Below are 144,179 nucleotides of genomic sequence, written 5' to 3'. Positions count from 1 at the left end.
TTGAGAAAGAAAGGCAAAAAACAAAGCTGACAGACAGCTGGAATGATTGTAAAAACAACCATTGTGAGCCTGGAGTTGAGATAATGGAGTTGATAAATGTTATGTTATTCATGTCAGAACTTATCAAGATTGAACAGTATATGGAGAAGCTGATGGGAATAGTAAATACAGTCTCTCTTTCTTCTTTCCTTCCATATGTCAATAAATCTGATGAAATCTAAAAAAGTGCTGATGCAAGAAGGAAGAGATTGAATGAATACCTGGCGGTCAGTAGCTTCAATTTAAAAATGTCCTACAGTGTATCATAAAGACATTCCATTATGTGAGAACGGAAGGAAGAAAATAATATAAGAAAGAAGAGAAATAAACCAAAAAGAGAAATTGCCAACATAGAAAAGTGAAAACTGCTAACTTAACTCTGAAGAAAAAGCACTGCCTAGAGCCTCTTTTCTGCTAACAAAAAAACAAACGGGTAGTGGATTGATTATGTGAATGAGGCTTGCTTTAATAGGCCATGTTCACACAGCGTTTTGTCAGTAGAAAAATACTGCCAGGAGGAATGTTGTGCCAGTATGAAAAACATACCCACACACATTATATTCACTGGTTGCCTGTGAGTTTCAGCATTGATTTAACGATTTAACTGATGACCTTTAAAGACTTACAAGGCCAGGCCTTGTAATGGGACGATCAGGCTTTCGCGGTCCAGGCACCGGTTGACTTTGGATCAAAGTTTATTATAAAGCACGTTGAATAGAGGAAGGGAACGCTGCCGTGGTCCTTTGTTTGTTGAACTGAATACAGGTGCTCGTTGGCGAGGTTAAATCATAACATTAAAGAAGAGGATCCAAGGCACTCTGTTCCAGTGAGGTGAAAAAAAGCCTTTATTATTTAAGAGTTAAGGCATGGCAAAGACCATTACAAAAAGGACCAACGCGTTTCGGCATTCTTTTAATCTGCCGAGCAGTGAGGATGATGACACTGTGAGTGACTAGGCCACCCCCAGCACGAATGATTTTTTTTAGACCAACACAAAAACGCCACGACCTTCAGAATAAAAGGAAAACGAGGAGGAGCAGGAGGAAGCGGGCGCTTCAATCGACACCACCCGGACAGCCGGGACCGGTACCAGCTACGCAGTACCCAGACCCAACCGACATTGTGAATCAGACAGTCATAAACATATCAGGTACAACCCTTTCCGATGCCTGCATGTCTGTGTTATCTAAAGGATTATCCATTGCTCCCACACACACAATACAAATGAATTTAAAACTAAAATGGACCTGTTTAAGTTCTTTAGAAATCTACACCTTAAAGCATGGTACAACAATCATAACCCTCTCGACACTGTATCTAGAACTCTGAGCAACACTCAGCCTGTCACAGCCTATAGCCCCAAACCGAAATCTGCCGTTTTTCCTATCGGCAACAATGCCTGTCTAAATGCCTTTACAAAAAAAGGTTACTTAAGGTTAACTTATATTGAAACATTATTTCAGGACGACACCAGACGCTCACGCAAACTCAATCTCACAAAGGAGGAGAACCAGGCCATTCAGTGGCTCCAAAACGGCAACAACCTGGTGGTGAAGATGGCGGATAAAGGTGGCGCCACAGTTATTTGGGGGTAAGGACCAATATATTAAAGAGGCTCAACGCCAACTTGACAATGCCACATATTACAGTCCTGTCATGTCAAATCCATTGGAAAGTAATAAGTATGAATCCTTTTGCCACAAAAATCCCCGTTTAGCATCCTGTCTCCACCCTACCAGCTTTTCTCCAAGACAGTACACATTGAACACATGAACTTCAAAACATTGGGGATGCTTTCTTAGTTACTATGGATGTCGAATCCCTCTATACAAATATTGACCACACTGAAGGTCTTGAGGCACTATTTCCAGCTAAGACCTGAGGACAGCATGCCCCCTAGTGACTTTGTTGTGTCATTGACCGAATGGACACTCAAAAATAATGTATTCCTCTCTTCCAGGATCGACTTTAAAGACAGATGAAAGGGACAGCTATAGGCGCAGCCTATGCTCCGAGCTATGTGGGACTCTTCTTGGGACTCTGGGAGGAAAAAGACATCTACAGTCAACTCAACCCCTTCTTGGACAAGATAAAATGGTACGGCAGATACATTGACGATCTATGCATGATTTTCACTGTTTCTGAACAGGAGCTCATTGATTTTCATAATTACATTAATTCCACTCATGCTAATCTGAGACTGACCTTGGAATACAGTAAAAAGGAAATTAATTTTTGGGATTTAAAGATATCGAGGGATGATAATGGTAATCTGCATACATCCATTTACAGAAAAAGTTTAAAGTAGTAACCGTAATACGATCCTACGAGCAGATAGTTTCCATCCCTCCAGTCTTATCTCCGACATCCTCTATGGACAGTTTCAAAGACTAAGGAAGGCTCTGTGACTCTGATGATGATTTTGACCAACAAGCCACAGATATGTACCACAGGTTTACTCACCGAGGCTACAAAAAGCAAACACTGAAACAGGCTTACACAAAAGAAAAATCTCAGGAGGACTAATCCTGAGACTAATCTGTTTCAGAAAAACACCCGTTTACCCAACCCTGGACAGATATATTTTACTACTCAGTACAGTACCAATGCACATACAATTAAGGACATTATAAAGAAGAAGTGGAGCATTATACAGAGTGACCCGGACCTAACGACTGCATTTCCTCACCCCACTTCTTTCTCTTTTAGGCGTGCCCCCACCCTTAAAGACAAGCTGGTCAGGAGCTACTGTACTTGCCAACCAGTCTGCTTGGCTACAGCATCCAGAGGGCAATTTCAAGTGTGGTAACGGCAACCACTGCTCCAACGTAATTAAGACAAAGAGCTTTGAGGATGTCTTCAGTCAGAAATCATCAGATTAGAGGCTTTGCCAACTGCAACACTACTTTTGTTGTCTATACATTAGAATGTGACTGTGGTTGCTTCTTTATAGGACGAACCAAGCACAGACTAAAAGATAGACTAGCAGAACACAAGTATGCAATACGGACTGAAAACCCTGATTATCCCATGGCGGTACATTACAAAGAGGCTCATCATTGCTATAGAAATCATCCCTAAAACTATGAGAGGCAGTGATGGATTAAAGCAGTTGCTGCAGAGAGAAACGTTTTGGATTGTCACCCTGAAAGCTACGAACTTCCCTGGTCTTAATGACCAAAATCGATTTTACCCTTTTCTCTAAAGGTTTCCTCCTCCTCACACACTTTTCACAACCTTTTTTCTGGAATTTGTTTTAGGGATTCTGTCTTTTTATTTATTTATTGTATTATCTTACAAAACCTCCCAGTCGTTTCTATACCCATTTATCTGAAACAACATGGACTTAACTGTTATGATGTATAATGTGCGGACATTGATGTTCTAACATTTATTGTGCTGACATGTATTAGACTGACAGTAACACTGATTGCTGTCAAGTGTTTTCAATCATGATGGTCGCTATATAATGACGTCCTGCTGAATGTCATAACTATGGGACCCTGACGAAGGCTGAATGCCGAAACGCGTTGGTCCTTTTTGTAATGCTCTTTGCCATGCCTTAACTGCCATGGCTTTATTTCACCTCACTGGAACAGAGTGCCTTGGATCCTCTTCTTTAATTTTATTATAAAGCATTTTTCTTTTTTTTTTTACTTAATTTTTATGACAACAAAACAAAAACAAAAATACGAAAACAATACGAAAAAAAAAGAACAAAAGGAGGAAGACAAAAACAAAAGACAAGGCTGCATTTTTCATATTACAAGATACATTCATTGAAATCCTCAATTATCGCTTGGCTGGGAGAAGAGATCCCACTTTTCCCACTTTATAGAACGTATCCTGTTGTAGTCTAAGTATGAATGTTAGTTTTTCCATAACATACAGTTCCTCAGTAATGTCCATCGATTGTTCTTTCGTTGGTGGGTCCTGTTGGTACCAGCGTCGTGTGATCGATAAAGCACATTTTAAATGTGCTTTATAAAGTTGAGTTGAGAAGACATCGTTAAGAAGAATTAAGGTGGAGAAGAGCTTAGACAAAGGACTGAATTTACAGCAATAGAAACTGGATTTGACAGTAGATGGATGAGGAGAGGAGGAAAGTGGGAGAGGCCAGCTGCAATAGACAGTGGATTTGACAGTAGATAGATGAGGAGAGGAGGAGAGTGGGAGAGGCCAGCTGATTGAAAAGTTTTGCACCACTTGAGGTGATGTGTTTGCTCAGCTCTAGTGAAGACAGTCGTACCGGTTTGGAAAGGGCAGACTGTCAAACACGGGTGAATGAATCCGGGGCGAGAATAGAATAGAGGAGACCAGATTCACAGAGGACGCTACTGTAGGGTCAAGGACATTGCCAGCTCTGGGTAGGAGGAGAACTAAATAAGTTGAGGTCAAATGGCAACTAAAAAGAAAAATAAGTAGAAGAGGGAAAAAACGGATAACTTGCGATTCAGTATGCCCCATCCCCACCCATAAAACTTCTCCACTGAACTTTTTTCATGTCCCCAAATAATCAGATTAAGAAAAATGATTCCAATCAGAACTCTATTCTTATTCAACACTGTATTGGCTACCCAGCTCTCAGCAATCAAAACTTTTAGCCTCTACAGATGACAAGTTTCTTCTCGAGTGAAGATTTACAAAACGCAGGCCTTTTCTCTGGTAGTCTGTCAGAATGGTTGCAACAAAAGACAAATCCCTACAGCGGCAATTACAGGAAATTTAGAGTGGGGACAGAAAAATAAAATTGAGAGGTTCGGCATAGCCATTTGAACTTGTCTTGTGGTATAAAGTGATATGTCACACAGAAGAATAATGGTAGAATTGATTTTCAGATGCTATTTTGTCAACCACTTGCGCTATAATCTTTCTAAGATAGAAAAAGAGGTTTGGGGCCCTATCTTGCACGCCTCATTAGTGCTTTCACACGGGCAGACGCAAAGACGCAGTCTACCATTCATTGTGAATGGAAGCGACATGATAATGCAAAGACGCAATGATGCATGTATAGCTGCTCCAAAAGTCCTGACGTCACTGTCAGTAGAGGCCGGGCATCATATTATTTGCATTGTAATCTCCATAGGGGGATTTTAGATCGCTTCATATAAAAGAACTGTGTTAAAAGTATAAGTAAGTGAAAGTGAAAAATAAACCGATCACCCCGGCCTTTTCATTCATATGGATATGAAGCATCGACATTGACTGCCGAGTGTGACCGTGGATCAGGCCTCTTCATGGAGCCCACCAGAAGTGTGACCTGAACCCGGCCTCACAGAGCTCGACCTGGACCAGATGTGGACCAGACCCCTCCACGGAGCCCACCTGCCTATTTCTCTGTCTTTTTTCTCTCTCTCTCTCTGTCTATCTCTCCCCCCCCCCCCCCCCCGAATACGTTGCACGGTTCGCAGTTCAAAGTGTGTTTGGTCTGAGCAAAAATCTCGACTCAGAGTGTCGCACGCCCAGAGAGAGACCGGGTCAGAGGGAGAAGCCACTGTGAAGACTGTAGCGAAATTCTCCGAACAAATCGTCCTGTAGCCACACAAAATATATTGTGCATAAAATATACATCACTCTTCTTTTAATTAATTTTCTTTGAGTTTTATAATGTTTGACATAGGAGGTACGATTTGTTTAAAATACGTACTTACGTAGTGAAATTAAATAAAAAGAATCACAGTACTTACTGACATACATAACAATAGATAGCAAACAATGGGGAAAAAAACATGTATTATTTAATATTTTCAAAAGTCCATAAACGAAACGAAAACGTACTTCGTGATGACGTAACGAGGGCCGCATGAATACAAAATAATCTTGATTTCATTCACCAGTTTGATTCCCATTGCTGCACGTTCTTAAAAATGCAGCTGATTTTGGTTACAGAACTACTCCGTTTTAAATCTCATTCAAGATGACCCATGTTGTATGTATGTATGTATACAAACCTTTCTTTTCCAGAATGTTTCATGAAGCTTGAAACCGTCTAGCATGCTGTGGACATCTGGCCATGAACCACGATTTGCTTCTCCAGCTTCTCTCCTGAACCTGTGCTGCGTTGTCACCCTGGTTGTGTGCCTTTGACGACCACTCCTGTCACTGTCTGCTTCGTGCTTCCACTGCGTACCAGCTGGTGAGTCTACAAAAACAAACATACACTTTCACTTGCATATATGTATTCTGGAAAACTAATAACAACATGACATAACACCTTGCTGTCTTCCTCGTTGCAGATTCCAGCATGAATGTTTCGGAAGGTCTCGCCGACATCTATCAGAAGAGTGTGGATGTGAAGGAGACCACAAGTGGCCTGCCACTGTACTCTGTGTGCTTAAGTAGGTTACACATGTAGGCCTACTTAGTTGTTTCCACCACTGCATGCACGCGCGCGCGCACACACACACACACACACACACACACACACACACACACACACACACACACATGATACAGTATGTCTTCTTAAAATCCCTCAAATACACCAATTCACCACAGAGCTTAGAATGCAATGGTTCAATTCAACCAGGAGAAGTGCCTTACTGTGCCTATAATGCACTGTGCAAGTACAGTAATGGCTCTCTATAGCTTGCTCATGTGTAGAACAGCTGAATCTATATTCTCAATTAAATCATTATGCAGTGGTTAATTGACAATAATGAACATTAGGACGTTCAATCACTTGACAAATCAGTAAAGCATGTCGACATAAAATCATCCTGACAGACTGCTGAACTAGCTTCCCATAATTTGAGGTTGTAATTTGGAGCTCTTCCACCACCTAGTGGTTGATAAGAGCACTCGTGAGCATACTGTACGACCGCTGACAAGGTGTTTCCCAGGTTTAATTCAGCCCTGACTATGAGTGCCTTGCTTGCTTGTTATAATTTAATAAGTCAAGCTTTTGAGAGTTACATTTCACTTAACAGTTGTTTATATATTCATAGCAAGATCTGAAGTTCAAGTGCTTAATTACAATTTAGGAATTTAGCAGATGTTCTTATCCAGAGCACGTTTTAGAGGGGAAAGTAGCCTATATTGACCTACATGTTTAATGGGCTCAAGAAACCACCACTCCTGAATGAAGTGTCTGCTGCTGGGAGTCTGGTTTAAGGCACAGGTCCTAGCTGTACTCCTGGTGAGAGCAGGAATGGATTTGGTGAGACGTAGGAGGGGCCCGGACAGGAGTCCCACCCACAGAGTTTAGTCCCCTGGGGTGAAAAATGGGTTACAAAATCGTGGGATAAAAAATAGAAAATAAATTGACTAACTTTTTTATTTGTATGTGTTGGTCGACAAGTGAATCAGTTGCAAATACTGTGTCATTTTCATATAGCGACACATGATTGTATAAAAGTGAGTGATTTGATCATGATGGAGGTGGAGGTCAGATCAATGCTTGCTCCATGTTTTGTAGCACTGGTAAATAATATGCAATTGACAGCAGATGTCCCTTCTATGACATGCAGCCATGGTGTCTGGTGTGTTCATGCCCCCTAGTGTCAAACAGGCTATGTTTCTAGTGTGGCGTTGTAGTATGGGGTCAGAAGAGTATCAAAAGTGTCACAGTGAATATTACAGATTTGTAACTCACAAGTTCAGATTTGCAACTCACGTCATATTGTAGCTGATCTGGCAACTCGTACTTGTTTCTGAGGGTTACCCATAGTGAGCATTCAGCAGAGCTGCGTAACTCACACATGCACATGGTATTAAATAATACACATACTGTCAGTCTGTCATCGTATTGTGTTCGTTAATGCGGGGGTCTGCTGATGAACTGTTCCCCCGCAGGATCCAGGTTGGAGTTGTGATCCACCATTGTCTTCAACTGACTCCCCATCACCTGGATTCAGATTCCCCTCAGCAGAATGCAGAAAGCTCTAGGACAGGGCTTCATAGAGAAGACCTCATCAGCCACAAGTTACAACCACATAAGGCACAACTCTGTTGCAGAAGGTAGTCTACGATGAGTGAGGGACATCAAGGTCACCTGCCTGGAGAGCTTTGCCCAGATTGGCCCCTTTTCCACCGGGGTTGAACCGGTTCCGTTCTTTTTTTCCCCGCCTGATTTTGAACCAAATGAATTGGTTCAGATCCTTAAAAGTTGGTTCGCAACTGTAACCAAAAAATACTTATTCTTGGCCTGAAAAGTGGCCATGTCATTATTCAGGTTGGAAGATGAAGATGTGATATAAACCATCATAAAATATAAAGAGCGGAACTGTTTCTAGAACCAAAGTTATTTTGGTGGAAAAGGGGCTGATTATTAGAGTTGGTCTGTTGCTGTTTCTGCAAAAAAAACAGCCAGAAATCTGAAGTTGGCATCCATGATCCATCACAGCAAGCAAAACTACAGAGAAGGTGCACAGCACTTGTAATTGTGATCTAGAGTTGTCTGTGTACACATATAAAGCGTTAAGCACTAAGCACCATCCTTTATCCCTTCTTCCATTGCCCTGTGACTTTTCATACATGCACACAACCCCATATTGTGTGTGTGACTGTGTGTGCTCACGTCACAGACATAGGGGAAAGGTATGTGCATATTTCAAATACATGAAGATTTGACTGTACTGTATATTGTACTGCTTTGGTTTCAGCAGAATGTGTATTCCAACTAGCCATGAACCAAGCATTATTACACTTATTTTCAACAGGGTCCACCATTTTCAATTCATCAGAACATTTAGAGACGTACAAATATACACTTCTATTAAAAGAACAAAACAGGAAATCATATAATAATAATAATAATAAATCAATAAAAGGGAAAACATGTACAGTATGGGGAGAAAGGGGTCGGGGGGAGCTCAGACTTAATCTACAGGCGCCCGTTTCAAATTGCAGCTGTCCGTAGGTGCCCTTTGAGAGGAGTTTTGAAGGAGTCATGGGATTCACATGTCTTAATGGCTGTTGGTAGGGCGTTCCACATTTTAGTGGCATAGGAGCGGAATTTATTTGTGTAGCGAATCTTGTAAAGATGCTGTACTCTGTCGTCAACCCTATTCTAGCCATTCTAGCCTATCAAAATGGACAAATGGACAGAGGTGGGTTCGGGGAGTGAGGCCAAGTAGTATCGATTCCTGACCAGTTTGTTTTGGGAAGTCTGGAGCCTTGTTTTAAGGGCCTTTGGGGTGCTGTGGTACCAAGAGGTGCATGCATACTTTGTATAGTCGAAGAAACTCCTGTTTTTGTTGATCAACATTATCTGGAAACAGTTACACATTTTTTTATGGGCAGATAGTTGGCAACAACCAGAGATTACTAGCAAGTTAGAAACACAAGGAAAGCTATTTAATACTTTATTAACAGTTTGCAGAAAAGAGAACAGGAAAGTACAGTTCAATTCAAGGTCTGCTAGACACTAGAGGATGTTAAACCCAAGAAAGCCTATGGCTTGGTTGTTTCCATTGGGGGTAACTATACACTTCCAAACCCTCGTCAAAATTGAATTAGACACTTTACACACATTTTATAGAGTTAAATTAAGATGCAAGATTGTGCCGTGTAGGTGTTTATAGATTTAAAGGACTTAATTCATTGCTCCCTAGTGCAGACCTGCAGTGTGCATAGCTAGAAGCCTACATGTACTGTAGGCCTAGCTACTACCAAGGCATGTTTCACCGGTTCACCCTGTCAATCTGTGTGGTGATATACATTGTTTTTGAGTGGTGCCTGGGTCCCTGGGTCTGTCCCTGGCTGGCTGGCTGGGTCGATCTGTCCGAGCACAAAAATAGCTTTTGGTTGGTGTCACTGTTGCGCAGCCTAACACACACACACACACACACACACACACACACACACACACACACACACACACACACACACACACACTGTAGGCCCATACTGTATATGATGATTTGGGGTGTTACAGTAACAGTACAGTAGACTAGTAGAGGGACCCCCACACGGTAACTGTCATTTCTCAACCATTCCGGACGCAGAGCGGCTCGCCGGAACCGGACTGACCCCCTCGGCGCGTTCCTGGGGGTCTGGATGTTCGCGAGGCGGCTTGCCGGAACCGGGCCGGCACCCTGTTCCTGTGGGTCTGGAACTTCCGGGGACCCCCACACAAGTTGCACCACTCACTTACACACACAGGTGTGATAAAACATAGACAAACAAATATTGCAAGTAATATATTACTAAGAGTTACTAGTTAGACAATATTTGTGTGCAGAAAATTCCATGTTAATATGTTATATAAAATAACCATGTTCATAACCTAATTTGATTGACACTTTTTATTCCAAAAAGTGTTTTTGTAGTTTTGCTGATATGTAAAAGTTTGTGAACCACACTTAATTATAATAGGCTTATTACATAAATGGTACATAACATAGCCTAATATTTTACATTTGTATTCCCTTCCCTGGCTGCTGGCTCAAACAAGCAAAAACGTGAGCGACTGTGCTTCAAACCAGAGCCATAGGCAGATTATAGTAGACCTCTGCTTCGAACTAAGCCGTGGGGGGAACAACTAACAACATTCCGCCACTAGAGTTCGAGGCTGTGCTGTGCTACGTGTGCTTCTGGCTCGGCTTGTGTTTACCTCCCAACCAGACTAGAGAGCTCTGAGAGCCTGAGCCAGCTGGACAGACACCAACAACCACATTTATCCACACTGTCCAAAAACTAACCCCGGAAATACAAATGTAAGGCGCCTCGCACTCAGTCCTGCGCGGATATTTACATGTTCTACAGCATCGCGTGTGTTTATTTTTTAGCAACACTGTAGAAGAGAGGTAAGTTCTGGGGTTTTATTTAATGAGCGAACACATAAACGCATTGTCTCAATGACAACATTACGGCTGCTGGCTTTTCCTCTCTCCCATGATGGAGGATTGCGAACATGGCGCCCTCCAAAACAAACGATTAGCTAGCGAGTTAGCTGGCGAACGTGTCGCCAATAAATGTGCCACGGTGCTTTCTAAAGCACCGTAACGCATAATGCTGGTCATTTAATGTACACGACACGATGACAACTAAACGCGCATTATAATATGAACTGCTGTCGGTTGGTTGTCACCACTCGGTCGTCTAACATTAGCTACTGAAGCTAAAGGCTAAATAATTACACTGTTATTACGACTACGAGCCCCTCGCTTGACAAAACTGATGTCTAAAAAAAAAAACACGTCACGTTTTTATAGTTGAAAATAAGTCATTTTTTTGTCGCACGACTCACATTGAACGTACGTGGGACTATTAAGCCATTAGCTACCTCGATCAGCTCGCATGTGTTTTTGTTATTTTGTGTAATTATTTACATTTAGCAATTGGATTAGGTTGTGATGATATAAAGCACACTTAATGTGTTGTAGTTCACTGGGGTCCTTTATTAAGAATACCATACTTCTGTTACGTCGCCAGTTAGCCAGCCTGGCTAGGATAAGCTAACTGCTTTGCCCCGTGGCCTTGTTTGGTCTCCTCTTTGTTGGGAAATCTCCTGAGTGGTGTTCAAGTTCAATTTACATGTATCTTAATTTTCAGCACATATAGAGATTTACAGCTCACATAGACATGCCGTTTTGTCTAATCCAGTCAGTGTGATTTGGTTATCAACTGGCCAATGCTGGCTGACACAAAGTCGTTATGGCTGTGACATCCACAGAAACTATCCCAAAAACACGTGTCACTTTGTGGGGGCATTTAAACAAGTGCGAACTATACTTTTATTTTGTGATGGAAGAAGTTGGTGTCAGACATTTAAGTGTGCACAATATTATTGATTTTTTAAGCCCTTGAACCGCAGCATCATATTCTAGACCAGAGGAACGTTAACCACAAATGGCTGATCAACAAGCTCTCAATGCCACATGCTACGTGCTTGTTTGATTGATTTATTAACAGTTTGTAGAATTACAGTACATTTCAAGTACAACTCAATACAAAAAAACTGTTAACAGTGAGTGGATGACACCATAAACTTTAAGCATTACACTTGTTTACAATAGGGGCGGGCCAACCATTTTCAATTCATCAAAACATTTAGAGACGTATATTCGTATATACACAACTATATAGTCAAAAATAAATCATCATAGGAGGTAAAAAGGGAAAAGAAACGTATACAGTGAGGGGAAACTGGGTCGGTGGGGCTTTCAGATTTTACGGGGGCCAGTTCCGTCTGTAGGTGCCCTTTGAGAGCCGTTTTGAAGGAGTCAAGGGATTTGCATGTCTTAATGACTGTTGGTAGGGCGTTCCACATTTTGGTGGCATAGGAGCGAAATTAATTTAATCCCTTGTTTGTGCCAAATCTGGGTTGCACATGGTTTGTTGAACTCCCTCTGGTGTTGTTGTGGGTGTGGACTTCGTTGACATTAAGGAAGTATTTAGACAGGTACATGGGTATCTTGGTGGTGTAGCGAATCTTGTGGACCAGACCCATTGCAAGGTGCTGTACTCTGTCGTCAACCCTAAGCCATTCCAGCCTGTCAAAGTGGGCAGGGGTGAGGTGGAGCCTTGTTTTAAGGGCCTTAGAGGTGCTGTGGTACCAGGAGGTGCAAGCGTAGTCGAATAAACCTTGTACGATGGCTCCTGTTAGGGTCTTCAAGGTATTTTTGTTGACCAGTGAGGAGATCCTGTATAAGAATCTTGTTCTTTGGTTGACCTTTTTGATTATGTTGGTGGCCATTTTATCACCGGAAAGATTTGCCTTGTAAGATCGGCTATTTTTGGCAAAGAGATTAGGTGTAGTAAAGAGAGGCAAACACCATCCGAGTACAGAGCCAACGTAGGTGGTTAATTAGCCCCAGCACCACACACCAAATAGTTTGTTACTTTGTTTTGAGGATGTTTGTGAGGTTCCGGATCCATTTGTCACAGCATCATGTACACGTGCGGTTCCCAGGGAGGTCTGCAGCTGTGTTTTGTCTTTGCCCTGAGCATGACAACCTTAGCAGATGCAGGAGAGGGACTTGCCATCCACTCCACTGTCTGTGACCGTGGCACACTGGCACAGGTGGTCCTAATTTGCACCTTGTGGCTGTCATAGCGTAGGGGTATCTCATTGTTCACCTATCTGCTCTCTTCTCTCCTCCTGTTTCACTCTCTAGAAGAGGTGAGACTAGGCCTGTCTGAATGCTGTAGGCTGCCTGATTTACTGTTCATTCACTTTTCAACATGAATTATTGTCTGCTGTGGTTCACTTAGGAAAGGGTTCTTCATAGCCTAGGCAAGGGTGTTGCTTTTAGCTGTAGTGGCAAGAGATAGTGATGATGTGCTAGAGCCAAACCTTTGTTCCAATACTGAGAATATTTGTCAATTGCAATAATTGTCATTGGTAGGCAATGACATCTTATATGGAGTCGAGTAGGCCTATTTACTTTTGTGTTCACATGAGAATTTTAAACTACAAAAGACAACATACAATGAGTATACAATCAAAACACAATGCACAAAGTCGGCATACATTTTCTAGATCTTAAAATAGTCCAACTATTTCAGTTGGTAGAATTGGTATATAAAAAAAACAAGGTTAAACAATGGGTATAAAGTATAAACAAAGCACACATAGGTTGTAGTGCCGCATGCAGGAAGGAAGTTATTTTGGAATATTCCCTGTGCAATAAACTAATTTGCTTTCCAAGAACACAAAGCTTCAGCTCATGAGCAGTCAAACAAAACACGAACTGCTGTATTACTAGCCTACATGCATACTGTGACTGACGTGTTTCGTTTGAGTTGTGTATAGGCAATGCAGATTCACCCAAGTCCCACTCCCAACAATCAACATGTATTGATTAAGCATGCAGTAGGCCTACATCTTCACTGCCACTTTGGTAATTCACATATGCCTGACAAAAGTAAAAAAAATCACACCCGTGTGAAGTGAGTGGTGCAACTCCGTGTGGGGGTCCCCGGAAGTTCCAGACCCACAGGAATGCGGCCAGGGTGCCGGCCCGGTTTCCGGCGTCCAAAACGCGGGGGTCCCTGAGGAGTCCTAGCCTCGGTCCCAGGCTTACTTATCTGCGAAAAGAAAAGCCTGGTCACAACCATAGACTGTAAAAAAAAATATGGACAAAGCGTTCTCCGGGTCTGATGTGGACGTAAGATGAAGCCTGTCAGTCCAATCGCCATATTTCCGTTTGGGCCCAGCTGGCCATTGGCTGGCCCAGACAACGAGGAGGGACTTCCCCCCTTCTTCTTCGTTGGTTTTTATTTTGACTCGAGCGGGGGGTGGAACCCGATCATAGGCTGTAACGTAGCCACGCCCCATAGAACATACTCGACTTTATGGTAATTTCTTAAAAATTGGGACCATAATTTTCCAAAAAGAATATTATGACATGAGACTTTAGTGACTGGAAGTATTCATGACCATGTTTATTAAGGTAATACAGTCTAGGTGAAGTTGGGCCCAAATACATGGACCTCTATGGAGCTATGGGGTTTTTTGGGCCCAATGACAGCGCCACAACAGGCCATTATATGAACTTTCAGGAAGTCAGGATTTCCTAAGAAAGGAACTGGTCGGAATAACGTGTCCCTTCCACGTGCTACGTCCGGCCGGGGAAATTCCCCTCTGTCAGGTGAAAAGAAGCAGCTTGGACTCCTCATGCATAGAAGGAGGCATGAGGTCAGTCCGCTGCCCCCCCAGGTTGGCAGAGGAAGTGTAGCGCCCAGGATTACATTAGATAATTGGCACTGGGTGAAAAGAAAACTGGGTTACAAAATCGTGGGATAAAAATTTAGAAAAGGAGAAATGACAGTTACCATGGGGGTCCCTTTATACTGTACTGTACTGTACCACCCCAAGTGTGTGTGTGTGTGTGTGTGTGTGTGTGTGTGTGTGTGTGTGTGTGTGTGTACTGTGTGTACTGTGTGTGTGTGTTAGGCTGCACAACAGTGACACTTAGTTGTGAAAACCAACCAAAAGCTATTTTCGTGCTCGGACACAGCCAGCCAGCTTTCGTGCTCAGACATAGCCAGCCAGCCAGGGACACACATAGCTGTCTATAGGAGTGGTTGCACCACTCAAAAAAAGAGAGGGAAAAAACGGCTATTTTCTCACCCTTCATTTATTCGAGCCCCTGCTTTCACAGAAAGCTCTGAAGCCAAGCATCGTCCTTACTATTATGATGGTTTGTTTTTGTCCGACTTGTGAAAATGACACCTTGCGTTTCACAAAGGCTTAGGAGGAGAACGCATGAAATTGGATTTTAATTTTTGAAGAGGTTTCAAAGGATGCTAAACCCAGGCACCCACTGCATGGAGGCTCAGGCAAACGGCATATTCCTTTTGAAGGTCTTTACATTTTGTTTAATTTCTAATTCAATCTGATATATAGCTCCAGTCTTCATTAGAAACCTTTGTTTTTATGTCAAAATGGCAAATGACATTTTCCCGATGACAGCACTGTAGAAAAAGTATTTGAAAAGGAACATTTGGCCTAAGCTTAATATTTAATCATTATCATTATGTCTGCTCTCTTTAAATCTACTATAACAATAAAGGAACAACTCCACTTCAACTTAACTTTATTGGTTGGCACAACCAACCTTCAGATATAAATGAGTGGTTGAAGTTCTTTTAAGAAAATTTAATCTCAAACTAACAAGCAAAGACAGTTATTCAGTCCCGGCAAATGAAAAGACATCAAATAAAAAAAACACACACACACACACACACACACACAAGCAGCCTGGTGGGCTGGCTGTGGAAAGCTTCCCTTAGTCTTTTCATTTGCCATTTAATACTGCTGTATCGCCTGCCTGGTGTTAGCAGCATGAACAGATTTTGGCTGAGGTGGTGAGTGTCTTTGATGATCCGTTTCGCTGTGGCTACGCACCACTTGGTGTATATTGTCCTGGAGGGAGCGAAGCTCATGTCTGATGTTCTGCGACCTCTGCACCAGCCTCTCTAGCAGTCTGCGGTAGAGGGCGGTGCAGTTGGCAGTTCCCATCATATATATTTAAAAAATCACACCCGTGTGAAGTAAGTGGTGCAACTCCGGAAACTCCCAGGGTGCCGGCCCGACTATAACATCTCTTGTTTGAATGGGATTGACCATACCGGATTGACCATATATGGAAAGACAATACCCTATAAGATGTTTTTGCTGTGTGTTTTGGACCACACCATTGGAATAGGCCTATAAGTGGCCTGGGGCTTATGGTGAAACCACGGGAGAATATATTAGATGCAGCATATAACTTGTATGCTGCAACATTATTATTATTATTATACTGTATGCCCAAGTGCCCACTGTTTTTTTTTCTTTCTGGATGGCACCACTGATTCAGGCCTTTAATGGAACAATGAATATAATTGGATGAGTATGTGTACATACTACATAGTTGACTTGGAAGATGGTGTCAGATGCAGAAGAAGATCCTATAGCTAGGAAGATGCCTTCGTGTCAGTGTCCATATTGCTTTGATGATTGTCTCCTTTTCATGAAGCAAACCTGAGCCAAATTAACAGTTTGTGAAACCCAACAGACTCAGGAAAAAAAATGCTTCAATTTAGTAGACAAAGCAATTCAGCACAATTTGAGTACCGGTACTTGTGAAATCATCCAGAGCAGATGATTGATTTTTACAAATGTTGCTATATCCATTTCAATAATTTTGAATACCGGTATTTATTTTTGCAAGTTAAAGCAAGTAGCTATGGACACACATGCCTTGTTTCAATACTTGCTCAAGCCAATGTTTTTATTTTGTGCCCTCATTCATTTCTCTTTTCCTTTTTAAATGAACATAATGAGTGGTTGTGTATTTCTGCTCGCCCACTAGGTAATATGAATAAGGAAATCATGTCCCGCGTGGTGAGGAAGAGGCAGGCCGACCCCAAGGTGGTGCAGTATGTCTGGGCAGCCATCGAGGTCATCCGCAACCAGAAACAAATTGCTAACATGGACAGGATCTCAAAGTAAGTGACCACAGTCTAACCTCAGCAACTAAAGTTTGGAAACTTAACTTTGGTTCATAATTTATTTATCCACTTCAATAATACCAATTGGTGTTGTATTTTAACCGTTGATTAGTGACCTTCACAACGAGGTATAGATTGTAAAGATCGGGTGTTTGTGGAATGAGCAACACAGCTAAACGTGTGGGTAGCACCTCCAAAAAAATGTGCCAAAATGGCAAGTGGTTGGTATTCATCCTTGCTTTGAGTTGCTTAGTGGATTAGATGATTGCACTCTCGCACAGTAATAAGGAAAAAAAAACACAGCCATTTTGACACTTTATTAATTTTACACTCCGTGTTAGGGAACTCAGTATAGCGGGTGGACGTCCAAACTGACCATCCACTCCACTCCCAAATTCTGGAGGTAGGCTACTCTGTGATGATCCTGTAGGGGCGAGTGTTGTCATCCTGGAGCTGGCGTTAGGTCCCAGATTCTGAAGATATGGGCTCACCACTGGCTGCAGAATCTCATCCCGATATCTCACTGCATTTGAGATTGCCTTCAATGATGACGACCTCAAGTTCTGTCTTGCCTGTGAGAGAGATACTGCCCCATACCATGCCAAGCTGTTGCAGCTGCTTTTGAATCTTCCACCCGCGACTGAGTTCCCCAACACTGAGTGTAAAAATTGCCAATATGTGATGTTTTTTCCTTACTGTGCGAGAGTGCAATCATCCAATCCACTAAGCAACTCGAAGCAAGGGTTGAATACCAACCATTTGCCTTTTGGCAAATTTTTTGGAGGAGCTACCCACAAGGTTTAGCTTTGTTGCTCATTCCACGAACACCCGATCCTTACAATCTATAGCTCTTTGTAAAGGTGACTAATCAACGATTGAAATGATATAAAATACAATACCAATTGGTATTATTAAAGTGGAGAAATAATGTACAAAAATTACGTCTTTGAACTTTTGTTGCTGAGTTTAGATGTTTTTGACTTGATTCATTCCATTCTGTGCATTATGTTAGGCATTTAGCTAGGCTTGGATGCTAAACTGTGTTGACAAATTTATTGTCAATGATTTTTTTTCCAATGGCCTAATCAAAACACCATGGTTCTGGGAATGTCTATTGTTGTTTTGAAAAACATACAAATACTTCGTCTTGCGAGTTGCAACACCATCAGAAGCATTTCAACTGCAGTAACATGAGCTCAGACGAGCACAAAATAAAATGCTCTTCTAGTGATCCTGAACCTTGTCTGCACTCAGGCCCAGGGAGTAACATACAGGGCCATGATCAATAGGTGGATTGACATTCATTGTCATTCTGGCTGGGAATCCAGCCAGCCCATATTGCAGTTCCCCTTCCCCTCTATAGAAGTGGGGCCTTTATATGGAACACAGCAGGTTCACCCATTATCATTTCACTTGTTAAATTATCGAGGATGAGAAATATTTGTTTATGCTATTGTTTAAATTAAGCATTGCATCGCAACAAGCGGACCAGGACTCAAATCGGCATCACAGAATGTTCTGATGGGGTCGCGCAATAACTTCAGTAGTGGAATATTAGTGTTAATTCAGCATATCCTGGTCCTGGCATTTGTGGCTAGCGCACAGTTGGAGTCCCCATATTAAGCCAGTTAAGAGCTCTGATGGGTTTAGTGTGTGCAGATGGGTTAGACTTAGAGAATCCTCGACGGTGGTTCTCCTTGTGGCTGAGCAGTCATTTCCTTTTGATTTGTGCTATTGAATGGGCGGCTTAAATGAAACACTTAGCACGTCTCATATGCAGAGTACCTCGGGATCTGGCTGCTTGCCAGGCACCCGTGCTGTTGTCATGGTGACGGAAGCAGCGGAATGCGTCACACACACACACACACACACACACACACACACACACTCCGTCACAGAGTACACGTAAAGACACACTCGCTCAACTTCATTGACTTAAGTACACACACATGTACACACACACACACCACACCCCTGAGCTCCATGCTGCCTCAATATCACTGTTCAGGGTTTTCTGCACTGTGGGGAAAATGATAATTGAGACCTTAACAAAGAGGAGGAAGATCGTAATAATTTGTTGTTGGTGGGGGACTATTAGAAGCAGTCTGGATCATTCAGCATCCGGGGTTAAGTGTCTTGCTCACGGACATTTCAACACACAGACTGGCCGAAATGAAGGTTGAACCTGCAACCTTACTATTTAATCCCAGGTGGCCTTTCTACCATTACCGGATAACCGACTAACCCCCATTTTTAATTTAGGTTATATAATGTAACTCCCTTAGTACAAGCATCAGTGACATGGTAATGCACAGCGTAATGTACAGTTGCAAAGCATATACAACAGTAATGCACAACAATACGATGGATACAATTAAGTAGTGATTAACTGACAGCCTCACGTAATTTGTCACGTGCTTGTGAACATTGAGCCGAGTAAAGCCTGGGAAAGGATTCCCACTTTTCTAGCTGTTTTCCCCCACTTAGTACCTGTCCATGTTGTAATTATTCCCATGAGTGACATGCACACACAGACTGCAGAGGGGAAATAAGCTGGGTTTCTCACACATATCCCACAGGTCTAATTTAATGTGAAAGGCACGGGTGTTCTGTTATTCCATAACAGGTTTGTTGTGCCATTAAGCACCTCTTTGAGTATGGTATAGAATGGACCTGGCCCGTGGTATAGAATGGACCTAGCCCGTGGTCTGCCAGCTTTACAACCTTATCTAAACAATGCTACATAGTACATAGTGTTGCTGAGGCATGATGGATGGATTGATGAATTCCTCTTCCGTTTCTTTCTTTCTTCTTCTTATTTGTTTTTACAGAGAAGCACAGCTTTGCTATGAACGGGAAATGTCTGTCGTATACATCTATTTGTGACATAAGAGATAAGATTTGGAATGAAATCACCAACTCGGTTGGTTTCCTATACTTTCCACCCCAACAGGTACCTGAGCCGTATGTTCGGCATGCACCCCAAGGAGACGTCCAGGCAACTCACTCTCGCCGTGAAGGACGGCCTGGTGGTGGAGACCCTGACCGTCGGCTGCAAAGGCTCCAAGGCTGGCATCGAGCAGGAGGGCTACTGGTTGCCCGGGGAGGAGATGGTAAGCCTAGCTCTAGCTACCACACCGTTAAGTCTTAATTTATGCTTTGCCGCAACGATGGTGTCGTTCACAGAAAATAAAATGCAAACAAACGACGTAACGCATCGTTTGCGTGAACGTATTTCCGTTGAGTGTCGCTGTTGTGCGACAAAGCATAGCTTAGGAATAGTTCACCCCGCCTCAACCTGAAATCAGGCTGGTCGGGTTCGTCTCAGGAGCGCCGGACACATACAGTTCACTTCACACATTTTATTTTGGTCGTCAGTTCAACCATGTAAACGATACACTCCATGTGCATAAAACATAGCAGTACTAAAACAAAACCAACAACAATAATACATTATTACATAGTTATTATAACCCAAAAAAATGGTATCGGGCTGAAGCTTCTGCCTACACCTTTCACAGACGGTACATACTGTACATCGTCAAGTCATGACGAAGGTGTAGTTTGACATCGGAACGTTTTTGCCTTTGCAAGTAAAAGGCTCCAATCGTCAGACTTGCTCCAGCACCTTTGTTCAAACCATAGGTTAGTTTGTAGTCCTGTTTAATCATATATCATTGTAATCAAGTTATATCAAGTTATTACACCTTCAAATCTCTGCTGACTTTGCATCAGCATGAGCTATATTATTATTCTATTGTACTTCATTTCCTTTCCATTCCCTTGTTAATTGGAAGGAACATGTCAATTTGCATGTTATGAAATTCCATACTGTAATATAAGACGGGTGTATGTAAAATACACCTTGTGGGTGAAAGTACATTATGCCATAATGATTGCACACAATTTCCAATTGCTTGTCTCATTAACTTATGTTATGAATGTTTTTGTCTAATTCAGTAAATGGAACCACACCATGGTCCCTGTGGGGTGCAAATACCTAACCATGGCAGTTTATTTCTCTACCCACAGATCTATGCAATGAATATAACTCTTGTTAATGTTAGTGCAATGATATACACTTTGCAGGGATATTAGAATCGTCTGAAGTGATGTTATTTTAAATTTAACGGCGCCATATAATTACATATAAATGATACATAATAAATGTCTGGACCTTATGAATCACCATGTGCCACTGTAGCAGTGGCAGGCCAAATATTACCTTTGTCTGTTAACAGTTTGCGGATTCTACTTGTGAGGGGCCGATTTCATATTGTCGCGCACAATTAGTAATCACAAATATATGAAAGTTTATGTATTGGAGGTGACAGGCTCTTAGGAGACAAACACAAGCACAGCTCCTTTTTAGAAGCACAACATTTAAACACTACTTTCTGAATCACTTGCAATCACAGGACCCGAAAGCAGAGGGACAAAAGGTAAGGGCTGCATTGTTGTTTCTCCACATTTGGGAGTTGGTTTGTTTCTCTTTGATCTCTCTCTCTCTCTCTCTATTTTCCCACCTCACAACTAACATCATTCTGTGAGAAATGGGCTCCACCACACACAGTGCAATCAGGGATTTCATTGACATTTTTTATGCATTACAATAACTTCAACTTCTGGTTGTGTAGGCTACATGAACTACAAATATATGCAAAGTGCAATTAAGGTAAATAATATTATTGTGTATTTTCCAACATGAAAACATTTCAGTTGCTTTCCATTTCCGCAAAATAAGGGAATTCCAAACGCAGTCAAGTTCACGAGAGTCCTTTTGTAGCACTGTGTTCAGGTGGCCAGACATTTCTTGCGGAATGGATCGGTGATCTTCATGAAAGGTGTGCTCGCTACTTATCTACAGATGTGCCGTTGCTTGACAAACGTGGCAAATTGAAACTGGGAGTCGGGGATGAAGTGGCATGGTCGAAAGCTCTCTTCAGTACCGTGGCTTTATGCATACGGTGTGATTGTATCGCAATCAAAACTATAAGTTTCAGAGTGAACCATTGTCCTGTCAGTGTCCTTTATTTGACTCGCGTCCTCATGCAAGACGACAAGCAATGCTAGCATAGCTGCAGGTTGGTAGCAAGCATCACATCGACGAGTGGGTAGTTCCTGTAGTTTTGTTTTCTGATGGTAGTTGTTTCCTCCTAGTGTGTGTCGGGCAGGGAGGATGGGTTAGAGGGGATGTACGTGCAGTGTTTTTCTTCTGTCCAGCATGCTTTGTTTGTAGTTATATTTTGACAAAGTGAAAATGATGTGTCTGTGGGTGCTGGAGGGGAGAGAGGAGGGAGAATGTTGGGGGGGGGGGGTGGTTGGAAAGTGCTGTGATTTATGTGATTGTACTCTTGCCATGTCCATGCCTGTTACTTGCATTGCAGTGGATCCCTTCTTTTTTTTTCTCGTTTTGATCAAGATGATCTCAAATCTTTTGAAAAGCAATCTTAACTTTGAGAAATGATAAACTGTGATTGCAGATACCGGCCTAAGGAAGCCACATGGGGAAATTTGCATTTCTACGAAATAGGATTCAACCTTTTGCATTTGTGGCGCCCCAACAGTGTGATATATGCATCACATGGCTCCAAAGATCTCTTGGGCCCTCATTTATCAACGCGTTTGTACACCCAAATTTGGGTGTGTACACCGCGTTGATAAATGAGGGCCTTAGTTTACTTTGGATAGATGGACCAACTGATTAACCAAAGTCTCTTAGGGCCGATTCATACTCCTATCTTAGAGCCGAATAAAAGTCGGTTCGGCTCTGTAGAGCCTACAATGTGACGTCATTTGAGGTGCGGAGGGGCGGGTACCGTCCTAAAGTCGTCTCTTCGTGCTACTGAAAAATTCTGACGAGCCGAAATAATTTCTGCACTACAGCGCCGAAGCAGTGTGGCCCTTATAGCCACACTGCTAGCAGTACCATGCTATTATAAAGAACAATAGTCATCTTTGTCATTGATCCTTACTAGGATCCTCCCCCTGGACCTTTTCCCCTCTTGTGTTCATTGACTTTCAGTTATTTAAGCCTCAGTGATTCTAGTGACCACCAACCTGGCACCAGAACCTGTCATAATTGGCATCTTATACACTCTGCCTTTGGCCCACTTCTGGCACCCTGGCTCAAGCTCAAACCAAAACCCTCCCGCATCGCGGGAGCTATGTCGCTTAGTTCAGCTGACATTTTTGTGACTTTGGTCATGGCAGCATTGGCAATGTTTATGTCACAACATAAACATTGTCACAACTTGTACCGATACTTACCTGAGACATACAATTCTCTCGCACTAGTCCATTCACAAGTGTTGCATCATATATAGTATCTCAGGAAATCCACACACAGCAATAACAAACTACTTCAACAACTGTGTCCTACATCGGATGTTGCTCTGTTCGCCTCCCAGAGTTTTTCAACTGATGATTTGTTTAGTTTTGGGTGTAGAAGCGAAATATTGCTTGATGATGAGTCTTTACATTGACTTAATATTGAATTGCTTTGATCAAAAAAACATTGCATGGCTTGTGTGAACACATCTTTAGACTCCCAGGCTCCGATCTTCAAAAAACTCAGCAGCGGAGATACCTCTTAATGCCTGACAGAACACATAGGGTACATGTGGGTGGTCAAGTGTGTCTATACATCTGTGTGTGTATTTGTGTGTGTGTGTGTGTGTGTGTGTCTGTCTGTCTGTCTGTCTGTCTTGTGAATGTGTGTACAATATGGATGTGTGTATGTGTGTGTGTGTGTGTGTATGTCCTCAGTATCGGTATGTGTTTGTGTGTATGTAGACACTGTATTGTAGTCCAGTGTTTCTGTCAGGCTTGGCTTCACATCAGGGTCCTTGCGGGTGGTGCGGAGGAGATCTATTATGAAGCCGTCTTTGCTCCTTTTGTCCTCGTGACTATTTATGGTGCCGTTTGGGCTTGTCTACTTCGTAGCCCCACTATGACCGACTGAAGACACTATAGCACTGCTCCTGTCGGTTCAAGTCCAATAATAATACAATGAGTCTGTAGACAGAAAGAGGCAGGATCTGACATGATAGGTGCACAGTTTTCTAAAGACTATAATTACATTTTTTGGTGTTGTACCTGCCTGTATCTGCCTTAATGTTATGTTCAGGTTTTGTTTACATAGCGATGTACAGTACTAGATTGAAGAGGGTTGTTGCGTGATTAAATCAAGTGACTGGATGTTTGATAAAGGACTGTTTACATGTCATGACTAAATGTGACATTTACAGAGATTTTGAAGTGATGCACTGTACTATATTATCATGAGCTTATGTTCTGATAAGCATAAAGACGGATTTTTAAAGAAACTTCTTGAGGCTTCTATTGATCTTAAATGTGCCAGCTAAAGCTAATAAGCTGGATTTATGTCGAGTTCAGATTTCAGGAACGTGATTGTGAAAGGAGTCATCGGTGTGTAGACTGAATTTGATAATTTGACCTGGAGACAACAAAGGAAAAAAATAATATATATATATTTATGTGCTGTTATTGTAGATGTATATACAGTACCTATCATTTATGCGCCCAATGTGCAAAATGGAGCCAACAAAACGTAAGAAATACAAAGATTTCCAGAACTAGATGGTAGTGAAGTCTGTCTGAGCCACTCCAGCAGACTGTGAGGGGGCGCAGTTGGACTCTTGACACTTTGCATCTTACCGTAGTTGCATTGATGTCAAGTGGTTCATTCCTACTTCTAGTTACAGTGTGTGCTCCAGATGAGGAAAATCATGAGCCGCTTCCATTGAGATTATTTTTCTTAGTGCTATACACTTTTCTACTCTTTGTGCCCTGTGACTTTCTGGTTTCCATGCCAGCTAGCAGAGCTGCCAGAATGCCCCTTTAAGCCATTGTAAAGATTTAGTGTCACTTACAGTAGGTGCACTTACAGATAGCTGGTACTTGAGGTCGATGTTAAGCAATGTAATGTAACATCCTCCTAATTGCTCACATTTCATCAGGAACCACGCTACACTTTTTCGAAGTGGACTATATTGTAGGAAATGTTGCCACAACTATACATATCTGTACATCATCTTATGTCTGTTTTAATTATGTAGTCATAATGCTAATTGATGGTTAAGTGGTTTAGACCATGGGTTCCCAGACGTTTCACCATCCGACCCCAAAATAATGCTGCCATTGACTCGCCACCCCAACCCAACCCTGCAGGGGTTTTTATGCACATTAATGTGCAAATTTGGTGCGCTTTTGTCTGTAATGTATTAGCCTAGGGCTAGGTCTTTGTAACTGTTATGGTTAAAATGTATTTGTAATCATTTTTACCATGTATTTCACTCATTCTGTTGAGTTCTATTCAAGTGTGTAATTTATTTTGATGACCCAAAATAATTTCGCGACCCCCATGTGGGCGGGGTCCCGACCCCAACTTTGGGAACCCCAGGTTTAGACTTCCATCTCTGGAGCCATTTGTACCAACGGCTGAGCTAAGATCAAATCTGACCACTGCTTTTTCTTCATTTCCTCCCTCAACTACACCATCTCCCTCTCAGCAATTACTCCGAAATCTAAATTGAAAAGAATGCAAGGTGGTGGACTTCTCTCCCCTTTAAAAAATAAATAAATATGTACATAGTGGATACTATGGGGTGAATTAGTCAGGGTGGGAGCAGGAAGTGGGGCAGCCTGTATTTGCTTTCCCTAATGTATTGTTGTTTATGTTCTTCCACAGACGGACGAGATACCGGTAACATATTTAAAGCTATTCTCTGTTTGTTGTTGAGGCCTGTATCATTTTAAAAACATTTTTGCCGTTCAACATGACTATAGTATAATTTGCATTTGGGGTACCTGGACCTGGTGTGGATTTTCAATGAACTGGTGTTTATTTTTAAGATGAAGGGTGTAACAGTGGAAAGGGCAGTGTCCTTAGACACCTCTAGTCGTTTTATTGTAGAACTGCTGTCAGGCAAATAAGTAAGAAGTTACTGGTGATAAGATTGTTGCTAAGCAGGGCTGACCTGACTGTGTTTACTGGCTGGAGTTACTTAGTATATTTGGTATGGTTATTGACTAAATCAATTTCCAGGAAGTAAAAGTCTTTGTAGGCCTGAGAAAACATTCCAGGTCATTGTGTATTGGATTGATAGATGGTGTTGCACCTTTTACAGAGCACAGGTGTCTTCATTTGTCTCAAGAATGTTGGCATCCCTTCGTTCATTGCAATATAGTAATATAATTAATTAACCAAGAATCCAGAACGATCTACTATTGCATTTACCATCTACAGTGTTAGGGTGTCAGGTTGTTTATGGTAGCAACAGGTTTGGCAAGTAAGAGTGCTGTATGCTGGAGAGAAGTGTATACAATATATTCGACCTAATATAGTGGTCATTCTATTTCTAATAGACTGATATTGAAGAGGTTAATTCCAAAACTTTAGACATCCTTTTTTTTATTTGCTTCCTAAATATATTTTGTTTAAAAAAAGAAAAAGAAAACATAATTATAAAAATCCTCACGAAACATTCCTGTTTCTGAAGTTCTTAATCTGGATCGTACTATTTAACAGTTACAGTTAACAGAACTGCTTTATTTGGATGCCAGAAAACGTTGTAAGAGAAGGTGATGGATAATGCTTCATTTGGAATAAACCTCTTTGTCTGTATTCTGTAATGTTTATTTTGTTTAGTTAGTTTTTTATGTACTGGGGTACAGTCAGTGAGATAGCAGAGACCTAGCTCCAAGGTGGGAAGATAACACCAGCCAAGAGAAGGCTGATACGTGCATGTAATCTTTGCATCAGTCTATTTGCAAAACAAATTTGCCCTTGTGGAACACAAACGTTTGGGATCAGCCAATTTGGCTACTATTAGAGTTCACACTATTATTTTATATTGCTACTGGGCAGCATTTGAAGAGCTGCTCTTTAATCTCTCAAATATTAACAATTCTCACACCAACATTTTGCCATCACCTTCAGGTGGTTGCAAAATGTTGTTTTGGTGGCTGAACAAGATTAACCTCCCTCCCTGGCTGGTCTCGACGGGTTTGTGGTGGACCTGAAGGGTGGGTGTGCTTGGGGTGGTATGGTTGGTGGGGGAGGGGGTGACCCAAACCTGTGTTCCATGTGTGTGTTCTGTCCAGGAATGGGAGTCAGAGAGTCACGACTGGTACTGTTTCGAGTGCCACCTGCCGGGCGACGTGCTGTCGTGCGAAAACTGCTTCCGTGTCTATCACCTCAAGTGTCTTTCAGAAGAGTACAAACCACGAGATGGTGGCGTCCACTGGCACTGTGCGGTCTGCAGGGTAGGTGGTGTGTGTGGGTGTGGCCGTGTGGGTGTACCGTATATGAGTGTGCGGACACACCAAGGTACTTGAAAGGATAACTCACCACCAGAAGGCCACAACCTGACCTGCCCTGGTGAATACCTGTGCCCCGAAGGGCACTTTATCTTTACAGAAAATCCTAAGCATTTGATTTGTTTTAAACATTGCACATTTTAAAACCAATTTCCCCCGGCTATATCACTGTATATCTGCCTGGTAAAGGGAAAACTAACTTTGAATCCCAGTTTCATCACTATAAAAGTGCTTTTCAGAGTTCAAATTAATTTGTGTCTTATGTTCCCAAAAAGAGTTGGTGAAATATACAGCTTGGCAGGGGTTTGCCTTTGAGTAAAAGTTCAAGATCATTGGCCATACCATAACCGCTGGCCTACTGGCCACTATTTACGTTAAAATACATGTACAGTATATATGTGGTTCCGATGTTGAAGTCATTTTGACACGAGTGTCGGGGGCAGACAAGGGTACCAATATTGTCAATAATGTCATTAAACAAAGTCAAATAATGCAGACCGACCAATCTACCAGTATTTTGTGTTACTGGTCCTGGATCAGCAGCTCGTTCCATGTCCAATGTCTGTATCCGTCTGTCTCCCAAAGCTTTTACAGACTAATCTTAATTGACAGCCTTGGTATTTGTTGACAATTGGGAAACCTTTTTTGCTATAAACTGTAGATCTCCAGCGGTTTGCATATAATTATTGATCTGTTTGTTTAGAGTTCACCTATTACCTATGACAAGGGTTCTCAACGTTTTTGGCTGGGTACCCCTGGAAATGCTTTGGCCATGTCTCACGAGGAACAAGGCAACAAGTGTTTGTGGGTCACAGACCAATTTGTATGGGTCGAGAAGTAGTGAAAATAGCTGATCTACAAGCTCGCAACGTGGCGCAAAGATACACGTTGTGTGTTTGTAGATCTGCTATTTTCACTAGTTTGGGTCCTGGGCAAACGTCTATAATCTCTGTTTTGGGTCTCGACCTGAAAAGTTTGGAAAGAAAGAATTACTTCTGCTGGCTTCCCACACATGGACACGGGCAGTTGTGCTCGTCGGAGTGCCCGGAAAAGCTGGCGGCACCGTGCCATGGTAGTGGACAGGAATACCCATCGGATGTGTTTTCTAACATAAAAGTTGCATTCTGTGTTCAGGTGGCTTATTCGTTATCTCCAGACAAGCCAAGCGAGTATCAAAATCCACGTTAATTCACGTTTTTTGTTTTATGACTTTCTCTTAGGATGCTTCAAAAGTTTGATTAAAAGTTTTGTTTTCTTGTGAATTGGATGTAAACAGCAGCTGAAAACAGAGAGAGAGAGACAGCCAGGCAGTGAGACCCTTCCACAGGGAGAGGTCAGTTCCTCTTCAGTTCACTGCATTCAGCTGAAAGCCCGCTGACCTCACAGGAGTGTGTGTGTTATGGTTTAAATGTGACTCGACTGTTTGAAAAGATTATGTCCATTTCAAATGTTTGTTTTTCTTTAACTGTTAACATTTCTCTTTTCCCCTCCTGCCCTCTCTCTTTCACCCCTCTTGACTACTCTTCTCTATCTCTGCCCCTCCCTCCTATCTATCTCTCTCTCTCTCTCTCTCTCTCTCTCTCTCTCTCTCTCTCTCTCTCTCTCTCTCTCTCTCTCTCTGCAGGGAAGTAAAAAGAAAAACCTGAACAGACAGGACATGCGTAAATACCTGCGTTTTATTGTTGAGCGGATGAAAGAGAGGGTGAGAAAAGAAACCACACACACACACACACACACACACACACAGTATAAAAGACTATAGTAGCTTACATTGTTACCCAAGCTGAGAGATTGCTAAAATATCAAACTCTTGGGAATTCAGTTTATTGAACAATACATACATGATGCCGTGTAAATACACCAGATTTAGCAAGAATGCTAATTTCCATTCGTAGTCCCCGTACATAAAAGAAACAACAAGGGGCACAAATAGAGTACAAGGTACGAAGCACATTATCAATATGAAGTTACTCAATTGGTGTCTTGGTTGAGTGTGCCAAGGTCGTACATATCCGACTGGTAGGCATTGAGGCAAACCAATATGTTGTAGAAGTCACAAGTCAACATGACGGGGGGGGGGGGGGGGGCATCCGTGTTTTTTTTTAATACTGGTTTAAATCAAAGGTCCAGTAACGATCTACAGCAGGCCAGCCATTTATTTTATGTATTTATTTATTTCTCCTTTACTGTCAACCTTCCTGTGTTCCTCCAACCGTCCACCCCCCCCCCCCCCCCCCCTCTCTATTCATCTCCCTTCTTTCTGCTGTTTATGGATACAGTAAATCTTCATCACTGCAGTATATATTGTCATTCTGCCCTTTCTCCCCCTTTTCATCCCTCTTTCATTTCATCACCCCCTCGTTCCCTCTCTTCGGCCCTCTCGTCATCCCACTTTACCTTCCTCCATCTGTTCTCTTTCTTTGTTACCTTTTCTCACACTTCCTTCGTCTCTTTCATCACCCTTTCATTCTGTTCCCTCTCCCCTCCTCCACCGTTCTCCCTCTCTTTTACACTTTCTCCTACCATCATCTCTCCATGGACCCCCCTCCCCATCTCCACAGTCGTTTTATCTCCTCCTCGTCCCCTTTTCCATCAACGTACTTATTGTACCCCTCATTTCCCTGTCCCTCTTTTCCTGGCCTCTCCCTCCTTCATCCCATCTTTTGCCTTTCATTTTTCTGACCATCTCTCTCTGCCTCTATCCTCCCTCTGTCCTTCGCTCGTTCTCTCCACTCTATAAAAGTGGCTTTAAATCTTCTCCCTCCTTCTTTTCCCCATCATCCCCTCTTCATTCCAACCCCCCCTCTCTCTCTCCTTTTACCCATAATCCCCTTGTACTATAAAAGTGCCACTAAATCTTTTTATACCTCCTCTTATCACTCTTTCTCCTCCCTCCCTTAACCCCCCCCCTCTCTCCTTATGTCTCCCTTCTCTCATATACCATCTCTTCCATCCATCCCTCCTCTATCTGCTTTCGTTCTTTCTCTCCGTCTAACTCTGTCCCACTGCTCTTCTATGCCATAAAACGCAAACTCTCTTGATTCCTTCCTCTCTCTTCATACATCTAGCCTTCCACTAAAGTGGAAAATGAAACACATCACAGAAGATAACTGATTTAGCGGTGAAAAATGTCCCCGAAATAAGTGATTTACATACACAATGCATCATGACACCAAATAAATTAGGCTTTACTCTATTTAAGTTTTTCATCTCTATCTGTCTGTCCTCGCCTCTCCGTCATTCATCTCTTCCCATCTCCTCCCTCTCGCTCCAATATCTCTGTCAGCTCCTCGTACACAATACGAATGTTATTAAATCTAAATATTCATCCATTCTGTCTCCCTCCCTCCTTAACGCCCTTCCTCTCCCGTCATCTTCATCCTGTCATTGATCCTTCTCTTTTACCCTTTCCTGGTCAGCATTTGTTTTGCGTGTGCAGGCGATGGGAGATCTCTAACCAGCAACCACCAATACATCCGGTGACATCTAAATGTAGGGGACTGCCCCTGGTGACATCTGAATTCAGGGGAATGCCCCTGGTTTCATCAAATTTAAGAGACCGCCATAAAGTTTTTACATTGTTGCTGCAATGCAGCTACTTTTTTTTTTAATCTCAGTTGTTTCCACACAGTTTTTGCTACTACCTTGAATATAAGTGTCACCAGATGTATTGGTAGGCAGACATTTCAGATTGTCTCACTACACAAGACTTGGTACAATATGCCTAAAACATTATTGTTTAGCCTCACCTCCCCCCCCTCTTTTTCTATCTCTCCAGGCGGTGGATCTGAATAAGAAAGGTAAAGATACCAAACATCCCATGTACAGACGCCTGGTTCACACGGCAGCAGATGTCAATATCATTCAAGAGGTAAACCTGTGTGTGTGTGTGTGTGTGTGTGGTAGTGATTACTGTACCATTCACTCTACTCTGCCAAACTGCCTAGAAAACTTAGTTCTCAGCTTGTGTGTGCCACATTGCCCTTTCCTGGACCCCTTGCATGTTATGACCACGTGTGCACACATGCGCACACGCACGCACACATACTTCCTTCCATGTGAATAGAGCTCTTTGTGCTTATTTTTACTTCTCTCCAATCATCTCTCTGTCTCTCCGCCTCTCATCGGCCCTCTCTCTCTCTCTCTCTCTCTCTCTCTCTCTCTCTCTCTCTCTCTCGCTCTCTCTCTCTCTCTCTCTCTCTCTCTCTCTCTCTCTCTCTCTCAGAACCTGATAGAGGGGAAGTACCAGAGTTCTGATGAGTTTAAAGCAGATGCCCAGCTGATTGTTCACAATACAGCCATCTTGTTTGGAGGTGATTGAGAGGGAAATAATGCACATGACAATGTTTTCTCTTTTAATTCGAGTTCTATTTTCACTTTTAAACCAGTGCTCCAGCTGAACTGGTAACGGATAGCCGATTAGAATAGAAATGTAATCATTTGATCTAATTCTATACACTGATCGTGCTTTTGTGACGGTATGTCTTTTTAACGACACAATTTTAGTCCATAACCACTAAAACTCTCTCGACGTCTTAAACTGGACGTGAGTTGGCTCTGTACTTGGACCGCTTTTTTCCACCTACACCAAATCTCTTTGAAGTTCACAACGTGCCACGACTTTAAGCACTTTAAAGTGGTTAAAGTTATGTTGAACTTGGACCTGTCCATGATTCCAATACTGTACGTCATACAATGAGAGATAATTGATTCACTACTTCTTATTTGGTCACAGAGCACAGAAGCAACAGATAAAGTTGATTGGCAATTTTAGCAATTGATTACTGTAATGTTGTGGTGACAAATTCTTTGATAATGATCATGGTTCTACCTACTATTCATTCGCAATTGCAGAGCAGTGTGCTTGGTTCTGAGCGTTGTATTGTTGGTGGTTTCTTGCAGTGCACAGCGACCAGGCAGAGTTTGCACGGATCCTGTACAGCGACATGTGTCATGAGGTACAACTATACTCTGTTACTGATCTGAGAACAGCACTGTAGTGCAGGGGTTCGCAACGCTTTTGGCTGGGGACCCCCGGAAATGCTTTGGCCTTGTATCACGACCCACCCCAATACAAACTGACTGCAAAAATAACCTTAATAATAGAGAAAATATATCTTAAATGAATACTGAAACCAGATATAATCATTAAGGAAAGTTTATGCATGTACAATGTATACTATGTAAACTCTTCATTTCCATTTCCCAGCCATTCAGTTTTTGTTTTGTTTTAAAAATAATAATAATTTGGGGACCCCCCCCCCCCCCCCCCCCCCCCCGAGGGGTCGCGATCCACGGGTTGAGAACCCCTGCTGTAGTGCACCATGAGTGAGGATGTGTGTAGATTATATACTGTAGAAAATAACTATTCGTTTTGCAGTCTTTCCTTTCACTTGAATGTCAATAAAATGAAATGTATTTCCATTTAAAATAAATGTACAAGTACATCTCACCTCCTTCATTCTCTCTCTCTTATCTCTCCCTTTTTTCTCCTGCAGTTAAACGAGTTGATGTTGTGTAAAAACTGTTTCTACCTGTCCAACGCTAGGCCTGAAAACTGGTTCTGCTACCCATGTGTAAGTAACCTGACCTCAGATCTGCCGCTATCATTCCTTCACATCATCATAACGACCAGATAGCCACACCACTGTGCGATGGGCTTCAACATATCCATGCTTGTTATTATGCTGTAAATAAAAAGTTAAAAACATAATTTTAATCCATCTGTTTTATTGATCCGAATACAAATGAGATTTTGTCTTCTGATGAGGCTATACCTTTTACCTTTTTTCATCCCTGGTGTTTACAGACTCCGAATCATGAGATCGTATGGGCTAAGATGAAGGGTTTTGGCTACTGGCCGGCTAAGGTCCTCCAGAGAGAAGACAACCAGGTGGATGTACGGTTCTTTGGACACCAACACCAGAGGTGAGAACTGGTACTGGTAAGGGGCAGCATTGTACAGGGAGGGAGGTGATACTGGAAGGACGTATAATTCCTGGGAGGACATTTTCTCTAATCTTCCACACTTGCTCTTTATCCCATCCATCCATCCATCCATCTTCAACTGCTTATCCTTAGTCGGGTCGCGGGGGCAACAGCTCCACCAGAGAGCTCCAGAATCCCTCTCCAGTGCAACATTAGTAACTTCCTCCTGAGGGATCCCGAGGCGTTCCAAGGCCAGTGAGTCGATGTGATTCCTCCAAGTGCCCCTTGGTCTGCCCCGGGGTCTCCTCCCAGTGGGACGTGCCTCGAGGACCTCCCTAGGGAGGCATCCTAACGAGATGACCGAACCACTTCTTCTTTATCCCATTGGTCTGTATCCCCCTCTCTCTTTCAGAGCGTGGATTCCCGCAGACAACATCCAGGACATCAAGATGAGCATCCAGCAGCTGCAGGTGAAGCGCAGCGCCGGCTGGAAGAAGGCCTGCGACGAGCTGGAGATGTACCAGCGCTTCTACAGGGACGAACGCCGCTTCATCTCCAAGGTGGACGACGAAGGGGAGCTGGGAGAGGAAGAGGAGGAGGATGCTGAGGAAGAGGAGGAGGAGGAGGAAGTAGTGCAAGAAGAGGAGCAGGAGACGAGCAGGGGAGGAGCTGGAGCTGGAGCTGGAGGTGGAGGTGGAGGTGGAGGTGGAGGTGGTGGTGGAGGTGGAGGTGGTGGTGGTGGTGGAGGTGGTAGTAGTAGCAGGAAGGCGGTGGAGCGGCCAGAGAGGACGGAAGAGGCAGAGTCCAGTATCTCATCCACAAGCAACGAACAAGCACGACATGTAAGTGTAGACTTTCTCTTTCATGTCGTATACGTAAGTGGACACAGGAAGGAAGTGGAAATGTGGGCTTGTTTCACGGGTATAAAAAAACCCATAACTCATGCCGGTCGGCAAAGCTAATTTCCAGATTTTCCACAGAACCTTTGAGGTGTGCATCTGCCTTCTTTTCAGATTTTCCACAGAAAAAGGTAGCTATGCAAAAGAAAACCAGCTGGTTAAGCATGCAAGACTTTCAAGTAGCCTTGTGAGCTCAGCTTTGAAGGGAAATGTGCCATAACACTACCCTTTGTTCTTTAATGAGACGGACAGTAGACACTAGACAGTAGACAGTAGAGTCACTTTGTTAGGATTTGACCAGATAGGATAGATAAGGGTTAAAAGATGGAGGTTTTCAAGGGAAATATGCCATACACTAACCTTCCTCTGTTCTTTATGTGATTGACTGTAGAAAAGTTGCTACGGTCTCTTTAGTATTTCACAGGATAGGATAGATGTGCCATGTGGGTTACAAGATGGAGGTCTTAATCCCTAGAGGGAGGTATGGCAGGTGGTGTCATTGCATTCAGCCCACAACACCTCCACTGTACCTCCTCTATATGAAAATGTGCACATCTATCACTGAAACATAAAATCTGACAAGTGAACTGGTGTCTTGGAGTTAGACGGTGACACCTGGTGGACTGGCCACCGCATGACAGACCTAAAATAAATCTACAATGTTAACTCTGTCAAGTGCTTTGTTAAGCTTCTTTTTACTTATTTGTTACTATTTTCAACACACAATGTTTCCCTAATAGTGGGGTCGTATCTGATACTTCGTGACCGCGGAGAGCAAAGGTCCGTTTCTCAGTGGATGTATCATCTATGGAGGTTAAAAAACAAATTGAGCCTCCATGTATCATGTAAAAATGCGGGCAAAATTTATGAGAGCCCCAAATCCATATGGCCACCATCAACAACCTGTTAACCCATTTAGGCCTGACGTCGAAATAAGAAAAAAAGTCTTCTAAATGCTGACAGTTTTCTGAAATACCTGTGTTTCTTTATCAGTGGTGCTCAATATTTCATGTCAAGGACGCCAGAAATTATCTGTATTTGGCCGCCGACCCCCATCTGAAAATATGTTGTTCCAGGAACCCCTCAGAAGCAAAGATTTGAGTTAAAAATGTTCACTCTGAAAGAATATATATTCAAAGATTTGGGCCACATTTTCACGATTTTTCAAAAATAGCAGACCTACAAGCTCGTAGCGTGCCATTTGGTGGCGCGTTATGAGCTTGTAGATCTGCTATTTTTCAATAGCTAAATTATAACAATGTTTAAAACACCAAAAGGGGTTCCTGCCCAAAATGGATTATGCTCAAATGCGCTGACCTCATCACATTTGTGATGACAGCTATGGCCGTTTTTAGTGCAAAACTAATGCTTGGAATGGATTCAGAATCATGTAAACCCCCTACTTTGACATGTCACATGCTACTTAAAGCAGAATTAATTTTTGGTAATTTTGCCATAACAGGTTGTTGATGGTGGCCATATGGATTTGGGGCTCTCATGAATTGTGTCCGCATTTTTGCGAGGTACATGGGGGCCCAATTAGTTTTTTAACCTTCATAGATGATACATCCACTGAGAAACGGACCTTTGCTCTCCGCGGAAGTATCAGATATATGTGACCCAACTATAATTTTGAGATGGTATAAACATCCAGGAATGGGGTTAACCAAACTTACCTCAAAACAGCATGCAGGGGCATCCATTAGTTCATCTAACTCTGGACAAGTACGAAAAATCTCCCCAAACCTGAACTATCTCTTTAAATACTTTGACAGCTGTCCGTCATATTCATCACTTGTAGACTTTGACTCTCATGGATCAGACGAACCTATCCACTGTTAATCATGTTATCCTGTGTTGTGTTGTCCAGCTCAAACCCATCCACTGTAGCTGTTAATCATGTCATCCTGTGTTGTGTTGTCCAGCTCAAAGGCAGTCAGGAACCCAAGGCTAAGAAGAGCCGCCGCAATCAACCAGTTGAACCCAAAGAGGAACCGAGTGTCACAATGGTAACTACAACTCATATATGACCGTGTGTGTTACAGCTCAAACCCATGTACCGTAAACTACTTGTAAAGCCCAAAACACACCAATGGGTCCCCATGGAGGTTTAGCCGAACAAGTTGTTAAAATTACTGAAGGAATACGTTACTACTTAATGTGAAAATGATTTACGGTACTCCAAATCGAAGTCGTGGATATAGACAAACACGCACACTACATTTCTGTTGTGTTTCCATCCCACCAAGGATCCGGAGCCTGAGATGGAAGCAGTGAGCTCCAGCCAGGAGATCCCCGTCTCATCGTGCCCCCCCCAGCAGCCTGAGAAGCTGTCGGTGTCAACGCAGACCAAGAAGGCCAGCGGGGGGTCGCCTCGCACCCTGCACCGCAGCACCCAGACCAGCAGCGACGGAGCCTGTCAGAACATGTGTCACGAGAAGTACACCAAGATCTTCAACGACGTCAAGGACATGATGAAGCAAGACAACAAGAGAGAGACGGAGCGGGTAGTCCGAGAGGCCCTGGAGAAGGTGTGTGTGTGACCTGAACACCCCACTGAGAGCTGTGTGTCTCAAAATGTCAAAGCATTTTAACCACTTGAACCCCAGCATCCATATTCTGTAGTATGCAGGGGAACATTAACCAAACAATAGTGTAGCAGATCTGGGATGTCAAAGTGATGGGCACATGAGCAAACTGTTCTGTAAAATCAAAGCCATGCACTACTGGTCCTGGTCAGATCCAGTATTGTTTTAAGGTAGTACGAGTGATTTTATTCTGTACAAACACTAAATGGTGTGAAAGGTTAAACTCTATATTATGATCATAATCATATGGGATTTCTGTGTAATCACTTCCAATTCTACTTGTTTATCCTGTATGAGTTCTCTCTCCTGATTGGATGAAATGGGTTTCCCAATCTGGAAATAAAGGACTGGAGAGACCCTAACCCATTAAGACTTGAGGCTGATTCAACAAAGGCCATCTAAATCAGTAGTTTTCATGCCAAGGACCCCCAAATGTAAACGTTTAGTACCAGGGACCCCCAGAAAAGAAGATTTGTGTTAAAAAAAAAAATATATATATATATATATATATATAACTATTCAAAAATAGCAGATCTACAAGCTTGCAGCGTGGCACAGCGTAACTAGCTGTGAGCTTGTGTGTATGCTATTTTTCAATAGCCAACACCAGCTGTATTTTCAATGCCGTCCTAAAATGTTGATGTCCTCACAACACAAGTAGAGTAATACAAACTACTAGGCATGTAACGATATATCGATATTAATCCCGACGATATGAATCGATTCATTGAAATAAAAAAACAAAAAACCTTTTTTAGGGGGGCTAGTGTGTGATGTGAAATGTGAGCTTTAGTCATATTCAAGTGCTTTTAGAGAGAAATGATAGTCACTTTCAGTAGTAGAGCACTGTAGAGGGGAGCTGTGTGTGTGTCTGTGACTGTGCCCAGGTGATGATGGTCGTTGATGCTCATCAAGGAAGGCAATTATGTTTCTGCACTGTCAAAAGTAATGCTACTTCTTTTGCAATGTAGTTAAATAAAAAATCTCAGGGGGAAGATAAATTATATAAAATTTAAAAAAACGGTAATTATTCTTTAAATATATTTTAATATCGTGAAATATCGTATCGTGATACGAACCGTATCGTGAGTTGAGTGAATTGTTACATGCCTAATGCAAACGTGTGCGTGTGTCTCTGTCTGCTGCAGCTGCGTTCAGAGATGGAGGAAGAGAAGAGGCAGGCGGTGAGCAAGGCAGTGACAGGAGCCCAGGCTGAGATGGAGAGGAAGTGCAAACAGGTGAAGGAAAAGTGTAAAGAGGAGCTGGTGGAGGAGGTGAAGAAGATCGTTGCTCAACACAAACAGCTCATCTCTCAGACCAAGAAGAAACAGTGGGTGAGTGGCAACACAGAACACACACACACACACCCCACAACACCTGAGTAGTAGTTATAATTATAAGTTATGCTGGTGAAACAATGTAAATGTACCTAATACATTTTAGCACTGGGATAATGGTGTGTCTTCTAATATTGCTGGCCCCAGATGTTTGAAGGTTTATTCGTTACATTTAAAGGTTTGGGCGTTTGATTTAATTTATTTTCTGGTGCGTGAATTTGCGTGGCTTTTCTCTACCCATCTCGGTGTAGTGAGGTTACCGAAACGGTCCTTGTTTGTATGTACAGTATGCATTTCCGGATACAGTAGACCAGGGATTACCAACCTTTCTAATAGCATGGACCAGCTGACAATTATTCATAACATGTTGGTGAACCGGCATGGTGCGGGGTGGTACCTAAACACGGAAGACAGTTGAGTGACTGGCAGTCAATCACTACCCGCTTCTATATTATATCACAACATAATTATATCGTTGAGCTAAATGGCGTTATATCATCAAGGATAGGATGATAATCAAGGAGAGGATGATACAAAAATAGTTATCTTTTTCGGCAAATAAATTGTTTACTGTTGACTTTGGAGAGGTGGGACAGTTTAGTTAAACTCTAAGAGTGACTGATTACTTTACCTGGGTAGTTACATATTCTGATAATTATACTTGAATGTTGACATAAAATAATAATGCCGTTTAGCGTTTCATTTGCGCAAATGTCACAAAATAGGCTACAGCTTGTTACGCTGCTGCTCGTTGATCACGAACACACGTTGAAACTAAGGCTACCTAACTAAAGATACCAAGGATTCGACAGTGATGTCGCTGTTATGCAACACGGACTTGAAGCTGTTTTATAAACCACAGTCAGTGACATCACTGACAAATCCTTGGTGTCTTCAACGGTTCATGCGACCAAGTCAAACTATTCACCGCTTTTGGAAAATCTTGATGACGCACGGACCGGCTATAGATTCACGGCCGGGAAAACTTGGAATTCCCTTCTCGCGTACTGGTCCTACATGTCCCGCGGACCGATTGGGAACCTCTGCAGTAGGCGGGCTACTACGAGACAACGCTAAAATGTTTAGGATAATATCCTGGAGGACATTTTCTCAACCGTTTCCCTCACCAAGGAACATGGACTCGGAGCGTTGAAAAACGATGAAAACTCCTGTCGGGTAGTCGTTAAAAAGTGTTTTGGCTACATCAAGCGACTTCAGCCACAGCATCCGGTCCGTTGCTAAATATGCCTCCGCTGCTATAAATCGCTGGGCGCTATGATTTATTGGATTAAATAACCCCGGGCGTTCGCGGTGTTAAAAGTATTAACAAGAGCTTGTGACTGACTACATTGGATCCATTGGAAGACATTTTTCCATTTCCTGAAAAGTCATGACTACAAAATGCCATATTGTTGCAGGTGGGAGGGGGGGAACCTCCCACCAGAAACGATATGGAATGTGGTAGTCATGACGTGCCTTGTGTGCCTTTGTCTCCTAGTGTTATAACTGTGAGGAGGAGGCCATGTATCACTGTTGCTGGAACACCTCGTACTGCTCCATCAAATGTCAGCAGGAGCACTGGCACGCCGACCACAAACGCACCTGTCGCAGGAAGAGATGAACAAACCCCCCCCACCTCCTCCCAGCCAGCACGCAATTGGCTACCTTCCCCTGTCACTCAACTTCCACGACTACCACCCACCCATCAAACCCCTCCCACGTCCTTTTCTTGCCTTCCTGGACTTTTTATGGACTGTATGTAAAATGCAAAGGCGGGAAAAAAAGAGAAAAGAAAATGTTCTCGCTCTCTCTTTTCGATTTCTTTTTTTCTCATTTTGTATCTCATTGTTATTTAATATACCCGTATATGTTGAATAAAGAACAGGTTGTTTGAAGAGCATGGCTCTCACTATACATAGTATATGATTTCCTGTTTTTTCTTTTTTCTTTTTGGAGGGGCAGGGGTCATTTGTTTCTAGATTGTTTAGATTTTGACTTTTTTTTCCCTTTACTGACGTGCTACTTTTGCAACCGTTACTTTGGAGAATTTGTTTATTTAAGTGTGTAGTAACAAATCAGCATTAACTGAGATTTTATTACCAGAATTTTCTAATCACTTTTCTTACTGTAAATGCAGCAATGAGGAAATTACATGGCGTGGATCTTAGAAAATGAAAAAGCGAAAAAAAAAAGAAAAAAAACAATTGTTAAGTACTATCGCAGTGTTGAAATAATTGCTCTGCTTTCATAATGAAAATATATGGAAAAATAAAAACATTGAAAAATATAAATACAGGAACAAAAAAGAAATCCCAAACAAACCTGTTTAAGGTTATAAATTGTGTATAAATGTAGCTCACAGACATTTAGCGTGAAATATGTTTTTGTTTTGTTTATTGGTCTCATGACTATTTGGGTGGATGGTCCTTCCATCCATCTGTCATCCTGGAGTCACTCGCATATCATTGGGAACAGGGTTATGAAGTCGGCCATTAAGATGCCGACAAAAAAATAAAAAATAACAATCTTCCATTTTATGTTGTTATGCACAGCTTTGGGGTTGACTTTTGAATAGACTGTAATTTTTAAGAATCAAAGATTTTAAAAAAGAAAACGAGGGGATTTTTCTGTCCTTTTTTGTTGAGTGTATATGTGTGTCTATATATATATAAATATACTGTATACACACGCACTGAGCTGGATCTTGGAGAGGTTTCCTCTGTCACTCCCACGTTTTCCCCACGACCCAAACACTTTTAATAATGGCAAAATAAATTATTTTGTTTTAATCTAAAAATGCTTGCCCCTCCCCAACCCTCTGTGTTTAGGTCATTTAAAACAGTGTCTTTATTGTGGTGATGTTCACTCTGATTACCGTTTGAAGTGACTAGATATCACACTCTTCACTGCGTCATGATGTAGTAGGTTGTCGGTGCCTGTCTTCATCCTTTCCAACAATATCCTATTCTGAGTAATGCCACGTGCATGTCGATATTATTCAAATTGTTTTATTTTGTATTCAATTATTGAGATGATTAAAAAAAGAGGATGAGACTGAGAAACTAGCTTAGCTTGTTGAATGGACAACGGGGAGACAGATGGACCAATATAAAATATATGCAAAATGTGAACCATCAAGCTAAGAGTGGTTTGTTTCTGCTGTCCTTCGTCTCAAGCATTCAGTGTGTAATTACAGTGCTTAACTCTTTGTTGGAAAGGGGACAATTAAATTGTTTTATCCTCATCAGAAATGGTATGGTCGATGTTTCTTAATCAAGCCTACTTTATACCGAATGACGGTGCTGTTAAAAGTAGCTGATTTTCAAGCTACCTAAACAACGTGCCACCTTGTCATGCAACAAAGTATGAATTAAGCTTGATGTGTGACGTGTTAAATCCCTGTGACGGTTTTCCTCAGTTATGAAGAGTTGACTGAACAGAGGAAAATGGTTCATTAGTTTATTATATGATCCTTTATGCCGCTCAATCATTTCTTCATTACCCACCTCTGGACTATCTTGCTACGCATGTATTGGCAACTGCCATCAGTTAGTTAATTTAAGTGTATCACTTTTAAACCTAAGTAACACATTTTGTTGTAAAGTTTAACTACTGCTCGTTTGAATTAACAGTCATATTTGTTTGGTTCTCTTATTCCATAATGCTTGTTGATTTGTTTGTCAATCGTAATTATAAATTGATTGCACCGTGACAATTGTGTCTTTATGAAAAGCATGCTACAATTAATTTGCCTTGAGTGCAACGAGCTATTTGGGTAACGTTTCAGTTTTAAAATGGCCTTATTCAGTATGTTAACCTGTGGATTAACCTGACAGTGCTCAGTAATATATTATAAATTAAAGTGTTCCTAATAGACAAGTGTGATCAATATGCAAGCATGTGACGGTTACAGTGTACTTTGGTTGTTACCCTGCTTGGAAATAATACACTAAGACATGACACAGGATAATTGTGTTTATACGTGATACTTTCCCACTGATTAATATGCTGGAATATAGCCATTGTGTGTTGCCACCTTCTGTTTGTTTTTGCATTTCATGTTCTTTTCTCTCCTAGTGTTTTTCTTTTCTTTTTTTTCCCCTTGAATGAAATTACATTTCATTTTATTAAGTGTCACAACTTTCTGGTTTTTAGGTGAAAATCATGTTTGTATTACTTGTAAATAAAATATTACACATGTCAATCAAATTATACAGTTTAAACGAATGAATTTCATATGTCTGACATATTTCAAATAGTTCTACTGCCAACATTAAATGGGACATACATTCATCTTAGTCGTGAAATCCTTTGCGCTTCTTTTTTCCTTGTATCTTTGAACATGGAATGTTTTCTGGGATCCTGGAAGAGTGGGCACCTGAGAAGTCTGTGTCTTATATTCCAAAGCATACATTTTATTCTTTATTCTTTACATGTATCCAGACTTCTCAGTGCATGTAAACAAGGCCACTCTGCGTCATACCTGAAATTGTAGCCCAGCAGAACATAATACTGTATGGTCAGCGGTCATGATGACGCTCAGAGTTTGGTGTTTTAATGTGAAGTACAACCATCGAACCATGTTCTAGCTTTTGCCTTATTGTAATAAAAGCCTGTCATCTTTAACACAAACTTCACAAAATATGTGAATTTTAGGGCAAATTTGCACACTGAATGTTGTTAAATCAATTTATGGAGACTCATTCATTTTCAGGTAGGCTGCTTTAAGATTGTGAATCTGTATTTCAGCTGGTATGTGACTTTGTGCTGTAAATCAGATATGTGAATTGTCAGTACGATAACATTTTAATTAGTTGTTTGTCTACTCTAGTCCCAATGAGTCGCCTTGTGATGGGCAAAACTATAGGTTACTTTAGTAACCCCAGTTATTTAAACGACTGAGCGAGGTGAATCGCCCTATGGGGAGTGCCATCTCTGGCATGAACACACAGAATTAAACCATATACTTCACGAACAATTTCATTGGTCGGGACTTCTACCCGCCCATGGCATGATCACCCCTCCCACCGGGGTGATGACGTTCCTCTCATGCCACACGGGTCATTCCATGTTAACCAGATTGGCTTCTGCTTAGTTAAGTCAGAAGGGTAGTCTTTCGGGCGATTCACCTCGCTCAGTCGTTTAAATAACTGGGGTTACTAAAGTAACCTATAGTTATTTTAAACTCCTTCACTCAGTGAATCGCCCTATGGGGAAATATAAACTCCCGTATAGCTACCTACCAGTTGAACAAGTCCCAACCAACGTCACAGGCTTTTTACCTGTGACGGCCAACCCAACCCACCTCTTACCTGGAAGCGACGTCTAAAACGGCATGAGCCATTGCAGACGGCACCACATCCAAGTTATAGTACGTGGCGAAAGTCGAAGGGGACGACCAGCTCGCCGCCGTACAAACATCCTGAATGGGGACACCCTTAGCGAGCGCCCAGGATGCAGACATACCCCTAGTAGAGTGAGCCCTCAAGCCCCCTGGGGGCTCCACTCCTCTCTCGGCATATGCCAAACGAATGGCTTCCACAATCCACTGTGAAAGTCTTACCTTCGTTATCGGTTTTCCCTTACTTTGGGAACCCCATGACACGAACAATTGATCCCCATTCCTGAAAGGAGCAGTTCTGTCCACATAGTGTCTCAGCGCTCTGACCGGGCATAGGCAATTCAACCTCCTCTCCTCCACAGAGGAGAAAGGTGGCGGGTGAAATGCCATCAGATCGACCGGGGCGCAGCCAGAGGGGAAATTCTTAGGCAAGAACGCGAGGCTCGGCCTAATAGAGACTCTAGAGTCGTTCCCGCTGAATCTCATGCAGCTCGGGTTGACCGAAAGCGCATGTATGTCGCTGGCTCGCTTCGCAGTCGTCAAAGCGACCAGCAGAGCAGTCTTTAGTGTGAGGAACTTCAAGTCCACTGTCCCCAGTGGCTCGAAGGGGCCCTGTGAAAGGGCGTCCAGTACCAGAGTCAGGTCCCATGACGGGACCAGAGACCTGGAAACTGGACAGGCTCGCCTAACGCCCGCCATGAAACGACGGACTAGCAGGTTCTCACCTACTGTCTTGCCGTCTACCCCCACGTGGTACGCCGAAATGGCCGCCAGGTTGACCTTCACAGAGGATTGGCCTAGACCTCTGTCCAGGAATTCCTGCAAGAAGGTCAGAATGTGCCTCACCGAAGCCTGAAACGGGATAACCCGTACAGGTCTGGCCGCACACCAACGTTCGAACACGGTCCAGGCCGTGTTGTATCGTTGTCTAGTAGACGGGGCTCTCGCCCCTAGAATCGTCGTGATGACGTTCGGGGGCAGGCCTTCGGCATCCAGGTTCAGCCCCTCACGGGCCAGACCCAGAGGTCCAGGTCCTGTGGACGTGGATGGAAGATCTCCTGCCCCGCTTGGGTGAGCAGGTCCCTCCGCAGCGGGAGCTGCCATGGCTGGTCGTACAGGAGTGGGACTATGTCCGACCTCCAAGACCCCCAAGCCGGGGCCACCAGTAGCATGCATAGGCCCTGAGTCCTCACCCTGGCCAGGGCGGGGGGAATCAGGGGCAGAGGAGGGAATGCGTAAAGCAGGCCCCTCGGCCAAGGGTGCGCCAACGCATCCATGCCCAGAGACGGGGACCCTGTCAGGGAGAAGAAGTACTGACACTTCGTGTTCTCTTCCGACGCGAACAGGTCCGCCACCGGCGTGCCGTATCTGGCCCATATCTGAGCTGCTACTTCCTTGTGCAGCGACCACTCGTGGTAGCGGAGTGGGCCTCTGGACAACAGGTCGGCTCCTGTGTTCAGGAGTCCTGGGACATGGCAGGCCGTGATCGACAGCAGATGCTCGTGGCACCATGTCAGTAGCCTGTGTGCCAACGTGTGCAGGCGCAGGGATTTGAGCCCTCCCTGCTTGTTGATATAGCACATTGTCGTGGTGTTGTCGGTTCGAACCAGAACGTGACACCCCTGGATAAGCGGTTTGAAGTGCCGCAGGGCAAGGAAGACCGCCAGGAGCTCCAGATAGTTGATGTGTGCACGCCTCATGGCTCCGTGCCACACTCCTCTGGCCGTCCTGCCGTCGTGGGTGGCCCCCCACCCCGACATGCTGGCGTCCGTGGTGACGATCTTCCTGGTAAGGGTCTGTCCCAGGGGAACACCCTCCACCAGGACACCTCTGTTCGACCACCACTTCAGGGCGAGTACACAGCCTGCAGATACCGTCACTCGCCGTGACAGGCACCTGGTGGGCACACCTAGGGACCTTATCCATCTCTGGAAAGGTCTCATGTATAGCCTGCCCAGCCGTACTAGGGAGATGGCCGACGCCATGAGCCCGGCCATCCTTAGGCAGGTTCGGAAGGGGACCCTCTGTCCCGTCCTGAACAGCGTCACGCACTGTAGGAAAGCGTCCATCCTCGCTTGGCTCAGTCGAGCCGTGTAGGAGACTGAATCCAGTGCTATGCCTATGAAGTCTATCGACCTTGTGGGGACCAGAACACTCTTCTCGTGATTGATGGTGAACCCCAGGGAGGTCATGTGGAGCACCACTTGAGTGGTGTTCCGCATCGCCTCTCGTGCAGAGTCTGCGCTTAGTAGCCAATCGTCGATGTAGCTCGCTACGCGGAGACCCAGACACCGCAGCGGGGCAATCGCTGCCTCGGTGCATTTCACAAAGACCCTGGGGCTCAGGGACATCCCAAAGGGGAGGACAGTGTACTCGTACACTCTCCCCTTGAAACCGAACCTCAGGAATTTCCTGTGAGGTGGGTAAATGGGAATATGAAAATAGGCGTCTTTCAGGTCTATCGACGTGAACCAGTCGTTCGGACGTATGGAACGTACGAGGGACTTGGCCGTCAGCATTTTGAAGTTGAAGGTCTTGAGGTACCGATTGAGAGCCCGTAGGTCCAGTATCGGACGTAGCCCCCCCCCTTTTTTCTTGACCAGGAAGTAGCGGGAGTAAAAACCGCTGCGACTCTGAGTCAATGGTACCTCTCTGACGGCCTTCTTCTCCAGCAGGGACTGAATCTCTGTCTGGAGCACTTCTGCCGCTTGCCCACGAGCTTCGGAGAAGAGGACTTCTGCGAAAGCGGGTGGTCTCATAGCAAACTGGAGCCTGTAGCCCTTCGCTATGGTGCGTAGGACCCAGGGGGATGCCCCGCACAGTTCCCACTGCGGTCGGCATCGAGCCAGAGGGTTCTCTGTGGCCATGGGAGCCTCCACTGTGGCAGTGGAGCTCCCTGGACGAGAGAAAAATTGGGCATGACCCGTCCGGCTCGTGACGAGTGTGCCCGTCGAAACGGGTGCACTCGGCACCGGAAATAGGTCCCGTCTCATTGTGTCGGGAAACCCAGGGGTTTCCCTCCACAGCGAGCTCATGCCCCCCCGATATTGTTGTTGTTTGTGTTTTTTGGGCAAAGCCTTTATTACAGAAACATGACAAAGTGCATTTGAAAAACAGGGTGCATTTATGTGAACAATATCTGCGGTCTCCGTGGAGAGCCTCATCCGCTTCAGGGGCGGCCCGAGTGTGAGGTCCGAGACCACTACATCTTGGCGGAAGCCCGGAGCGTGAGGGGGGCTGGAGAGACGTCTGGTCGCGTCCCTCCGAGGCCAGGCGTCGGTCACTTGCGCGACCCAGAGCCGCGGCCCCGTCCGCGCTTGGTGGCGGCTGGAGGGCCGTCACGGCTGTGATCACGGTCCTCACGCTTGTGGGGGCGTGATTTGTTGCGGCCTGGGGGGGGCTTGGAAGAGCCCTGTGAGGCGTCCTTGACCTGACGGGGCTTGAAGCTGGCGCGGTCGCCCGGTTTCCCGGGCGGACGCTGAGGCTGGCGTGGAGGTTGGCGTGGCGGAGGCTGACGTTTAGGCGGCTGCTGGATGTCCCTGAAAGCGTCAACCTTCTTCTGACTGTCCGCCAGGAGAGTCAAGACCTCCATGTAGCCCTCGAAGAGGCCTCCCGGTAGGATGGCCAGCTTCTGGAGCTTGCCCCTTACTTCGTCCTGCAGGTCAGGTGAAGCGTTGAGCCATCTCTCGCGCTCCTGTAAGATGGAGGACGTCATGGCCCTCCCCACCTGCTGTGTGACAGTACGGTTGAGGAGTACAGACTCATTGTGCAGGCGGCGGATCTCCGCCATCTGCTCTGCGTTGGGAGTATCTCCCACCTGCAGAAGCAGTGCCGTCATGGACCCCTGCAGTAGCGCTCCTGCGTTAAGGTGCTTGCCGGCACAGGCAAGGCTGGTAAACGCCTTCTCGTTGAGCAGGGAGGCGTCCCTGTCGATCTTGAGGGGTAGAGTAGGGGCCTTGGTCAGCGGGGTGATGCGGGGCGCGTTCGGGTTGAGCAGGAACGCGGCCAGGGTCCTGTCCATGACCGGCATCCCGGACAAAGCCACGGAGGCCATGTGCTCTGTCTCGAGAGACAGGCCTTCACGGCTCCGAGGCATCGGAACGGGTTTCAGCGGTTCTTCCCACTGGGCTGTAAAGAAGGATTTAAAACCCTTAGCCAGGGGGAGGACGGTACGAGGAGTAGGTTCTGGACCGTCTTCCACCACACCCTGCCACTCATCGTCCTCATCCACTGTGGGCAGAAACTCTGCCGGCCAGGCGCGGTCGCACCTGATGCTTGCCACCTTGTAGATGGTGAGGAGGGAGGACTCATCCCTCGGCAGGGGAGGAGCATTGACTGCTCTGGCTCGACCCTGGAAGCCTCCTGGGGCAGCCTGGTCTCCGTCCGTGAAGGTCACACGGAGGGGGGAGGACGCAAGGCGGGCAGACAGGTTGTCTGCACGGTAGTTGCCCTCGTAGTCCGGCTCCGGGGAGTCATCATCGTACTCGTAGACGGTCTGCTCGTACACGGCTTCATCGAGAACCCTGTAATCCGAAGGGGAGCCCTGGAAGGGGAAGTCCAGGGGATCCACGTCGTCCATGTCGTCGGCCCACTCGTCGTGCCGTCGTTGCAGGGAAGCCTCATAGTCAGGATAGTAGCTGGGCCTGGCTGCAGTGTAAGGTGCAGCAGGGTGGCGGAGCATCGGGGGGGGTCGCTGACCTGCTGTCGGTGGGGGCCGGGCCTGTCTCACGGCAGGCTGCGGCGCCGCACCAAAAGGGTTAACGAAGGAGGCCGGAGCCCGTTTTTCAGCGGGCTTAGGTACCTTCTTAGCCGGAGCGTAGTCGTGCCCATCCCCCTGGTTCCAGGTGCAGGCTGCTGCCGGTCTGGTGACGGTGGATGTAGGCTTAGGACGAGCCCCCGTATTGGGGCGCTGGTCCAGAGTGGAGAATTGTGTTCTCAGATCAAAACCTGGGTCGTCCAAGTTGGCATCGCGCTGGGCGATGCGGGCCTCGACCCGCTGAAGACGCCGCTGCTTCCGTCGGAAGGAAAGGGGAAGACAGCATGGACAGAAGCCCGGAGCAAGGATGGCCTGGCGAAGATGTTCGGGGCCCAGGCAGAAGGCACAGCTTGTGTGGAGGTCATCTACAGCCAGAAGGTTGGAGCATGACCTGTGGAGACAGACCCTCTGTGGAGTAGCTGCTATGCTGCTAGCCTTGGTGCTAGTGGATGCCAGGTTCTTGTCAGTATCCATGTTAACTAGAGTGGAGTTTACACAAACACTCAAGATAGCAGAGAAAACCAATTTTTTGAAAATTTCCAAAAAAAAATTCAAATTACTAGAACCCGGGTTACTTTCGTAACTTTCGGGGAAAGTACTACAACCAGAGTTACTTCAGTGACTACTAGAAGGTGGTCACTATCCGCGGGTCGTCACGTGGGTCAAGTGGGTTATTGTTTACACTAATAAACCCAGTGGTGAGGCCTCGTCTTTCGGCGATGGCCTGGAAGATGCACTCCGGTCTTTACCGCGGGAGCGTGTAAAATGTCGGAGGCGGAGAGTAGCCTCGGCGGCGAGTAAACTAACGTCTTTCGGCGGCAAGTAAACAAGGTCGGGCCGCGTCGGCGATGTGTATCCAGCGGCGCGGAGCGTAGCGGCGAGTTAGCTAGTGTCTTTCGGCGTCAAGCTAACAAGGCAGGGCCGCGTCTAAGGCTCGTTGTGTATGCGAGTGCAAGCTAGCAGACAGCCCGGTCTTACGGCGCGGGAGGAGGCTAACGTTGTGTACTAGCGAGGCTAAGTGGCGTCTCTCGGCGCTGCACCACCGAGCTAAGGCTAGCCGAGGAGGGCCGCTAGCTAGAGCTAACGACCGGAGGAGGAAGCTGGCTAGCAGGCTAACAACTCTACACTGCACAAGACCTTTGTTACGCTTCTCAGCGGCCGGTAAACACTTACGTGGTCTTTTGCAAGAGACGTTTCGTCGTGAAGAGGGCTACCGGAGGGTTTGCAGAACACTGTGAATCTCTTGGTACAAGCCGATGGCCCGTCTTGGTGAGATACGGTTTCAACAGGTAAATACAAACAGGTAGCGTGGCTTAACGTGCGTTCAGCAAGCAGAAGACAATCGGAATGACCCGTGTGGCATGAGAGGAACGTCATCACCCCGGTGGGAGGGGTGATCATGCCATGGGCGGGTAGAAGTCCCGACCAATGAAATTGTTCGTGAAGTATATGGTTTAATTCTGTGTGTTCATGCCAGAGATGGCACTCCCCATAGGGCGATTCACTGAGTGAAGGAGTTTAAAATAACCATGATTTCTGAAGCTCTGAAACTTTGGAGATTAATTTAAACGGTGGTCATGACTGCCACCTTTTGGTCACATTGATGTAGCGCAGTCATATTCTGCATCATTTTTTACTTCTTCCCTCCACACCCTAGGTCTGCGACAACTCTTCTTTTATATCAAAGCTGAAGACCTTTGCCTTTTTTCTAAGGTGAGATCAAACTAAACAGCGATCCTGCTGAAATATTTTCCTTGCGAATAGAAAATGGTTGCACACCGGCCGCGTTTTTCGGTAAACCGATGGAGAAACGCCGCTTAAAAACCCGAATTCGCGCTCTGTGTGAGTGGCACTATATAAATACACCATTTACCATACATAGGTGAAATTCGTCCACTGCATTTTACCCATCCTGTGAACTTGTTGATCTGTTATTTTAAAATAGATGATGTGAGTAGGCCAGTAGAGTTAAGTAATTATCTGATTTTGATGTGTAAACACATGTTGCAGGGTCTCCCCTGAATTAGTTAGTTTACCATCAATAGAGTACTCGGTACTCTATACTCAGTAGGCTACTCTATTGATAGTAAACTAACTAATTACATAATTAACTGAATCCCCCCATTAATTATGCAAATGTGGCCTACATGACAGATGTAGCCCACACACATGACAGTACTCAGTACTGTCATCTCAGTACTCAGTACTGTCATGTGATGTGGGCTACATTTAATTAATGGGCCATTCGGTTAATTATGTAAAGATTGATTGATTAATGGATTTATTAACAGATTGGAGAATTACAGTAGGCTACATTTCAAGCACAACTCAATACAAAACTGTTATGTGAACGACACCATAAAGTATTACACTTGTTTACAATAGGGCCCACCATGTTCAATTCATCATAACAATTAGAAAGTAGGCTACAAATATACTTTTCTATATAGCCAAAAACAGGAAATCGTCATAGGAGGTAGGTAGGTAGATAAAGTAGTTATTATGTAAATGTAGCCCACATGACAGTACTCAGTACTGTCATCTCAGTACTCAGTACTGTCATGTGGGCTACATTTAATTAATGGGCCATTCTGTTAATTATGTAAATGTAGCCCACTTGACAGATTGATTGATTTGATGAATGTATTAACAGATTGGAGAATTACAGTACATTTCAAGCACAACTCAATACAAAACTGTTATGTTAACGACACAAAGTATTACACTTGTTTACAATAGGGCCCACCATGTTCGATTCATCATAACAATTAGAGAGTACAAATATACTTTTCTATATTGCCAAAAACAGGAAATCGTCATAGGAGGTAGGTAGATAAAGAGGTTACAGAACGGTTGCTAATTGGCTGTCTTGAACGTGCTCTGACGTGATGTAAACTGTCAATCAGTGGTGGTCTGTGTGCGAATATTAGCGGTCCATGTGCGTGGTTGTCGTGTACAGTACACATAACACACACACACCACCACCACACCACAGCTGACGGAAATAATAATTTGTTAATTACGTTAAGTTAATTACGTTGCTCAGTACAGTGGCCCGCAGTGGTGCTTCAACATTCAACGACTCATTTTTTCTCCTCTAAACGTAACGTAGCCTATGTGTCACTTTAATTAAAACAAAATAACAATTACAAAACGCAAAAATAAACACACCAAACCAATTTGTTACGTTAAGACAGTAGACAAAGTTCAAATAGGCCTACTAGCATTTGAACTTTGAACTTTAGAAAAATTACTTGACATTGGAACCGACCAATCAACGACCAGGGACTGTCCACAGCCGAATAATCAACGACCGGTAGGAGCTGGAGATATAAAAGCCGCTCGCACCGTTTTACCTTCAGACCGCATTGAGACTTCCAACAGAGAGGATACATCGACAACCACGAGAGGAACCAGCGTTTAACTTTAGCAGTGCTGATATTTGTTGCTTTTCAACTAGCTTTTCCTCTTCAACTGGTAAGTTTTATTTTCTAAATGCTTGTGCGTTGGGGTAAGGAGAACGGTCATTTCAATGCTATGTTAGCCTATGTATGCAGTTTAAAACTTGTGTTGTGTTTGTTTGTAGCGTGAGTTAAATGTCTAAAAGTTTAGAAGCTAGTACAAAGTTGCTGTGCTGATAAATAAACTAACTGAATAAATGTATCTCTCTTTCACAGGTGTATCAGAGCTTGCCTTGCACAACTCTCCTCTCTCTCTCAGAGCAGCAGAATGGAGCAGTATCACATCAAGTTGATCAAGGAGTCGTCTACTTCTGGACGTGCACGTTCCAGAAGGCAGATCAACGTTCACATGGACAACCTGAGGAACCGTCCACTGACTGATGACGACATGGCCGCCGTCACAGCGTGCCTTCCCGAGCTGTACCGCCGGATCGATAAGATGAGTGACCTTTCCTCACTCGTACTGGTCAGCAAGGAGCTCCTCAGACCTCCAAAGGACGTCACACCCGTTGTTAAGGACAGACCCTGTTCATGTTACTATGACCAGCGTACTAAGGAGTGGAGGCCGGTGTACGGACGCTATGACCGCCGTACTAAGCTGTGGAGGCCGGCGTTCATACCTCGGATCCCGCGGTGTGTCTGTGTTCGCTACGTCCACCGTACTAGGAAGTGGGTGCCGGTGCGGCCTCCTACACCGCCGCCGGCGGTGGTGACCACCCAAAACAACGTTCTCTTCCAGGTATTCTCCAGGTCCCTGGTGACTCTGCCCCACCCTGACACCCTAACACCACCCTTCAGGTGCGGGAATGCCCGCAACGGCATCCAGTATGACCTTGTGGAGGTGAACGGTCAGCAGCTGGCCAGAGTAATCTCCAGTGTCTCCGCCACATGGAAGCTGGGGGGACGGGTGGTCCCGCGCCAGTGGAGGGTGACTGTCTACAGGACAGACGGACAGATGCAACTGTCTGTGTTCTGTAGCTTCCCCGGAGAGGAGGTACGGAGGCGTTTCATCTTTAGTGACGACGAGGCGCCTTCCCCTTCTCTGAAGAGGAAGACCGATGCCGATGGGAACATCGACAAAGGCACTCCTCGAAGCAAGATGCATCTAAGACTGTAACTCAGACAGACCTGGGGTGTTGAAACACCCATTCAGAGATGGAGGAAACCCACTTAGAAGTGGAGGAGCAGGGGGTATCTAGAAGCGGGCTGGTACCACCTGAAGGACACCGGAAGGACAGGAGGGGCAAACGGGCTGTCACCACCTGAAGGACAGGAGTGGCAGGAGGTGCCGGGACTGGAGTAGATGCTGGAGGGAACACTCAAGATTTAATTGATTTGACGACCCCCTCAAAAACGAGATGATGCATCTCAACGGAATTATTCTCCAAATAGATTTCAAATAAATGCATTTGATGTTTATTAGTCTTCACGAGGTACACCGCTGCTCTGATTGTTTGCAATGTTATAGCCTATGTAGGTAAATAATACTGTAAGTGTCTGTGACACTTGGTTAATCTTTTCTTTAGTTTAAAGTTTTTATTGGTACGTCTCTGGTATATCTTGGTTATTGTGCATTTGCCTTGGTATTTGTCTTACATGTCACTGCATTTTTAAATTACCTTAAATTAACAATTTGTATTGATTGTATACTGTAGTGATTATTCTAATGCACCGATTTATTGTTGAGTGAGTGAAACTACGAAATGTTTATGATTTTAAAAGTATTTATTTATTCTATTTTATAGTTTCCCCTGTGTTCAAATGACCTTCATCTATGCTTGAAGAAAAATAAACGACACCCGTTGAGACCATCAAATTTCGTATTCTTTCATAAATCGAGGGCTGCTACAAATACTGTGCTTGGAGCTATAACAATGAATCTTTGAAGGTAAATACTGAATAATGTTGAGGGTTTGTTTTTAACGAACAATGGGCATGTTAGTGGGAAAAAAATGACATGTACCGGTACAAACGATAGGCATTAATAAGCTTTGAGCTTCGGCCTATGCCTTTTCGATCAACTGTGAGAAATAGTGGATGTAATGTTTAGTGTGGTGATTGATGATGCACTGTTGACTTGATCAAACTAACCTTGAACACTGGTCACTGACCTTTGCGTCTTGTGGGGCCAGGCTCTAGGTTGCGTCTTGCGCCTGAGTGCTTAGCATGTCTGTCTATCGGGCGTGGTAAGAGGTAAAGTACTCTCCCACCACTGCAGCAGACATCTGGGTTCAACACCCAGCAGTAACTGCGGTGCCTCCAGCTTGGCCTGGCGCTCCATCAAACACAATTGGCCGTGTTTACGGGTGGGAACTTAAGCTGGCGACGGATCAAGTGACCGTCCCTTTTGCTGCACTGCAGAAGCTACTTGCAAGTGTGTATGGGAGGATGCACACAGTAGTTTATACCTCCCCAGCTGTGGGGGTGGTGGTGCCAGCAACAGGGACTCAAGGACACTTGGGGCAATTGGGAATTGGCGATGACAAAATTGGGTTCTCCTCCCATGGGTTGTCACCTTGACGTTGGTGGGGGAGCTTGCGTATTTCCAGAGAGCAGGTCTTGGCAGGTTCCACCATGCCGGACAGCTGAAAGGGTAAGTGATCAGACTAAGGACAATCCGTAGATAAAACAAACCTGTTACAGAAATCATCACAAGGATCCAAAGCACTCAGGCAGACGTCCAAGGAGATGCCACTGTGGAGCATGCTATGCTGTATTGTTGTATTGTTGTATTGTTCTTTCTGCTTTGGCAATGTAAACGTATGTTTTCTCATGCCAATAAAGCCCTTTGAATTGAATTGCTATGAGGTGTACACTGACCCCAGGTAAAACACGCACGCACACACGCACACACACACACACACACACACACACACACACACACACACACACACACACACACACACACACACACACTGGATATGGTGTTTCACATGGTGGTCTGCAGCCAAATGCATATCAATTTGAGAACTACTGATTTAGAAGGGATTTGTAGAATCGGCCATCACTAGGGAGGAGGTACTGTACGTCTGCTCCCGTGTGGAATCGGGACAGACATTTTTATTTCAGTCCTTACACATAGAATTGTGTGGATTAATACGCAATGCTGTTAGTAGTATTTTTATGAGAGGATTACAGTTTGAGTAAAGTTTAAGTAAGCACTTGAACTTTGAGAGATTTCGATTGTATTTGCGTAAAGCAGGGATGTCAAACTAATTTTGGGTTGGGGGCCGCATTAGACGAAATTTGACTTCATGAGGGCTGGAGCGGGTGCAACCATGCAGTCATGGACTGCAAGCATGCTCACACATGTATACCTACACAGCTGTCACTTGGCTTTGTTTTTCTTCCTGTTGTGCATGCTATAGCTACTACACTACATCACACAAATTAAAATAAGAATAGCTACTTTCATTATTGGTATTATACCTGTAGCCTAGAAACCATTTGCTATGAGAGATGCTATTTTTATTTATGGAGCGCCAATAAACCAGTTGAAAATATAATATTTAAATTTCAAATACTGTCTCAGCAGAAATTTGTAAATGTATACACAACCCTTGGTTTTATGCAGGCCTGCTTTTTTATTGAAGTGATGAACAATGGAACATTCAAAAAATGAGTGAATAACTAATAACTAACTAAAATATTTGCGCACAGTTGACAGCAATCAGACTAGTTAGGGAGGGAAGCTCAGAACTGGGATTGTGCATTTTGGTTTATATTTCTTTAGAAAAATCATAACTTTTGACAGGAATGTGCTAGAGACTTACTTTTTTGTTGACAGACTCATACATTGATGCTCTACAAGTGGGGGGCCGGATTAAATCATCTCGCGGGCCGTATGTTTGACACTTTTACAGTCTATGGTTTGACATGGCTGAAATAGACGCTCCAATGAATTGGTAGACACTCCCTAACCAGGCTTCAAGCGCGCTCTTTAAAACCCTCCGGTAGCCACGCCCCTCCCCCTCCACACATACACACACACACGCACACTCCCACCCACACGGGCTGCAAACTTATGTTTGTTATCGTAAACAGAGTGAAAAATATAAACAACTTATAATGTAACTTTGCACTCCATGAAGTGGAGTAGCCTGGCGTGTTAGGAAGTGAAACTGAGTGAAACTGCTCAGTCACAAGTGTGTGACAGTTTGAAAGAGAAGTTATCTTCATAACAACAAACTGGAAGGTTTGTTTTCTTTCTTCAGGTGAGTTAGCTACCTATGCTAAGTGAGCATTAACGTGCATGGGTGCGTGCGTTCGTGTGTGTGTGAGAGAAAGAGAAAGATAGATAGATAAGGGGGGGGGGGGGGGGTGAAATAAACAAACAAACCAAAGTGCTTGAAGACTGTGCCCAAAGTGTTACCTGAATTGCACACAAACCTGAGTTCGCAAGCATTAACGGGTGTGTGTGTGTGTGTGTGTGTGTGCGCGCTGTGCGAGAGGAAGGGACTGCAGATTGAAATGGAAAAACAAACAAACAGGTGCATTAAGTGCTTTATGTGTGCATATACATAAATAGAATAAATATATACAGACACAATGTTTTGTTTGGGGTGTCACAGCACCAAATCATTCTTCTTAACTGTTTACCAATGATGGTTTAAATGAGAATGCCATGCTAGAAGGCTTTCTTACTTTTCTTTGTAGTTGTTCTGTCCCCACCAAAGAGGTCCAGGTGTTATTTTCTGCAAAAGTGCATTATTGGCTATTTCCCCTACCATAAACCCCCAATGAATTGAATTGAATTGGGCATTGGGGTGTTGTGCTAATTTGCATATTTCCATTGCTCAAAAAAATCATAATGTAAATAGTATCCCTATCCCAAGTGGCACACTTTACGTAAATAAGCGAATTAGCGCACAAATCCAACCCTGCACTTATATACTGGGCTTATATATGGGGAAATAGCCAATACTTATACTCAAAGCTTATATGGTCTCTCTCTCAACCTGCTCAACAGGTACACGGGCCAGGGTGACGACCCCAGATCCCCAAGATCAGCTTCTTCTCAGCCCTGACATGCTGTTAATGCTGGACCCTATAGAGCCCTGACATGCTGTGAATGCTGGACCCTATAGAGCCCTGACATGCTGTGAATGCTGGACCCTATAGAGCCCTGAAATGCTGTGAATGCTGGACCCTATAGAGCCCTGACATGCTGTGAATGCTGGACCCTATAGAGCCCTGAAATGCTGTGAATGCTGGACCCTATAGAGCCCTGAAATTCTGTGAATGCTGGACCCTATAGAGCCCTGACATGCTGTGAATGCTGGACCCTATAGAGCCAAAATGTAAAATAAGATCTGGTTGCAAAAGGCGTGAAGTGTCACTTGCTATCACATCTATGACTAGGATAAGTTTTAACTTCATGTGAGGTGGTGCAACTGGCTCTTAAACGTCTGAGAGAATTGGAGTGTATTGAAGGCTTCTACTGTCTGCAGATCTTTGGTCCAGTGATGCAGATTGTGATGTCAAGACATTGGAGGAGGTTGTGGAGAGAGCCAGTTACAGTAAATACGGCCTGGCAGCTGCTCTTCGTGCTGGAACCGTCTGGTAAAACACACCACTACTACTTTTGTAGATCCTAAGTTTGTCGATCTTTGCTACTTATGTAAGGACAAAGTATGTACTGTAAGTGGTTTATAGACAATTTGCAAAACCACAATAGGCCTATAACAGATCCCAGTTCATATATATACTGAAAAAGTGTGGTTTCTTATGGAAAATCTGGTAAACATTTGGGTGCAATAATAAGTTCCGACTCGTGTTTTGGTCCGACGGTCATTAGACCGACAACCTACCTCTATTCCTAACCATAACCGCAAGCACGGGAGCAGCTCATGTTCAAGCGGTAGTCCGACCGTTGTTCCCGCATGTCGGACTAATGCTCCATCGGAATTACGTTCGGATCCCAAACATTCAATAACATTTTAAAATACTGTAATTATGTACATGACTTTCTGTCTGTCTGTAGGATTAACTTCTATGATGTATTTGGGGCCCAGGCTCCGTTTGGAGGTTACAAGCGCTCAGTAAATGGTAGAGGTTATATATGAGGTTGTATCTTCCCTTCTTCTCTGGAGTCCTGCCTCAAAGCAGACCAGAGGTAGAAAACTGTCGTTCCCTGATGTCATCGCTAGGGACACATGCATCAGTAAGTAGGAACTGGGGATGGCAATAAAGGACCAGAAAGTCTCGCGTGGCATTGTGAAATCCATGATCTCGACCGCGGTCGAAAAATGATGATGAAATGGTAGAGAGCTGGCAGTGTATGGCTTGGACAATGACACAGAGGTCAAAACGGTAAATATTATGAACGTCACATTATTAATTTGGGGACCCCATTCTAATCTAGAGCTACATGTTATAGCTGAAGATCGAGTCAAATGTCGGTATGTGTCATTGTGGTGAGGAACAGATCACTCAGAAATGCCTCTGTGTTCATAAACTTAATGTTATTCTACCTAAACATTCAACCACTGTGCAGTATACAGTATGTCAAATTGTAAACAAAACAAAATCCAAGCTCACGTGTTACTCTCATCTAGATTGTCTATTTTTGAAGTTCGATGTACGACGAAGTATATACAACTATGCCTACAGTAGTTGTTATTGCTTTGCATTTAAAACCATTCTGGATGGGAACACCTTTTGGTGTTTTAAGAATGAGGTTATACTTTAGCAATTGAAAACAAGCTCATAGCCGCGCTACGAGCTTGTAGATCCATTTTGTTTAAATCGTGAAAATGTGGCGCAAATCTTTGAATATACATTCTTTCACAGCGAACGTTATTAAATCAAATCTTTGCTTCTGCTTTTTTCCCAGACTACCCTCTAACCCGACTGGGCTGTTTACCCTCTTCTTGGCTCTCAGCTGCTATGATGCTCTCATCCTGAAAGCAGAGGGGAACGTGGATAGAAGTTCTGTCAGCTAGGTCACTTCAACATCCTTTTGGAGGATTATCCAAAAGGTGAGTCTCTAACTGTCTGTATTTTGCACAGTACAGTATTGAAAATCTGTATGAGATATGTAGGTCACTGTGCACTGTGTGTGTGGGGCTCAGCATTGTATTATGTCATTGCAATTAGAAGTTACAGTAGTGACTTGACATCATCTATCCTGAACAATCGGTGTGGGTGAAATAGTTTGAGGCTTACTGCTTTAAAATTGTTTAAACGGTGAACAGGAGATGCCACATCCTGACTCAAACACTGTTTCTGCTATAGGCAGCAGGCTGTTCATTAGCGCTACCTTCTAGTGGAAGAGTTTAAGATTGACATTCAGTAATTGGGTGGTGTGATCAAAATAACAATCTAAAAATGATATCTAGAATATGCCACGGACAAGGACAAGTCTTGCCACGGACACCTTTGTCTGTGTACGGGCATATTGATGACCCCTGACTGGGTGGGGTCTCTGTCTGAATTACGCAGTCTATCTATCTATCATACGGGATGGATATATGCACAGAGCTCAGGCTCTGTAATGTGGGAAGCAAAGTGATGAAGTGGAATCCTGTCTAAACCATATGAATGTGTTAAGTGATGTACGTATGGGATGGTATACCAATAACGTTTATGAGCAGGGGTGTCGAATGGCTGGCATATTTTACCCCTCTGGAAGCACAGGCAGTGAGAATGAATTCTTCATGAAGATGGCCTGTTTTAGGTTTATGGTATTATTTTGATGTGCATAGTGAGAGGGACAGAGCACACTGGTGTCCAGCAGATGGGGGTAGAGGGTCAATATAGTGTGTCATATTGAGGTAATCATGGACTTTCAATGGACCAAAAGATGGCAGTCTAGTTCTGTGGGAGCCGCTCACTCGTTCTCTGAGCATACAGATATCATATAACTAAACCGATGCCACAAACAATAAAATTCAAAGCGAAGACCTTTTAATATACAAAGCGAAGACATGCAAATACCATAGTGTGTTGCTGTCCTCTTGCGCCACATGGTTCAGAAAGACACTGTCCTCAAATGGTTCCATTGAAAACAATACAACCAGATCCACATCAAAGTTTTCCCAGCCAATCAGCATTGTGAGGCCATGTGTTCATTGTATTGATGTATAAATACAAACATATGACCGCAAACATTGCCTTCAAAATAAAGGACCACATGACATCAGTCTGAACTACTAGTCACTCAAAGTGCGTCCGTATTGTATAACTTTAGAAAGGAAAGAAAATCATTCAAGGTTCAGCAGCAATTGATGTCTTCTAATTTTAAATGTCTGCTAAAACTAGTTTAATTGCGCTTTTTATCAGATCATAATGAATGTCAGAGTGGGGGGGTGCAATGGATCTCAGTATCCACACATGGCTCTAATGTGCATCTCAGACTGATTTTATTTTTAGGCTTAGCCTAACTGCCTAAATATGCCTAAATAATGTTCACAGTGAACAGGAGATGCCACATCCTGACGCTATAGGCAGCAGGCAGCCAGCCAAAAGCCTTTCTGTTGCTCATTAGTGCTACCTTCTGGTGGAAGAGTTTTAAGACTTCCTTCAAATTGTCTTAAACAAACAGATTAGAGTAATCATGATCAAACAGTGTGTTCATCTCAAGCAACCACCCAGGGTTGAAATCATCAGATGGACATTCTATTTTCTAACTAAATGTGTTGGTGTTTGTTTCCAGAACCTTGTGGAATTCAAAGAAATGAGAAACCTTGGTTTACTGGAATGTACTGCACTGCATGCACAACTTATCCTGTGTCACTTAACACTTTTGGTTACTGTATGTGACTGTGTTGATGTCAAAATATATGAACCATGCAGGAAAACAATCATTCGTCAAGGAATTACCCTCGGCTTCAGGTTAGACATTCTGATAAAATATCACCCCCCTATGAAGATGGTATTTTTATAGGCACATTTCAGTGCTTCTACTGTAAACAAATGACTGCCTCTCTAGGTGGGTGGCCATTATACCTTGTGCCATTGATATGCATACCATGTGCTGTGGATAAAGCCACAAGTAACTAGTAACACATAAAACAAGAGCAAAATAGCAATAAAGGTCAAATAGATTTAATTTTGCATTTTGAAAATGACATAAAGACTTTCCATGATGTGTAATAATAATTTTATTTATATATATATAGCACTTTTTAAAACGTGCGTTACAAAGTGCTGAACAACAGTTAATTACATTATAGCAGTGTAATGAAACAAGAGTGAAATAAAAACAGATTAAGAAAAAAGCCTATATATGAAAATAATGTACTAACAAGAAGTTGGTTTAAGCTACGCAATAGACAATTGGTAAAGTAAGAAAATTAAAACAGTGCAGGCTTTCCTGAATAGATGGGTTTTCAAAAGTGTTTTAAAAGATGCCAGAGAATTAGCCTTTCTAATCACCAGGGCGTTTTGGTGCTTGTGCGGCAAAAGCCCCGTCACCCTTGGTGACTAGGCGTCACGTGTTATATAAGGGGCGGTAGTAGATCCTTAATGTACTGGGGGGCAAGACCATTTGGGGGATTTTCTGGTGTTGGTCAGGAGCCTGGCAGCAGTAATCTGGACCAGTTGTAAGCGGGATATGGATTTCTGTGATAAACAGGTGTACAGACCGTTGCAGTAATGTAACCGGGAGGTTATAAAGGTTATGAATAAAAAGTCTGCAAAAAGTCTGCAAATGACAGGACTGATTTGATTTTCGCAATGGTTCTAAGCTGGTAAAAACATGACTGAACAACTTTTTTTTAACTGTGTACAGTCGAGGGCCGGTCCTATAGTGCTGCCAGCTCACCAACTGTGATGGCTGAATTTTCAGATAACTGTTTTTGGGTGGAGTAATTGTTTAGTTCCCAAAACAAAATGATCCAACCTGTATGCCAACATGATTTATGTGTGTGCATAATACTCTTAAGTCAGCCGATCATGGCAATGTTGACGATCACGTTGAAAACCAACATTCACATGGTTCAGAATGCCGTGCAGAGTGCGCGATGCGAGAGTGCGGCCTAGCCATCACCAACTCGGGACTCCTCGGGATCTCTGCCCTGTCTCATCCTTCTCTCTCTGACCTGGTCTGTGACCCGTGGTACAGTGTACTGGTCCCCGCAGAGGAGCACATGTCTGTAGTCTGTCCATGTGACACCTATAGTTTCATTTGTAGCATTAGACTCCATCCAGAGCTTCTGTTTTCACTTTGTGACATACTCGGCTGGTATGTCACAAAACATGGTACTGTACGGTGATGCAATTCATTTGAAATATTATATGGCGTTCACTATTTTCATATGAAAACCATAAACTAAAGCTCAGTATTTTACCTGTTTCAAAAAATTGCCTGTAGGGAGAAAAATTTACATGAATTCAATATCCTATATTTATGTCGCCATGTGCAATGAATGACTCCCTTTTTCCAGGATGTCGTAAACCTCTTCAGAGGAGGAGCCAACGTTTTCAAGCTTTTCACCCAGGCAATTATCCCTGCCCTTCTTGCAGGCTTTCTGCCGATGAAAGGGAATAGGGCACAGAATATATTCATACAGTATATAGGTAGCTCAATAAATCGCTTGAACAGCAGACTATTCATACTTTGATACTTTGAGAATGGAAAATGCTCTCACATTATTAAACAAACATAATATACAGTGCATACATAATAGTGCATGCATCAAAACCAAGGAAGCTTATACACGCCACTTTAAAAACAATCAATTTACTACCACAAATATTCTATTTTCTTTCATATAACATTCTAATTTGTTGAGTAGGATGGATCCAATGACATAGCTGTTGCTCAAAGCATTGCATCCATTGCCTGTGAGTGATTAAATCACAACTAAGCTAATACTATCCTATTTCAATATTCAACACAGAAATTAGATCAAAGTGCAGGACACAGACTGAAGGAAGAACCAGAAATGTAATACATAACTATCTTCTTGACACATGTTTTATGGGACTTTGACACACGGGTGATATGGGGATTACATACCAGAGACTGAATCAGCAACATTGTAGGATTTATGCTGCTTCTCTAACCAACCATGACACGTCGGCATGGGAGCCCCCACCCCACTCCACCCCCCCCAGCCATAGTAATCAGTGGACATTTGAAGTGGACACAGTTCATTTAGTGAGAGGCCGTGACCTGACTGACTCAGAGGTCCCTGCTTCCCTAGACCTTTTTAGGAATGTCTAGCATTCCCCCTGGAGAGAGAGAGAGAGAATCTAGCATTCCAGAAAGAAATTGGCTTGGTCAGGTCAGTTCATTGGCTTGGTCAGGTCAGATTATGTACATACATATGGGCATGTATGTACATGCAGGGAGGCACACGTGACTGCATGAGATCACCGAGCCTATATTTGGAAATGTCAACGTACAGACAGGTGCATTCATAGAGCTGCAGATTTTACTCTTTGGTCTGTTTAAATAACAAGATGACCTCCTCTCTGTTAGTTTGTTTGATTTATGTTTTCTTGGGGCCCCACACAGGGTAAGAGATTTCCTGGAAGTTATATTGTCATGGTCCTCAAAGTAAAATCAATGGGCCAGTTAAAACAACAAACAAGAGTTGTTGTTTAATGTGTTGACACTGATAATGGTGTTGTCTACTTAATATTAACAATATCCAATACATGTGCTGCCGACACATAGGCTGAAACATGGCTGTTCCCTAGCTTTTGACTTCAATCTGCTATATCGCTTTGCTGTCAAGACAGATAGAGTACCATCATAATATCTTCTATCCAGAGAAATATTATAATACTTGGAAATGCATCTTGAGCGTGTCCCAGTAACCACAAAGGAGATTTCATTGAATGCATGCCTCCTGCTCTCGTGGAACATTTTTTGTTGAAGTTCTAATAAACTCAAGTGAGATGTTTGTGTACGGTTTAGGAATAGGATAATGTGTTTTGCCTTGCACGCAAACCCATTAGCTGCAGAACATTAAGTTCTTCTCTCCTGTAAATATTTTCTCCATGAGGGTATACATATGTACAGTATTTGTGTACAGTATGTGTAGCTCAACTCACAAGCACCACAATAAATGTATTGTATTAACCACAGAAACCTTACATGGAACATTCAGCGGAAATGGCTGATCTACAAGCTCACGCCGTGTTCCATTAAGACGTGTTGTGAGCTTGTAGACTGGCTATTTTAGATGCAGAGATTTGGTGTTATCGTACATAACGTAAAATATATACACTAAGCCGATTTGCTCAGACACTGACGTAAAATTCTCCATTATCAATGGGAATTTTATGTTTGTGTAGGACGGAAATCTACACTAATGCTGAACATAGGAGGAGCCCCTCAAAAGGAGGAGACCAAAGTATAGATTCCTGGGTGACTATCCAAAGTGCCCCGCCATGAAAAAGTAGCTTTCTGTGAAAACAGCCCTGACAGCATACAGCCATACAAAGTAACTCAAAATGACACAGATGATCTGTGACTATGGCTGAGTTCTGGATTCAGATCCATCATCCATACATAGTATAGGCACCTCAACCTGAGCCACAAGGATGCCTCTGAAACATCTGCCTTCCATCACGGCATAGAAAACCGGGAGCCTTTGCCACAGAAATTACGTGAGCATGCATTTCTGTCTCCTCATTTCGCAAAAAAAAAAATCTAAATGATGGACAAACGTATATGAAATCTAATTGACGTAAGCCTAAAACGAGTAATTCCAATATAACCGCTATTTAGGAATAGATGGGGAAAACACTGGCGAGGAAGACAGAATGTCAAGTTGAATGAGAATCACTGTATACGCTCATTCATATTCATGGTCATGGCACTGTGGCACAATATCAAAATGAGCTTATTTGGAGAAGACAGACCGCATTGAACCAGTAGTTTGACTGATGAGCAGGCGTTGACAGCTGTTGTGGAGTTGGAGTGAATGTGGATACCAGTTCTCAGGGTTGGGTCAGGCCTGTCACAGGACGCTGTGCAGAGAGATGACCCCAAACCACTAGCTGGCACAGGCCAATCCTCTCTCTTTTTGAACTCGGGGTCACTGGCAGTTTGTTTGGCCCCGCAGAAAAGAGACGGGTTTAGAAACATTCATATCTACAGTGCATGTTGTCATAGGGTTGAGAATTGGTAGCAGCTCTCCAGTCAACCATCACTCCATCAATGACAAAGGAAACTATTTTGATTTTGTAAATGCACACCCGACGTCACCCTTAGTGTGACTGGCCTGGGCCAAGAAAGATTTGTCCTCAAAGCTGTAATTCCGACAGTCTTGGTGGTCCGCCAACAGTATTGTACACCATACTGTAAGTGAAATCACAGATGTGTCTCATACTCTCATTATGTCTTTCTTTCTCTCTCTTTCCCCCACGAATAACACAATTACTATTCTCTCATATTTCCTATTTTTTCCTGATTTTGATTGGTTGGTCAAAAATGTGACCTTTGATGAGTGGTGCTCAAATGTTGAACAATTTTGTACTTGAGGCGTCCACAGCCATCTGACAAAAAAGGTAGTATTTCATACATTGGCCTACACACACACCTTGTAATTTCCCAAACTGCGTGGGCTTAACATGCTATAAGTCATGCGGAAAAAGACGTTGCCACACATTTTTTCAACTTGGCACAGCACACTGCAATGTCTGTCTTTCTTTCTTGCACTATGTAATATATTGCAACTTGCAAGTACCTGCCAATTGGATTCAACAAAGTTCTGTTTCAACATCATATGGAACTAGAAAAAGTGCCCTTCAGGGCACAGGTCTCCACCAGGAGGATAGGAGTGTGTGTGATGTTTGGTGAAATGTTTAGGAGTAATCTAAACGTGTGTGTGACGACTTCCTCAGCCTAGTATCCGTGCACAGTCCACCGCAATCGGACACTGCGTTGAGGAGTTGAGGCGATTTGTACAAAACGGGTACAAAGCAGGCTACTCCTGAAAAGTTTAGAAGCCAATCGTAGCCAATCAGGATGGATTCAATTTCACGATTTGCATGAAATTTGGATAAAATCTGAAGGAGTAACATTAGAAAATGTGTTTTACATATGTCGGCCTCCTGGTGGCGCTATAAAAAGCAGATGTGAAAAATTTGAGGCAAAGATCTTTCCATGGTCTCTAGGGAGTGTGCATACAAAGTTTTACACAGATCCGTGCAGTTAGAGGTAAAAACATCAGCCAGTTATAGCGCCACCATGAGGCTGAGTTGAAAATGTTCAAGTGACATTTCTTCCTCGGCCTAGTGGGAATGTGTTCATGATTTGCGGCATTTTGTTTGAAACTGAGCACTGCTGCAAACTTTGGAAGCCAATCTTAGCCATATGGAGTCTGAAAAATCTGAAAGACCCTTTCGTTGAATGGCTCTAGTCTAGAGAGACTGTGTACCAAATTGCGTGATGTTTGAACTAAATCTGTAGGTCTACTGTCCAAAAAATAGTTTTGCACAAAGCAGCCTCCTGGTGACGCTATAAGAGGCCAATGGGCAGAGGTTCAACAAACTGTGGCATTCAGGGAGGCGTGTGCAGAGTATGGCTGTGAGTGTGATCAAGCCAACGGTGCCAGAGATTAGCTGTCCACGGACGGACGGACACACAGACGGACGGAATGAGTGTATTCAGTGTAATACATACTCTCTCCCCATGCCTTCGGCCTGGTAGAGACAATAACGTGCAAGAAACTAAAACGGGGTCTAATGTGGCTGTAAATCCCGAAAAGCCGGCACAAGACCATGGATACTTGCATTACATTTGCCCTGCAAATATGTTAGTATGCCTGTTTGTGTGTTTCAGACAAGAGACCATTTAAGTCAATTGTGGTAGGCCACTTTAGGTACACTTTAGAGATAAGTGGACACATATCAGGAACATGTCTGTGACTGTTTGTGCATGCATAAAAGTTCATTATGGCAAGCATTCAGAGAAAATGTAACACATAACGACGTCTTAAAGGGAATACACATTCACCACCGAACCATATGGCTCCAGTTTATTTTCTCATAATTCACTGAGGCTTGGTCTACACTGCTGGCTCTAATCTGATTTCCTTTGCACCAGTGTAACTGGCCCAGTTTACACGCTAGCAAAAATGTACCTGTCTCAAAAATAATTGACCGGTGCACATACGTACACAAGAATACTGGTAACTGGATCATGCTTTATCCTGCTTTCTCAAATTTAATTTTGTTGCTGAATAAACACAAATTAAACACATTAAATCTAAATGATTTAGCCGGTATCCAGACAAACAAAAATCCATCCATACGTCTACGACAATGGAATGTAGCGTTGCAACTAATTGATGATAAGTAGTCTGATTTAAGAAAGCGGTCAGACTGGTCTGTACAGTACAGACATGACGTCTACTCCATCTTTAAACATGCTTCATGTGCTAGATATTTTGCGGTGCTATTTAGATCTATCTGTCAGGGCCTATTTTCCAAGCGGCCCCTCAGAGCAACCCCCTTTCTGATCAAATCAGCCTCTTCAATCAACAGTTTCCATATCCACGAGGAAACATGCAATCAGTGCTGTTGCAAATCCCCACGACCACAGTTGGTTGGGGTGCATAAATGTACACCATATGGTTCAAAGGATACATGTATGCACTTCTTGTATATTTTGTATACAGCCCGAAATGTGTTTTGGGGTTTATGTTAAGACGTAAAGTCAACGCAAAGAAACAATGAGCTGCATAGAGAGCTGATGTCATCATAATGTGTTTAACACTGATGTGGTCGGAAATGCTATGGAGAGCTAATGGTAGATGGGTGGAAAAACATCCATCTACTTCGCTATACAGTTAAGTATGTTATTTCAATAGAGCAGTGTTTAGACTTTGGACGTATGTAGAAATATCAACCAAATGTGTTCTTTGTCTTAGAGGTATGTCAATTTCACCACAACTGTTTTAAAGTCACTAATAACTTCTCAGGAAATACCACAATCATAACTCTTCACTTTTATGTGGTTTTCTAGGGAGTAAAGCGTGGTTCATTGGTGGGTAATTTGTACATGATTGACTGCACCGTGCCTATAGCAAGCTAGAGGATCTGCTCATTTTAACAATCCTTGCAAGTTTTCACATATGGCTGTCCTAACGCGAAATATACGAGCATCAGGAGGACAACTATTTATACTGCCTGCATGGGAGCAAAAACAAGAAGATATACAAGTGCAGCAGTAAGCATACAGAGGTGTTCAATAAATTACCCGTGGCATTTAATAAGCGTTCAACTCTGCCTACTCACAGTCTGAGGGGAAAGATCAAGGCATGCACGTCAGCAATGACCACGGCTACATTAGACTTCAATCAATAAAACGCCAGATAGATTAATGCTTTGTTTGAAACTCAGTGGAAGTGCAGCAAATGGGGTGAAAGCATCTCTCAGCATACAGAATATTTTCCCTTTTTTCCCCACATAATGAAACCTTTTATAAAAGGCATGTGAGTTACAGAAACTGAGCTTTGGGGCAATGTCATATTCTCATGAAATGTAAATCTCATCTGACCCTTCTACTTTACAGACAGCAGATCATCATTATGAGAACAGAACACAATGGAAGGTACATTAATTGAAACCATGCACTGAGATCATTTTCATTTTATTTTGTTATTCCTCAGTAGCATTCAAGATTTTGCGCCAAGGCACACAATAATGGCTAAGACAAAATCATTTTTGAAAATTTGTGATCAAATAAGAAATAGCCCCTGACCACTATTTTGAAGGCAATTACAGTCAAACCGTATGGAAAACCTATTTGACACTCACTAGTGTAGTATGACTTGGTCTAGCCATCTAATCTAACACTAGCCTGGGATCATACAATTTTTGATTTTCTGATCCGGTCTGGTCACGAGGCGTCCAGAACCCAGGACCAGAACCTCCGGCGTTGTGCCTAAATGATTCGGGTTTAAAATGAGTCGGGTTCAAAATTGGTTTAGTTTGGTATAATGAAAGTTTCATTTCTTTTGGTATAATAATCGTTTGATATGTCCATCTTTTATTCTAACTCGTAGCGTGAGTAGCGAGACTATAATTGATTTGCATTATGTGGGGAACAAAAACTATGCGCCGCCAACCGGATGCAAGCCACATGCTATATTGCCGTGTCATATTGTTGGGTCGCTCTCTACCAACTAAACAACACATAAAGGACATTCCAAAATAATGGCTGACAAAGCATTTTCCAATAACCGAGACGATTGAATGTGTCATGGAAGAATGATGCTGTAGGCCTATCCCTCCAATACAGTTCCAGACACCGGTAGGATCTATGCCAATGTGCATTGGAGCCGTTTGAATAGACTTTGGTGATCCAGTGAGGCACTTACTTTCTGTTATTCTTCTGAAGCAGGTCGATTTTTGTTAGCCTTTTGTATAACCAAGACTAGTATCTTGTTTTCTTAAAACCCTTATATACTGCACTGGCTGCCGGGGTTATTTTTCCCCCTCCATGCCAAATTGATTCACTAAAAACCACCAATCTACATGTTCACCACACATCACGTTGCACAACACAGCTTGTAGATCAGCTATTTTTATGAATGTTCGCCCTACTACATTATATACTATGCCCAGAAGAGTCTTTTACTGGCGCACACACAAGTGAAGCATTCAGTATACAGCAATGCCCTACTACAGTATTCTTCTGCATTGTAAATGCATTGTATGCATGTACTGTATGTATGCATGCAAAGTGCAATACAGTATTGCACTTTGTATAAAATATCATATTGTCTATATACCTATTATTATTGTAATATATGTACAGTAAGATGAGATATGGGATGGGGAATGATGGGATCTAGAGTAATATATATTATGCAGGGTATTTCCTGTCCTGTGGCATTCTCCCTTAGGAACCAGACAAATACTCCATCGTTAGATTTAAGCTTTAATAGGGAAAGAGAGGCACCGCCACTGGGTGAGGGGAGATAGGGAGGGAGAGAGAGAGAGAGAACGATATAGGCTAGAGAGAGATTGAGAGAGAACAGAGAGCGAGTGCACGGGTCAAAGAGACCATGCATCTGTGACTGATCCACATAGTTGAATGAAATGAGCATCTTATGCACCCTGCAGCACAAACCTGTGGGATTAGCCTATCTAGCAGAGTGGTTGACCTTTACGTCTGTGATTGTTTATAGCTAAAGGCAGTTAAACTCGCCGTCAGTCAGTGGCCTGAAATGCACCATGAGCCCATGGCCCTGTAATCTCACCGACAATGAACAAAGAATGAATAACAGAGTAAGGCCACTGTTAATGAGGGTTCTGTGAGAATCGTCTGTTACTTCCCATCACACGGGATATGATGGAAAGTAAAGAGGACACAAAATACCCCCTTTGTGAATGGATTTGTTTTTTTCCGTTGAAGGACGGCGTGCATTTCTTAACATTGCTTGAGCCTTTGATAGAGGCAAATATGAATTTATTTCACATATTACAAAGATTTAAGTCAAAGATGTTTCTCAAGACGGTGAATGTCAAGCAATGTTTGTTTGCTTCTGCATTCCTGCTATCCTGTGTCACTGACGCCTCTGGACGTTGATTTGGGATCAGATTAGGTAGAAAAGTACCGTTCGTTCTGATACAAGATAAGAACTACTCACACACATGCACGCACGCGCGCGCGCGCGCACACACACACACACACACAGTTATCCTGAGCAAGAGATAGAACTGCAACCACTTCCCAGCTGTTCAATAGTTCCCCTGTAGTTCCTGTACTGCTCTGTATGCTTAAATGCAGAATTCCAGATGTATTCTTACCGTATGTGCAAATGTACTTGGCACACCAGGCCAAAACTGGGAAAAGGTACAGTAAAAGCGCTTTCCACTGTTGGAGATTCTAGGAACTAACACATGAAATTGCATAATGGGAGTGCAGTGTCCTAGTGGTGGTGGTTATAAATCACAATGACATGATGGTGCCTGACCATTAATGCATTATGTGGGGAGGATGATTTTGATTATTATTATAATATAATATTATTATATTCTGAATTTTCCTGGACTCGGATAGTATAAAAGACAATAATTCTTTTTCAGTTGTCAAATTATTCAAATTAGATCATTTTTGTTGGTTTGGAAGAAGCATTATAATGGATGGGGATACGGGGAATGGATTTAATTTGTTAGGGGAAGCAGTGTCGGGGGTGACCTGTTCAAAAATATACAAACCAGATGAGAAAATCTGGGAAAGTGAATAACTAAACTAACATTCTCCGCTTCCTTAACATATGCTGTTGTTGTGGCCCTGAGCAAGGCACTTACACCAAATGACTCCAGTGCCCACTTCAGTGAAAAATCGTAAAGAGCTTATTGTTCTTGACAGATTCCTGTTGTGAATGTAGATGGAGTTGCAAAGGCACTGAATGCCTGGCACTGAAGAAATAACTCTTCGCTGAATACAAATTTGAAAAACCGTCCTCAACGGCGATAGAATTATCTTTCTTTAATCGACTCTCCACTATGAAGAGATGACTACAAATACTGTTAATCAGCGTCACTGTCAACTGTTAAAAAACAGTAAAATAATGTGAGTCTGGAATATGAGAATCAGTTATACATCCGTTATGCTACATATTTAACTTAATGGAAAGCCTCAGCTTCAATTATCTTTTTTTAATGGAAACTAGTACCAGGTAATTATCTATCTGTTTGGGAGACAGCATGCACTCCTGATCCAATCAGGCTGTGCAACGAATTCACTGGACTGGACATTCCACGTTCCGTCTGTTAACTGCCTGTAATGACATGCCATTATGTTAAGATTCTCCCTATCTCTTCCTTCATACCTCCATCTACCCCTCCCCCCCCCCTCTCCCCATGCGTATGAAGTGAAGATTCCTTTATAGAAGTAGACACCATTTTCCTTTTTAAAGAAAATAAAAAACTAATTTGAAGCCATCATTACACAGCAATAAGGAGCAGGATATTTTCTTTGCTAGTGATATCTCTTATTCAATTATTTTCAGAAATCACTGTAGAGAATATGTGGACCCCACAGACAGTATTGTCTCACATCACTATTCCAGTTGGTGAGAAGGCACAAAAGAAAGGCTCAGAGTGGCATTTTGTCCTTTAACAACCAGGACACCTGGCCTTTCAGCAACAGCTCCAGTTTCACCGGAGCCATCCCACTCTCCCCAGTGTTTCCACAGAAATGCGAAACCATAGCTATATATATTTAGACACAAAAAGCCACTGTCAGCATAAAATATCACCAACCTTGACACCTGGGGGGTAGATGGCGATGAGGGTCTTTGTGAGTGTGTGTCCGTGTGTGCATGCCAGTACACAAGTATGTCACCAACACGTGACTGACATTGTTTGCATAAATTGAAGTTCTGTTGGACATAGTTATTTTGTACCACACTGGGTTTAGTGTTTCTGTGTATCCAAACAACATACAGTAGTTGCTGAAAAGTTAACAAATTGGCGTGTTTGCACTGAAGTATATAATGTTGATATGGCAAGGACTCGAGGAGCAATATAGTTCAGCTGTCTTTGTGCTTCACAGCTTAAGGGTTTTGAATGGTAATGGGATCTGTGGTTTGTATCTGGACTTCAGTGAGCTGGCCTACTGCTTCTCTGTGCTTCATTGTTTTCAGGAAGCCAATGTGAGAATGCTTCACAAAGAACAATGCGCACAACCGCAAATCGAATCAAGACTTCTGTTCTTTTTTGAGGTTTTGCGTTGATCTGTTAGCCATCAACTGATTGAATGACCTTGGATAAATCCTCTCCAGGGGGGATATCCCAAACCCCATACCCCCATCATATTTTATTCTTGCTCTTCTTGATGAGCATTCTTGTCTTTCTTTATTCCCTCCTTTTGTCTTATTCTCTCAGCTGGTGCAGTCCATTTGACCAGTTGACTTCTGCAATTCAATACTGCTGTAATTTTTGCTTAACCTGGGGCTGGAACTAATGCCTGGATTTCAACCATTATGTCCTCAATTTAACCATTAAGTAGAACTCAGAACGTGAATGCCCTGAATCAATTGTGGGTTTTTCTTGGCTTCAGTCCCTGAGATTAATGTCATCCTCTCCTGCTACTGTAGCGGGAAATGTATAGGCGGGGGAGACCTTGGTGAAGCTCGGTTTTAAAACAAAAAAGGTGAGAAAAAATGTTGACGGCCTTGGGTTACAGAGGAAAGCTGGGGAGAGAGACAAAAAAAAGAGAGCGAAAGAGAGAGGGAAACGGAAAGAAACAGAGAGAGAGAGAGAGAGTGTGAGCCATGATACATAGTTGAAGGGGATTGAAATATGGTGTAGCTAGTAGTAGGAAGCACCTTTGAAGAAGATGATTTACTCAGAGAGAGAGAGAGAGAGAAAGAAAGAAGGGAAACAACTCCATCTCTACCTCTCTCTCCTCATCTGATTCTCCCTCTCTCTGGAACTCTATTTCATCCCTTTGAGCAGAGGACAGGAGACACTCCCATTGGCTGAGGACATTTTGTGAGGAGTTTTAACAAGTTGTGGGAGAGGAGGGAGGCGGCCACGGTAAAGAGAGTGATGGGTTGTGTGTGGGGTGGGGTGGGGGGTTTGGGGGAGGAGAGAGAGAGAGAAGAGGGGACTATAGAGCAGGGGTCTCCAGATTATTGGCCTTGTCAACAGGTGGCAGAAGGAGAGTCTGTGAGTGACAGTCTTTCAGAGGAGAGAGAGAGAGACAGAAGGAGAAAGTAACAGAAGCAGCAAGGGTAAGGCAACTGTTTGCTTTTTATTTGAACCCATTTAGGACTGGGGACTGAACACCCTCTAAATCCTGACCTAAGTTTTCTTACGTCAAATATTTATTCAAAAAATTACAAAAATATTATGTTGCTGTATACTGTACATAGCAACAACTACCCCAAAAGGGGTTCCTGTCTTGAATCGGTTAAAGATTTTGTTTCATTATTGAGTTATTCATCGGAGAAGGTACTGCTGATTGGAATTGTACAACATGCAATGTTTTGTGAAATCTTCTTTATTTGTATTATGGCAGCAGTGAGTGCAATTCTTGCTAAATGACCGAACAAACCTGCTAGAAAGTTTTGTTTTATGAGAATTGGATATTGGTAATTATTGTGGTAGTTCATGACTTATTACATTTTTATGCCGTGAATTATTGGACTTGTTGGGCCAGATCATACAGTTTAATCACGACACAAGTGTCAACAGAGACTTGTAGTGGTGCATGTTTTTGTTAAGGAAAACGGTGAGGATAATTTATAGACGAGTCAGAGACATCAGCTATATCACTCTGCAACTGAACTCCCTCTTGTTTATTTCCAAATCTCCTGGAATGGTCTGTGTAAAGGAAGTAGTTACACTTCATTGTTTCCTCTCTTCTTGCCTGTTTCTCTCTCTCTCTCCATTCTCTTCTCTATTTTTCATCCAACCCCCTTTGCCCTTTATCAAGTAACCCTAGCCTGTCAAAGATCTCTCTCTCTCTCTCTCTCTCTCTCTCTCTCTCTCTCTCTCTCTCTCTCTCTCTCTCTCTCTCTCTCTCTCTGCCTGTCCGTCTGTCTATCTGTCTAGTGATCTGGTGGGTAGTCAGGCATGAATGGAGCACTCCTCGCCTCTTGTCTGTCAAGCAGCAGGCAGAGAATCCTAACTGAACGCTTTGACTTATGAGCGTGATTCCCAGTTACCGCTTCTAGCTTATTCTCCTCCTCAGACGGTCTTGTGAGAAGTTGTAAAGGCCAGATTTTCTGTGGCATGCTAGTATTTTATAGGCCAATGACTTCCTTTATACATAAATCTGTTTTGTAGCGTTACTACTCCAGGAGTCGGACAGTTCATTGGTGAACAATAATTTGTTATGACATTGAGGCTAAACCAAACGCATGTTCTGAGAATACTGTGAGAATGAGGGTTCCTTTACTCATTATGTGCTGCAATTATAGAACCCCTGTTGCTTCTAGTGGTTACAGCGGTTCTGCACTTTAAGCACATCTACTGTCAATGTAAAACAGGCAGACGAACATCTGACTGGCCGCCTCTCATTACTGGAATAGTTAATGGAGCAGGTCCAGCTTGCATGGAGGTATGACTTCATACACCCCTGTGGTCTGTGTGGCGCTGGCAGGAAGTTGTTCAGGTTAATATTTAGAATTTGTACACCAAGCTGGTGGTGGTGGAGCTGCAAGGCATCCCAGATCACCGCCGACTGCTTCATCAAGCAAACAGTGTGTCAGTGAATCTCATATTTATGGCGTTTTCCGTGACTAAAGCTGTCAGTGGCGTTTCCTCTCTGTTTTCATAGTTAATAAGTATCTGCTTAGTCTCCCAGGACGGCCGGCCGGCTGGTCTTACCTCTAATGCTACTGTGCTGGCTCAGGGTTTACACAGAAGCCTTGGCAAAATGAACTGCAGATGTACTGTAGGCCCACAGCCTTGGAGACACAGACAGACAGACAGGAGACGGAGAGCTGTAGAAGAGAGACTGTGTGTGTGTGTGTGTGTGTGTGTGTGTGTGTGTGTGTGTGTGTGTGTGTGTGTGTGTGTGTGTGTGTGTGTGTGTGTGTGTGTGTGTGTGTGTGTGTGTGTGTGTGTGTGTGTGTGTGTGTGTGCGTGTGCGTGTGCGTGTGTGCGTGCAGTACTGTGTGTGCGTGCGTAAGAGAGAGATGAGACTGAAACAGAGTCTTGCTGTTGCCAGTTTCCCCACAACCCGAAATGTGAGGTTTATAAAATGTCAGGCTTGCATAATGCTGAATGAAAAACCTCCCAACTTCAGTTTTATTGCTCAAATTGAAAGTTTAAGCAGCCCTTTACGTCCAGAGAAAATTTCATGACCCTCTGGGCATGCAACTTCAGAAATGCGTGGTCGTCTGAAAATAGGTCCGATTTATTATTACACCGAAAGCTGACTGGATTTCCTTTTCCAGAAAAGCATGTCTATAATATGATCGCGGACTGGCCCGGGCCCTTATCAAGGTCTGCTCGCTGGCATCGGAGGCAGACGGGCGCGTGCACATATAAGCCCCGGCTCTCCGGCGATAATTGCTTTCAGCTTCTCCGTCGCTCTCCTTTCCCCGCGTCTGCCTGCAAGCTGCATGCGAGAGAGGGAAAATTCAACAAGCGTCTGCTGCGGGGGTTTGCTGCTGCAACCGCACATAAATGCGCGACCTACCGCCCTCCGAGACCCTGTGGTACCCCGCATCTTTTTCCACATTGGCCAACTCTTTCTTCCTCTCCTCCCTGCTCTCATCTCAGGGCTCGTCGCTTTGGTCCAATGAGGCTCCTCTGGAGCTGGAGCCTGGTGGAACAGTCGGCCTTTTGTCTGATGCTTAATGGCTCTCAGGAGAGGATGGGAGATTCTGCACGCAGTCTGACCTTTTCCTTTCCCTTGTCTCCTTTCTATTTTTGCCTTTTTTTTTTTGTTGCTTCCTACCGCTGTTTCTTTGACTATACCATAGACACACTGTTGCAAAGCAGACGCCGCATTGGCCACTTTGCCAGTTGCTGTTATGTGTGGTATTCCGGTTCACGCGTTTCCAGTGGATCCTTCAAAATAAGGGTTTCACTGAAAAATGCTGGCGGTTAAGTTTCTCGACTGACTTCAGCAAGTCGTTTAAATCCAGATAGGGACTATTATTGCTAATTGTACGCTCAAATGAGGCTTATGTAGGCTTAAATGAACTGAATTAGCCTACTTATGAGGTTGATGTTTCTAGTAGTAGTAGTAAAACAATATAGCACACATAATTAATAATATATGTTATGCTGTATAAACATATAATTAACTCGAATATATATTCAGTAGGCTATGTATAATAAATGGACATATGTATGTATATGTATTTTATGTAATTACTCACAATTGCATGAGTATAGCATCAATATGATATTGATTCAAACATGGACATATAAGTGGTTAAGACATTCACGTCCTTTCACATTTATGTCCCTCTTATAAATATGCTATAAACAGCACAGTCGGATACTGTGCAATATTCTACTTGGGGGCTTTTTGAGATTTTGTGAAACTATGTCATTTTTATCCTCGTCCAGAAAGACGGCAAGAAAACAAAGATAAAAGAACAGATCCATGGTCTGTGTAAAAAAGGGATGGAGAGACAGGAAACTCATTCAAAACACAAAGAAACGCTCCAGGCTCTAGTCTACCTGATGTTCAAGTTTCTTTTTAAGACTATGCCCTTTTTTTACTAAAAAAACTTGGGACTGGGAACTAAAACCTTTGGAACAGAACTGTTTTGCAAAGCATAAATCACAATAAAATTAATTACAACTCTCTGTATGTCCTCCTGGCATAGGAACAGGGGGTTTGTTATTGCTGAGTGTCACGGGAGCTCAAACCCTCGGAAAATAGACTGGACTGGTTTTGCACAGCTTTTTTCCTGAAATGCCACTCTGTAATAAGTGTGGTCAGTGTGCCAATGTGGTGCAGCCCCAACATGGTGACCGACAATTCTGGCGTACGATCTAGTGGCCAATGTGGCATCCAAATGTGCTATGTCTGTCATCACTAAAAGATGGACACGCTCTGCAAGTCTGCATCCAATCAATATTATTCTATTCTAGTCTAGTCTATTCTAGTTTATTGTATAGGCGACACAATGGACAAACACATCTGGCATTCGATTCAGGGTTCAGGGATGGAAACAGGAGACCATTTGGCTGGCCATTTGGTAATCAATCAATCAATCAATCAATCAATCAATCTTTATTAAGGACACATGGGGCTCCATTTTCGTCACCGCTGGCACTAAACCCCTTATCCCTAAACTTCTTTGCCTTTTTTACTATTTTGAAAAACAACTAGCCAATCTACATTGACACGTTGTGTCATAGACTGGCCATTTTAACTATTCAAAAATGTTTTGCAAAATAGTAAAAAAAGGCAAAGAAGTTTAGGGATAAGGGGTTTAGTGGTGACGAAAATGGAGCCCATGGTCTGTCAGTTGCAGCTGATGACCAAAATAACTGGAACTCTGTTGAAGGGCTCTCATGTGGCTTGATGTATTACACACACACACACACACACATACACACACACACACACACACACACACACACACACACACACACACACACACACACATGCACCCGCCACACACGCACACTGTTTTGTTCACACATCTTAAGTGAAAGGTGTCTGAGGATCCAGACAGTATTGTCTCTATAGTGTTTGGAAGCTGTTCTTCTGTAAGCTATAAAATAGATAATAGAAGGTACACACACACACAGACACACACACACACACACACACACACACACACACACACACACACACACCCTGTTACAAAAGAGTGCCCACACAGAAGCAGTGGATACAGTACAGTCCTAAGCATTTTACAGGCTCATTGACATAGCTCTGCTTTGAGGGAGAGAAGTTACTGTCAGGTGGGAATTTTCAAGCATGTTTATGGACATGCTGAATTTTACTTGTGTGCTTTGAGAGGCAGTATGAAATACTATCTGTATGGAGGTTGTGTGGAGAAATGGCGGCTTAACGCCATTATAATCACCTGACAGGGGTGGATGTTGATATCTGACAGCTCTGAAAGTGGGTAAGGTAAAGTCATCAAAAAAAGGAGGGTGGGAGAAGAAAAACAAATAGTTTGAAGTCATCACAAATATGTCTTGGCATTTCTTTATTCCTAAACCTGCCCATTCTCAATGTTCCAAACGCAGGATGTCGCCGCTCTGCCTCATTTCTCATTATGCACGGCCCTGCTTGATCGATTGATCCATCCATGCATCCATCCTTCAATCCATCCGTCCGTCCCGGTCTTAGAAGGCCCTCCTGTTACAGTTTCTCGAACCTAACTTTAAGCCCTCCTTTGCTGCCTCCCTCCATATCCATTCATCACTCGGTGTCTCCCTCGGTTCCACAACAGTGTTCCACATTCTTAGCAGTCTCTCTGCTGTGTTTGGAAGGTCCACAGGCCGGCGTTTCCTCCAACACAAATAAAAGGCAGCTGAAAACGGCGAGCATCAAATGAACATTTGACAGATTGTGGGAGCAATAAACAGGTCCTTTAAGCATCCCTGTGTGCCAGCGCATGCACTGTGCCATCCCACAAGGCCAATGCAAGGCCTGTGTGATGTGGCCCAGTGCTAGGCGGCCATGGATTGCCCCTCACTATTTTCATTCTCGCTCTCCTTCCACCCCACTTACAGTATAAACGGTCATTGTTATGTCTCTCTCTCTCTCTGAATTTCCATGACATACTCTCTATGTTTCTTTTCCCTTTCTTTTTTTTCTCCTTATTTTTCAATGTATATCCTGGCGCCCGATAAATCACATAAACTCTAAGGCCACTCTATGGGATTCAAAGGGTCCGTATTGCCATATGCCTATGATGTCATAGCTCGGACCTGTGGTGTACGTGGGTAGTTAAACAAACTAAAATAAGCAAACAAGAATGATACATGTTGAGTTTGGATAGCTTTCTACACAGTGCACACGCTAATTATAGATCAGTGTATAATCTTCCTAAACCAATGATTCTGGAGACTCTTCGGAATTGCGCAGCTAGAGTATTTGAAATATTTCCAGTATGAATGGCTGGAAGTGTTTATGTTACTGAGAGATAATTGCATCCGATGGAGTCTTCGAGGAAGCTTTCCATTAGCCATTTCAAATGTCACACATCCAGGTCCTCTGCAGTCTCCAGCATATTGTACTACTCAAAATGTCAGGCACCCTGGTGTCTTTGAGAGAACACCTCGGGCTCAGGGACAGGGAGACCCTGCTAATGGGATAGCTTAGCATTATGGCACCTGGAAGATTTGCAGTTTTAAGATTTGCTTGTCGACGTTTTTTATGTTCTGGGCAATACTCATGCGGTGTCCAGTGGGATCCTTGGATTCCACTTGTGTCAGAGTGTGTTTTTCCCATCTGCTTTTCTACTCTTTGATGTGCAGTGAGCCATGTTTTGACGTTGGAGCTTTCCAACTGGCTAATTTCGACCCTTCAAAAAAGAAATAAGAAAAGGGTTCAAAGATGTGTTAGGTAAGCTAAGTTTGAGCAAACTGTTTGGTTGGGTTCAGAATTGAAAGTATAAAGACATTCCCCAGCTTCTAGTCGTCATGGTTATACAGGTATAAAGTCTCACCTGTACACACACATTTATCTCCTTGTGGAAAAAATAAGATTGTCTAGGATTGAAATAGTGTTTTAGCCCATATATTTTACACAATTATTATACATGTTTTGTTTCTTTTCTCGTCACTGATCAACTGTCAACTTATTGCGGAGTCAATGAAAGATTGTTCCTTTGCACTGTCTGTATCGGATTACAAAATAAGTTGTCCGGTTTTGTTTGCTTCTTGCCGTGGTGTCTCTGGCTGCTACCTTTGGTAAAATGATTGGGCTATACAGTATGCCCTCAATTGCTCTGTACAGTATTACTCTGCAGTTAGTGTGGTATACAGCCAGCCTGGGAAACAGCAGAATGTTGTAGCTCGGTCGGTCTGGCGATGCCAGGCTAGTGGTAGGTACCCTTCAATTTATTACCAGGATTAAAGTCTCTCTATGTTTTCCCATATAGACCGCACAAGTTCAGACAGTTGGATCAGAACTTCCTTTTCCTAAAGTTACAGATGCTGAGAATCCATTTTTTTTAACTAGAGTGTCTAATTGTGACATAGTCGGTGAACGGGTCGCTTTCTGATCAAGTCTATGATTTTTTATGATTATATATCAAGCCAATTATTTTGATAGTGTGTAATTTGGCTTCCCTGAGGGAGTCGTGGGGAAGGTCTCTGGTCGGATGACATCACCGTCATCATGCACGATGATATCATCTTTTGAAGACACATTTCCGCGCTCTTTGAAGTTCCCTAACGCCGGACTGAGCACAATTAAAGGTTTGAAAGAAGAAAGCCTTTGGCAAAGTGGTGACTGCTCTCTGCAGCTCTACTGGGGCACAAGTCCCACTCATTAGCAGTGGTGGAAAAAGTACTGCAATTGTTTTACTTAAGTAAAAGTATGAATACTACTCTGTTACAAGTAAAAGTCCGGTAAAAGTACAAAAGTATTGGCTTCAAAATGTACTTAAAGTACCAAAAGTAGAAAGTACTCATTGTGCACAATGTCTCGTTTCAAGTTTTAAAATGTATACAAATCTTTTGAAAATGGCTGATTGTGATGCGATGCATTGTGAGCTTGTAGATCAGCTATTTTCTTTTTGGCTGAAATGTAAATAGGGCTGAAGTGGTTGATGTATGTTTTGTAATAATAATCAAAGTAACTAGTAACTTAAAGTTTTCAAATAAATGTAGTGGAGTAAAAGTACAATATTTGCCTCTGAGATGTAGTGGAGTAGAAGTAAAAGTATTGGAAATTGAAAATAATCAAGTAAAGTACAAATTTTAATTAAGTACAGTACTTAATTACACCACTGCTCATTAGCTCAGTCACACACAGATGTATGAATACACACACACACACACACACACACACACACACACACACACACACACACACACACACACACACACACAGTACCATACCGTACCGTAGGCCAGGCCTACTTATGTGCACGCCACGCTGACATCATGTTTCCCCAGTTTAAACATACGGTGGCCTGCCTGGCTGAACGCAATATAACCTATTCATCATCCGGTTGTATTTCTGTCTTCAGACGTCTATAAATGATGTCTGGAAAAGATTCACTTGGACTCATAAAGACTAAGCAGCACGGATAGTAGTAGCAGGTTTAATGCTAAAGGTGCGATCTATAAAGACATTCATAAAGGCAGAAGGGCCCCAGTGGAGCAAGTCATGTCACGCTTCTTTGGATCTGTAATAAAGGAGCTTTAGTTCTGATCTCAATACCATCTTGGTTTTTGGTAACCACAGTTTATGGTAACGTTTGGTTGTTTGACTTATCCCTGTCATTTACAGTACATCACACGGAACCCGCTGAGGACCATGAATATGAAAGGGTTTGAGATTATCATCAATAAAACCACTATCGGGCCTGGGCCGGCCGAGTGGTCCGTAATCCAGCCTGACAGCGTGTCGCCGGTTCGAGTCCCGATCCCGATGACCTTTGCTGCGTGCAAATTAAAAACAACTTTAATAGAAAAAAAAGAAAAATAACACTAAAAGCTAAAGAACATTAAAAGACAGTGAAAAGGTATCATGTCCCAGTTTGCCTACCTGTAACAGCGACTGTTTTGCGCATGTGTCTCTGTCTCGGAGGGATGTTTAATGAGAACGTTAATGTTAAAATGTAATGCATCTTCCCTACATCCTCCTCCCGTCTCTACAGACATGACCTCTAGACTGCACTGGAGGGCCCTGTACCTGGTGGGCGGCCTGCTATACATCGTATCTGCTGAGAACGTGCCAGCCTCCGCAGCGCCCTCGGGGAATGGAATCACCTTCAGTCATGTCTACAAGATTGACGCGCCAGGGACCTCCAGCTGTAAAGGAGAGAGTCTCCCATCCCAGGACCGAGCACAAGGTGAGTGTGAATATTAATGTATAGGTAATTCATTATGACCTTTATTTAAATTATTTTATGTAAGGGATATATAATCAACAGTGAGACGGTCATTTTTTTTTAAATAAACCCTGACAGGGTTATAATGCAGGGCCGCGAATCTGATCCGAAGCTGTATTTTATCCCTCTTATTAGACAGCTATTTACGGTTTCTGTATTAAACAAGCTTAGTCGCTTGCAAGAATTCCACTTCCATTGCAAAGTAAAGCGGAGCAGAGCAGTGGCCTGTTATCGTGAAATGACAGACATGCTGTAATTGAGCATTCAACCAAGCTGTAACTAATAATGGAATAATCAATTGGGTGTGTGTGCGCGCGTGCATATGTGATTGCGATTGTGTGCAATAACCCGTAGTAATGTAATTTATGACAGCAATACAATTTAATTTTCAACAAGATTGAGTAAATTATGATTGAGTAGATTCAGAATTGCCTTACATTGAGCTGTCGTAATATGTGTACGGTATATTATGTCCTTTGAAACCATATTTTACAGTCTATGTTTGAATGTTTGAAACACATTCGTTTCTGTTTTCACACTGTCCTTGATGGCTGACATTTTTGTCTCCTTGAAAAATATTGATGTGCATGTGTGGAGTCACATGGACATCAAGTGTGTTTTTGGACACATGGACATGGCATTTTCTTAAAAGATATTTTTAAGAAAATGCGGTTGTTTTTCTGTCTCGAGTCTCGACTCGGAAAAACAACCGCATTTTCTTAAACCCGGACCTTTGCTGGACACCAAATGGCTGGTATACGGTATCTTATTAAATCCGCCCGTGTTTTGTTTTCCGCAGATCAGACAGGTGTGGTAACCACTGTGGACGGAGACAATGTTGTCTTCAGCCATAACATCAGGCTACGCATGCCCCAGTGTGACTGTGGGGAGGATGAGAGCTTCAAGTCTCTGATGTACAGGGTCAACGGCCTGGAGGAAGAGGTCAACTACCTGAAGACCCAGTGTAGCCAAGGATGCTGCGGCAGTGGAGGTAGGCTGTGTCCAGTGTTGTTTTTGGCAGCAAATTTAGATTTTTTGTTTTAGTCCGTCTCTTGAATCGTTTTTGTCACATTTTAGTCCCCTGGAATGTTAAATATCATAGGATTTTAGTCGACTAAATCTACAGTTTATTTAGTCGACTAAAATGTATTTTGGCGAGCCTTGATGCCGTCGTAATGACTGTTTTTACACTTGCTGAAATTAGCTGATATACAAGCTCACAGCGCGTTGCAGCGCCAAGTGCAACCAAGTGTAAAATGACTTACACTGGATCTCTTGTCCACTAGTCCCTTCCTAACTTATTTTTTCTTTTTTCACTCAGTCCTGTGGCACTGAGTGAGTTTTAATCGTGTCATCTTCACCTCCCTCCTCCAGGTGTGGACACGAGCTGCAGTGGCCATGGTACCTACTCCCATGAAAAGTGCAGCTGTCTGTGTGACGCAGGATGGGAAGGCCCGGACTGTTCCGTGTCCGCCTGCCCGGACGATTGCAACGACAACGGTCGGTGCGTGGACGGGAAGTGCGTGTGCCACCAGGGCTTCACCGGACACGACTGCAACGACCTGCTGTGTCCGAACAACTGCAACGACAAGGGACACTGCGTGGACGGGAGGTGCGTGTGTTTCTCACACTTCACCGGCGAGGACTGCGGCGTCCAGAGGTGTCTAAATGACTGTGTCGGGAACGGCCGGTGTGTGGACGGCCAGTGCGTCTGTGAGGAAGGCTTCTTCGGAGACGACTGCTCTCTGGGTAAGCTATGCCAGTGGTTTTCAAAGTGGGCCACCAGGGGATGCCATCAGGCCAGAAAATGATAATAATAATAATAATACTACTATAAATGCATGAAATCTCTGTTCGCGTTAATTACGTAATCTCGTATTGATTATTTCATCAAGTAATTAATTAGTATGTTTGTTAGTTAATTTGTTGCTTATAGTTACTTAGTTACTTACTTAGTCATTGCACAATAGTGGGGCACATCCGTCATGCTACTATGGGTATTTGGGGGTCCTTGGCATTGGAACATTTCGGAACCCTTGAGCTATGCAAATACACTGTGTCCCTGAGTTTCAAATGGATTAAAAGTACAATTTGTTCATGTTCATGGGATACTGTGAGTATGACGGTACAATGAGCTACACAAACTGACCAAATTCGTAGTAGACTTTATGGAGAGCGTTAAAGAATCGTTATTACTTGTGTATGGAACCATTTATCGATGTCGATGTTCAACATTGCAGCCAGGCCCTAGTGGAAACTGGAAACTTTACATTCAAATTGTTAAGGCTATATAATACTCGGGGAGCTTTAGTCAGAAAATATTACCATTATTTTTTTCACAAGAGTTTGGTCCCCCGAAGACCATTATGTCACCCATATTTTTATGAATTATTTATCCAGAGCCCAGGGTTGTACAGTGTCCTATAGGGCCCGGAATTACTCTAAAAATGTTCCTTGTGAAACTGGAGATACACCATTCATTCCAAACACCTCTGTTATAAGTCTGCTGGCAACATACACAGAACCCCAATTCTTTATCTTATGACAAACACAGATGCTAAACATAGTTCAACGGCCTCGTAAAATGTATGGACACTGATCCCTGATGTTGCCTACTTATAAGCTTGGCCAAATAAATCTGTAAAAATACATTTAGCTAAATTACCTTTATGGTCGACTATGTAACGACTGTTACAAATGGTCATAGTGACCTACTGCTTCACGACATCTCTCTCACAGCTATTTCTGCTGCTCCCTCATACGAGGGTGGATTTGTGGTCTTCCCCCCCCAGGGTCACTGCTGACCCCCTGGCTATATATGACATCAGACACTAATACCACACAAACATAACAGAGCCCACTATAGCTTGAAGGCCCTTCTGTATCATCACTACCTATAATGTTTCTGCACACTCAGCTCCACCTGGGGAGCGGAGTGCACTTCTTTTGTACCACACAGCGGTTTCATTGCGAAGAAAGGACAAGCAGCAGCATGGCATTTTTACAGCTTGGGAGATTCAGATGTTCCCTATACTTGGCTCAGAAAGTGACAAACACATGGAATTACATTAAAGACTCCATAAGAGTGAGGCAGAGACACCAGATGTATTTCAAAACATGTACTAAAATGTGGTAACATTTGTATTATTTGCCTTTTCTGTGTCTTTGATTATGTTTGCAGAACAATGTCCAACCCACTTGTTCACTGATACAGACATACATCTATTTAGGCACTCCTATTCATACAAATATTTTGAGGTTCTGATGATGTGTGTGTGGAGTGGACAGTGGCCCTTTAGCAGATCATTTACAGTATCACACTCTCCTGATGGAGGTCCAGGTTCCCCTGGCTGTGCTTAGACTGTAGATCTGCAGAGGCATGCAGCTGAATTTACACCTACGTATGTAGAAGCTTTTGAGCCGCTTCCAAAAGCAACAGTGGCATAGTGTGGGTGGAAACGGAAGGCAAAGAAGGAGGCAGGGATAGATGGAGCTAAGGAAAAGATACATTGTGTTGATTTTAGGTGTTAGTGATAACAGTAGTACGTAATACGGAACAGGAGAAAAGTAGCAAGAATGTAAAGGAAAAACAAAAGGATTTATTAGTTTTAAGTGGCCCATGTCCATGTCAACATACAGTGATGTCTGTCAATCTTCTACCCAGCGATGACAGTAATAGCCGGAGTGTAGAAGTGATGCTGAATGCTTCTTTAGGTCAAACTCAGTTCCTCTCTGGGATCTTAGCAGTACCGGGCTAATGCTGTTTTCCTGTAGTTAATATCAAAGGCAGATGTTGTCATTTTGAACTTTGCAGTGCTTTAACAATAGTAATAGCTTGCCTATGCGTGAGATAATATCAGTCATTTCATGATAATACATTATCAAAGGCCCGTTCAGTGACCTAATCTAACAGGAGTTCCTTTGGAGGGTTTAGTGGATTTATGGAATCTACATCAAAGAGGTGCATAATCTGCAGATGCTGTGGGTTTTAGTGTTGATTTTAAGCATGCTTAAGGGGTGGCTTTCAATTGTTTTCTTTCCGTCATTCGAGGACAATGCAGCCACTGAAATGCCCCTCAAACAGTAAACCAGACACATTTTCAGTGCTGGATCACTTTGTGAAGTGAACTGGATCCATATGCTTGCTTACGGCACTGTAACAACTGTGTTGTTAATTCAATTCTTATACAACACCCACGATTTTACAGTGCGAGTGAATAATCTAAAGTGTCTAGGTTCAAACGATCAAACGTTTGCATTTATTTTTAGGCCATTTGATTGAAGTCCATTTCATTTATCCTGACAATGTTCTTTTCAAGTCATGCCATATGTTTAATCAGGGACATTTTCTTTTTTTATGTTAATAATGTTCCGCTTTCCTCAGACTCAATCAGGGACGACACAAAATTCCACTTGCGTCGACTTTTCCCAGCTTTAAATTATTTAAATGATTTGTCCCAGTGGCTCTCTTGAAAAACAGTCGAAGGCGATAGATTGTTATTTGTCGCGCCTGGTGAAAAACGGCAAGCGACAAGGGGGTATTAACTGCTGCTGCATGTGAAAAGCTCCCGCCCAATTTCAGGAAACATTAAGTTTTCTGACTTTGCCATATGGAACAATGTCCAAACCTGATGTGCATTCTTTCCTGTTAAGTGTGGTCGGTGATTCCATTAGCACCCATTTGACACGATCTCCCCCACAGTGGCCTCCACTGTGCTTTTGTTCTTAAGAGTCCAGAGTCCACCACAGCCTAACCAGATTTATTTCACTAAGTCATACAACCACTGAGTTTTACCTTGCTCGTGGAAAGTTTCTTTCCCCAACATTGCTGACTTGCTGTCTCCCGACTCCCGACTTTTTCTATTGAACTCCAAATTTAGCTTTCTACCTGATCTTAACCGCTTAGAGGGCACTTAGGCTTTGTAATAGTCACCCTCCTTGTTTCCCCCTACACTCAATCTAAAAAGCTGATCGATAAATACGGCTATTTTCACAGAATGTTATTATGACACGCTCAGAATAGGGATGCAAGGGTTCATGTGGTCAGCCCCACCACCACTACTCCCCACTCATCCGCCCACCCACCCCAGCATACACACACATTTTTTTCCATCATCTAGACTGAGGGGGTTCTGGCATGGTGTCCCAACTGTAACCACAGAAAAAAAGCAATATAGTCTTCATGTTTCCAGCTCAGGTTCTCGAAGAAACGTCAAACTTCATAATCGTGAAATTACCCCCTCCTCTTCACAAAAGGGGGGTGAAAGAAATGAGAGTGTGAGAAAGGAGAGAACAAGAATGTATAAATTTCAGTAGGCTACTTCAATTTGTTGTGTGGCATAGTACAGTATGTGTGAGTATACTGAGGAGGACCAATGCACCACAATGGGAATATATGTGTGTGGGAGAAAGAAACAGGCGACAGGGAACATACTGTAGAACCCTGTGGGAGGTAGTGGAGAAGAGACTATAGTATAGTATAGTAAAGTTAATGCAACCTTCATGAACTTCTCTCTCTCTCTCTCTCTCTCTCTCTCTCTCTCTCTCTCTCTCTCTCTCTCTCCCTCCCAGTTATGGGCCCTAATGGTCTGCAGTTGGTTCGGGTGACCGATGTGTCGCTCTTGGTGGAGTGGGAGTCGGTACGCGGGGCAGAGTATTACTTGTTGACATATCAGCCCAAAGGTGTCAGTGCACTGGAAGAGGTAAGTCAATAGAATTGAAATACCGGTAACTTAGTGAATCTGCCAATAGAAGACGATTCTCATTCAAGCATCAGGAAAAAAAAATCCTATAAGTGACCAGCTTGTGACAGAACTCACATCTAGAGCTTCATTCACTGTGGTAGAAGTTGTCTCAACCCACAGCATCCTCTGCCTAGGTGAAAATATCCAACGCAGACAACTCCTACCTGATCAGAGACCTGACACCCGGGGTCACCTACATTGTCGAGGTGTATGCAGTCATCAAGCAGATCAAGAGTGAGGCGGACAGCATTGAGGCCACCACAGGTGAGATTTTGGCCTCAAAATGAGTGTGCGCTGGTTGATCAATTTAACCACTTAAACCCTATAGCCTACTTTGTTGACCGGTGTCCCCATAGGGGTCTGCACCAAATGCCTTTGCTGAAAATTGCCTATCTACAAGTTTGCAACATGTTTGCAACGCATAGTGAGCTTGTAGATCTGCTGTTTTCGGCCGACACTCGCCTATTTTGACCAAACGTTTGCGCACTATGGCATGCCCAGAATAGGGATTCTTAGGGTTCGTGTAGTTAACCCATTCTGACCTGAGATCAGATTCATACGAGGTTTCCACGGGACACACACTGGTCTGATTAACCCATTCTGACCTGAGATCAGATTCTAAAAATGTCAGTCGTTCTTCGAATTTTTCAAAAATAGCAGACCTACAAGCTCGTAGCGCGCCACTCGGTGGCGCGATATGAGCTTGTAGATCTGCTATTTTTCAATAGCTAAAGCATAACATGATGCCAACACCAAAATGGGTGCCCGGTCAGAATGGGTTAAACAAAGTACTGAACATTGAAGAAAAAATAGGGAGTGCTACATTGGGTAAAAGAAAACCCAACATATGTTGGTACTGTTGAACAAACAAATCAGGTGCTCTTCAAGGATGATGGGAAAGTAATTAATAAGAAAAACAAAACAAAACAAGGACTCATGTCCACCTCACCTGTAACTTAAGTCACATGCTATTGTATATACAGTAAATATATAAAGCATCAGAGGCACAATATTATAAAAATCCTTTATTCAAGCATGGATTACACTGTTAATGGACATTCTTGGATGGAAAACCAAACTTTGGACAGATCAAAACTACTAGCAGAGAATTGAAGAAAAAATCTACACTCGACGACAGAAGCAATTACAAGCTAGAGGCTGTAGATGTGTTTTGGACCGTGTGGCTTTTAGTGTGTGTGTCTGCAGTTTAAACAGATTTCTTGAGAGAATAAAGTGCAGTTCAAGAGGAATGAGCACGATGAGAACAGTACAGCTGGTGGACTTACTGTAAATGTGGCTGTGGTTTCAGAAAGTACATTAGCAGGTGTGCTCCGTTGCCTGGTCTTAAAACAGGAGCAACGGTAGATGTGACCAGTTAAAGGTTAACATTTGAAAGAGGGTATAGGTGTGACTTGGTGGATTTAAAAGGAGATTTTCTTTGGCTTAAACTGTCACATTTTAGGATGAAAGTAAGCTGTGATGTGGATGGTTGTTGTGAGCCTACCTGAATCTTTACGGGAAGGGATGAGAGGCAGCTATATGTGAGCTTAAAATGTGGGGAATTTGTGGATTAAGCAGCCAATTTAGGAGAAAGGCACGGGGGAACAAATAGGCAGGTGTTTCCTTTTAGGACACTTTGCAATAGAGAGGCAAGTGTTTTTGTTTCAAATGGCTGCACTACAAAATGGGTAGGAATACATTGTAACCTGTATTCATGTCAGCTGCTTCCATCATTATTATCCGTTGCTCGTTTTGTTGTTTGCACATGTGAACATTTTCCAGTGGTTGGAAGAAAGAAAATAGAGATGGCATGGTCCAAAGTTCAGGAGTTTCCTCAAAGTAAATATTATTGCTCGTGTCTCTGGATGAACAATTAGCTTCACTAATACTGTACATGATCACTTTCAATGTAAATGTCCCCCATGGGATAAAGATGTTTTTCCATTTACCTTCCCCTCTAAATCTACCGTAAATTCCTGCCAGTTCACAAGGCAATGAACAATTAAGCTGAAGGCTGTCATTTCCAAATGTTTCATTAAGCTCGAGTTTATTTACCATTACATTTAAGGGTAATTACATTAGTCTGTAATTACGAGGCAATGGCTCCACACAGACACATTTAATGGATGCTGCAGGCGTTCACAGATGTGGAGAGAGAGTAAAAACGGGGGAGAAAGGAGGAGAGGGACGGAAGGAGACAGGGGGAGAGAAAATGAGATACAGGGGGAAAAAATGGGAAAGACTGTGGTATGGTTATGGTTAGCCATGGCAAACCACACAGAGCATGGCATTCCTCCACTGGCACGAGAACACATGTGGCATCATCTGACATTTAGCTGTGTGAGGAGCTAACAGCATGAGACAGTCTCTCCTCTGCCTACAGGCCTTTCAACTTTAAACAATCATCTGATTCAAATGGGTTACAGTATGTATTCTTCTTCTTCCCGAAAAGAAAAGCACAGCTGGCAGTAAAGCAAAAGAAAAACTCCCAGCTGTGTGTACAGTTTATTTTGGACAATGTATCTTTCTGTCTTTCTTGGCATTGTTATGTACGTAGCCTACATTTTGAAGTAAGGGCTAGTATTCATATTGGCAGTTGTAATGTTCTAAAGTCATTCACGAGTAATGGGTTACTACTGTCTTCTCTTCATGATACTTTTACACTTAAAAAAAGGTACTGTACAGCCAGGGGATTATGTAACAACAGTGACAAAATAACTACCATTGTGACAAAATAATTGTAACTCTAATAATAAATATATAATTTATATATATTTGCATGATTAAAAATACTAATGAACAGCAAAAGGTGGAGGATAGCACTCACTTTCACAGGATTGACGGGATATTGAATCCAACTGCCTGGCAACAATTTTTTCAGTCGTAATCTGCAAAGTAATCTGTAATGCAATAAACGTAACCTTCCCAACCCTTTGCTAGCTATATCACTTACTATTTTCTTTGGCTGTTTGTGAAGGTTAATACTAGGTTGTGTCATATGGAAGGCAGATATGATACTTGACATAGTATGAATCCTTTCTATTAAATTCTGACCACTGTGAAATTGGGTGAGGTCAGATAGAGGCAATTACAGATAGAGGCCTCTCCAGTCCAAAGAAATCCACCACAATATGCACTTCTCTATAATGTGTTTTATTTTCACTAGTGAGTGCTCTAAACATTCACTTACTAACTGTATTACCTCAAATATATAACGATAATATTTCCATGCTCTAGGCCTTTTACATTTTTGCGTCTTTTGAGTGCAAAGATCAGGGAAGCACATGCAGGCAGGAAAGACTTCAAGGCTGGTTGGTAACTTAGAAAACGTTTTTTTTTCCTTAGAGAAGAATACCTTCTGTATTCATTTTGATTTACGTCAAATCAAAACATGACAACCTTCATTGATGCTAGCTATATTGGGAGGAAAAAGTACTTTGAGTTAAATATTTGTATTTGTAAGTACACAAGTCTTGTTTTAGGGGTGCATTATACACCATGCACTATTCAAAACATAATCAAATAATATAATGCAACGTGTGGTTATACTACTTTGATGAACTAATCAAAGTAATATAACCTGATTATTACATTACAGACTTTTACTTGAATTAAATAAAGATGTTAATCAGTAATATTGAACATATTTAGAAAAAAATCTTCCCAACCCTGTCAACTCAGGACAGCATGTGATATAAAACACACAACACTAGAGCTCATACTGTACCCGTAAGGGTCCATTTGGTTCCTAACTACTGTATAAATATGTAGCTGGGGATCCCCGGAACCTCCTCAAGGACCCGTGGGAGTCCCCGCACCCAACCAGTGATTTAGAACATTCTACTCTCGCATAGAATTTTCACTTTTGTCTTGTAAGACTCTTGCCCTTTACGTTTTTCATTTGGTGAGAAAAAAATGGCATGTTTAATACTGTATTTTTCTTAATTGGTATCTATACGAGGCAAATATGTTACAGTATATGTCGTGGATATGTATGCAATGGATGCTTCCGTCAAAATCCAATAGACAAACGTTTAAAAAAGAAATACAAATGTTTTATTCACAAAACATTGTAGCTCTGAACGTTACCACTCACAGTCACACTGGAGTGACCTGACCTGAATGAAAAGGGCTTAAACTGTCTGAGATGCTCCAGTGCCTTCCTTCCTCTCACACTGGAGTGTTTCTTGCGGTCTCCCATGCATGCAGAGATGACATCCATTGATGACATAAAGGTGGTGGGTCAGACGGAGGACTCCATCCAGGTGGCCTGGAGGAACCCGTCTGCGGCCGTGGACCACTTCAGACTGACCCACGTGGACCCGGCCGGGCAGGAAGAGGAGCAGGATGTTCGGATGAGCCAGGAGGCACGCACCAGACATACCATCGTGGGTAGGTCGTCATGGGACAGACACAATGCACGGCTGAATGGCCACACATGCATGCACGCACACGCACACACACACACACACACACACACACACACACACACACACACACACACACACACACACACACGCATACACACTTTTATGTAACATACATTTTATGTCAAACCCGGGTCACAGCCAAACGTCTTAAAACCACAAGCTTAGATGGAATCCCCTTTTGGCCACGGAGATAAATAGGCTTTTGCACGCACACACACAGTCGCACGCATGCACGCAGTACGCACGCACACACACGCACACACATAACCACAAGCACGTACACACAACACTGCAATGGGAACTCAAGGTGAATTTCAAGTCGGCTGAATACTGTCGTCTCACAGTAGCCCATCATATAATCTCATCTACTGTAATTTGTGCGTGTGTGACTGTGTGTGACTGTGTGTGTGTGTTTTCTCTCCTGCAGGTCTGCATCCAGGAACTGAGTACCAGATCAAAGTCCAGGCCGTCAAGGGGAGCGTTGAAGGAAAGCCTTCCTCAGTCACTGGGGTCACAGGTCAGAAACTAATAAAGCTACTGTGTTGATGTCCGTCTAGCAAATTCAAATGTCTTAATTCCAACGACCCCGATTTGAATTTGAAACCTCCTCAAGGAACTCTGTGGATCCCTGGACACTACTTAATAATAATAATCTTAATTTTCCCGAAGGATTGAATCCTCGAGAGCCTCTGGTCTAACGTACATACTGTAGGTACTGTCTCTCACATTAAAATGTGAATTTGTACACTTTAAAAGTTAAATCAAATAGATTTAGCTGTGCACACTTAAAAGGATTTGTAAAATATAATTATGATGAGACTAGCATGGTTTTAATTCAATGCTTACTGTATTTCAAGGGGTAAATACAGTATGTAGGAGATTCTTTGAGCAGTCGCTTGAGATAATAAAACATAGTTTTAGCGAACGGCACACATTCCAGTTCTTTCTTAGGGCTGGAGAGGCATTGCCTCTGTCTGACCTCACACAATTTCACTGTGGTCAGAACGTAATAGAAAATACTCATAACATGTCAAGTATCATATCTGCCTTCCATAATGACATGACCCAGACAAAGATAATAGTTCAGTTATTGATACAGCTAGTAATGGGTCGTTACTTTTGGAATGTAGTCCATTACAGATTAGTTACCGGTACTACTACCCTCTTAAAATTAATACTTAATAAGTGAAATAATACTTACATTTCTTAAATATACTGTATGTTTTAAACTAGAATAGTGTACCTCATAAAACCAGGCAGTGTCCACTTGGAACAACAGTGTTGTTTACTGTCAAGAGTTTTAACTCAAAGTTCTTTAATTAAGCATCAATGAAGATACCATCTTTTGATTTCAAGCAAAGTATCAACATGCATGTGTGCCTTTCTGACCTTCTCACATTTTGATTAGAAACAATAATGTAACTGGTACATTAGATGTGCCAACACAGATACAATTTGTATTTGTAATTGTAAATGATTAGAGTTGTATGATTAGATAATTTGTTTTACAATCTGGCAGTGCAGTGGCATGTATTCTGTTAAGACTATTGAGACTTGACCAAAGATTTGCGACAGGACAAAACCGTTTTAAGCCTTTATATATTAGTCATACATGTATGACGACGACGTGTGATGAAATGAGGTGATTTACATGTTGCGAGCTTGTAGATTGCATATTTCTGGCGCGCGACACCGTCGTATGACGGAGCATAGATTAACATTAGAATGTTGCGGAGAAAAATAACAGCGGTCTGACCTACCCCGTACTTCCCAACCGTGGTCGTATAACTAATGATCTGATCATTATATCTGAGGTATCCATCATCCTTGAAGAGGATCATGATACACTATGTAATCTCTCTGGGATGATTCACATTGATTGCGCCAAGTGAAGTCCATAATTTATCGGGCCCGTCTGGCGCTATTGAGGACTCGTGGCACGACACTGAGCCTTCCTCACAGGTCTCCCTGTGTTGGACCTGACGAGGGACGTGAGGAGGAATATATTGAAGATTTTCATTTTAACAGCTGGGTCTGGGTAGACTGTCTCTTAAATCTGGGCTATTGGACTGACCATTACATATCTCCCACAATGGCACATTTTGGTCTTCAGTTTCTCCCATTAAACTTCCCTTTTATGCTTTCCCCCCCCAGTTTTCTGTCATTCTGTCTGTGTCTCTATATCTGGACTTTTCTCCTCTCTCACCTAAAGTGTGATTTGAATTCTGTTTGCAACTAATTCTCTCTGTTCATCTGGGTTGATGGCTCGTTTTTTTCCCAGACCCTTGGGCGGCCCAGTAAATGGCTTTCATTTACGGGTGTTACTTAGTGTATACCTCTGGAGCCTCAGCGCTCCTCTTTTGCTTTTGAATGCAATCAGGGAACATTCCGCCATAACTGTGTGTGTCTGACTGTGTGTGTGTCCTCCTGAGTATAAACACACGTCCGACACACGCACACTCGCCCGAGTAAGAGGGTGCTAATCTGCCCCTGGCAGTCGGTGGCTTGACTTCACTCCAATTTAGTCAATCCTTCATTTGGGGTGTTGCACGAAAAGGCTTAGGGGGAGATTTAAGGGGAAAGCACTTAGCTCCTTGTCATACTTTAAAGTTAATAGTCCCTGCTATTGGTTCAATATGGCTGGCAGGGCTCTAGAGGACTCAGTCACCTGTTAACATGTTACACAAAGTCCCACTTGGGATATGGTTACGGTATGCATATGAAAAATGGAGAGGGAATGGAAAAGGATAAATAAATAGACAATTATTATATTAATATTGAAGTGATAGAAAACACTTAAGGAAGTACAATTCAGCCCCAGAAGGGGGATGCTACAGTCACACTGTGGAATGACAAAATGATCAAATCAATGTTGTAGCCATTGAACAGTGAAGGTTGCAACAGAAGATCAAGATACAAATTGAGGAATTAAGAATAAATGTGAGTTGTGCGTGTGGAGGGTGGTTTGCATCTCTCTAGAATGTGTTCTACAGAGTTCTACAGTTAGAGGAATGCCTTTACCTTGCAACAATGTGTTGCAGTGAAACTGAGCTTTGTCCTAAGGGACTACTCATGATACATTATAATACTGTTCTAGACCGGCAATTTCCATCATCCCACCACCAGCTCTCTTCCCAAATCTTTCACTTCTCATCTCTTTCTCTCTATTTCTCATCCCTCTTGCACCTCTTTCATTCTTACCCACATTCCACTGCTCTCAGGACCTCTGCATGAATCTCCTTTTTGTACCTACCAAGAACAACGGCACGCTTTGCTTATTGGAACGACATAACAGGAGATGGGTTTTCAATATGACCGCCCGACAAAACATGTGCTAAATATCACAGAATTTATTTGGAAAAAGGGATACAAAAACACAATGACAAATAAATATGATAAATGATCTGACCTCGCAACTGATATGTGTCCACAGTTACGTACAGGAGCTGGCTAGTATAGCTTACACTGCATCGTATAATGTATATTATCATATTTTTGACAAAAGAAAAAAAAATGGCAACAAGAAGGCATGAACTACAGTGATAAGATGAGCGCGTGCAGACAGCCCAATGTCAATGGAATCTCTGCCTGGATTGGCTGCTAACAAAGTCAATATATGTGCCAAAGGACTATAAAGTCTATGAACACAACATACAGCTGTTACTGATTCTGAATTTGATTCAATAAAGATTACACTGAGGTCCGTATGCTGTAATATAATACAGATGGGCTTGGCCAAGGTAAAGAGAGAGAGACTGTTATAACAGATAATATTATCGTCTCTGGGGACCCTGCCGTGGCCCGTTTGGAGGGACAGCTTTCACACTTGTCCATCAATATGTTTTCACTTATGATATTTCTGCTTTACTGGAGTGTGTGGGGATGGAGACGAGAGAGAGAGAATGAGAATAACGTGTCAATAGCTTGAATTAAATTCAATCTGACAGTATGCGGGTGGGCCAGTGCCGTCCCTTTTCACTACAACCACTGGCCTTCAGTTGCAGAGTAGACAATTATACAAATTGTGGGTTTGCAAGTGAAACTGTGCATTTTACTATGGCTGTCAGTCACATCTCATTTAATAGTTTCCACTCTACACTCATTCATATTAATTCCCCTTTAAATTCGTTCTTTTAATTTCTTCATCATTTTGCAATGTCAGCGACATAGGGTAGGCCTATACACACACTAATGATCTCATATACTGTAAGAACAATGGAATTTAGGTTGAAAGTCGGTGGTTTCATTTGAAATGTGCCACATCTTTATTGAGGAATATTGAAATCTGCCCCATATCTCGAGACCATCTGACCAGTGGTCTTCAAACTTTGTATTGTCAAGGACATGAGGGAGTGACGTGCTGTGTGGTCTCTGCCCAACACGGTGAAATAACACAGATTGGAAAACTGCAATTCCGTACACACACTTAGGCACGATGCGGCTGAATAAGACAATAAACCTGTAAATGAACCCTTTATACATACCCTTTATAAAATATACACATTTGTTTCTTAACCCATTTAGACCGATTCTAAAAACACTTTCTAAATTCTGACCAAAATTTTATGGAAAAGAAAATATTTATAAAATAATTGCTACATAAATTATGTTGCTATACTGTAGCAACAATAACAACCTCAAAAGGGGTTCCTGGATTTTAAGTTATAGTTATGTATAGGCCGGGGGTTTCTGGTCTAAATGGGTAAATGAAAACTAACCTTTTCATGTCAAGGATTAGTCTAATCTGTAAAATTAACAGGAGAGATGATCAGAGGAGTAGAGTTTGAACCATTGTCATTAAGACCGGGACTGAAGTATGGATAGAGTTTGTCAGTGAAGGCGCAGCCAGTGAAAGAGTAGAGGTGAACTCTGGCCTCCACATCATAAAAGGACACCAGACCCTCCTCATAATCCACAAACACTCCCACTTTCTGGACATCCTCTGTTACAGGCAGGACAGCAGAGTCCATTGTACCTATAGTCCAGTAACCATCGTTGGGGTTCAGTGGAATCGCTCCCTTCCTATCGATGGACTCTCTGGCCACTCCTACATCCCAGGTAGTCTTCCCTTTAACCTGAACCTCATAGTAAAACCTCCCAGAGGAGAAGCTTTGTTTTCCCAAGACATTGCTATATCGAGTGAATCTCTTTTTGTTTTCTGGGACATTCTTCTTTAATTTTCCATGACTCACTTGTTTTCCATCCTCAGACAGGATGAGTTTGTGATGTGCTGTATCAGGGTCCAGAGTTACATCCACTGCATATCGCTGGATCCTCCTCAGCTCAGCATCGCAAAGCTTCTTAATTCCGTGACCTAGTGTCTTCTCCAGCTGAGCCACAGCTGTCCTCACAGTCCCCAGATATGAAGACCGAAGGACATTGACCTTTGTCCAGTCCTTGGTGGGTGGAGGAGTGTTAATGGATGTGAGGTTCTGGAGGAGGTGGAGGTGGTCTTCAGTGTGTGAGAGCTGCTTCAGCTCAGAGCTTCTCTTCTCTAACTGGGTGATTTCCTGTTTCAGCTCTTTGATGAAGCCTTCAGCCTGTTTCTCTGTTGTTTTCTGCTTCTCTTCGATCACATCAATGAGCTCAGCCTGGGTTCTCTCAATACAGCTGATCATAGCAGTGAAGAGCTGCACACTGCCTGCTATCTCTCTGTCTGCAGCTTTATTACTGAGCTCTACTGAGTGTTGGACTTCCTGAATCTTCCGTTGTCTCTCCTGGATCATCTGCTGAACTTCGGTCTCTGTCTTTCCCAGCTCTTCTTTCTTTCTTTCATATGCCTCTTTCAGAGATACAATCTGATGTAACCTGTGGTCTGACTCACTGCAGAACTGACAAACACACATGAGGTCAGTCTTACAGAACAGCTCCAGAGGTCTGTCATGTTTCTTACACAGAATGTCTTCCAGGTTCTTCACGGGGTCAATGAGTTTGTGTCGTTTTAACCTTAAGACTCTGTGATGAGGCTCCATGTGAGCCTCACAGTAGGAGGTCAGACACACCAAGCAGGACTTCAAGGCTTTGACTTTGGTCTCAGTACAGACGTCACAGGAGACATCATCTGGTTCAGCAGGTTCTGGGTTCGTGCTGGAAGTTTGTCTCAGCTTCTTTGACTTCTTCAACTGATCAGCCATCTCTGCGAGAACTTTATTAACAGAGGATTCTGGTCTATTACAGAAGGTTTTGTTACATAGTGGACACTGACACACATCCTTAGTGTCCCAGTAATGTGTGATGCAGGTTTTGCAGTAGTTGTGTCCACATGGAGTGGTGATCGGATCAGTGAACACATCCAGACAGATAGAACACAGGAACTGATCTTCAGACAGGAGACAGCTGGCAGACGCCATTTCTACACACTGAAAATACATTTGAAAAAATAATTGTTTAGTGTGCTGGAAATTATTTTGCTGTTAATCTGTTGCACCACTGGACAGATTGGTGTGAAACTTTGCTGACACACTCCCAGTAGGCCAAGGAATGCCTCATGGGGTGGCCCTATAAAAGGCCACTTCCCCTTTTAGCCTTCAACTCGTTTTCAAACATTTTGCTAAATTGGTGCACTACAACAGGGGTTCTCAATGTTTTTTGGCTGGGGACCCCCGGAAATGCTTTGGCCATGTCTTGCGAACCCTGCCCCACCCCCAATACAAATTGACTGCTACAATAACCTAAATAATAATAGCCAAAATACATCATTAATAAATACGAATATGAAACCAAACTAGATCATCATTAAGGAATGTGTACTATGTAAACTCTCAATTTCCATTATCCAGCCATTACATTTTTTTTTAAATGTGGCGACCCCCAGGGCGATCGCAACCCACGGGTTGAGAATCCCTGCACTGGACGCCCCAAAATAATGTGGCGACCCCCCCCCTGTTTGCCTTCGTTTCGTTTGGATCAAACCGTTGTCCGGATTGAGAACGGCTGATGATTGGCTGCGTTCTTCTTCTTTGGCATTTTATCAGAATTTGGAACACGTGATTGGCATAGAGTATTAGTGACTTTGGTCTCAGTACAGACGTCACAGGAGACATCATCTGGTTCAGCAGGTTCTGGGTTTGTGCTGGAAGTTTGTCTCAGCTTCTTTGACTACTTGAACTGATCAGCCATCTCTGCGAGAACTTTATTAACAGAGGATTCTGGTCTATTACAGAAGGTTTTGTTACATAGTGGACACTGACACACATCCTTAGTGTCCCAGTAATGTGTGATGCAGGTTTTGCAGTAGTTGTGTCCACATGGAGTGGTGATTGGGTCAGTGAACACATCCAGACAGATAGAACACAGGAACTGATCTTCAGACAGGAGACAGCTGGCAGACGCCATTTCTACACACTGAAAATACATATCCCCCCCCCCCCCCCCCCCCCCCCTGTTTGCCTTCGTTTCGTTTGAATCAAACTATCAAACCGTTGTCCGGATTGAGAACGGCAGATGATTGGCTGCGTTCTTCTTCTTTGGCATTTTATCAGAATTTGGAACACGTGATTGGCATAGAGTATTAGTGATTGGTCGAATGACAGGAAGTTGTCATGATCAGACTGATGACGATTGGCGTTTGGTTTGACTCGGGCAAATTCAATCAATATAATGATTGATTACTTTATTAACAGTTTGCAGAAAAAAGCACAGGAATTTTAAACCCAAGAAAGCCTACGGCTTGCTTCTATCCATTGGGGTATATGATATATGTATGAATATTATATATATATATATATATATTATTATTATTATTATTATATATATTAGGCTATGTTACGTTATTAATTAATGATATAAAGACACTGTTGCCCATGCAAACCACATAGTCCTACGGAATTAATTTGGATTTTGGATTTAATTAATAGGCAAAATTATCAATTCTCCCCCCCCCCCCCCCCCGCGGGTTGAGAATCCCTGCACTACACTGTGGTGCACCAATTTAGCAAAATGTTTGACTACAGGAAATCAAGTTTCCAGGACTCGGAACACATGGAATTTCTTGACAGATAAGTAGCTCATTGTCTACGGTGGATTTTTATTAAACAAAAACTGCACATAGAAGATAATTCAAGCTTTATGTAGGCCTACAGCTGCAAGCCTGCAATGTTGGTGAGTTTAACATAATACAATCAGATAGGACCTTTGTTTGGTTGAATTGGCTGTCAATAGCTGGTGCAACTCTAGATTCAACAACATATTAAAACAAATCTAGTGTTACTTGCAAATTGTGCTATAGGCAGAGATCTGCGGTCAGAGGAGCACACTTTGTGACTGATCATGGGCCATTCTGAATTATATGATTGGACTGGGAATTGATATGAAAATAGCTATGGCAAGTGGATACATTTTAATGTTAACATTATTCTCTCTTAATGGATCAGTATCTTTATTACTCACCTGTGGCTGTGTTTAGGTTGTCAGAGTTGTATGAAACGTTCTGACGTTCTGTTGAAAGGTTTTGGTTTTCTATTCTGTCCCTGTCACGCTGGCCACCAAACTTTTCACAGTTTACTTTCGTTTCAGTAGCTTTCCGTCACTGAGAAACTCCTCCTTGTGCTATAGCTATTTACCCGTTACTGCCACCTGGTGGGAAAACATTTACCATTTGAACCCCAGCATCTCAAAATCTAGGCTAGGGGAACTTTATCCAATAATTTCACAACGACGTTGTAAGCTTTTAGATTGGAAATTATTGGAAAGGTTTAAGAGGTTAAGTTAAAGTAGAAATAGACCTACCAAAATTACATTTTAAAATACTCTGACCTCTGATATAAAAAGGTTGTCCAGAACTATAATATGACAATGGATGTTTATACTGTAGATCTCCCAGAGGAATGCATGCATACATGCACCAATGTCATCAATATGAAGTCATATTGATGACATCACGGATATCCATAATTATATGGCCATAAAAGGGACACCGGCAATCTCCATAGCAGACAGACAGACAGACAGACACACACAGCGATCTCCATGAATGAGAATATGAGAACCAGTTGTCACTTAAAGCTCTGACAACTGCAAACCGGTAAGGCATGCGTTCCCAATGAATCGTTACCATGGCATAATGGCCTAGTTGAGATAATGACAATATACTGTCAAAAGGCTCAAGGGCAACTTTTATTTGCAGCTCAATCAGCTCTTCTTGCTTATGAAGACTCATTAACTGCTTGCAGTGCAAATGGACCTTGGGAAAAACGTTAAGTGAGAGAGAGTGTGTGTGCGTGTGCGAGCGTGCGTGCGCGTGCATGTGTGCATGTCACGCATCACTGTCTAACCCCAAGAAAAACAGCACGGCATGCATCTCCACTGTGACGGCCCCTGGGTATATTGTATGGTACTATATATTAGGGTGTATAGTATGTTATATTATGTGGTCTGGTGTACTTTATATATTATAGTTGTTATTCACTTTGGTTAGTTATTTATAGTCCTTACTTTGTTTATTCTAATTTCTGTTCTCCTCCTCTTGCAGTGGATTGGGGAGCAGAGCTGTCACATGACAATCAGTCAAGCGGCGGCACCTGGGCCCGGTGCCGACGCCCTGTATATAAGCCTGTCTCCCCAGTCCCTTCCTCAGCTCTGTAGTATTCAGTTCTCCTCTGCCCTTCTCCCACCATGCACCTTTTCAGCATTTGAGTTAATACATACAACACGCACACACATCTCACTCATGCATACACGCACTACACTACTGACTACTGATTTCCACACCTCATCTGTTTGACCTTTAATTTGGTACTATGATTTAACTTAATTCTTATTTTGATGACTTAAATAAATTAATATTTATTTTGAGTACTGTGTCTCCCCTGTATCTTTTGTTGTGTACTTGGCTCCCCTAGGCCAGGTATGTAACAGGTAACAACAAAGCCCCTTCCAGATACTTGCGGCTGGTACCGTACAGCAAGGCTAGCAGGGTGTAAATTATGAAAAACTGTCTGTTGCTGCAGCTCCCTTGGCTGGTGCTGTGCTGAGCATGCCACCCATAATGGATAAGCTGTTCTCCACATGGCCAAAGCCACGAGTGTTGTTTTGTAGTCTATAGTAGCCACTGTCGTGAAGCAGCTACTGAGGTGAAACGTCTAGCAAACCTTATCCATCATTTTTGCTGTGACGTTAGGGGCAAAATCAATGCAGTAGAAGCAAGAAGGGTTCTTGCTATAGGCAAGTACAAAAAAAAAGAAGGACCTGGGTCCGATTTTCTGGTAAATATAGTACCGCATGCATCCAAATGTGAGACACACATTTGTTACAAACGAATGTTTGGAATTACAAAGCGCCGTTGGCATTGAATTGCATTATTATTTTATAGTGCTCAAACTGCCTTGGCCACCAACATTTAGATAAATGGTTACAGGATATGGCATTGAGGTTGTTCACGTTCTAATAGCTGCATAAGTAAGATGGACAGCAAGTCGGCAACCTACAGCTAGTTGCTCCCTGTCACTTTGTGTTTATACGTGATGTGATGATTTTTGACAAGTGCTCACTTAAAACACTATTGAAGGAAGCTTTCATTTTTTTGTATTCTCTTAAGACCTTGCAGACAACACTCAACCCTAATATGATGTAAGAGATTATAAATTCCTCTTGAAAATGTTGTGGCTCTGTGATGCATCTTGTACTTTGCATTGAGCTGCTGACAGATTGCCCAACACTATAGCCACAAGGGCGAGAGAGAGAGAGAGAGAGTCGTTTTTTTCCTCTTCCTGAATGCATCATTAATCAGTTTTCATGATGCAGACAGCACAGTGACCTTGACCGAACCACCGAGGAATAACCCTAAATGATGATTGCTTTAACATTTCTTCTCACTTCCGCTCGGTCTCTCTTTCCTTCTCTTTGTGTGTGCGTGCACGCGCGAGCGTGCGTGTCTCTGCGAGCTTGCTTCACTGCACCATTCCCTTCATCTTGCGTAAAGCCTCTGCCACTGTGTCCCTCTCACTCCTCCCCCTCAAAACGCACGCACGCGTGCGTGCGTACACACGCACACAATTTGTCTCCTCCATATGTCTCTAATATTCTACCCTCACTGGCTTCCTTGCACAAACAGAGGCCTTGTGTAACTTGTGTTATAGACTCAGGCCTCCTGGTCTTCCCGCGCTCCCGGCGTGCCTATGGAGCTCAAACACCAGCTAGGGCTCAAACGCTTCTGCATAAAGCAGACACGTCCTGGTAGGGCAGCATCTGTTGTTGACAAACAGGGCAGCTGTTACCTCAAGTACAGATGTTTGCCTTCATGGTGCTGAAAGATGTCTGGGTAAAAAAAACGTCCTCACCAAATGGCACACGTTCTGCCATTGCAATTCAAGGATCTGAGGAAGTATCTGCCAGCTGAACCTTCTGTTGCTCGTCAGTGTCTGCACAATGGAACGCTCATGGTGTACCGCAAGCAGGAACATAATGAAATGCAGTGTTTATTCCGGGGGTTGCAGTTGATTCTAATACAGTAGAGCTTTGATGGGTATCCTGGAACAAATTTACATCTAAATAGCTGGATCGACGACAGAACCATTCTTTAACCTCTTGTCCCCAACACATCATCTCTCTCTGTCTCTCTACTTGTTCATGTTTTGTTTGTTCTCTTCTGTCATTTGTACTATTAACATCTGTGCCGATTTTGACGTTGTCAGCAAATACAACAACAATCTTTTTTCTCCTCCTCCTCCTCTCCTCTTCTTGAAACAGATATCGACGCGCCCACTAACCTAGTCACTATTGAGGTAACAGAAGATACCGCTTATGTAACGTGGGATCGAATCCAGGCAGAGATCGACGGCTACGTGTTGAGCTATAGCTCTGTCGAGGGCTCCAGCGCGGAGATCTCTGTGGGGCCGGACGGCTCCGCGTACAGGCTGCTCGGTCTGAGGCCCGGAGTGCTCTACACCGTCTACATCTGGGCTGTCAAGGGGGACAGGGTCAGCAGGAAGTCTTCTACACAGGCAGAGACAGGTAAAAACTGCTGCACCACAGGACGGTGGACAAAGGGCAGGGGAGGGGTGCTCCAATAGGCTGCTTATGACTACAGCGGAGGACGCTCACTTCCGTAATATGTAACATTTAAAGGCATAGCCTTACCCCCGCAACAACACACGGCGGCGTGTCTACAATGATAAATCACACACGCATAGTCTCCCTGCAAATTGATTCAGCAGGGGAACATGTGCACAGGGTGACCTGTGTACTGACCATTCATCAAATGCTCCCAGGTGGCGTGTTTTTTTTAAATGTTTTAAGGTAGATGGAGAGATGCTCAGTCTCTCCGCTTCTTACTTTGTTGTTGTATTTAATTTTTTCTACTCACCTCATATAGATTTTAAATCACAGACATTGATTTCCCTACTGTACAGTAGGCTATGTGTCTGTTAGTATTATTCTTTTCCCATAGAGCTTTATAGACTTCTTTTTTTTCCGTTCCTCTTCTTCAGAAATGGAAAATGTAGAGGTAGATATTGTACCCACCCGTTGCACTTTCCTGCCAAAAGGGAAACCTCCACTTTATGTTGAAGAGAGACTTTATCATAATTAGACTGAGAGGCCATGCTTTCAAAGCGGTTTAACTCTGGGCCTGGGGTCAGATGTCCATGAGAGAATGCAGCTCACACAACAACGCTGACCGAAAGGACCAATAGCGAACGAAAGCGTTTCTCCCGTCTCTTAAATTGGCTTCCAGCTAGGATGGTTACCAGCTGTGCACTGAGTGTACATTTCTTAAGGCGTCAAGAGACGCTTGTGGTTTGGAAGGCTGATTTGCATGTATCCCCAGTTTTTACACTCAGCGAACAGTCAGAATATAATATGTTATTGTATAGCCTGTGTTGAACAGGGAAATGACAAAGGGATCACTTTCCTTGTTCATTTCTCTGTCAAAGTGTGTGTGTGTGTGTGTCTGTCTGTCTGTCTGTCTGTCTGTCTGTCTGTCTGTCTGTCTGTCTGTCTGTCTGTCAGCCTAACTGTCCCATGGTGGATGAGGCTTAGATCAGAAGAAACAAGCTAAAACGGAGCGGGAAAATAATACATGCACCTTTTTCCCTTTTCTATTTCTTTCGACGTCTTTGCCAGTCTCTGTTCAATCTTTGTAGTATGTTTCTTCACTCTGCTGTTATTTCAGTACAGAAAACGTGAGAAGCATGCATGCTAGTTCCAATAACCTGAGTAATAAGTCAAACAGTGGGATTCCACACAGATGCTCACATCTGAGATTGGTTTGAAACCCACTTTATTGGATGCTGGTGGTGGTCGTGTTTGTGCGCGCGCATGTGCAAGTTTCCCCTGTTGGGCCTAATGAACTGTGACATATGCACCTTAGGAAGCAAAACTATATTCTTCCCCTTTTATTATTTATTTGTTGTAGCAAAATGTGTGCGTGTGTGTGTGTGTGTGTGTGTGTGTGTGTGTGTGTGTGTGTGTGTGTGTGGTTGTGTGTGTGTGTGTGCGTGTGTATGTTAGTGGAAGAGCAACATGGTGACAAAGTTGTGTGAGACATTTGGTTTGTCAAGTTTTTAGATTTTCTTCATATTGTCAGTGTGCCCACTGCTCAGTCAGTGCCGTTTTCAAATCTATTTTGAAAAATCAAAGTTCTGCATTGTCTCTGCACCAAGCAGAGGCTTGTGATCTCACCAGCATGACCCCTAATGACAACACCATCGTCTGGCTGTTCTCTGGCAAATGGAAATGGAAACCAATGAATTGGGAACATGGATCACCCTGTATATGCAGCTGGGCCGGATCTAAGGCTCATCCAGATTCATCTTTGGGCTCTCCAGGCGGCATAATGTGATACATTGATAACACTGACAGCATACATGGAGATTAAAGTATCATACAGCATCATTCAGTACTTCTCAAAAAATGACATTGACTAACAACAAGAAACCTTATAACCTCCCCCTACCAACTCAGAAGATATTAAAGAGGGTATGTGCGTGACATTATCATCATACCCGGAAGTTATGCGGGAACACCTACTGAGTGGCAAAAAACTACTTTCTGGCCTTGATAGCCCATACATCCATCAGAAAACTCCTATCTGATCACATTAAACAACGTTAAATGACATTCAACTCACGTTGCCACTCGAGTTTCCACTCACTTTATGCATGCACATACCCTCTATTAAAATGCATTAGTAGCTTATACAAACGTAGTTGCTTTACTGTATGTTTGCATAGAAGTAGTGTGGACTAACCCTAACTCCTTATGCAGACCTGGACACTCCTACTAACCTCTCGACCAGAGAAGAGACAGAGTCCTCTTTCCTTGTGTCGTGGGATCGAGTCCAGGCAGATATTGAGGGCTACATGTTGAGCTACAGTTCTGCTGAGGGTTCCAGTGAGGAGATCTCTGTGGGGCCTGACAGCACTTCATACAGGCTGGTTGGTCTGAAGCCTGGAGTCCTCTATACCGTCTACGTCCGGGCTGTCAGGGGAGACAAGTCCAGCAGTACGAGTTCTACACAGGGAGAGACAGGTTAATATTAATAAGAATCAATTGTTGTCTCCATTAAGTCACCTCTCAATGATCTGATTTTTGTAGACAATGCATGGCAGTTTGCTTTAAATGACCCTTTGTCAAGTGCCCGTGGTCCTGCCCCGCTTTGTGCCTCGTATTGATATAATGTACTACATTTCTGGACCCCAGGAAGAATAGCCACGCTTTTGCAAGTGCTAATGGGGATCCATAATAAAGTAAAGTAATTCTTATTTTAAACTTGGCCTCAGTAAAAAGGAACATCTCTGCCTTCTCGGGTGCAGTGTAGTGACTGGGCACAAACAGGTTTTTATTTCGTTTTTGTTATTTCTTTCCCCACAAAACTGGATAGATATTTTTCTAATCTTTAGCAAACTTATCATAAATAATCAGAAGGAGGCGGAACCTGCAGGGGCGAACAATAGGCGGAAGGAGCCCACTGGTTGGTCGGTCATTGAGCAATCAGAAGGCTGACAATGGGTCATTTTCCTTGCAATGGCAAAAGAATCAACACTTGTCGCTTGTAGTTTGCATCTAGTAGTTGTACTTACCTCACCTCACCCACTAACATCTCCCTCTAGAGCTGGACGCTCCTACTAACCTCTCAACCAGAGAAGAGACAGAGTCCTCTTTCCTTGTGTCGTGGCATCGAGTCCAGGCAGACATCGAGGGCTACGTGTTGAGCTACAGTTCTGCTGAGGGTTCCAGTGAGGAGATCTCTGTGGGGCCTGACAGCGCCTCATACAGGCTGACTGGTTTGAAGCCTGGAGTCCTCTATACTGTCTACGTCCGGGCTGTCAGGGGAGACAAGTCCAGCAGGAAGACATCTACACAGGGGGAGACAGGTTAATATCGATCTAAATAAAAGTGACTAGGCTTAATCCATTGGTAAGTTTCCAGGTCTTCGATGATTAGGTATCCCTGCTGCAGTCTAGTCTTAAAATGGTATCAATTGTCTCCATTTAATCACCTTTCTAGGGTTGGATATGTTGTAGAGACAATGCATGACAATTTGCATTAATGTCTTGCAATGGGAAAAGGAACAACGCTCGTAGTTTGTACTTTGTAGTTTGCATTAGTAGCTGCACTTGCTTTACCTCAAACATTAACATCTCCCTCCAGAGCTGGATGCTCCTACTAACCTCTTGGTCAGAGAAGAGACAGAGTCCACTTTCGTTGTGTGGTGGGAGCAAGTCCAGGCAGACATCGAAGGCTACGTGTTGAGCTACAGTTCTACTGAGGGTTCCAGTGAGGAGATCTCTGTGGGGCCTGACAGCTCCTCATACAGGCTGGTTGGTCTGAGGCCTGGCGTCCTCTATACTGTCTACGTCTGGGCTGTCAGGGGGGAAAAGGCCAGCAAGAAGATGTCTACACAGGGGGAGACAGGTTCATATTAATAAGATTCAGAATGATTAGGTTTAATGGTCAATTGACCGATACCTAATCAGTATTCGATGATTAGGTATCTGTTAAGGTAAATTTCAGCTGTGATTGTGTCTTAAACATTGAACCACTCCTCTTCTCTCTACTTACCTTTCTATGATTGGATATTTTGTAGACACTGCATAACAAATGGTTTCATTTCCCTGCAATGGGAAATGAAAGAACACTTGTAGCTTGTAGTTTTAATTAGTAGCTGTACTTGCCTTATCTCATCCACTAACATTTCCCTCTAGAGCTGGACGCTCCTACTAAGTTCTTGGTCAGAGAAGAGACAGAGTCCACATTCCTTGTGTCGTGGGATCGAGTCCAGGCAGATATCGAGGGCTATGTGTTGAGCTACAGTTCTGCTGAGGGTTCCAGGGAGGAGATCTCTGTGGGGCCTGACAGCGCCTCATACAGGCTGGTTGGTCTGAAGCCTGGAGTCCTCTATACTGTCTACATCTGGGCTGTCAGGGAGAACAAAGCCAGCAAGAAGACTTCTACACAGGGAGAGACAGGTCTTTAATTGCCAGTTTCTGCTAAAAGACAATGGTCTGATTTACGCCAAAGTCTTGTTGAAAACTAACTAAATGGCATCATTGCGGAGAAATCAAACAAACATATTGCCTTGCCGAAGTTTCGGCAGTTCTTGGACCTCCAAGATTTTCTAAGTAGCCGAACATCACCACAGTAACACCAGAGATATCACGACATGATAATAGCATGCAGGAAGCATTGCATAGCCTAATCGCCCCATAGGTATGAACTTAGAAGTAAAACACCTTCTGTTATACGTAAAGAGTAGAACCAAAGCAGGTGGAGGCTGGGGTGGAGCAGGTTTAAAACAGCAGTGATGTTATACAGGATCAGCATAGACAGTGAAAGTGAGCGTGAAGGCTGTTTAAACCGGTTGCCAGGAAAAGTAGAGATGTATTAGGAGTGATAGGCTAAAGGCAGCTACATACAGTAGTCCAACCGAACTCTTTCTGGTTTCAAAAGGGCTTGTTGATCCAAAGAAAATTCAGATCTAACAAAAGTGTGTTATAGGCTACTTCCAGGTCCCAGCCACTCTGCCCATGTACTATAGTGAAGCAGTGTACAGCCAGCACTGGAACTAGTGGTTTTAACACCTGGATCCCTCTGGGAAATTTGTCAGGGAGGCAATGGAGGTTTTGCCATTTCTTGTGTTGGCTTGTGTGACTGTCTATACATGGTCACTCAGAGAGGGATTACGGAGGTGTTTGTAGGTGTATGTTCTGTCAGAACTTTCTTCGGCTAGTTAAAACTTCTTTGAGGTGCAGGAATGTCTAAACCTTGTTCTGAAATGCACTGCGGAATTTCTAAATGGTGTCATTTTGTTAAACTTGCCTACTTTATCTTGATTTGAAAGGAATCATTCACATTAAATCAAATATATTCAATATGAGATACATAAAACATACAATAAGGAGCTTTGGGTAATGCGTCTGATTAATACACATTAAGGAAGGAATACATATTATAGATACTTTTCGAGTATTTCAGTACAACTCTTTGTACAAGACAATACAGGACTTTGGAGTGCAGTCACAGCTTATTACACAGCTGGTCTGATCAATAGACAAGTCCAAATGAATACTGGCTGTACCTGGCGTATCATGTTGCAGTTGTGTAGATGTAAACCAGGTGAAAATAATCCTGTTGGTCAAATGAAGTTGCTTGCATTGGTATTTTACTAAATCATTTTCATAACTAACCATAACTCCCCATGCAGAGCTGGACGCTCCTACTAACCTCTTGGCCAGTGAACAAACAGAGTCCTCTTTCCTTGTGTCGTGGGATCGAGTCCAGGCAGACATTGAGGGCTACATGTTGAGCTACAGTTCTGCTGAGGGTTCCAGTGAGGATATCTCTGTGGGGCCTGACAGCTCCACATACAGGCTACTGGATCTGAAGCCTGGAGTCCTCTATACCGTCTACATCCGGGCTGTCAGGGGAGTCAAGGCCAGCAGGATGGCTTCCGCACAGGGAGAGACAGGTCTCTACATTTAATCTGCCATAATCTGCCTGTTTCCGCTTCCAATGGTCTGATTTAAGCAAATTAAGGTTATATTCTAGTTGAAATTCCCCAAAACAACACAGGATTTCATTGCTGATCCTAAGCCATTTTAGATTTGATCCGAAATTCTGGATCAGACCTGCAGCAAGGGATGTAGGGAGAGCATGACAAATAAACAATATGAAAATGCAGATCTGTGAAGGCTTCACATCAAGCTATTATTTTGGTGATGGCTCATTCAGACACGATGATGCTTCTATTCAAAAATCAACCTTGTTTGGAAAATATATTACGTCACTTTATCACTTTATTCACCTTCTGTCTGACTCATGATACTCACTCAAAGCCTGTGTAGGCAACACATACTGTAGTCTGGTTCTGTCGATGGGAATCACTCGTTATTACATTTATTGGATATGGTGATGGCAATATATGTATTTTGACTTGGTGGCATGGTTGTGCTCATGATCACTGTTGCAGCAATATAGCAACATATCACCTTGACCATAGCTAAGCTAAACAGTGCAGGTCGCAGCCAACAGTCACAGCAAATCCATCTTCTGCCATTCTATCATGGCGAATTTGTCACAGCTGTAAAGTTGAATTGTCAATAGTGGCTACCTGGCTCTTTAACTGTGAGAGGATGCGGTCATAGCCAAGCTCATGGATCTTTACAGTCTAGATGTATGGCACGCCATTACAAAAATGATTTTTAAATAGAAACTATACACTAACTAAAGTCATGTTAAGTCAAATTAATTTAGACGGTACATTTAAAATAGAAAATCATGAGATTTATAAATCATACAATAATATGAGGCCATTGAGGAGCTATAGTTAAAGGAGATAATAAACATTAAATTCACATCAAGAAATAGAACAGACTATCATACTATACTTAGATTTAAAAAAAAAACAGGCCTATATTGCAAATTGATAAATTGGGCTATTTCAAAAACCTGAAAGGGAGTAAAAGAATAGGCTATAATTAAAATGTCAATTTTCTGACTCACAACCCAACAGATGCTGAGTGGCCACAGTGTAAGTGTATTCCACAGCTGGGATGATCAATAGATGCAGTCAAAATTAAAACCAGCAGTGGCAAACCTCAGTTGGCTCAACTGTTGCCAAAAATAAAAACTTAATCTAGTTACAGCATAACGCTGTAGTAGCGTACAATGCCAGGCAGTCTCAGAGCTTTGCCCGAAACTGAAAATCCCGTTGCAATTGTGCAGATGAAAACCAGGCCAAACACATCTTGATTGTTTAATGAAATTGCTTGCCTTGCATTGTTTTGCTACTTAACCATTCAACTAACCATATAAACTCCCCATGCAGAGCTGGACGCTCCTACTAACCTCTTGGCCAGTGAAGAGAACGAGTCCACTTTATGTTTTGCTACTTAACCATTCAACTAACCATATAAACTCCCCATGCAGAGCTGGACGCTCCTACTAACCTCTTGGCCAGTGAAGAGAACGAGTCCACTTTATGTTTTGCTACTTAACCATTCAACTAACCATATAAACTCCCCATGCAGAGCTGGACGCTCCTACTAACCTCTTGGCCAGTGAAGAGAACGAGTCCACTTTATTTCTGTCATGGGATCGAGTCCAGGCAGACATCGAGGGCTACGTGTTGAGCTACAGTTCTGCTGAGGGTTCCAGGGAGGAGATCTCTGTGGGGCCTGACAGCGCCTCATACAGGCTGGTTGGTCTGAAGCCTGGAGTCCTCTATACTGTCTACATCTGGGCTGTCAGGGGGAACAAAGCCAGCAGGAAGACTTCTACACAGGGAGAGACGGGTCTTTAATCTGATCGTTTCTGCTAAAAGACAATATGGTCTGATCTGAGCAACTAAAGCTTGATTTATAGTTGCCTTTTCTCTATGTTCTTTCTGTAAAAGTCCCGCAACGATTGGAAGGGGAGACAAGAATGCCAATTTCTGGTTGAAATTCTCAAAAGAAACAAACAAGCAAAACAAAAAACAGGGTTTCATACAGTATATACTGTCTGTAGCAATACAGTTTGGCTTGGTGGTATTGTTTTACTTTGGGCATGCATGCTCCCTTGTCCCTACCGCAGCAATACAGCATGACAACATGAAACACATAGCACATTTAGAAACCTGCTGGGAGCATTGCATAACCTAATCGCCCCCCTGTTCATGAACTTTGAAGTAAAAAACCCTTCTGGGTGCGTAAAGACTGCTATAACAATATTCACATTATCCAAACGGACCATAGCTACTGTACCGGTACTAGTATATGTAGCATAGCTAAAGCAGTCATACTGTAGCATACAATGGCAAATTTGTCACAGTTGTAAAGCTAAACTACCAAGACGACCACCAAGAGTTGTAATGAGAGCATGTGGTTGTAGCATCCATCTGCATTATAGATTTACTTCATGCCATAACAAAAATAACTTGATTTTATATAGACAATACACTATAACTAAAGTCATATTAAGTCAAATATATTCATCAAGAATGTACAGTAACAGTAAAATCTAAAAGACAGTCCCATATAGAGATAAAACATGAGTCGTCGTGTTTAATAACTAATGCATAAATCACAAAATCATGTGATTCATCAATGTGTCTAAATAAAAAAATAAACAGGCCTAAATTGAGTTGTTGTAAAACATTGAGGGGACGAAGGGCATATCTTTTTTATCTTCTCTCCCAGTCCAACCCAGCAGATGTTGGAGCGGTCACATCATGTTCCATTGCTGCATGGTCTGACCAACAGACATGGTCAAAACTAAAAGCAGCAGTGGCAAACCTCAGTTTCGCCAAAACTCTAAACTTGTTACAGCATACGTTGCTGTATAAAATGCCAGACAGAGTCGTGTCTGAGACTGAACTCCTGTTGCAGTTGTATATACTATAGATGAATATTAGGTCCGTGAAAATAATCCTGTTGCTCAAATGACTTTGCTTGCATTGGTGTTCTACTACTTGACCATTTTAACTAACCATAACTCCCCATGCAGAGCTGGACGCTCCTACTAACCTCTTGGCCAGTGAACAGACCGAGGCCACTTTCCTTGTGTCGTGGGATCGAGTCCAGGCAGATATTGAGGGCTACGTCTTGAGCTATAGCTCAGCTGAGGGTTCCATTGAGGGCATCTCTGTGGGGCCTGACAACTCTCCCTACAGGCTACTGGGTCTGAGGCCTGGAGTCCTCTATACTGTCTACGTCTGGGCTGTCAGGCGGAACAAGGCCAGCAGGAAGACATCTACACAGGGGGAGACAGGTCTTTAATCTGCCAGTTTCTGCTAAAAGACAATGGTCTGATTTACACAAACAAGGCCAAATTCTAGTTGAAAACAAACTAAAATGTAATTAAAAACAGGATCATCAAACATCCGCTGCGTCATTGTATGAGGTAGACCTATGATGACTTTCAGACAGTAATATATCATCTTCCACCAAACGAGGCATACATGCTGTTTATACATGCTGCTGTGCACATGGCTTTCAAAAGTATTTCACTTGAACCTCACTCCCATGAAGAGCTGAACCTCCTATACCAGCTGCAGGAGAGGATATGCTCCCAACAAGCCGTGCCAGGTCACTGGGTTGTCGTCGTAACTCACGTGTGCAGTGTAGGAGCAGTGGTGTCAGCACATGGTGCTAAGGGTTATGATGGGAAGCCAGCTCATCTGTACAATCATCTGGGAGCTCTAAGTGAATGCGGCATCTCTTTCAATTAGGCAGCAAACGACTGGAATTGTGGAATATAAACTCATCTCGCCGTAACTCATCAGAAGCAGCCGGCGCTGCTGGCAGGTTCGGGGGCCAGGTTCGGATAGGGAAGCCATTGTGCCAGGAGAGGTCATCTGGGATGCATAAAAACCAGTGTTGTCACGCTTGTGACTTTACAGGACCCAATAACAGGCCCCATAAATAAGCCAGTCAAAACTTTTCTAAAAGCAACATTGACTTCAATAGAATTATTTTAATCTAATTGTCAATTTTCTGTTTTCTATTTTCTATTCTGTCATTTTCAATTGTCCTCTTCATCCAGTAGCTCTTAACTACATAAACCCTCTAGTCTATAGTCTAGATGTGAAACAGCCTTATTTCTCCATCTACACCGAATCTCTTTGCCACAAATAGCTGATCTACAAGCTCATCTGCTATTTTTTGGTGAATGTTCACCACCAGAATAGGCAAGGCATGCTGGGTTTCAAGTGGTTACAACCTTCCTCTGGTCAAAAAAACTTGCTTTATCTATACCAGACATAAGGTAGCAGTGCTACATTCTTCTTTATTGGATAATCACCAGAATCCCTGCAGCTTTGAGAGTTTGAGCCCTAGCACACTACACCCTGCACTTTGTAGTGCAGAGGGCAAGCCACTTAACTCTGGGAGATAACCGAGGTAATAACCATCCGTACAACCTCATGTCTGGGACACATCATCTTCCCTGGGGCTTCGTGTTGACAGCCAGAGCCTGTTGGAGACTAATAATCCCCCAGAGCAGTTAAATGAAGCAGACAATCACTGGAGAGAATAACGTCCACTTTATCTATGGAGGCACATAATGGTTGGAAGAAGAGATGGAACAATGTGTTAATCTCTTGGTGACAGGACTGTTGATTCATGAACAGCTGTGCATGTCTGTGATTATCAAATCTACCATGTGTTATAAATGATTTGACAGAAGGAAATATTACCATCCAAATTATTTTCTGTGTTTGAGAAACAGTTCAACTCTTATTTTCTCTAATCTCAATGGCCCTGACAAACAGCCCACACGCTCATTCTTTATTGCACTTAATGAGCAATAATTCATGAGCAGTTGAATGAATGACAGTATGGATAAATTAATGAATGAATCTATTAATCAGTCAATGTTTCTTTTTTCTTTTTTTTTTTTTTTGCATTTGAAAACCCTAAATAAGTAAATTACATACTGTAATGACGAACTGACTGACTGACTGAACAAATGAGTGTGAACACACATTACACTTCTGGTCCATTTCAACTCTGTCTCTGTCTCCCTCACCTACATTACAGACATTGATGCCCCCAAGGATCTGAAGGCTACAGATGTGACCCTAGACTCTGCAGTCCTGAGCTGGCAGTCTCCCCTGGCCGACATCGACGGTTACATCCTCACATACAGATCTGAGGACGGCACCATGGAGGTAGGACAGATTGCAGTTCACATTGACAGACTTGCAAGCAAAACGCTCAAATGCACGACACACGCGCGCACACACACAATTCTGAAGTGTGCTCGGGCCAACTTCAAAGGTTTCATCGTGATTTGTTGTCAGTATTTAGTGTGACACTTTGATTAGAAATGGGTGAAGACATTTAGATGCAACAACATCGAGATTCAAAATGTATTTTTTATCATCTGGCAAGTAGGCTACGTGCCAGTGGAGGATAGGCACTTTTAGTACATTTGAGTGTGTATTTGATATATAAAACATCAATGTGTACTGAAGCTGAATGACCTACAGATCAGATCAGCAGAGTACAACACTGTGGAGTTATACCAATTACCAATACAAGACACACAGACACAACAGCCTTTTTCAGAACTGAGGGACATATATACAGTGTCTCAATGAATCTTGTGTAAATCAGATGAAAGTATATAATATCTCTGAATTTGAGGCCACAATCATACCTATTAGTATTTAGTAAGTATACTGTACAAATACCATTTGAATTACATTCCATTATTTTCAGAGTTTTGCTTCCAAATAACACAGGGGACATAAATCTGAGCTCTGTGTAACGCTGACCTCTAGTGGCAAATTATGACAAATTTCCATTCAAAGCGCTGTATGTTGTTCTGATCATTGCAGCAAATGTTAACGTTCTGGTGTAGTGCATTCTAAGTACTTTGAATAATATATATTTTGGCATGTATACATTACCCACTGAGACAAACACAAGTAGGCTAAATTTAAGCTGGAATTGTGATGAAATGTGGAACACAGGGCAGAGGCCATGCAGAGACAAAAATGAACATCATCTGTGCTTTTATTATGGTGCAATTGCACTAAACTAAGCTAGACGTCTACAGCCTATAACATAGGCTAGTAAATTAACATACTTTTAATTTGTATAAACATTTACAGATGTGGTAGTGTATATGTTCGTTCCTCAAAACCTTGAGTTGTCTTGAGTGTAATGCCTAAAATAGCAGATGTACAATGCAGATGTACAATGCTTTGCAGCACGGCACGTTGTGTGAGCTTGTATAATATACAGTACCTATACTTATATATTGTGTAAAGTATAAATCATGCTTATTTGGCTTAATGTTTATCTTTTGTGGTCAGACTGTTGAAAAGCAGCTTGGAGCTGGGGAGCGCCGCTTTTCTCTATCTGGTCTGGAGATGAGCAAGAGATATCTGATCACCATTATGGCCTACAGGGGAGTCAAGAGAAGCAAGGTGGTAGAGACAGTCTTTAAAACAGGTCAGTAGGCCTACACACTATATAGGGTCTTAATCAGCTGTCTTAATTGTGCCCCCTGCTCCTAATAGTTGGATGGGCAAAAGGGAACACTTCAGTTTTCTTGTCATGCTGTGATGTGTTGTTTCGCGTAACGTCTTGATTCACGGTATATCTGTTTTCCTTAGTTGGCCTGGACTACCCCTTCCCCATGGACTGTGTTCAGATCATGAAAAATGGCAATAAGAAGAGTGGCATCTACACTATCTACATCAACAGTGATCGCTCCAAACCAATAGAGGTCTTCTGTGACATGGACAACGATGGCGGTGGTTGGCTGGTATTGTTATTTATGTGATGTACATCAAACGACTCGGACATCATCCTAATATTAAATTATGTCCATTACACTAGAGAACATCGTAACATCGAACATCTGTGGAATGAGTTTAAAATATAAATGCACACACACACACACACACACACACACACGTATGCGCATGCATCCACCCACCCACACACAGAAGCCACAGTGTGACTGTAGAATAGCTATTCTAAAAACACAATACCTTGTGTCCTGTGCTATTCCAGGTATTCCAGCGACGTAACAGCGGCAGACTGGATTTCATGAAACGCTGGAGACAGTACATAGCTGGCTTTGGCAACATGACAGATGAGTTCTGGCTCGGTAAATATCAGAACGCTTTGAAACTGAAACGCGCACAATTGAAAGGTTGTACATTGTACTGCAATCATATAGAGCTGTTAGACCAGTTGGTTATCAAAGTGGAGCCCGGAGACCCCCTAGGGGTCCTTGGTGGGGTTCTAGGCATTCGTTAATGTAGCGTGATGCATCACAATCATTTTAACCAACTTTATCCATTTATGTTGGCTATTCAAAAATAGCAGGTGTACGAGCTCACAGTGCGTCACTTCGTGCTGTAATGCAAACTTGTATCTGCTATTCTTGTATTTCTTTCTCTTATTCAATTTGGGGCTCCTTTGCCTGACAAAAGTTTGAGAAACACTGTGTGAGACATACGTAGTCAGTGCAGTATCTCTCCTCTATCTCACCAGGGATGGATAAGATACACGAGCTGACAAACACTCCTACACCGTATGAGCTGAGAGTTGAGCTGGGCTTGGGCTCTGAGAGGGCGTACGCCGTGTACGACAACTTCAAGATCGCCCCGGTCAAGCAAAAGTTCAAGCTCACCATCGGCAAATACAGAGGGACAGCTGGTGAGGCCATTTTGATTTCTCAACTAGCGTGAACAACGGAGGGGGATTGCACAGAGAAGGCGCCAAAGCCAGCACCGAAATGGCTTTGAAGCCCCCGCCTTTGAAGCCAGGGAGTTAGACAAGCACAGCTGTTGGGTGAATTGTTTTGAACGGAATTATGAAAAAATTGAAACTAAAGCTGATGAGATGGGATAACACAGTGTAATAGACAGGAGTTTGAAATGCAGCAGCACAGCTGAACACAGGCCCAATAAAGGCCCTGATGGACACACACAGCATTGCCCCTTGAAGAGTAAATAGTAAACCAGCACTACATTAAATTACTACATTACATTATCACTAATTCAGCTCATGCCATGGAAGGTCGTCCATTAAAAAATTGGTTGGGGCGTTGGGGGGGCTTTGAAGCGAGCCAAATACGGAGGCTCAACTTTCAGGAAATTAAATCCAGGCCGCAGGGGCTTGACAGACAGGCAGTAAAAGTGATGTCTGAGCAAAATTGTATTAAGTCTAATTTGTACCGAAAATAACAATAACAATTTTATAAATTAGACCTGTGTGGGCGTCAACCCAGGCTGAAAACTATATGCAGGAGAAATTCTGCTAATGGTATTCTGCTTATTATGCTAAGATGCGATATGATACGTCTTTCAACAGTGTGCAAACAGAGATAGAGAGGCTGCAGACTGCATCTAGGGATAGAAATAGTTATGAGCCAAAACCTAAAGTGGGCTGTTACAGCGCCACCATGAGGCCGACCGATATAATTACAAGTTAATTAATTGTAGTAAATATTATGAACCTCCCCTCCCAAGTTTTGTAACTGTAGCTCTTACGATCTCCGAGGAAAAAATACTTCAATGTGAGTTTTCGCATTTTCCCATTCATGTCAATAGGGAAACGTAATGCACGAATAAATTAATATCAATTGAACTATACAACATTTCTCCTAGCAAAATACAAGCACACGATTCCCGATGAAGCCAGTCATTCGGATTTGACATTATGGCTCAAGTCCGTGGCACCAAAACTGTGGGACAAGTAGCCCAGCAAACTTTGGGGTTTCTCTAGAAACGAAGAAAAGAAAGAAAGAATAAAGTAATAATAATAATAATAATAATAATATATACGATATATATAGCGCTTTTCTGGGTACCCAAAGTTGCTTTACAGAAAGAGGTACAGACATATTTATTAGAAAACTATTTAAAAAGGTTTAAAAAGGTTAAAAACTAGAAATCAAAATCAAAAGAGGGACAAACAAGAAAGTGTTACAATTACTATAGTCTGGTTGCCAACCACACTAATAAACTTTATTTATATAGCACCTTTCATACATAAATGCAGCTCAAAGTGCTTTACAGAGCAAAACAGAAAATAATTAAATGGCAATAAAACAAGCAAGCAGTTAGAAGTACATAAAACATAAAATGGCAGCAAATCAGTCAGAACAGTGTACAGGAATTGAAACTGATTTTAAAAGTCAACTAAAAGTGAAGAGGTGAGTCTTTTGTTGTATACTGTAAAACGTTGCTCTTTGCCCCCCCAGGTGATGCTATGATCTACCATCAGGGCCGTCCCTGGTCGACAGTGGACAATGACAATGACATCGCCCTGGGGAACTGCGCCTTGACCCACCGTGGCGCCTGGTGGTACAAGAACTGTCACCTGGCCAACCTCAATGGAAAGTGGGGAGACAACAGGCACAGCATGGTGAGTGAAGGTGGACGCTATGGTGTTCTGTTTAGTTCGTTAATAAGCGACATGCACAGGTGTCCCCCATCCACCACTATAACAAAATACATACATAAATGGATGCACCTGGGACGTATCCTCAGTGATGTATCCCAAGGTCATCGGGGTTTCGGGTCTCGCAACATCATACCCCTCACTCAGGTGACCCAGCCGGGAGTGATCAAGTCCCGACTTACGTCCCAGTAGCTACCCTCGATAAGTCCCATTAGGGAAAAACCAGGGCCACACAATCCGTTCCTCCTGAACTACTCTGCCGGGACTGGGAGGTACCATTCTGGCACATGGAAGGACTAGGCTCTGTGGGTTGACACCTGTCCGGGCCCCTCCTACGTCTCACCAGGTCCACTCCTGCTCTCACCAGGTCAGGCCCTGTGCGTTGCACCAGACTCCCAGCACCAGGCACTTTATTCAGGAATGGTGGATTCTCAAGCCGCAACGGTTCCGCAGGCTCCACCTTGCCCTTGGTGGTGCCGCAGGCTCCGCTTGAGGCTTGCATGGCCCTCCTAAAGGCCTCACCGTGGGTTTGTTGGGCTTCTTCCTCACGGAAGACACAGGCTGGGGCGCTAACCCATACTGCTCCCGGGTACTACCCACAAGGTACTCAGTCAGTCACAGGACAGAATCAAATTACTTCAGCATTAACAGACTGAAGGAGAGTGCTCTCTCTCTCTATCTCTCTCTCTCTCTCTCTCTCTCTCTCAGTGAGATACATCATTTACATGCTGTGCTCAAACATGTCAAAGCATGGAGGGACTGGCCTATACAGTGCAATTCAAGCGTATAGCTGTGGGCGGCAGGTGTTTTTGTCGGTGTGCAACAGAAGCATCCACTGGGTCAGTGATCATTAAGGTCGCATTCACACCTCCACTTCGGTAGACTCAATGCTAATGGGTGGAGAATATATAGATCATTCTTGCATATTTAATTTGCTGCGCTTGCCTTCACACTGGCTGTGTCGCAGGAGAGAAATGCAGCAGGTAACTTTATCAATGTGTTCAATTCATAAACTACACCACACAGTGAAATATATGGTGTTAAAAAATATACTTTGAGTAATAGTTAGGACTTTGACTGTGTGTGTGTGTGTGTGTGTGTGTGTGTGTGTGTGTGTGCGTGTGTGCGTGTGCGTGTGTGCGTGTGTGTGCGTGCGTGCGTGCATGTGGTGTATGTGTGCGTACACGCCACTGTAGTAGTGTAGTAATTTATATTTAAACAAGATGAGTCTCCACTCGGATCCCCACACACAGTGACAGCCTGAGCCCTCCATGTTTACGCACAGACAGACAGACTATTCTGTACAATGCAGTGTTTTTATGCGTTTCCTTAAGCAATTATAATGTGCTCGTCTGACCATATTTAGATGAGGGCTTCGGTCTCCTCATTCTATCCACGGTAACACGACATCTTTGCGCTGCGTAAAATATGCCTTCTCCGTCTCCAACTGTGTTTACTCCTCATTAATCTGCCACTGCTTGCGTAATTTCCTTTCATTTCCTGCGGATTGCATTCACACCTGCAGTGAATCGAAATCAAATGCCCACACCTGCCAAACGAAGCGTACTTTCCGACAATACGCAGCAGCATTCGTTTTAATAGCAGTATAGCATGCTGGTGTGAATGCGACTTAAGCCTCAGACCCCATGCAATAGGAATGTTATATATCACTGGCACCCCAGGCTAAATCCACAATGTCAATTGAATGTAGAGAGTGTACACTCAGAGTTACATACCCCTAAATATGATATAATTTAGCTTGGGACCCCCTGGAAACCCCCCCAAGGACCCCTGATGGTCCTATAATGAGAACCATTGCACTATAGGTGATTGGATATACAGTGTGATTAGAGAGCCAGGCTGAGGGGACAGGATGGGAACCCACTGAGAGAGGAGAGATCACATTTGAAGTATTGCAGTCATAGGAGGCCTTTGCTATGTTTCATCAGTTTCAATTGAAACAGGCCTCCACCCTCAGGGGGCCTCCGAGCGCCGACTGACCGTCAGGTGTCAGTCAACCCCCCGCCACCCTTGGCCTCTCTCTCTCTCGCTCACTGCCTTACTGTCTTTCCCACAATGTTAAGTTACACTTATTTCCTGTTAAAAATAATAAATGTGCGGCATTGGGAGGTAAAGGGGAGACACTTATCGTGAAGGGACGACAGGATGAGGAGAGGTGGTGTTGTTGCTGCGTAATTGTCGAGAGTAACGGTTGCGCGCAATATTGAACAGTCAAACTTTGTATCAATACATACAACAGAATAAATATGTCATAGGTATATATCATATTTGGTCTTGAAACGAGCCTCCAGATTCCTAAGGCCGCCCCTGATTACAGTAGGCCTATAATAAGAATGCTCCTTTAGCACTGCTGGGTGCTTCATTCATTAGCACTGGGCTTTAGATAATTAGAACTGCATTTTGCCTGAACAGCAGATTTCCTACCAATGTAAGAGCTATTTGAAGCACAGGAACAGCGGATAATTTACTAGTCTGCTTCAGGGTTCTATTCTATAACTGTATACTATTTTTTCTCATTTTTATCTTTCTAATTTGGGTCAGTAACTCATGAGGATACGGACAGATTATTTGTAGCTGCATGCTGCAGAATTTATGCGAGCACGAACGCATGCACAGCTCGGAGGCTGAAGCCATTTAAGTGAGTGCCTCTGGTGTAGTGTATGATCACGCCAACAGATGGCACTAATAGCATTTTATGTCATGTTTAGCCTCTGCCAAGCTTATCCTCAAGGCGTCTTGGAAAGTGTTAAAGATCCCAGTGTGTGCTCTGAATCCATCCAATTCCATAGGAGAAGATATTTCTCCAACCCTGTATGAGACGCATCCATTAATACCAGGCTGATGGGGTCACACAAAGAGTTCATCTTTTAGAACGAAGCTCATTTGAGCAGTTTCTAAAACTTTGTTTCTCAGTACCCACAGGGGCATTATTCGTCTCGGAAAGTCCAGCTACAAATACAATCTCACCTGAAGTGTTCTTTAATTTATCAGCATATTAATAGAGCCAGTTGGAGCCTCAAGTTGCTGAGTAGAACATGGTAGTGGAGGGAATAGTGATTTCTTGTATTTTCTTCTCAGTGTTTCTTTTGTGGGGTGTCATATGAATTAATGATTGCTGCTAACCATTATCATCACCGTTACATCACAATCATCATCAACTACAAATGCTGTCATCTATCTAAATTATATAGTTTCTTGTCGGGTGGAAGCCAAAACTGTGACTTTTATCAGGATTCAAATAAAAAATCACACCCGTGTGAACTGAGTGGTGCAACTATATGTACTGTACTGTATTACTGGTACTATATTCGTATTATAGTACCAGTATTATTATTCTGTACTGTACTGTACACAAGATTGTTAACGCCCTCCTCCCTGTCCTCTGTGTGAGTGCGTGCGTGCGTGCATGCTGTCATCAGGCCGTTGGTGCATGCGTGCGCATCATCCATGTGCGTGCGTGCGCATGTGTGTGCGTGTCAATCAGGCAGTTGGCAGCAGCAGCTGCAGGTCAATAGGTCATGGTACTACAAACAGACATTTGGTGCTCAGACAGACAGACAGACAGCCTGGTGAGGGTTTAAACCCCACAGCTACGTCGAGTCCGCCTACAGGAAATACGTAGGCTGCGACCATGAGACCCGTTCCTGGATTCGTCTATATGAGTTAAGCACTAAATTAGACTGTATACTTAATTGGCCGTGGCTATACTCCATATTTGGTCCACTTCTTTTATCCCTCTGTGCCAAATCTCTTTGATGAAAATAACTACAAGATCTACAAGCTCACACACCACGTCACAATGCTTTGTGAGCTTCTATTTTTTGCCAAATTCTCACCCGAGAATAGGGACTTTTAAGGGGCATTTAATTTGATTGCTGATTATTCATAAAATAGTTGTTAATGTTTTAGACGGGTACCATACCTAATGAGAAGTGTCTCTGATCCCTGGCGTGCAAAGACAACTTCACTTCGAGGCGTTTTAAATTTGCAGTTTTGTTTTGGATCGCTGAGGTGAAACTGGAATACGGCCCGGATCCATCACCTCTAATAACAGAACACATTCCTCAAAGTGCGTATACCAAAATGGCCAGTGGCCTTTTGCAGCCTGACGGGGCAACGGAAAAGCAGTTATTACTCCATCCAAAATGACAGCCTTCTCAGTAACTCCGCCGGTGTGTGTTGATGACTTAACTGCGACAGCAGGTCGGCTTGCTGGTATGGTCAGGAAACTCTTGTTAGGAACGGGAACGGCTATCTGCTATCTCACAGGGTGTGTGATTCTCTCTGTCTCTCTCTGTCTCTCTCTGTCATATTCTACCCATTTCCCGACACCCCTACACACACACACACACACACTCTGTCAGGGAGTGAACTGGGAGCCATGGAAGGGCCACCTCACGTCCCTGGACTTCACGGAGATGAAGATCCGACCGGTGGGGGCCTTGTCCAGCAGAAAGAAGAGATCGCTGATGGCAAAGGAGGAGCAGAACAGAACCACAGCCTCTGCGGGCAAGAAATAAGATCAAATAATACCTTCCGCTGCACCACCACCACACCAACTGGCCTTAGCTGTTTTCTCGTCATCACGTTAGATTCTGGTGGTTTTCCCCTGCTAGTTAGAGTGGTATTCACTAAGCATAACTTGTGTGAGACTTAACCAACAGACCTATGGCTGATTTCTACTTAGTTGCACGTGGGTGTCACATTACCAAATATACTGTGGCAGATCTACAAGCTCACAATGTAGATCTGATATTTTTGGAGCGTGATGTCATGATTATGAATTGAATACCCAGGACCTGAATGGAAACGAGACCTGTGCCTTCTGGCTACAGGAACTCATAGTCCAACATGTGTGACATTATGAAAACTAGCGGGACACAAGTACTTTCTTTGGCACCACTGAACATAGTGATGTCAATTGTCAAGTGACTGATGACAAACTCCCGGGCTTAGTGTGATTGTGGGAAAACAGCCAATAGACATCTCTTTTGCGGTTTATTCTTAAGTCAGTACAGGTTCTGCTTCTTTGAAGTGAGGAAAACCGCCATAGTTCAAAAAGGTGCATTGGAAATCATTGTTTTAAAACAATAATAATAATTTCTTTCAGCAAAAACACCCTAATCCAAATTGAATCAACTCCATGTGGAATTTTCTGTTTCAGACAACCAAGAACTCCATTTAACTTTAAAACTTTTACTTTCTTTACCGAAGTGTGGTAGCCCAGCTATGGCCTTGTCTTGAATATGATATTTGTATTATATTTGTTTATTTCATATTCTAATAATTCTATGAAGGCGGTGAAGAGCTATTTTATATGTATAGTAAGTAGTATTATCATAATGGCAAAGGGAGAGGGGGAAAAGAAAGTGATCAAAATTGATTGCTTGTTTCATCAGACGGAGTCAGGTGAAGACGATTAGCCAGAACGTGGCCCGTCTTTGTTGATTATGCGTCTGTCTGGCTCTGTGACATAATGCTGCCACTGTACCATAAACACTGCCACATCACATTAGACTCTGTTGGAGAAGCTAGATGGTAGAATTGAACAGCTGTCTGGAATAGCCATATTGCCCCTGTCTTACTTTTGGGAGGACAGTGAATTTCAATCAGTGTTAAACGATCTGTATATACCAACACGATTCTAATCCGAGTTCCCTTTATCATTTTCATGGCTTTAATAGCCAGTTGTTTTTTTTTCGATTTTGGAGAGCTCGCTAAGAAAATTAATATACTGCTTTGATTTTTAAATGTTTTACTTCAGTAGCCTACATTTTTACACTTTACTTGAGATTGTGAGTTTATATCTCAAGGATGGATCGATTCAATCAATATTTTTTGTTGTGATAGAATTGATTTAGACCCCCTGACCATCACACACTTGTTCTGTGATCTAATTTGTGTTGTTTTTGTTGTTCTTAATCTTTGTTTCCCCTGAAGTTTTTAAATCCTCAGTTAAATAGTTGACTTTACTGACAAAAGTCACAGATTTAAAAACAAAATATTATGAAAATACTCTCTGCTTTGACGATTTTATTTTGAAATGGATATTGCAGTTGTCAAATAAAGAACAAAAACGAATTAAAGTCATCTGATATGAAACCCTGTCAGTCAGTACCATTTTGATTATTATGTAATTATTAGCCTACTTCCCAGGGAGAGAGGAAAAAGCTTGTTACAATTAAAATTATAATTGTGTGGATGTCAGGCCCTGTCAGCCCATTAACTATGATACAGACATAAGTATTACAGACAACACTGCCATGAACACAACACAACAACAACACTGAACAGATTGACTATAATTTAAAGTATTGAATGTGGTTTAATCCCATTCAACAAGTAAGTGATAGTGTAGGAGCCATCTTATTTGATTTGACCAAATGGCGCCCCCACTGGTTGCCTTGAGAAATGGCACCGTGGTTCCCTTTAATTAAGCCACAGGCTCACAGCTGTAGGTGGAAAGACGATTTTCAACAGCTTGCACGCAACGCACAAACAGCGCAGTGAAAGAAAGAAAGAAAGGAAAGAAAGAAAGAGAAGTAGCCTACTTTATTATTTGTTTATTGAACCCTGCGCTCGTCTGTTTTTTTTAGACCTTTATTTAGTTTATGTCTGGAGCCTGTTCTTGTTTTTAGTTTGCCCCCGTTTATTTTGAACCATACACTCACACAACACAAACTCCTACCAATAATACCAACCTTGCAGTCATCAATCGCCATCGACAAACAACTATACAACAAGTGAGTAAACAACAACAAGACGCCCAAGTCCCAAAGTGTGAGCACGTTAAACCGTATATCTCTGGTGAATGATTATATAGAAAGAAAGGCATATTGGCCCTACACTTTTTAACACTTATTTTAACCAAAGAAAATCACTTAACACTACCTTTATAAGCTTAAATCTAGCCAATCTTCCATCCCAATAAAAGAATGTGCAACTACACTATAATTCAGAAGGCATGCCTCATTTGACAGAGATTAAAGAAAAGTCTACAGTGACATCAAAAAACGTGAGCTTGAATATATTAAACTGCTGACCCCAACAAGAGAACCTCAGCATATTATGTTCTGTCTCTTGTAACACGTGCGTGAGGTTGCACAAAACAACTACAACATAATAGTTTGCAGTTTTGCAACGTGCAATATCTCATGAGTCATATGCCTTCTTTCGTCATACTGACAGTAACAGGAAATGACAGGAAGTTTGTTTGGTGCCTTGTCTTATAGCACAGCTTGAAATGTCTCATCAGAATATTTCCTCTTCAGAATATTTCAGTCTGCACAAGTTTAGTACCGTCCTAAAGCTAATTTGGCACTACAGTTTTAGTCACTAAACCTATGGGAAGAACACACAATGCTATTACAATTCAGATATATTCAAGAAAACCAAATTGCATCCACGGAGGCAGCACATCATCCCTATAGGCCAAATAAGCAAGATAAACAGTCTGAGTTAGATCAAATCAAATAAGAGCAGTGAAAAGTAACTATGACACACAAGGAATATCACTAGCATTTCATTTCATTTTTATTTTTAATTGAAAAAGCTCACAAAAACCTATTGATGCAATAGGCCCTGACGGCCACAGTGACTCTCATTACTTTAAGGAGATTGGTTACTGTATATCCATATACCTGTAAGCATAATATGCCACCTCCCTCCACCCTCACTCTCTGCCTTCCTGCCTCCATCTACTCCGTGTGAGTTTTGTCACAATTGTGTTGAGAAATATTCCCCTGTTTTGCATGGTAACCTCAAGGTTACCATCCGCAAGGTTGTGGCAACCAAGGTTAAGGCTGAACCCCTAATTGCTCCCAATGTGTTGGTTGGTGCCTTGCATGGTTTCCCCTGTCATCGGTGTATGAATGTGTGTGTGAATGGGTGAATGTAATGCACAATCTATGTAAAGCGCCTAAAGGTGATAAAGGTGCTATATAAATGCACCATTTACCATTTGTGCGTGCATACGTGCGTGCACAGAATGGTCTGCCTCAGTGCTATGACAGTGGTATATCTGGGTTCCTCCATGCTTATCTGCCACCCTCAGGCACTCCACGGTGCAGTGGTTCAATGTCTATTCATTTATAACGTTTGTGTAGAATCCAGTATGTCCACATCCCATATAATGAGACCGTATACCAGAGATGTACTGGAGAGTCGGTAACAAGCAAAACACAGCAGCTCAAATGCTTTGAAAATGAATGTTTCCAATGTTGCTATTGGTCAGCCACATTGACTCAGACCGTGGCAAGTCGATGCATAATGGATGGGTATGTTTCCCAGGAACTCATCATAATCTTGAATGTCGAGACACTGAGCGCGGGGAACAGGAAACCAACCCCTTCTAGTGAACGAGTTCTGTAGAATTGGAGTTGAATTTCTGCGTTGTATTGTCAAACGTCAACATGTGAAATCATAATGTGTCAACGCTTGCTCCTTAAGGCTGTAGGTTACTGGAATAATGTGCTAGGTAAGGATCTCTCAAAGTAGAAATATTTGATGGCAATTCAAGATTTTGTGGCCTAGAAATGGTATATGAGTTTCCATCATTCCAAATTCAGTTATGTCTATAATTTTGTGTTCTTCGGCTGATGTTTGAAAAGCGGCCTTTGAGAACCTAATTTGGGACTTCAATTGAACAGGAATAATTGTTGCCACTTTCATTATCACATTTGTCGTAATTTGTCTTTCTCCCATCTGTGCTCAAGAAGTGTGCGTGCGTGCGCGTGTGTGTGTATGCGTGCGTGTGTGTGCGTGCGTGTGCGACACACTGATGCCCAAGGTTGTGTGTGATGTGCTTTTTCCATGGTAATGTTCTAACAAGGCAGTGTTTGTTCAAGAGGGTGGAGCACTTGAGCTCAATGTGTCATGGAAGGAGTGGCGGAGGAGAGGAGACTGGAGAGGAGAAGAGACAGGGGAGGGGAGGGGAGAGGAGAGGAGAGGAGAGGAGAGGAGAAGAGAAGAGGGAAGGAAAGGAAAGGAAAGATGAGAGGAGACGAGACAAGAGGATAATGTTCATGCTATATACAGTCTACCACTCTCTGTAGCTATGCTGTCTACAAGGTTCAAAAGTGAAAGAATATATAGACATATGGATATGTCTATCTATACACACACACACACACACACACACACACACACACACACACACACACACACACACACACACACACACACACACACACACACACACACACGCAGTGTAGTTACTCAGCATATCTTATGTCGGCTGCAGTTGTTGAATGGAGCAGTCTACTTATAGAGCATGTGACAAGCTTTGAATGTAAAAACAGCAACTCCATGCCATAAAGCACAAAACGCTCTATGAACTTCAATTCATCTTAATAATGAGGAAACAAGATTCAACAAAGCTAGAAAAAATACTTTATTTTCGTCCCCGGGATTCTTCCACTTTGTGCTCGCCTTTATCACTCTATCTCTCTCTGTCAAGATAAATTATGCATGCAGTACAACCAACAAAGCAAGGCCCGGACACATTATTTGAAAAATGATCACCTCAGCACTTTTTACCCCTCGGTGTAACAACAGAAAAACAGTCTAAATATACATCCTCATGCATAATTGGGTGAGATCAAAAAAGTACTGCTATCCTAGCTAGAGACACTATCTAGAATGACAGATTTACTGTTCAAACAAATGATAAATCCCCTCCCTCCCAACTCCCCTCACTGTGATCACAGCCAACTGACAAGGAAAGCTGAGCAAAGGAAAGGAATATTTTCTCTAACCCCTTGACTTTCTGCAGATATATTATCAAAGCTACACCAGCAAATGAAATGCACAGTATATAGACGAATTCACAGAGGGGTGCCCTGGGCGCGGCCATTACTGAGGTGTAATCCATGGAGCAGGTGCTCCGTAGACCAGGTGTAGCTAATCAGTGCTGCTGCACTTAATGGTACACCTCAGTAATGGCCGCACCCAGGCAAGCCTCTGTGAATTTGTCTATAAGGTAGGGGAGTGTGAGTACTGTCTTGAAAGACATCGCAAATACACCCTAAGAGATGTGGAGAGAAATAAAATGAAAGTGAAACGTGCTCTTTCGACTGACCTCCTGAATGCAAAAAGAAATGTCCCTATAGCAGCTACCAGGCATTTCAGGCAGAAATATAGGTTAGCTCTAAAACACTACATGGAAGACGAATAATGGACTAATGGAGCTTGCTCATGCACTGTGAGCTTGTAACTGCTACAACTGCTATATTCTCGCTAATTGCTCACCTATTATGACATGTCCAGAATAGGGAATGTAGGGTTCAGGTGGTGGTTCTTCGTATTCCATGGCCAGCTGCAGTGATACAGTCAGGGCAGGAATGTTTTGCCATCAGTCATTGAGTATCTATTATTATATGACCTGTGGTTGTGTGATTCTCCTGTCAAGCGCAGGTGTGACATTTGTCACAGCTTTGTGTGTCTGGTCCTGTAATGAGCTGATGCACGCCAAACTGACTTGTTGGATTCATATTTTGTTGAGATGATAATAGGTCAGAAATCTTACTGCAAGGTTTGGCAAATACAGACCATTTGGGAGAACTAAATCTGTAGGTAGGTTCAGATTAGATTTTTTGGTGCAATAATAACACAAATTGATGATAGGCAGCTCAAATAAGATTGTGTAGAGCAAGATCTGATCTTTTCATTGCTCTCTCTGAACAGGATGCAACACACATTCCGAACAGGGATTGTTCGAACAGTGACAGAGTGAGACTGGGGCCTGTTTACCGCAAAGCGCCGGCGCAGAGCAATCATTTTATCATCATCATCACACCAGCTGATGCATAAAGATGATCCAGGCGTTAACATGTCTTTTGATTGAGTTGGCCTTGCGTGAAGGAAGTACGCGTACACGTCAATTGACCCGACGGTGTGAATTGACATGCTTTGAAGAGCCCTGTCATTTGAATTTTCCCCATCTCTGTTAAACACAAAAAAAAACTGAATACAAGAATCATGCAGTTGAACCACTTGCAAACAGCATTTTTGAAATGTTCAGAAAAAGTGAAAATAGCAGATTTACAAGCTCACAATACAACACACGATGGGATGATCTTTTAGATTGGCTATTTTCTGCCATTCTTCATAGGGTGTATGTGGTTAAAATACAGTTGAAGTTAGTTCCGAAGAGGTACTGCCTTAACAATCTTATAAAGATGCAGAAGTGAACACTAGGATGCTCCTTTGATCTAGTGATAATTGGAACATGTACTGTATTACAGATGCTCTAATTCAGCCACGATTTTCTCTATTAAGCAGATAATACAAGACAAGAAATAACAGCCAAATGAATAAAAGGAAATATAAGTGCAAAGGGCTCATTATGTTCTGAATTGAATGGCTTCAACCTGTCAGAAAAGTCATTTTCCTCGCAAGGAAAATATAAAAACCTCAATATAAAAGCTTGGCAGTGTTATAGCTGACATTCTACACACATTTGGGCAGTCCTTGAACTGAGTTTGTCTCCAAAATATAGAGGCAATGAATTTCACATAGTAGTTCTAAAAACACGGTGCACACACTACAGTAACACTGTTATGCGCACACATGCACGCACCCACACACACGCGCGCATGCACGCACACGCATGCACATACACACACGCACGCACAGAATAAAATCACTATTTCCTCAAGCATATTGGACCATTTTGCTTCTCTTATGTACCATGCACTAAAAAACATCATAAAACATTACGAATATTATCAATCTTAGCAAATTGCATCATATAAATTCAAAACAAGTCCTCTCTGTACAATATCTGCATTTTTTTCCTAATACCAGGCCTGAGAAGTTTGCCTGAGAAGTTTGCTTTAGCTTGCCCAGCCATAGGCTAATCCCATTACCTCACCCTCCACTGTTAGCTTCGAGAAGAGGCTCCGTATAGAGTTATCCATTCATAGGGCGTAAAGGTATTTCTGAAGAGCTGCCGATGATAAACTTGGGACCGGAAAGTACATTTTTTTGGAGTGTGTCACAGGCCAGGCCAGCCCGTGCCCTATAGACACAATGGTTGAAAGAGTTTAAAATGTTTATTTGTATTTATTGATGCTGAAGTTGTATTGGTACTGTATGTTTGTCACCTGCCTCTCCTCTGCGGTACTGGCACTCCTCTCTAGATTGGAGGGTGCCAAGTACTGTAGAGGAGGAGGGGTGTTTGTTCATGTGTGTATTATGTTTGGTCTTTATGTTAGGCCCTGTGAATGAATTGGGCCTTTGAAATATGTTGGAGTGTATATTCCTCTAAAGTATAGTAGTGTGGAAGATTACTCGTAGGCCTTAGTTGGCCGTGTGGTTGAGTCAATTGATTGCCACTTGCTGATTAGGGGATGGTTTGCCCCACCTGTATAAAATCAGGATTGCTGCAGGTGGAGGCAGTTCAGTATTACCTGAGGCTAGGAGAGACATCAGGGAGAGCTGCAAGCCAGGACCTCATCGAAGGTTAAATAGCCTGTAACAGTCTCTCAAGGTCTGTTTTTTCTTAAAGTTTAGCCAGCAGGTGTATTTTGTTTCCTATTTTTGGAATGTTATTTTGGCCAGTATTTATTACTTTTTGGATTGTCACTGCACTTTGGAGGTAAATAAAATGCCTGAAACAAACGAACCTGTCTACTCCCTGGAACCTCCAGCCAACGGCCAGCATTATCACAGAGTGAGATGAAACAACCGCTTACATCTTATTTAAATGGCCTGTGGCCAGTCAACCTCATCCACATGCGCAGTACTACTGCTTCCGTAAGATTGCATTGGGAAACCATGGTACTGGCTGACTGGCTGAAGCTTTGTAAGCGGTTGTTTCACCATGCTCTAAAAAAATGTACTTTCCGGTTTATCTCTTCAGAAATGCCTTTACTTATGATACTGCGAAAAGGGTTTTCTCTATACTGCTTTTGAGGGCTCGCCGCTCGCCCCATTTCGTGAGGTGAGGTTCCAAATGGGGATAGGCTAATCCCATTTTCCTCCGACAGTACCACACAAGACAAGACCAATCGATCCTAGGTCCCCAGCTAAATTAGTTAGGCTAATGCAGCACGCAAATCCACATGACGCATCGCGACATGTTGCGAGCTTGTAAATGGGCTAACATTCTTGAAAAAACGTGGCGAAAAGTTGTAATATATTTTTTAAACATTTTAACACCACAAATCTTGTATGGTGGTCCCTGGCACACAATATTTTCAGATGTGTTTCCGCTGGCAAATGGGACATTCACAAAAGGTTTCAGAACCATGCACTGCCCTAGCTGCTACACCATGGCCATGCCGACCCTGTCTGGTGTCATCGGTCCCGTTTTGACAGAGATCCACAAGTCCTCGGCGTTCCCGTCCTTTTTCTTCTTCTTCTTCTTCTTGGTCTCTGACTGTGATGTGGAGTAGGCGGCGTCACTGCAGCAGCAGCAGCTGTTGTGCGGGCGGTGGCGGCGGCGGCAGCAGCAGTGGCAGCACACCACCAGGGACGTGACGAGGACCAGCAAGGGCAGGGCCAAGAGCACCACCAGGCACACCGAGTTGTACACCCCCTGGCCGTGTTTGTCCGTGACGAAGCTCCACAGCTGGCTGAAGAAGTGCAAGAAGACGCTGTCTGTCTTCTCATCCATGGTTATTTATTGTGCAAGAAGAGGATTCGTTAGAACTCCTTCTTGTTTTATTGAGGCTGGCAGGGACTGTAAAAGTTTTCGTAATTCCCTTTTTATTGGGTCATGAAGTTTATAGACGCAGTAAAAAAACGACGACTGGCGATATTGAGCCGCTTCTGATATCTCGAATCTCTGCCAAATTAATTAAGAAATAAGACAGGGCTGCTAATTAGGTTGGCAAAGCTCCCTTTCTTGGTTCAGGCTGAAGATTTTTTTTTTTTTACATCCAACTTCTGAAGAGAGCTTATAGGTTGTCTGAAGGACAAGTTTTCCACATCAGAAATTACTGATAGGTTACAAGAGGTCATAGTCATCAAAATATTTCCCATCCAGTCAGAACAGCTGTTTGCAACAATCACCCAAAACCAAAAGATTATTCAGGTCAGACATCAGTGCCTGTGGCTCACAACTCTCCTCTGGTGCGTTTCCTACTTGAGCTGTAGCTCAATAGGGACAGAGCACAGTCATAATACACTGCCAAGTTTGCCAACACAGAGTTATCTGATGAAGGTGAGTTGCTGCTGGTGCGTACTGTACACGATTCTGTTGACATGTTTGTGTTTGATCAGATGCATGCCCGGAAACCACAGAGCTGGCCTCTATCCAACCTCGTCTTACCTCAAGTACCCTGCCTGCGGGCTATGGAGAGACGAAAGCTTTGTTTATACAAGCCTGAGAGACCAAACACTCCATTGTTTATGAGAAGATGCATTTCGAACTCCCTCACTCAATATGATATGATCCTGGAAATCCTGAAATGTTCATGAAAGCGGTGGAAGTCCTCAGGTGGCCAGACTGCCCGCTCTTCACCCTTTGTATTTGACCTCCTCCCTCTTTGTTCTAGGTCCTCCGCAGTCTCCTCGAACTTGTACCACCTCCCCCTCACCTCTCCTTTATTTCTGCTTCATCCATCGTTCAGCGTGTTGCGAGGTGATGGAGCAGGGAGATTCCTGTGGACAAGAAAATGAAGAGGAGAGAGGAGGTTAGTAGAGTGAACTCTATTGCAGGGGTCTATTACAGATAACCTCCCTGCCCTCCTCCACCACCACCGTGGCTTTCGCCCAGTGAGGCATATCACTATATCTCAGAGACAAATATTGCACTTTTTACTCCACTACAATTATATGAAAACTTAGTTAACTTCCAAACTTAGATTTGGATTATTATTAGAAAACATACATTAATCACTTCAGCACTATAGGCCCTTTGAATTCTAGACTTTTACTTGTAACAAATTAATTCTATATTGCAGTATTGATACTTTTACTTAAGTAAAACATGTGAGTACTTTTCCCACCACTGCTTTCACCTCCTCCTCCAACACTCCCGTCTCACCCCTATATTCCCCCACTCCTCCTTCAGCTTCAGATTTTACTCTAATTTATGTTGGAGTGGAATACGTCACTACAGATCTTCACTATGGGCCGATTCATACTCCTATTTTAGAGCCGAATAAAAGTCGACAATTTGACGTCATTTGAGGTTCGGGGGGGGCGGGTACCGTCCTAAAGTCGTCTCTTCGGTGCTACTGAAAATTTCTGACGAGCCGAAATCATTTAGGCACTACAGCTAAATAGGAGTATGAATCGGCCCTAAGAGTCTCACTAAGAAGTGAATGACATAGAAAGAAAGAGGATATAGAAATAGAGAGAGACGAGATGAGAGAAGAACTGGTTTGGATCTGAATATACACACATAATGGTTCTAAGGAACACCTTGAATTAAGGATGCAGCTATAGAGGTGATTATTATTTATTTATTTTCGTGAATGTGGTATTCTCACATTATCCATTGTCCACACATTACTTGACCTGCACAGTTCTTCCCACCTGATTGAAACATCTCCGGTTATTTATCCTGCTAATAAAAGTACCATCACAAACGGTTACACTAATAGAGGCTATATGCGCATACATAAAGTGTATGTGCCGTTCAATGCAATCAGACTTTTCTGTTTTGTATGCACAGTATGGACTTTCAAGGCCAGAAAGTGTCATGAACTGTGTACTTCTATTTGTAGTTTTGTTCCTAGTTTTTCCTGTCTGATCTAATGTTTGCTACCGGTCTTGTCTCACCAGTCTGTAATTGCAATTGTATTTCACCTGTGTCCAGTTCAGTCTCAGCCAATCATGTTGCTTGTAGTTTTGTTTCACCCGTGTCTAGTTAGTCTGTGTCTATTTAAGCCTCCTTATGTTCTGTGTAACTGTGTTTCCCTTGGCAGTTTAAAACTTACCTCCAAGCTGACCTTCAAGCTCACAATGCATCACAATGCAATGTGTTGTGATTGATGCTAGGGACCAGGGTAGTAGGGTTCAAGTGGTTAAAGATAAGGCCCTCTGCACACTACAGGTACAATATTGTTCAGTGCTGGGGGAAACATTGTAAAGTAACATTTCAGTACTATAGACACATTTTATTCTGACCCCTCCACGAAAAGGCCTCGTTGTCCTGACCCCTTATCCATCATTTATACATAATGGATAATTAGTGTTGACTTAAACTGTTATTCGTCTATAGTTCTCAATGATTAAGTTGTTTTCACTTGATTACTTTCTGTGCCAACATTTTAAATTGCTTTTGTGTTACTTTGACAAAATTACCTCAAATGGATTAAACGTGGAATAGAGAAGAACGCTCCACGCGCAGTAATGTTGTTGGTATTAAATGTTATTTTGGCAGAATAAATGTCAATGCCGTGATGAAACGCAAACAATGCAGAGGCTGCAGCATCCTCTAGTCTAAATTGAATTGAATACAAGTCTAAAGAGAAGAGGTTATTGCATTAGTCATTAGTGAGTGACTGTTTAGACTCTAAACCGTAGAGGCTGGGGGAAAATTCAGAAAGTAGTCCCAAGGTAATCGAGGTTTCGGGTCTCACGAACATCATACCCCTCACTCGGGTGACCCAGCCGGGGTGATCAAGTCCCGACTTACGTCCCAGTAGCTACCCTCGATCAGACCCACTAGGGAAAGACCAGGGCCGCACTCCGTTGGAACCAGGTACAATTTGGCATGTGGAGGGACTAGGCTCCGTGGGTTGCCTCCTGTCCGCCACTCCATATACTTAAAGATGGAGTGCCACAATCTTTGTATTTTTCCAGTTTGTCGTGTGTCTATGAGGTGACAGTACTTCATTAGACATGCACCCTGAGGTCGTTTTTATGTGCAATGGTGTATTCACTTTGTATTTAGGGTTTCTTCCTGGAGGCTGAACCCTTGACAGTCAAACGGGCCAATGAAATAAACAGTAATATAGTCACATCACACTATCAGCCCCTCCCCTAACCCCTCCCCCTTTATCATACAACTACAGCTGTGGGTGCGGCTTCAGTTCAGGTGGATCCCCACCCATCACCACCCACCAGGCAAACCAGGCATACTTAATGAACTGGTGGGCATGTCCACGTAAAAGCATGATTTTAACAAACTGTACACTTTTTGGAAAATGTTCTTCCTCCTTATATCATAATAATACCTGATCATGTTTTAAGGGTGGGGAAAAATCGTGGCACTCCATCTTTAAACCCTACATGTACTTATTGACCGGAGTACCCCAGGAGTCTATACTAGGCCCCCTACTTTTCTCCATCTATACAGCCCACAAGCTTATAGAGCTTATAAATCTTCTATTTTCACCAGAATAGGGATTCATGTAGTTAAAGGCTGCCCCTCGACCTTCATACAGTATGGTGAAGGTATGATGATTTATACTGTAGTGTTAATTCACCAGCACAAAAACCTTCACAGGAAAGTCTCTCACCAAAGCTCTCCTTTTGCATTATGGCCTCCGAACAGAGCCTCTGTGTTCCGGATTCACAGTGAGAAACGTTAGTCAGATTTCCATCTCATATTTGACTGCGTCTTATAGGCGCACCGTGCACCTGTACGAATAGAGCAATAGAGCTCAGTGGGGCTCATGTGTGAAATTGGTTTACGGTCAACCTTCGGCTTTCCTTCCTGCATCATTTACCCAACAGGAAACTGAGCTGTGAGAACTTAGTCTGCCATGTCGTCTTGAGACGTCAAAAGAACGCTTCCTATTTCAACAGCCTCTATACTGATTCTGAGGGATGGTGATGTGTTCATTTCTATTTCCGAGTTCATTGTTGAATTACAGTTGAGACGCACCAATGACAATTAGGAATTAGAGAGACAAGCAGCTCAGTGTTGTTAGTGTCCCGCCTTGAGATTTGGGGTTTAATCATAGACTATATATTATATAAATGGTACCCAATGCCTCTCTGCTTGGCTTGGCACTTTGGAATGGCGATCTGTGGGGGGGGGACGACGACGACATACTAGTGTCATTTCCAGGGGAGAGATGTCACGCTGCCTCACTCTACAGTAACAAGAGATAGGCTACAGCCCTATGGGCCACATGGTACTGCAAAGCTTTACTAGAGAGAGAGAGAGAGAGATTTGTTATTGCCTGTAGGCCTACAACAACAAATTGCAAGTTTAGCCAAGCAATCGTATTGGCTTAACACGCATAGCAAGTGAACCGCCATTGTATTTATGCATATTATACTGAAGATACAGTACATGGTTGGTAGACAGCAATATACTGAGTGTTAAATTATGTATTTTACTGTGTATAACCGTGTGGAATCGAGGCTGTTTATTTCTCATGGAATTGTGGGTTATTCTGTGTGCTTGATAACACTTACATGTGTCAAGCATACCGATAACGGATAACCATGGCTCACCACTGTAGCCATAATCATATATAGCAAAGGGCCTGCTCTTAGAATGAGAGCACAGTAAACAGTGTCACTGACAAATAGGAGTCAATTGCTGAGAATAAGAGTTGCAGCATACCGCTTCATCGTGTCATAAATAGGTATGACCTACAGTACACTGAGAGCTTAAGAAGTGATGTGGAATCAGAAACAAAATGGTTTCAACAGTCTCTGCCTGTCCGGAAACAACAATGACTGTACTTATAATGCCATGTTTATTTGCCAAGTGCATCATGCACAAACCCACACAATGAGTTAGGAATCTCACAAAGATGTATTATTAACCACAGCGGAAATTGCAGTTGTACAATATCACGTGCAATGTGTTCTGAGCTTCTAGACTGGCACACTTTGAGATTTTGAAGTAAAGGGAAAAAGGTTTGGGCCACACATAGACCCATGTCGGACCATGGACAATGGGGTTTAAGGGGTTAATCATTGACGTCAGTTCCATGTAATTGTTATATTTACATGCAGCATTTTTGCCCTCTAGGGATCTTAAAGTTATGCCCTATCAAAACATTCTATTACCATGGATTCCTAAAGTTTTGGGGCCATAATCCACAAGAACAAAATGTATGTCTTAAGGGGATTAAAAGGTAATTCATACTGTATCTCTTGTAATGTGGTAACCTGCAATAAGTGGCCGCTCTTAGTCTTCACTTCAGACAGTGAAGAGCGGCCGCTTGGGAAATGGAAGGTTCCCATGCAGTTTGATCCCCGGCTCAAGTGTCCTTGAGCAAAACACTGAATCCCTAATTGCTTCCTATTACAGGTTGATACCTTATTTGGTTTCCTCTGTCGACCTGTCGGTGTGTGTGGATGTGTGGGTGAGTGGGTGAAGGTATAACGCACACAGGTCCTTGAGGCACGTCCCACTGGGAGGAGACCCCGGGGCAGACCAAGGCGCAGTTGGAGGAAATACATCGACTCACTGGCCTTGGAACGTCTCGGGATCCCCCAGGAGGAAGTCACTAATGTTGCTCTGGAGAGGGAAGTCTGGAACACTCTGGTGGAGCTGTTGCTTCCGCGAGCCGACTACGGATAAGCGGTTGAAAATGGATGCCGGATTAAGCATTTGCTTTATAAATGCACCGTTAACCATTTACTATATTAGGTCTTTACTCTTTACCGATAGCAACCATGGGCAGCAGTTGTACAGTACGTAGAATGCATTATTCTGATCTATATAATTTGATCATAATAATGTGCATATATAAATTAAAAAATCTGATATAATCAAATATATAATTGTATCTTGCTTTTAACACAGTCTGGCGCATGTCACACCAACATTTCACGGCACATACTTGTATGAGTGACCTCTTGATCTGAGCTTAATCTGAACATAAACAGCAAAATGCCCCAGCTAGATCTCTGGCCACTCTTTGGGCAGTGTTGTTGAAGTATTTCTGGCTCACGATCGCGCTGCATTCAATCATCATCATCAGTACTGCTTGTCAAAGTCCTCTTTCAGCAAGGCTCTGTTTATTTGTGGCGCTATGCGGCACTAACTGAAGGCGCCGGCCCTTTAAGTGTTACGTTTGTTTATGTGTGTTCAAAGCAGTTTTGTGACAAATGAGAGGTATACATAAAGGAGAAGTATACACAACTAAAATCCAGCACGGTCACGTTAGAATAAATGTGTCAACATGCTAAAAGAGAAATGGAGGCGTCAAGTTGAAGAGGCAAAGCGAGTACAGTTTTATGTGGACATCCCAGGTTTTGTACGTTTCCCCCATACTGTCATTCTGTCACTCAAGCCATATACTGGTTCAAAATGCAATGTTCCTCACGGACATGCAGAACATCATTAGAACATTTCCCTGAAATGCCATAGCAATTATAACACTGATGGCCCTTTGAATCCTGTCATAACCTCATACTGTAGCCCTATACTGTATGTCTCCCTCTCGCTGCCATCGTGTTGAATCCAAATTATAGCGGGCTCCCCGCTGTTCTGTGAAAGAATACTGTCATTCCAAAACAAAGGCTATGAATGGGTACTTTCTCATGACATTGTGTTTGCTCAGGCCAATTCATAAACAGGAAAAGGCCATTGCAGGGCCACACAAAGCCAGGATGGGGGCCGAGAAAAGTTTTGATTGGGCTCAGTTAGCTCTGGCGGCTATTTAAAGGAACACGTGCGACCTAAAGACAGAGTGATGACAGAAGGCATGGCAGGAATCTTTAATGACTCGCCCCAAGCAGCGCACAATTAGGGCTTACACCCCCCCCCCCCCCCGCACGTGCGCACGCACGCACATTCCCTCTCATTAGCCAAAAGAGCCAATCTGAAAATTCACAACATCCACTATTTTTGGTGGGGATTTGTTTTAAAATGTTGCCTATAATAACATGGCCAACAATAGGGACGCCAGGTTGAACGTATGGTAATGTGTCAGGTTTGGCATCAATTATTTTGCCAATTGCATTATCATACTGATTTTTTTTTTCTTTCAATCAGAAATTGTTTAGTTGAACAGTTTTTGTTCAGCAGTCATTCACTTTCTCTAACTACTATGTCCAGGATAAGAATATATTGTTAACTCATTTTTAACCTTCATGCAAAACTCTCCTTCCCCTGGACTTATTGACAGCATTGATTACAGTGTTTTTTCATCCCATTACGCATCAATACAAACTTAGCTAAATAGTTAGAGAGTATCGACTAAGATGATGACAGTCTCTCAGATACATTTGCGATCCTTTTCAACAAACCGATGGTGCATTGAAAGAGGAACTGTAGAAATCAAGTCAAGTCTATCAAGTGTGAAATCAGAAAGTCACTTCATATACCATATTAGTTGACAAACGTTTTTTTAACAGGCTTAGGGTTTTGACAAAATAATTCAACTGCATCTACAGTCTGTCTAAAATGATCTGGGAAAAGTTGTACAAAATGGAAACTTTCAGAAATTGAAATGGACAAATTCACATACCAGTGGTGCTCAGTGCCTTCCTATCACCGGGAGCCTCTTATCTTATCACCATTAGCTGCAACTTCCTATTAAAATTACCCAACAGAAAAGAGTTTCCAAAAGAAAGTCCACAGTACTGTGTTAATTGTGGCCTTGTTTCAACCTACAACATGCAGTCAACAGCTATATCAAAGGACCAGACACTTTCAAAGTGCCTCAAGATGCTGGGACTCAACAGATGTTTGCCGCGTATAGGCACCTTACCCTTCAGCACTTCTGAAGTGACAGGCTCTTATCCAGTCTCCCCCTTCCTCTCATCCGCAGTCAGCTGCTGAAACTTGTAATGTGTCTGTTCTGGCATCTGGATTCTGTTCTTCAACCCCTCCACCCTCAGAATTTTGACGAGTCCTCGCTTTCTGTTCCTCCTCTCTATCTCTGTCTTCTCCTTCTATTCTTGCCTCTCTCTCTCTCTCTCTGTTTTCTGCCTCAACTCTCTTTCCTTTTCTGCCCCCCCCCCCCCTCTCTCTCTGTCTCTCTCTCTCTGTCTCTCTCTCTCTGTGTCAGTCAGTCTGTGGGAAGCAGCGTCACTGCACCCTGCCCACTGTGTGTAAGAATGGGCCCTCTGTGCTTGTGTGTGCCGGTGTGACGCGCGCTCGCTCTGCATTCTTGTGGTTACTTCTAACACACAAACACACACACACACACACACACACACACACACACACACACACACACACACACACGAGCCGAGTGATGTCAGAGAGTGAAATATTACAAAAAACATGCACAGAGTAACAGAATACAAATACATAATTACATGCGAATAGTAAAGACTGTGTATTTAATGTTCATGCAACACCCTAAGGATGAACAGCCTTGGTGGGAAAAAGAGTGTCAGGCAACTTCACATCAATACTTTTTTCTAGTTGAAAATATATTTACATTAGAAGATTTGTATGTAATAAAGAAGTGCATCTAGAATTTTTTTGCCCAATCATACCTTAGGCTTAAGTCACCGATTTGGTTTGTCATGCTAACGCTCCACAAATCTCACTGTCTGGAACTGAAAACAGTGACCCCCCCCACCCACACACACGTTAAACTGTGCCTGCAAGGTTGAAATCAATTGCTTTCAGTCCAGTGAAGCAAAAGCGGCTTTTCTTTAAAGTGGAAGAGCCGGTCTTTGACCTGAAGTAAGCTCACTTTTTGAACCAAGGAAATTAAATGTGTTGTATTGTGTGTGTGTGTGTGTGTGTGTGTGTGTGTGTTTTGGAGCAGGTCAGAGTATGAGCAGAAGGGGTCATTCAAGTTCTGAGATATCCCAAAAATCCTAAAACGTTTCAAATGTTTACTTGTGTAAACAATGTGTACTTTTTTTTAAAGTACAAATTGCATATGCATCACATTGTGATACATTGTGCGCTTGTAGATTGGCTATTAGCCTATTTACACTATTTGTTGTATGGTGAAGTAATCAGCCTGTCAGGAAATGTCTTCACAATGACACCCGTAGCAGAAATGTCAAGAGAAGGGACATGTTCTTCCAAAATTGCATAATGCTTAACCACTTGTGAACATGATGTATTTTATGCTATGCTTCAGGACATGTTTACAAAGATTGATGGGGTAAGCCCGCCCCTGCATTCAGGTGTGTCTGAGCCATCCAAGGAAAACGCCTACCGGTAGATAAAAAATAAGCAGATATGCATTGCATTGCATTGCACACACACACACACACACACACTCACACTCACACTCACACTCACACGGCACAGGTGTTGGCCGAGTGGCTTTGGGTGTAGCACTACACGACACGGCAAAGTCATTTGTGAATAGCCCTTGATACATTGCACACAGTCACCTCTCCCTATATATGTTGATTAATGATCCAGAATGCCATTTTGTTGATGGAAACCCTCTCTTACAGTAGTCCATACCAATTTGTATGTATGTACTTTATGTCCCATTTCCTCTTTGCAAACATGATCTTGATTTAATGCGAAATGTACAGCATGTCCATATTTGTATTACGTGGACAGCACAGACCAGCATCGCTACAGTGCTATGCAACAGCTTAAAAGGATTCCTGGCTACACGACAAATATGTCTTAAAAGTTAAAACATTATACTTGTGCTGTCAAAACCCCAAATTGGCCTAAATTGAATCACTGTCAATCACTGATCAGTCAGCACCTGGTGACAATCACTGATTGGGGAGAGGCACAGAAAACAGGAAGTGTTTGTTCAGTATGAGAGCAGCAGCAGTGGAGAACACTGCATGGAGAGAACAGCAAAACAACTGAAAGACTAACCAAACATTGGAGCTGGGAATACCTGTCAAGCCATCAAGGGGAATGCCACTGGTGTGTTAAGTGTTCCTGCATTGCAGCTTATTTTATTGCTTAACTTTGATGCAAGTTATTTTTGTTGTTGTGCTGCTAGGCCACATTTAACTGCTATAATTAGCTATAATAGTTTGATTTAAGTTGCATATAGGCTTGCTTAGTCGAATTGATGATCTTTAATTGAATAATGAATATATTATGAGTTAAGACAACCTGTTTATTTGGATTACTTACTGAAGTGTCTAGTGATTCAGTGCTGTAGGTTACATCAGTAACCATGGTTATTGAAGTGAGAAATGAGTGCATTTCAGTTATTGTTTTTGTTTGATTGACCTTACATAGTTAATGACAGCTTGTATTTAGTTTTTGTCTTTTTCTCTGTTTAAGGTTTTCAACCTAATACCTACTGTACTTACCTGTACTGTACCACAACTAATCTCAAGTAAAAACAAACAGAGGAGGAAAGAAGTTGTCTTTTTTAGTTGACCACAGTTCCCCCTGTCGGCTTAGGGCCGATTCATACTCCTGTTTCGGCGCTGTAGTGCCGAAATGATTTCGGCTCGTCAGAAAATTTCAGTAGCACCGAAGAGCCGACTTTAGGACGGTACCCGCCCCCCCGAACCTCAAATGACGTCAAATTGTAGGCTCTACAGCGCCGAACCGACTTTTATTCGGCTCTAAAATAGGAGTATGAATCGGCCCTAATAACTTGACAATACTTGCCCTCTATTACTAAAAAAATAAAATGACACCTTAAATATTTTATTTCTTTCATAAATAGAGAATCTTTCACTCAATAGGGACTGCTCCTGTTGCATGTTGATGATGTCATGGCCCATGTGTGGTCCAGCCCTATGGAATTATGGACTGCACGTGCTAATAACAAATATTTTAAATATTACTTTGATGCTCATATTAACTTTTGGAAGTATTAAGTTGTTTTTTATTAGCATATGCATTCCATACTTCCATAGGGCTA

At 42.9% G+C, this 144,179-nt stretch overlaps 4 protein-coding genes across 14 annotated transcripts; 2 read left to right on the top strand and 2 right to left on the bottom strand.

Annotated features, from left to right (window-relative positions):
• The first annotated feature begins 10,614 nt into the window (after positions 1-10,614).
• zmynd11 (zinc finger, MYND-type containing 11) lies at positions 10,615-40,308 on the top strand. 3 transcript variants are annotated; one of them, XM_080778605.1, is made up of 19 exons: positions 10,633-10,787; positions 16,785-16,920; positions 19,877-20,036; positions 21,342-21,365; positions 25,637-25,651; positions 27,052-27,213; positions 28,544-28,600; positions 28,892-28,969; positions 31,046-31,138; positions 31,493-31,580; positions 32,170-32,225; positions 32,766-32,843; positions 33,077-33,195; positions 33,608-33,894; positions 33,925-34,037; positions 36,020-36,103; positions 36,344-36,625; positions 37,831-38,016; positions 39,518-40,308. In XM_080778605.1, the coding sequence occupies exons 2-19, from the start codon at positions 16,790-16,792 to the stop codon at positions 39,638-39,640; spliced, it is 2,136 nt and encodes a 711-aa protein (XP_080634731.1). In that variant the 5' UTR covers positions 10,633-10,787; positions 16,785-16,789; the 3' UTR covers positions 39,641-40,308. The 3 variants fall into 3 exon arrangements, with proteins under 3 accessions (XP_080634730.1, XP_080634731.1, XP_080634729.1); XM_080778604.1 differs by having other exon boundaries at positions 10,615-10,697; positions 33,608-34,037; XM_080778603.1 differs by having other exon boundaries at positions 33,608-34,037.
• Positions 40,309-73,097: 32,789 nt separating this feature from the next.
• tnn (tenascin N) lies at positions 73,098-125,645 on the top strand. Of its 8 annotated transcripts, XM_080778585.1 has the most exons (23): positions 73,098-73,233; positions 81,766-81,960; positions 82,799-82,990; positions 83,374-83,748; positions 87,571-87,701; positions 87,878-88,007; positions 91,953-92,135; positions 92,601-92,690; positions 103,859-104,122; positions 106,376-106,639; positions 107,221-107,484; positions 107,762-108,025; positions 108,316-108,579; positions 109,815-110,078; positions 111,640-111,903; positions 113,096-113,359; positions 115,129-115,259; positions 116,412-116,550; positions 116,715-116,866; positions 117,118-117,214; positions 117,604-117,768; positions 119,318-119,481; positions 123,903-125,645. In XM_080778585.1, the coding sequence occupies exons 2-23, from the start codon at positions 81,768-81,770 to the stop codon at positions 124,056-124,058; spliced, it is 4,410 nt and encodes a 1,469-aa protein (XP_080634711.1). In that variant the 5' UTR covers positions 73,098-73,233; positions 81,766-81,767; the 3' UTR covers positions 124,059-125,645. The 8 variants fall into 8 exon arrangements, with proteins under 8 accessions (XP_080634711.1, XP_080634713.1, XP_080634712.1 ...); XM_080778587.1 differs by lacking the exon at positions 107,762-108,025; XM_080778586.1 differs by lacking the exon at positions 111,640-111,903.
• Positions 95,578-98,529, bottom strand: LOC308325874 (E3 ubiquitin-protein ligase TRIM21-like). Its single transcript, XM_080778607.1, has one exon. It carries the CDS (start codon positions 98,521-98,523, stop codon positions 96,913-96,915), a length of 1,611 nt encoding a protein of 536 aa, XP_080634733.1. The 5' UTR covers positions 98,524-98,529; the 3' UTR covers positions 95,578-96,912.
• Positions 125,646-128,927: 3,282 nt separating the features above from the next.
• kiaa0040 (KIAA0040 ortholog) lies at positions 128,928-141,325 on the bottom strand. 2 transcript variants are annotated; one of them, XM_080778611.1, is made up of 2 exons: positions 141,120-141,325; positions 128,928-134,145 (listed from the first exon to the last, which is right to left on the bottom strand). In XM_080778611.1, exon 2 carries the CDS (start codon positions 133,154-133,156, stop codon positions 132,806-132,808), a length of 351 nt encoding a protein of 116 aa, XP_080634737.1. In that variant the 5' UTR covers positions 133,157-134,145; positions 141,120-141,325; the 3' UTR covers positions 128,928-132,805. The 2 variants fall into 2 exon arrangements, with proteins under 2 accessions (XP_080634737.1, XP_080634738.1); XM_080778612.1 differs by lacking the exon at positions 141,120-141,325 and adding an exon at positions 140,877-140,942.
• Positions 141,326-144,179: the final 2,854 nt, after the last annotated feature.

This window comes from Protomyctophum bolini (assembly GCF_963924005.1).
Source record: "Protomyctophum bolini genome assembly, chromosome: 12".
In the NCBI taxonomy this organism is placed as follows: Eukaryota; Metazoa; Chordata; class Actinopteri; order Myctophiformes; family Myctophidae; genus Protomyctophum; species Protomyctophum bolini.
This window is presented reverse-complemented; position numbering and strand designations above follow the sequence as displayed.

Bases quoted from the DNA above. Each gene is read 5' to 3' on its own strand.
- kiaa0040 (XM_080778611.1), bottom strand. From the start codon at position 133,156: ATGGATGAGAAGACAGACAGCGTCTTCTTGCACTTCTTCAGCCAGCTG.
- zmynd11 (XM_080778604.1), top strand. From the start codon at position 16,790: ATGAATAAGGAAATCATGTCCCGCGTGGTGAGGAAGAGGCAGGCCGAC. The intron at 36,104-36,343 runs GTAACTACAACT...CATCCCACCAAG, and splicing joins AGGAACCGAGTGTCACAATG to GATCCGGAGCCTGAGATGGA. The intron at 38,017-39,517 runs GTGAGTGGCAAC...TTTGTCTCCTAG, and splicing joins AGACCAAGAAGAAACAGTGG to TGTTATAACTGTGAGGAGGA.
- LOC308325874 (XM_080778607.1), bottom strand. From the start codon at position 98,523: ATGGCGTCTGCCAGCTGTCTCCTGTCTGAAGATCAGTTCCTGTGTTCT.
- tnn (XM_080778585.1), top strand. From the start codon at position 81,768: ATGACCTCTAGACTGCACTGGAGGGCCCTGTACCTGGTGGGCGGCCTG. The intron at 88,008-91,952 runs GTGAGATTTTGG...CCATGCATGCAG, and splicing joins CAGCATTGAGGCCACCACAG to AGATGACATCCATTGATGAC. The intron at 92,691-103,858 runs GTCAGAAACTAA...TTCTTGAAACAG, and splicing joins CTCAGTCACTGGGGTCACAG to ATATCGACGCGCCCACTAAC.